The following is a 144179-nucleotide window of genomic DNA, read 5'->3' as shown; positions in this document are numbered from 1 at the left end:
GGATTTCTTAAAGCCCCGCTTTCACTTTCTATTCTCTCCACGCCAAGTGAGACCACTTCTAGGACCATTTTAATTTGCTTCACCACCAGCGTGGGACAGATTTGCCACTGAGCACAGCTTTACCTCAGACAGCTTTACCTCAGACCTCAGACCTCACACCACCACTGGGCCATCCAGGTCAGACGTCCTCTCTCTGTCCACGGCCAGCCTTTCCACTCCCTCACACTGACATTCAGGCCTTTCCCTTCACCGCCCCACCCCCTTCCATGTTGCCAGCTGCTTGAAGTCACAGAAAAGAAGCCCACTCACCCGGGTTTAGCCAGAACACACTGACTTCTGCATTTGCCTATTGCTATATTGAGATATCAATATAATAGTAACAGAGAGTGCTTGGAAAAAACAAGTTTCTCTGTCCTCCGGCAGCAGCATTAGAAAGTATGTGTAGAGGGAGAATATCAGCCCTAGGATGGTCCCCTTCTTTAGCAGCCTGTGATCCAGGGAATTTCTTCTTTGGGGATGGGGGATTATTTTTGGAACAGTAATATCAATACGAATGCAGTGTAAAGGGCTAAGCCAGCAATCTTACCTAGTGTAATGAGATGTGTGCCTTTAAGGATTGCTTGATGGGCAGAATTAAGGAAACCAGGCCCAGGAGAGTTCTCTGCAGAAAAGCTCCATGACAGGAGTATGTGCTTCCTCGTGTATCAACAGAGAAATGTGAGGAGAGCCCACCACAAGCCCACTGTGCAGAGAAGGGCCTTGAGATAAGCATTCCATGCATAATGGGTCAGTGATGTAAAAGAACTCTGTCTAAACTTCAGAGAGCTGCTGCCAGTCATGAGTGTTCAGAATAGGGTTAAGATCCACATTGAAGATCCCATTTCCAACATAATTCATTATGGTCTATTAGCAGTGACTCTTACAGGTCTCCTATAGAAATGTTTCCTGGCACTGTTACCTGAAGTCTTTTTATTTCAAAGCTTCCAGGAGGGGAACCTGGGAACTTCTACATGCATAGGATGTGATTGAAGCTATGTTCCCATTCCAAAAGGAGGATAGTCTTGTCACACCCAGAACAATCTGGTTTGAACATAAAGATGAGTAACTCTCAAGTACATAGCGACGTCTTTTTGAGATAGATTCCTTTCCACCCCAGACCAGGGAGCATTCATGGGGTAGTTTGCTTCTTGTGTTGCTATTGTCCTAAGACTACACTTTAAAATTTCCCTTTGTCAGTTGTCTTTGTTAGTCTTCTATGTTAGTCTTTGTTAGTCTTCAATGAAATATAACCTAATCTTTATCATGGAAGAGGACTAACACAATGATACAGTCTAGAAATTGCCCACCACCACCATTGGCAAATGGCTATCAGAGTTCATCTGGAACTAGTGAAGTATCCATCAGTAAGTCAGAATGTAATTACTCATTTTAGAAGTCATGAGTGTATGACGCTGTCTTGCACCAAGCCAGATCACAAGTCTATTTATCTCAACTCCGAGTAGTGGCAACTGCCTCAAGTGAAAAAGTCCTCTAACTAGCCTGTTAGTTATTCCCTCCTGTAAAGTAGTTGGGATCTGAACTGGACCAGGCTAGTCCAGGGGTCTGCAACCTGTGGCTCTCCAGATGTTCATGGACTACAAATCCCATCAGCCCCTGCCAGTATGGCCAATTGGCTCTCCAATGCGGCTCTCCAGATGTTCATGAACTACAAATCCCATCAGCCCCTGCCAGTATGGCCAATTGGCTGATGGGAATTGTAGTCCATAACATCTGGAGTGCCAAAGGTTCACCACCACTGGGCCATCCAGGTCAAAGCAAAGGTGATTTGCTATTGCCTGTCACAAACCTGGACTTCCTTGGAGGTCTCTCATCCAGCTACAACCAAAGCTGGGCTGCTGAGATCTGCCAAGTCTGGGTCAACCTGAGCCATCCACTTCAGGGCAAAAAGGTTAGTCTAGGGTGTTTTCTGCATGACCAATATATCCTGGGACGTGAAACATCCCAGTTCGGGATGGCTTCTGCATGGCTCCCAGTCCTAAATCGTGCCCGCCCCGCAAGATTTCCCTTATCCACAGCGGCTTTCAAAAAACAATAGAATTGGAGGTTCTTTTTAAAAAGCCAGGGCTGCTCCCACTCCCATGCAAACACTGCAGGAGACGGACTGGTTTATTTTTCCTGTCTTGCCGCCTGCTCTCCCTGCCCCACAGCTACAGCCAATCAGAATATCAGAAAAACGGGAATGTTCACGCAGGCGCAGGAATCTATGTAAACTACGCAAACTATGCAAACTACGTAAACTTAAACGTATGTAAATGTACGTAAGCTATGTAAACGTAAACTTTCGTGTGGAAAATGAAAGTAAACTGGGGGCTCGTGAATAATTCACTGGAGTTCTTCCTCCCAGCCTGAACATGCTGACGGGGCCGCCGTGTGAAGGGAGAAACTGAGATACAAACAACCCAGTATGTTTGATCCTGGTTTTCCCTTGGGGTATTATGTCCATGGGGAAAACACCTAGACAGAGGTGGGATCCAGCAGGTTCTCACAGATTCCCGAGAGTAGGTTACTAATTATTTGTGTGTGCTGAGAGGGGGTTACTAATTGGTGATTTTGCCACGTGATTTTTGCCTTGGTTACGCCCCTCCTCTCAGCAGTAGCGTGCAGAACTTGAAGCAGTCTAGCAGGAGGTGCTGTGCCTGCATGCCTAGCCGTGCATTCATTTCCGCCCAAGGACTGGCCATGGCTGATCGCCTCCTACCACAGCCCTGCCCAGGAATGCCCCGCCCCCAGAATGCCCAGCCACACCCCCATCATGCCCCACCCAGCCCCATTGGCGCTACGCCACAGTTTGAATCTCACCACCATGGGAACCGGTTACTAAAATTTTGGGATCCCACCACTGCACCTAGAACACTTCCCCCACCCTGGAGAGCGGCTTGTGGCATGATTTCTCATCATGTGAAACCTCCACGTAGAATAAGAAATGCAGATTTAGTAGGACAGTCAGGCTTCTATTAAGAAAATAAAATGCGTGTCTTCCTGTCTCTTGGCTGAGCTGTCTTTTGCAAGGTGACCCTGCCCCCTAGAGGACTCGCTGGCACATAACATGAGAAGATCTAACACAGTTATGAGAAATGTTGTCCAATTCACGGCATTCCCCTTTTCAAAGTGGTTGACTCGTTTTTACTATTGTCATGGCAAATAACGGCATACGTAGGGCAAACCCTGACTGCCTGTAACTGTGCAATTTTGTCCCGTAGCTTTGATTCACTGGCCTTTGTTCTGTATTTCTGATCCATAATCTCTTTGTCTTGTTCTGAACACAATAATTCTGCCCGTCCCCTTCCCAGCTCGTCACAAACTGAAACTGCAATACTTTCCCATTGGCCATTACAAAGGGTCGCTACCTATCTATCCCTCTCCAGGATCGAGTCTGTCCACACTGTAAAAACCAAGTGGAGACTCTTGCTCACATTATACTTGACTGTCCGAGATATGTGGGTATTAGAAATTTCTCTCCTGGGCTGGTCTTAGACAAACCTGAAGGAGACTCTGACAACGCTGTTGTGGAGCTTTTGTTAAATAACACAGAGGCCGTGCTCTTGGAAAAAGTAGCAAAATGTCTTTTGCAAGTGACAGAATTTTCTAAGTAACGTCCAATGCTAGATGCAGTTGATCTGTCTGTGTTTTGAATGTACTTTTGATTTGTACTTCAGAAATGTCTGTAATGCTCTGGAGCCTATTTTAATATGCCTAATAAAGGTTGTTGCATTGTAACTGAAACCCTGGAACTATTGTACAGTTTTCTGATTCCTGCAATTTCCAGAAATTTGGCTATTTCCTGAAACGTATGATAAATCACAGGCGTAGCTACCATGGGGACATCCGGGGACAAGCGCCCCGGGCGCCACCTTGTGGTGGGCGCAAAAATTGCAGGTTCGTTTGTGGCTTTCTGTATTTTTACTGCTTTTTCGATTTTGGCCTGCAGGGGGCGCAATTTGTAGGCTAGTGGCACCAAAATTTCAGGCTATCGTCAGGTGACCCTCCTGATGATACCAGCCAGGTTTGGTGAAGTTTGGTTCAGGGGGTCCAAAGTTATAGACCCCCAAAGGGGGTGACCCCAATCCTCCATTGTTTCCAATGGGAGCTAATAGTAGATGAGGCTATCATTTTGAGGGTCCATAACTTTGGACCCTCTGAATCAAACTTCACTAAAATTAGGTGGTATCATAAGGATAGTCTCCTGCTGATACCACCCAGGTTTGGTGAAGGTTGGTTCAAGGGAGTCCCAAGTTATGAGCTAAAGACTCCATCCCCATTGTTTTCCAATGGGGAGCTAATGGTAGATAGGCTACCCTTTTTGAAGGTCCGCGCTTTGGACCCCCCTGAACCAAACTTCAACCTGGGTGGTATAATCAGGATAGTCTCCTATGAGATAGCCTAAAATTTTGGTCCTGTTAGCTTAAACATTGCTCTCCTGACAGGCACCATCAAATTTTCCCCAGGTTCTCTCTTTAAATCCACCCTTGCTGGAATGGATTTAAAGGGAGAATCTAAGACTCCCAGATTAAAAAAAACATTGAAAGTGTGTTGAAGGCTTTCACAGCCAGATTCAACTGGTTGTTGTAGGTTTGAGCTGTGTGGCGTGAGGATGCAGTGAGTCTGTTCCTAACATTTCACACCATCTGTGGTTTTAGCATCTTCAGAAGTGTATCACAGAGAGTCTGTTATAAGAAGTCTGGACACAGTGGCGCCAACGGGCTTCTCTATGTGATACACCTCTGAATACCAGCCACAGATGCAGGTGAAACATTAGGAACAAGATCTACCAGACCACAGCCCGCGCGGCCCAAGAAAACCCACAACAACCAGCATGCGACAATGATGCTGTTTTTTTGGGGTGGATGGGTGGAAATCTGCCCTGAAACAGCATCACTTTCAATGTTGTTTTTATAGAGAGCCAAGTCTCTCTTTAGGTGGATTTAAAGGAGAATCTGGGCTCTCTATTTCAACAACATTAAAAGTGATGCTGTTTCGGTGATTCCTCCTTCAAAAGCATCACTTTTCAATGTGTTTAATAGAGCCCTGGGTGTGTTCAGATTTGTGTGTTGGGGCATGTTCAATAATGTGATGGTGACTTTGAGATGATCTGGTGCATTCAATGTTGTTTGGTCGTGGTGGGGGAGGGACGCTGCCCATATTGGGGGGGGGTGCAAAACTCAGGTTTTGCCCTGGGCTCCATTTTCCCTAGCTACGCCACTGTGATAAATTCAAACATTTTGAGCAGGTATAATTTACAGATCAAAGAGCGAGGGAGGGAACAGGACGGTCAGCATTCTCATTCTTCCTGGCATGAGAGAATCGTCCATCTTTTTGAGATCCGGGCATCAGCATCTTTACAAGTGGAAGTCAAAGTAGGGACCTTCTCAGATATGCTGAAACAAAATTGGAGCCGTGTTCAGCTAATAATGGGTTGGGAAACTGTCATAATGAGAACCACATACTGAATAATATGGAACAAAGGGAGAGGTATTTATCATTCGTACTTTAGACAGAGAAAGGGACAAAATAATACATCTGTTAAATACAAGTGTCCCATAACTCCAAGTACTCCAAAGTCATTAGAGTGTCAGGCAGGGAGCTGGAAGATCTAGATCCAAACCCTCTTCCTGCCATGAAGTTCATTGGAGGATCTTAGCACAGTCATTTATCTCTCCTCTTAACCTGCTTTGCAATGTAAACTCCCTATGGCCCAGTCTGTGCAGGCCAAGAAACACGGGTGTGGGATGCTATATAATGTGATTGGTGTTTGGAATATGCTGCCACAGGAGGTGGTGGTGGCCACTCACCTGGATAGCTTTAAAAAGGGCTTGGACAGATTTATGGAGGAGAAGTCGATCTATGGCTACCAATCTTGATCCTCCTTGATCTCAGATTGCAAATGCCTTAGCAGACCAGGTGCTCAGGAGCAGCAGCAGCAGCAGAAGGCCATTGCTTTCACATCCTGCAGGTGAGCTCCCAAAGGCACCTGGTGGGCCACTACGAGTAGCAGAGAGCTGGACTAGATGGACTCTGGTCTGATCCAGCAGGCTCTTTCTTATGTACTTATTTTCTTATGTACTTATTTTCCATTTTTGGGGGGGTGACACTTCGCATAGGTCCTGCGCCCAAAACTAATCTGCCCCATTTTATTTTCCCCAACTTGTTTTTTTTTAATCGCTAAACAAGCGATCCTTTTGAAAAATCCTGGGTTGGAGTTGCTCCCAAGTGAATGACCAGGCAGAAGGCACTTTACTTCCCTCCCTCCCTCCCTCCCTCTTTATGTGTTTGTTTGTTTGTTTGTTTGTTTGTTTGTTTGTTTGTTTGTTTGTTTGTTTGTTTGTTTGTTTGTTTGTTTGTTTGTTTGTTTGTTTGTTTGTTTGTTTGTTTGTTTGTTTGTCAGTCAGATTTTTATACCGCCCTATCCCGACAGGGCTCAGGGCGGTGTACAACAGAAACTTCCCCACAAACAACCGAACCCAACCAGTGGCGGGATCCAAAAATTTTACTAACACGTTCCCATGGTGGTGGGATTCAAACTGTGGCGTAGCGCCAATGGGGCTGGAGTTGGGGACGACTTGCGAGGCGGGGCATTCCTGGTGGGGCTTTATGGCAGAGGCGCAGCTTGGCTGCGCCGGAGTCCTTAGGCGAGGAAAGCAGAGATGCAGGCGCGCAGGCTGCCACACACGCCAGATGCACCTCCTGCTAGACTGCTTCAAGTTCTGCGCGCTACTGCTGAGAGGAGGGCATAACTAAGGCAAAAATCACGTGGCAAAATCACCAATTAGTAACCCCCTCTTGGCACACACAAATAATTAGTAACCTACTCTCAGGAACCTGTGAGAACCTGCTGGATCCCACCTCTGAACCCAACCCCAACCCCCAACAGGTAAAACAAATGGCTGTACAAGTAAATAAATAACCCACAGATAATAAATGCACAGCTCCATTTGCTACAAGCTGAAATCCATTGAAACTACACAATTAACACAGTAGAACATTAAAACAATAAAACAGCATCCAGCAAATACCGAATTTAAACTCTCCCCATCCTCCCCAATGAAGCTGTCTGCCATTGCCAGGCCATTGCAAGGAGAGCCGTTTTCCTTTTTCTTGCAGCGTGCAGCTGTGCAGCTACGCAGGCGAAGTCAGTCATATCCCGGGACATCAGTAGGGCTGGGGGGGGGGTTCATTTCTGCCTGCCTGCGTAGCTGTGCATATTTTGCAGAACAATTTTTAAAAGAGAAGTGTCTCCGTGCGAAGGCGCGACAGCAACCCGGATTGTTTCCATGGGCTCCAATTGCTGACGGCATGGAAAGCATGTAAATCGGAAAACAGAAAAAACAGGATCTTTTATCGTGACTGCAACCCATTATACATTTGCTGTGTGGAAGGGGCCTGTGCCTCATCTGATATTTTAACTGCTGCACCAATATGTGTTTTTTAGTTACTGGTACTGGTACATTTTCAAACTTGTCAATGGGACAGCTTCCTAAGAAAGTGCTTTCTTGCCCTAAACTAGGGTACCCAATGTATTGTCAAAGGCTTTCACGGCCGGAATCACCGGGGTGCTGTGGTTTCCAGGCTGTATGGCCGTTTTCTAGCAGAGTCAAGACAGTGACTAATCAGCTCCACACAAACACAGGATGATTATAGACAATAAACAATCAAAGGGAACAAAAGCCAGACTACTTCTATTCAGATGCCCTCACCTATTGACCTTGCTATCTCCATTGTTACTCGCATGCTACACTTCATTGTTATTCACTTGCCAGGCTACTCCTATTCAGATGACCTCACCTATTGACCTTTACTCACAGGTATATATGCTCCACTTGCTTTCCTTTCCTACTATCAGATCCTCTGAAGAAGCCAGCCACAGATGCAGGCGAAACGTCAGGAGAGAATGCTGCTAGAACACGGCCATACAGCCCGGAAACCACACAGCACCCTAGGGTACCCAATGTTTTTGAGCCTGCAGGACCCCTTGGAATTCGGAGTGTGGTAGGTGTAGCCACAAAATGGCTACTGCAGGAGACAGAACCAGCTATAAAGTAGCTGCCAGTGATGCTCCTCGTGCTACTGCCAAAACATTTTTTTAATCTACACAACCAACAAATCTCCAGTGGCCAATTAGAAGACTTACTTGGCAGAACCTTCTTGTTAGTGCGGTCCATATTTTACATATTTGGTCAAGAATGTCTTCCTTTGATTGGTCTGCAAATCATGTGACTGAAACCCAAGCACTGAGTCTGTAATATTCAGAACCACAGCTGTTAGGCTCATGAGGAAAAGAGAACCTGTTTAGAAAATTCAGCTTCCTGGACCCTGCGGTGTGGTGAACAGAGTCGGGTTCAAATATCCATTTCTACCATTTAAGCTCCGTCACAAACTATCAGCCTGGCCTACCTTACAGGGCAACTGTGGGAAAATAGAGGAGGAGAGAACAAAGTTCCGATTTTAAAAAACTGCTTCGATTTCCAGCCAGGGAGAAAAGCAGGATATAAATAAGTAAATGCAAAACAACAAAAACAAATTGAAATACATACAGTGCCCCTGATCTCTATTCTTTGAATATGTGTTTAAAACCATGGGAAAGAAGACTGTTCATTTTATAGATCGCCCTAAGTTGTAAAACTGTATTGTTCCATAGAAATCAGCTTCCTAGAAGCCCTGTTCACATCCATACACTTGTTTGTAAGAAAGAACCAAAGTACATTCATGTTACACAAGGAAACAAGGACCAGAATGTGGATAAATTCTGCATAAGTGTCGACTGTAGCATGAGAATTGCTCAATGCATGCACAAGGATCAATCAATTGCATACCACTTATGGAGTGCATATGTGTTCACTGTAACTTCTGAACAAGGCTAGATTGTGTATGTGTTCACTAAAACATGCGGACATTGTTTCAGTGGCCCCAGGTTCTAGTAATGACAGAGACAAAAGGACAGAGAGAATATTCCCTCTGCTTTCCAGGGGTCTTCAGTCCATAACTCTTCAAGGAAGTTGTGTAGAGGTTAAGAGCTGGTGGACTCCAATCTGGATAACCGGGTTTGATTCCCATGAGCAGCATACTCCTATCTGGTGAACTAGATTTGTTTCCCCACTCCTGCAATCCTGCTGGTTGACCTTGGCTTAGTTACAGTTCTGTCAGAGCTCTCTCAGCCCCATCCACCTCGCAGGGTTGTGGGGAGAAGAAGTGAAGGACTTGTAAACTCCTTACAGGAGAGGAAGAGGGTGTAAATCCAAACTATGCTTCTTCTTCGAGCCCCTGAAGAGCCGCGGTCCTGATCTGGATAGCCCAGGATAGCCCGACCTTACCAGATCTCAGAAGTTAAGTAGAATTGGCCCAGAATAATGCACTTTCAATCCACTTTCACACTTGTTTGCAAGTAGATTGTGCTATTCCACACAACTGCAAAATACATTGAAAGTTGGTTGGAAGTGCCCTATTCTGCATGTGCGAAAGGGGCCTCAGCGATGTCGCTCCCTGGTGGTGAGTCACAGGCAAGTCATGGCAACCCGGTAGTGTTTTCAAAGAGACATTCAGAGGTGATTTGCCATTGCCTGCCTCCACGTCTCCCATCCAAGTACAAACCAGACCGGACTCTGTTTAGCTTCTGTGATCTGCCGGGATCAGGATAGCTTGGACTCTAGGTCTTATCTTTTTAAAATATATATATATATATATTTAATGATAATAAAAAATCCAACAATAAACAAATACAAAGTACAATTTAGAATAGAGAAGTAGAAATAAAGTTATATGTTTCACCAAAAGGAGGACCTTTATATAAATTCAGGTTAAATTCCACATATTAAAAAAAAGTAATTTTAAAGTACAAACTTTTTGCATATATTGTTCTCCTAATACTCCTACAAGAAGAGAAAAAATAAAGGATAGCACAAAATATTCTTAAATCTAATACTCCCTCTACACCATAGGTGTCAAACTTGCGGCCCTCCAGATGTTATGGACTACAGTTCCCATCATCCCCTGCCAGCATCATGCTGGCAGGGGATGATGGGAACTGTAGTCCATAACATCTGGAGGGCCATGAGTTTGACACCTGTGCTCTACACGAACAATTAAACTATACCAACTCTACCCCTCCCTTCCCAAACCACTCTCCCCCTATAACCCCACTTTATTTATTCTGACTTCCCCTACAAAAATCATACCATTATTTAAAGTTATTTAACCAATTAAAAAAGGAATTCCTAAAAAGGAAAAGGAGAGTAAAATATAAACTTCAGTTTCCCTTGGAAATAAAACCCCCCCAATATACATAACTACACTAGTCATGTAACAATCATACCTTGAATAGTGAAATCCAAATTGAACAGCACCCTGTTCCAAGGGAATAATCATATATTCCAAACCAATTTCAAAGCGTACTGCTTAGAGGGTGAAGTTATACAACTCCCCTTAATTAAGTGTTAATAGTCTAATGGTGAAATATCAATATAATTTACTTTATATAATTATACCAGAACTGCCATTTTTCCACCTATTTCTCTGACAAAGCTTGCTTAACTTGATGTGATAATCTATCCATGACACCTAATTGTTGTACTTTCATTTGCCCTTCTTCTATAGATGGTAGTTGATTCCAGTGTTTGGCCAGAACAACTCTAGCGGCTGTAATCATATGAAATAACAAATGTAAATGGTTTTTCAGTCTTTCTTCCTCTGATATTGTAGAACCCAGCAGGTATGTCAGTGCCTCTAAAAAAAATCTAATACTCTCAGAGTGTCCATTAATCCAGAATAGTCTTTCCTTTTTCCTAAAATTGCAATCGGGATCTCCTTTAGAATTATCAAATCTTTTTTGTCAATCTGCAATTTCTTGGATGATTGTTTTCTCAAAATTATGTCTCATAAGCTCTTTCTCGCACAGTTTATGATAATGTCCCTTGGCAGATGTTTTTCCCTCAAGGTTCTGGAGTTTACTCTATGTAATTGGTCCTTTCACTGCTTCCACTTCTTCTAGCTCCCAAACAGAAGCCAATAGTGGAGTCAGTCTCTCTATGAGGTTTTTGTTATCTTTCTCTGGCACTTCACAAATTCTTAAAGTAATTTATTTAATTTTTAATTCCATCATCGCCATGGCATCCACCCAGAACTCTATCTGGTACTTTAAGGTATCCACTTTGTCTTCTACATCATTGATTTGAGCTGAATTCTCATTCAGGGATCAATTCTATGGGACCCAAAAAGGTTGGGCCCATCTCCCACTGTCCCCTGAAGCAAAGTTCCCCAAACCTGGATGGTGTCATCCAGAGACTCTCCTGAAGAAACCCTGAAAGTTTTGTGACTGTACCTTCAGAAATGTGCACTCCACAGCCCTCCACCAGAAATTCCCCATTGACAGCAATGCAGATAAGTCACTGCAGAACAAAGAATCTTGGGCAAATTTCTGGGGATGCCTGCAGGGGGCACATTTTAGATGTATTGACACCAAAATTTCAGGGTATCATCAGGAGACTGTTGTGATGATATCCCCAAGTTAGGTGCAGTTTAGTCCAGGGGGGCCAAAGTTATGGATCCTCAAAAGGGTAGCCCCCATCTCCTTAGCTTCCATTGGAAAGAATGGGGGATAGGAGCACCCCTTTTGGGGTCCATAACTTTGGCCCCCGTAAACCTAACTGCACCAAACTTGGGGGATATCATCAGAACAGTCACTGGATGATACTCTGAAATTTTGGTGCCGATATGTCTAGAAATGCGCCCCCTGCAGGCTGAAACATGAAAAACACCAAAAAATAAAAACACATCTGAAATTCTCGGACGTTCCTACAGATTTGGGGCAGTCCGAATCTGCAAGGTTCGGAATTCGGCCAATCCAAGCCCATTGATCCGAATCTGGTCCGAATCCGAATTGGAACTAATCTGACTGGTATCGACCAACTCTATTTACCATCTCCACTAACTGCTCCATTTTGACATTAGAGTCACCATGTTTTTCTGGGGGGCTCAATTCAATAGTTGCTTGGCTCTCTAAGTGCTTAGCTTCATTGTTTTCTGTTGTTTTCCTTGTCGTCGTCATATTACTTTCGTTTTGTGATAGGCCTAAGTTTGTTTTCTTTATGTTACTTTCTTTACCTTCTGGCCACATTTGTTTTTCTTTCCTCTCTCTCAGTCTGTGCTCCGTCTCATGGTGTTTTTCCCCCCTCTCTGTCACAAGTTGAATAACCCAGATGTACTCCTATTCAGCCAGATCTATGTTTTTTTCTTTGGACCCAGAAGTCAAGTTTCTGGCCGCGCAAGAGGCTACGTAATTTCCCAGTAGTACTCTACGGGCACCAATCTGGCAAATTATCACTGCTAGAGTTCTTTTTACAAGAAAAACCAATCAGAGGCTGTTTCCACACAGCCAAGGAAGCAGCTCTCCATCGGCTTAAAGTAAGCCGGTGGAGCATCAGGAACTGCTCACATGGATCTGTGCAGGCAGTCCGTATGGAGCCACCTCTGCTGTGCGACAGGAACTTGCCTTGCCTTCTGTGTGCAGCTCAGGACAGCTGCAAAGACATGCCCACGCTGCCCTCCGACCCCCAGAGGTCAGAAGGCAGTGTGGGCGTGTTTTTGCAGCCATCCCAAGCTGCACACAGAAGGCAAGGTAAGTTCCTGTTACACAGCACAGGGGCTTAAAGTGCCTCCCTCATGCCGGTGTGGTTCGCACCATGCTGACAGGAAGATGCCGCTTTTGGAAAACCTTGCTTCATGAAGGTGCCGCTTGCAGATGATGCAGCCGGCGCTGCAGCAGCACCAGCTGTGCGAACAGCTCCCCAGGGATGGCGTTTTTGCCACCCCTAGGGCACTGTATTCCGCTCGTGCAGAAAGGGCCAGAGCCTTTACTTAATGATGTGGCTCTCACCTCCGCAGCTCCTGAAGATCTTGGTAATTCACCCAACTTTGGATCGTCTCAGGGTGATCAAGCACCTCCTTCTTGCACCGTTCCACCTTCCTCTCCTCCAGCCGATCTCCCGGCACCTGTAGAAACTTTCCATTTGTTGCTCCAATCTTCTTAGGTAAGTAACAATATTGGTATTTTATTTATCCTCCTGATCTTTGTAGGACCGATTTTGTTTGTTCTTTATTTAGTTCATATTTTGCATGGTGAGATGGATCAGCGGCACCTTCCCCGTATTTACTACCCAGCCTTCTCCGATGTTATTTATTTATTTATTTATTCAGATTTTTAGACCGCCCCATCCCCTAGGGGTCTGTAATCCCATGCTCCCGCTATGGGAACCTTGGGAAAAATAATATCCCACCATATTACTGAAGTTTTGCTCTTCCCAGAGACAGCAAAAGTGCCTTCCCCAGCACTGGAGTGCAGAGGATTGGGGCTGGATGGCCCCTTTAAGCATTCATAGGGGCTGATGGTGCCGGCCATATCCAAACCGGGGTATTAGGGAGGGGGTGGAGAGAGTCATGATGGCTGTCTCCTTCTTTGCAGATGCCTCCTTGGATGCTTTTTTAACTACATCACGCATCATGGCTTCAGCATCCGTGGCCCGGCGATTGCTATGGTTAAAACCATGGCAAGCAGACAACCTGTCTAAAACAGTAGTTTCCAGCTACGATTTCCAAGGGGGAATTTTGTTTGGACCCGAACTAGATGAGATCTTGGTGGAGACGAAGGACCACAAAAAGACCATGAGCTGACAAACCAAGGTTTACACCTAGGTCATCCTTTCGCTCCTTTCGTTCCACATATCATCCCCAGAGGGACTACAAAAAGACGGGCTGCCAATTGGCCATGCTGGCAGGGGCTGATGGGAATTGTAGTCCATAACATCTGGAGTGCCAAAGGTTCGCCACCACTGTTCTAGGTCTTATCTATGAAATAGGAATCACACAAACAACATACTAAACGACGCCCCAATCAGTTCAGAGAAGCAGGCAGAAAAATTTCTGATTTAAAATTGTCCAGGGAGAGTGGAAACACACTTGGAACTGTTCTAAATGAAAAAGCAGTTTATACAATTGGTACATATAAACGAATAAAGATGCTTCTTTGCCACGTGCATCGATTCAAACTATTGCCTACACGGACATCAATTAAGACACCACCAGTTAGAAGGACCTCGAAGTGACCCCATGTTTTTATTCACAGTTTGATACACCAAACTCACTTTAACAACCAGTTGAACAAATAATACCTTTGGCTCACTGTTCATAGAAAGTTAACCAAACAACCACTAGATGTCACTATTATCCAAGCCTTTAACAGTGCCTGGTTCCCCCCCCCCCCCCCGCCCCACTTCCATCCATAATTTGACAATATGAAATTAGTTCCTAGCTATGGCACACAAAAAGTAAAAATACAGAGAGCTACACTGCAATCCTAAAATCCTTTTAAAATCAATTGAAGTCTGATGGCTCAGAACGGCAGCAACTCAGTTTAGGATGACCTCTTATGAAGCTGACAACGCTGTTTGACACTTTTAAACAGAATTGCCCAGTAGTTGGATTTGGCATGCCTTCCTTCTTGTAGAAATGTTACCCTAGTAGTTTTGAAATAGGAATCACACAAACGACATACTAAATGATGCCCCATACTAAATGATGCAGGGGGAAACAGGATTATGCCAAATGAGCAGAAGAACTAGGGGCTGCCCCCAAGTTAACCTGTAAAGAGGCCTGTAATGAGGGACAATCACTTTCTGAAAGGAACACTTCAGGAGTGACAATTCATCATCAGGTGGCAGAGTTACTCCTGCTCCAACTGGATATTTTTGCACCCAGCACCCTGCATCAGAATTCAAAAAGGTGCCTAAAGACACTTGTTCTTATCATTAGTATGTTCCGAAGAAGAAGAAGAAGAAGAAGAAGAAGAAGAAGAAGAAGAAGAAGAAGAAGAAGAAGAAGAAGAAGAAGAAGAAGAAGAAGAAGAAGAAGAAGAAGAAGAAGAAGAAGAAGAAGAAGAAGAAGAAGAAGAGTTGGATTTATATTCCCCCTTTCTCTCCTGCGAGGAGACTCAAAGGGGCTTACAAACTCATTTCCCCTTCCCCCTCACACCCTGTGGTAGGTGGGGCTGAGAGAGCTCCGAAGAGCTGTGACTAGCCCAAGGTCACCCAGCTGGCATGTGTTGGAGTGCACAGGCTAATCTGAATTCCCCAGATAAACCTCCACAGCTCAAGCAGCAGAGCGAGGAATCAAACCCGGTTCCTCCAGATTAGAGTACACCTGCTCTTAACCACTACGCCACTTCTGCTCCCTTGCATATTAGATACCTCTGTATTTTGGATTGTAGGATTGTAGCGAGCGTATGCAAGGGTTGTACTTTGCCAGACATGTTTGGAGCAAAGGGGTTGTTTCAAGCAAACATTCACCTCCCTTTGCGGCCCACGTGACTGCCCATTTTTAAAATTTTGTCATTATGAGCTCACAATTACGATGATGAAAAACTGAAAATCGAGCAGACTTTGGGAAGTGGAAAAAGACTCAGGAAGGGGCGGGGAGCTTTAAATCCTTGTCATCTGTGATGGTTTCAAGCAGCTTCCAATTTTCCATGATGTTTAATTAGTTACTTCCAGTTGTGTCCCATACCTGAATGTATTCCTAGTACATTCCAGGGGGGAACGCTCTGATTACTGCGTCTCCCTTGGCTGCAGTAGTATGCTTGTTATTTTATTTCTCATAATTGTGCTTCCATAATTACAAGATCATTAAAAAAAGAGGAATGAACAAAAGCATTTGCTCCTATGGGGGGGTGGGGAGGATTAATTAAAGTCTTCCTCTTCCTTCCCATTCTCCAGTCCCAATTGTGGCATCCCACCAATAAACAGGAAGTAATTAATTAATCAGTGCCAAGCAACAAAAAGCAAGTTGAAAGGAGCTGTTGAAGGGAGATGCTGGAAAACATTATACTAGTGTCTGGCCCATGGGGAAGAATCTCGCCATGTTTCAGAAAGGGAATATATCACAATAGCAAATGGTGTATGGATCACAATTGCACCGCTTTTGGTTTGAGAGGAGAGCTGGAAATTAAGCCATGGTTTGACGGTCAAGCCCTGTAAGCAGTAAACATGTTTCTCAAACTCAATCTTTATTACGATCCAAGGTACCCTGTTTCCCCGAATATAAGACATCCCCTAAAAATAAGACATAGTAGAGGTTTTGCTGAAGTGCGAAATATAAGGCATCCCCCGAAAGTAAGACATAGCAAAGTTTTTGTTTGGAAGCACGCCCGACGAACAGAACACAGAAAAATAAGACATCCCTTGAAAATAAGACATAGTGCATCTTTGGGAGCAAAAATTAGTATAAGACACTGTCTTTTTTTCGGGGAAACACGGTAGGATAAGAAGAAGAGTTTAGATGAGTGCCCTGCTTTTCTCAAATCATAATGAGTCTCTAAGTGGCTTGCAAACTCCTTCCCCACAACAGACACCTTGTAAGATAGGTGGGGCTGAAAGAGTTCTGAGAGAACTGTGATTAACCCGAGGCTACCCTGCAGGCTTCACGTGCAGAGTGGGGAATCAAACCCAGTTCGCCAGGTAAGAGTCTGCCACTCCCGTGGAGGAGTGGGGAATTAAACCTAGTTCTCAAGATTAGAGTTTGCTGCTCTTAACCACTACACCACGCTGCCTCTCTTTACCATGTTGAGAGGAAACATAGTGATGATCCACAGTCTACAACGATCCTACTAAGCAATACTCAATATGTTTAAAGTACAAAATAAAACCTTGCGTCGTTAAAACTGTACCCCAGTTTTCTGCCTCTCTGTGTGTGCCATAGCCAAGAATCTTACAATCTTAAAGGCAGTTTTATTGGAAGTAAAAGCAAGAAGCGCGGAGATATATATGTGGTTTGTTCAGCCTGATTATTTAGACAAAATTGTAGAAATGTACTGAGTTCGAATTTCTTAACCTGTTCAGTGATTTCTATCATTCCCCAATGGCATGGACAGTGATGAAGGTCATGAGGAATGTGAGCATTTTGTAAATTGTGTTGTACTTACAGTCCATTTTTCTGACAATTATATCCAAGAAGGGTTCCTGACCTTCAAGTTGAGCCTGGATTTCTCCTGGAATTATTTCCACGATGATCATTGTGTTGGCCTGCAGTAGAACAGTTACAGCCCAGTAGCTCCTCAGAAACCAAGAAGATTTTAGGGGTTCAAGCTTCGGAGAGTCAATTCAGAGAGTATTGGGAGCAGCGGTGGCGTAGTGGCTAAGAGCAGGTGCAGTCTGATCTGGAGGAACCGGGTTTGATTCCCCGCTCTGCCGCCTGAGCTGTGGAGGCTTATCTGGGGAATTCAGATTAGCCTGTGCACTCCGACACACGCCAGCTGGGTGACCTTGGGCTAGTCACAGCTTCTCGGAGCACTCTCAGCCCCACCCACCCCACAGGGTGTTTGTTGTGAGGAGGGAAGGGAAAGGAGTTTGTAAGCTCCTTTGAGTCTCCTTGCAGAAGGGAAAGGGGGGGGGATATAAATCCAACTCTTCTTCTTCATATATTGTCAAAGGCTTTCATGAACCGAATCAAATGATTGTTGTGGGTTTGCTGGGCTTTATGGCCACAGTTTTAATTCTTAATACTTTGCCCGCATCTATGGCAGGCATCATCAGTGACATGTCACAGTAAGATGCAGGGGAAACATTAGGAGCTAAAACTACCAGACCACGGTCATACAGCCCAGAAAACCCACAACAGTCAGTCAATACTTTCTCCTTCAGAGAGCTGATGAAGGGCATCTGATGAGGAAACTGCAACACTCAAAACATTATACCCCAGTAATCCTGTTGATCTCTAACATGCTACTGGACTCGAATGTCATTCATCTCCAGACTGTGAAGATCAGTTACCCTGGATAAAATATTAGCTTTGAAGGGCAGACTCTCTGGTGTACCATAATATATCGAGTGATTTCTTCGCTTGTAGTCTGCTCCACAGCAAGCTTGTGGCATAGTGGCTATGAGCAGTGGCTAAGAGCAGGTGCACTCTGATCTGGAGAAACCGGGTTTGATTCCCCGCTCTGCCGCTTAAGTTGTGGAGGCTTAGCTGGGGAATTCAGATTAGCCTGTGCACTCCAACACACTCCAGTTGGGTGACCTTGGGCTAGTCACAGCTTTTCGGAGCTCTCCCAGCCCCACCCACCTCACAGGGTGTTTGTTGTGAGGGGGGGAAGGGCAAGGAGATTGTAAGCCCCTTTGAGTCTCCTACAGGAGAGAAAGGGGAATATAAATCCAAACACCTCCTCCTCCTCCTCCTCCTCCTCCTCCTCCTCGTCTTCTTCTTCTTCTTCTTCTTCTTCTTCTTCTCCCCCCCCCCCCTTTGGGTCAGATTCTTCATTGCGCACACATTTTCCCTGCTCTTGAACTCACAGTGCCACAGGTGGAAGAATCTCTGCAGTTTCCAAAACTGGGGCAAGTATGACTTTTCCCCTGCCTTCACAGGGAAAGCAAAGGAGATGGAGTGTGTTACTCTCTTCTAAATTTCTCTCTCCTCCTCACCTTTTGCTGCCCAAGTTCCACTAATTGAGATGGTTTAGGAGGGCTTGTTTTATCTGTTTGTTTCAAGTCTAAAGGACTATCGATGGAGCAAAGGACAGTGCCAGCGAAGTACCACTGGACAGAACTCAGCAAACTACAAACCAAAAAAGTGGCAGATAGTGGAAACAGGAAAGCATCAGGCAGGCAGTCATGGTAGCCAACTATAATATGAAGAGCAAACTGAAGGGCTTTTAAAAATATTAGCAGTGAAGATCTATCTACCTTTAATCCAGTGAAATGACACTAGATCAATGGGGGAAGCATCTAAAGGGGGTGGGAAGGAAGGAAGGAAGGAAGGAAGGAAGGAAGGAAGGAAGGAAGGAAGGAAGGAAGGAAGGAAGGAAGGAAGGAAGGAAGGAAGGAAGGAAGGAAGGAAGGAAGGAAGGAAGGAAGGAAGGAAGGACGGACGGACGGAAGGACGGAAGGACGGAAGGACGGAAGGACGGAAGGACGGAAGGACGGAACGAACAAACTGGTGGGCAAAATGGTGAATTGGTTTGTCTAGGAACACTTTGCAGCAGGAAACCTCCCTTTTGAATGAAAAACAGCAGGGAAACCCCACTGCAGAGCACACAGCAAACGGTAAGAGTACAGAAGGCTCATGAGGGGAAAAATGTGCATTCCCAAAATAACTCACAGTCTTTGATAATTCTGATAGGCATTGCCAGGTGTCAGTCGTCATGTTTTAAGTTCTCTCTAAGATTGAATACATGTCAAAACAGAGGCCATCATGATAGCTCAGATTGGAACAGGAGCCAGATCCTGCAGCTACAGAGCTGTTTTCCAAATATCTGATCCAAGCAGTATCAGAAGCAAGCTTTTCCAGAAATTAGATACAGGCAGGCCAGCCAGCGCTGGTTCGCGGTTTGGGCAACTCTCCTTCAAAGTTTGGGGCATTGTACAAATGGTTAGCGAGCCAAGACTGTGCCCCAGGGTTTTCTGGGACACATTCCAGGATTCTAATCTAAGATTTTATCACCGGTAAGATCATCCTTGGAGGCTCATCTCTGTACCCCTCCACCTTCAGGTGTGAAGAGGGTGTCTATCAGACAAAAAGCGGCCTCTGTTGTGGTGTTGTGTTTGTACAACTCCCTCCCGGCATTAATTAAACTGGTACCTACCTTTTTGGGTTTTAAGTGCCAGGTGAAACATTTCTATTACCCCAGGCCTTTGGCAGCTTTGAAAGTTTGGTTTGTTGCCTTTTTTTTTCTGCAGCTGCTATTATTTTTTCCCGCCGCTGGCATGGTTCATTTATTATAATTGACTGCATTTTAATATTATCACTATTTCCCTCTGTGAATGATCATATGCAGCCTTGGGATGTTGTTATTGGCCCCTTCCACACACACAAAATAATGTGTTTTCAAACCACTTTCACAATTGTTTGCAAGTGGATTTTGCCATTCCGCACAGCTTCAAAGAGCATTGAAAGCAGTTTGAAAGTGCATTATTCTGCATGTGCGGAATGAGCCATTGATAGGTGGGGTAGACCTGCACGTGAGCTCCCAAAGGCACCTGGTGGGCCACTGCGAGTAGCAGAGTGCTGGACTAGATGGACTCTGGCCTGATACAGCAAGCTAGTTCTTATGTTCTTACCCCTCTGGACTGCGTTTCCCCAGAAGTGAAAGTAAGCTTTCTATACTCTCTGCCTGTTCTCAGCAAACAACTGTAACTCCTGTGTGCTCAGCCAATCACGACACCCCTTTTAAAACAATTCTTCGGTTGAAACATTTTCAAAACAGCTATGTGATCTACACGACGTTTCCCACGCTTCTGTGCCATCCCCGAACTTTCTCTTCGGCGCCATTTTCTGAGCTCACTCCATTCCCCTTACCCATTCACTTTCACGATTTCTGTTTGTGTTTTGTTTGTTTGGGGGAAGTAATCTGAAGGTATATAGAAAATCACTGGAAGACGCTGTGAAGCACTGAAGCATGAATTCAACAACTACTCAAAAAAAGGAAAAAACGCATAATGTTTTTACAAGTTGGCAGCCATGAATTGTTTCAATGGCGGTCAAGAAGAAGAAGGAGGAGGAGGAGGAGGAGGAGGAGGAGGAGTTTGGATTTATATCCCCCCTTTCTCTCCTGCAGGAGACTCAAGGGGCTGACAATCTCCTTGCCCTTCCCCCCTCACAACAAACACCCTGTAAGGTGAGTGGGGCTGAGAGAGCTCCGAGAAGCTGTGACTAGCCCAAGGTCACCCAGCTGGCATGTGTGGGAGTGTACAGGCTAATCTGAATTCCCCAGATAAGCCTCCACAGCTCAGGCGGCAGAGCGGGGAATCAAACCCGGTTCCTCCAGATTAGATACACAAGCTCTTAACCTCCTACGCCACTGCTGCTCATTTCAAGGGGGAGAGTGCGGACATACATCGTGGTAAAGGGGGGGATTGAAAACATTTTAAAAACATTTTAGGTGATTTCTGCAAAAAGGACCTACATCTCAGAATTCCGACCTTATAATTTGGTTTGGGAAGACGACCCATCTCAGTACCCCACTAATATTGCTGCAATTTCCTTTTCAGTCTTCAAGATATTAAAATAACTACCCCTGAATACAATATCTCTGCTTAGGAATAGAAACATTGGGATATTTTGTTTTCAAGATTTAACAGATTTATGAAAAAATGAAACTGCAGAGAACTTTCTAGAAGTTGTTAAGGGGTGTTTCACTACTGGGAGTGTGTGTTTTTTTACATGCCGACAGGAACATTTCCTTACAGCAACAATCTTTCTCGCAACATTAAAATGAGACTACCGATGTACATGGAATTGCTTCAGTCAAAGTTACCCCCTGGTGAGAGAAATTTCCCTCAAGACGCCACTTCATCTGAAGTACTTTTCCGTTAATGCAGGCTTATCTGTTCTGTTAAAGCATGATAAACACAGCTGAATTAATTGTTTGAAGACACAGTCATTGAGAACATCTGGAACAGCTTTTCGCAGCACTGAAAAAAAAACCCCTCCACAAAGTTGAGAGTGAAAATGTTACACTTCAGTACATTATACACAAGGGCACTCAAAGTAAAACCTGAGGGGCCACTGGAAATATAAGTGTTCTGCATAACAAACTGTTTATGTGAAGCAACTCCTCTTATACGCACCGGTGATTTTCATCCCATTTTGGTAAACACTCCTGATTTGTAGTACTCTGACAACGATCAATTGCTAGAACTAGCACTGGAGTAGCTTCGCATCCACAGTCTGGCACAGAGGGCAACTTCTACATAGTCTAATTTAAGGCACTTACTGTATCTTTTGGGAGAGAAAGCAGCGTGGCAGAGTTGACCAATCCTGACAGATCTTGGTAGCTAGGCAGGACTGGTACTTGGCTGGAAGACCACCAAGGAAGGCAGTGTTGAGGTAAGCACTGGCAAAACACCTCTGCTTTTCACTCACCTTGAAAGAAGAAGAGTTTGGATTTATATCCCCTCTTTCTCTCCTGTAAGGAGACTCAAAGGGGCTTACAAACTCCTTTCCCTTCCCCCCTCACAACAAACACCCTGTGAGGTAGGTAGGGCTAAGAGAGCTCAGAAGAACTGTGACTAGCCCAAGGTCACCCAGCTGCCGTGTGTTGGAGTGCACAGGCTAACCTGAATCCCCCCAGATAAGCCTCCACAGCTCAAGTGGCAGAGCGAGGAATCAAGCTCGGTTCCTCCAGATTAGAGTGCACCTGCTCTTAACCACTATGCCACTGCTCCTCTCTTACTGGGGTCACAATAAGTTGATGCCACTTTACACACACACACACACACACACACACACACACACACACACACACACACACACAGTATCTTTCTTGTAAAGCTGCCAATATCCCATTTGCAGCCCCCACTTGGAGTGGCGGGAAAATTTAAAAACTCACCCGCGTTGCAAATGTGATGATGTCACTTCCATAGAGTTTACCATAGAGTTTCCGGTGATTTCTAAAGCGACTGCTTTCACTCCTGGGTTTTCCCAGAAGTGACATCATTACACTTGTGATGCCAGCCTCTCCACCACATCCCCACTGCTAAACCTTCCACCAGTTGCCAGGCAACCCAACTTTCTTGATATGTGGTAATTAGGCCCCCGATTTCCAAACCAGGAACATTTGACAGATAAAACACAAGGTAGCCCCCCATGTTACGTGTTGTTTTTTCACAAGAGGATATGCCTCATTAAAGAGGCACAGGCTTCCTCCTCCTAATTGCATCATTTCCTGAGAGGAAGAGACTGAAGCCTCAAGATATTCTGGGTGCTTCCGCATTGTCGTGCTCGACCTGAGATCGACTAGAGTCCGACCCGAGTCCTCCGCACAGACGTAGCGTCGGACTCGTGTCTGACTCGACTCACCTCCCTCTCGCCATTGAATTTCACCGACTACTACTGGGGAGTTAATTCGACTGGCGGACTCAAGGGTTGCACTTTCGAGCCGAAGCTTGACGGAGTCACGGAATCTCCGTCACTCGCGACTCACCTGCCATGTAGCCAATCACAACTAAGTATTATTTAAGCCCATGCGCAGAAGAGACTTCGTGGTAGCCAGCTTTGGGCATCGCGCCCAGAGCGAGGAGACACAGCAACCAATTGGAACGCAGCACAGGGAGGTGGTCCCGCCCTCTGAGCTCGGCTCCGGAGACACGAGTCGGCTGCTGTGCGGAGGAACGGGAGGACTCGAGTCAAGGTAAGACTCCGCCGACACGAGTCAAACCTGAGTCGTGTGTCCGGAAGGGCTCTCTATAACTGGGCCTCACTGCCCATTTATCTTCATTCCATTCACCATCCAAGGAGCTTAGGGTTGATTCCCCACTGCAGAGTTGACTAGATTCGACCGGGTTCCCTGAAAAGGAACTGACCTAGGTCGACTCCATTGTTACTCCCCACAGCAGCCAAGTTTGTCCCACCAGAGCTGAGCTCAGAGGGCGGGATCACCTCAGCGCCTCTTCTGCTCTTTGTTCCCGATTGGCTGTCGTATTACCATGGGAACGTGAACGTGCGTCCGGTTTTTTTTACATAACGGCAACATAGCCACAAATCAGTGCTCTATGTAGCTAAAAGCAGTGAAATGTAATGGCGTTGTTGCTGTTTATATGTTATGGCCATCACTTCACTTATACAAGAAGGATTTTTTTTTTTTCTTAACTTCAGAAGGAGCAAGATCTTTTCGTTCCTGAGCATGCCCAAAACACTTTGAACTGTGATTGTGGCTGACCCGGAGGGAACAGTTTCTCGATGATTCCTGACTTTACTGGCTTCGACCTGAGTTCGACCTAGGTTCGCTGAAAAAGTTGTACCTCCCTGATGGAGTCGGAATTTTGACAGTTTGAGGGGGTGAAGCTGGGACGGAACCATGTCGAACTCAGCGGCTGTGGGGAATACCTAAGTCAAACCTAGGTTGAACCTAGGTCAAACCTGCCAGTGGGGAATCGACCTAGGACAGAGTACACAATTATTCCCCGTTTTAGTCTAACAATAATCCTCTGACGTAGATTAGGTTGTGAAGGAGTGACTGGGCTAAGATCACCCAGTCAGCTTCGTGACTAAGTGAGAAGAGTAAGAATGTAAGAATGACTTCCTTAAGACCACTCAATCTTTTCACAGTCTGTTGAAACTCCATTTTGCAGCTTCCCAATCAACAGGAAGTTCCAGGGGCACTTCCTTTTTGCAGAATCACCTTTGTGCAGAGATGTGATATATGTTCATGCACTGTTGGGATATATGTTTATGCACAAACATACAAGTCAAGCCAGTCAGATACAGTCTTCAGGGTAGTGTCCATTACAGCAGACATCACTCAAAGCAAGCAGAATGAGAAGAGGTCAGTAGATTTCCAAAATTGGATCCCAAGAAGACTGTGTTGTTCCAGTGCAGTGATTCCTTAATGTAATCGAGTGGGAGCAATGTTGCTTGTTGGGATTCCCCAAAGCAGACAGCCAATCCTGGCTTGCCTCCAGCAAAGGTCTCCAGGCAATGTTCCAGTTCTGCAAGCAATTTCTGTTCTGAAATACCTGCCCACATCATTGGACGATTCTTGGTTTGAAAGTTCCCAATGTGCTGTGAATCCTCCCTCATGGCAGCCATTTTGTGGTTGGTTCCACTTTTCACAGCAGCCATTTTGCCTTTTGTTTCATCTCCCATGGCAGCTGTTTTGTGATTGTTCCCAACTCTTATGGTGGCCATTTTGTGAGGGTATTCACTACCTTTTCTAAAATTCAACTGATTCAACAAAGTTGGGGACCCTCTTCCTCACTTTAGTGTTTACACTCATTTCTGCCCAAAACGTCAAAACTATCTTGTTGGGGACAGCCAAGTTAGTACATAAGAACTGCACCTTCTAAGTGGTTTTCCTGCCTCAGAGAGTTAGGAAGATGAGGCAGTTAATTGCCAGTACAAACATGCCTTCTCTTTTAGTAGCAGAAAATATTTTGGTATCACCCATTTCTACTTCAGTTATGGTTGCCAGCCCTCCCACTATGGGAGGAGGCCCAACGCCAATCATTGCTGTTGTTTGCCACCACTCGAACTGCCAGTGGGGGGATGGGGGGGGGGAAATACTGGCCAACCTCTCTATGTCATATCCAGTACAACCAGTACATGAAAATGTGAAGGTCTCAGAATCACCAGAAACACTATCATAAAACCACAGAGTTTCCAGTGATTCCTAGAGCTACTCCTTGTCACTTCCAGGTTGCACTCAATAGTGATGTAGTGACATTGGCAACATCCCCAACATCACACATACACACACCTATGCTCCTGACCCTCAACCCTTCCTAACTTCACGAGCAGAGAGAGAAGCATATATAGAAGCATATATATATATAGAGGCATATATATATAGAGAGAGAGAGAGAGAGAGAGAGAGAGAGAGAGAGAGAGAGCATATATATATATAGAGAGAGAGAGAGCATATATATAAAAAAGGTTCTCAGTTTAAAAAAAGGTTCTCAGTTTTAAAAAAGGCAACTGTTCCATAAAGAAAAATTCTCACCTGGAGACATTGAGAGGTGGTTTGCCATTGTCTACCTCTGCATCATGCCCCTAGTCTTCCTTGGAGGTCTCTCATACAAATACCGTGTTTCCCAGAATATAAGACAGTGTCTCATATTAATTTTTGCTCCCAAAGATGCGCTATGTCTTATTTTCAGGGGATGTCTTATTTTTCTGTGTTCTGTTTGTCGGGTATGCTTCCCAACAAAAACTTTGCTACGTCTTACTTTCGGGGGATGCCTTATATTTCACACTTCAGCAAAACCTCTACTACGTCTTATTTTCAGGGGATGTCTTATATTCGGGGAAACGGTACTAACCGGGACCAACCTGTTTGGCTTTTGAGGTTTGATGAGATCAGGGAAGCCTGAAGCTATCCAGGTCAGGGAGCTACTGAGAACTATAAATACTCGAAAAACTTTGACACTTGTTTATATTTGTAGTACAGACATGCCAAAACAGTGATCCAAAACGACCTTGTGAATGTAGTGAATATAGAGGATGAATTAAAATAACGTGGTCTTTTTTAAAAGACAGGTTGGTTTCCTGGTGTGGTAGAGGTGTTCGATGGTTTGGCCGAGATGTATCTAGAACTGGTCATGCCCCTCGGTTGGAGAAAGACTAGGAGAGAATGAAAAACAAAAAACAGTTGCAGCAAAAAGAGACTTTTGGCTCTTTATATATTCCTCGTACATTCCCAGCAAGGGCAAAACCCAGTTCAAAATGGTGGCATTCCAGAAAAGGCGAACCGAGACCTGTCCGGACCCGGATTCTTTGCAAGTGAGCCAGTAAGTTCATGCCTCCTCCAGTTGGAGTTTTTTTAAAAAAATCAACATTCGCCAAAACGCTGCTAGGAGATTTGCTAATGGCAGCGAGAGGCCGGTTGCAGCCTGCAGGAACCTGAAATGAAGGGGAGGGTTCCAGTTGCTAAAAAATCATTGCTATGGCAACAAGGCAAGCTTCTGCTGAAGAGAATTCTTTAAAAGAGAGGCGTAGCAAAGCCCCGATTAAAAGATGTGTGCGAGAAGGTAAAGGCAGAGACACATTCGCCTGGAAGCCAGAGGTGGGATCCAGCAGGTTCTCACAGGTTCCCGAGAGTAGGTTACTAATTATTTGTGTGTGCCGAGAGGGGGTTACTAATTGGTGATTTTGCCACATGATTTTTGCCTTAGTGACGCCCCTCCTCTCAGCAGTAGCCCGCAGAACTTGAAGCAGTCTAGCAGGAGGTGCGTGGCAGCCTGTGTGCATTCGTTTCCCGCCCAAGGACCGGCGCAGCGGCTGTGTCCTTGCCACAGCCCCGCCCCGGAATGCCCCGCCCCGGAATGCCTGGCCACGCCCCCGTCGTGCCCCGCCCAGCCCCATTGGCGCTACACCACTGTTTGAATCCCACCACCATGGGAACCTGTTACTAAAATTTTTGGATCCCACCACTGGTGGAAGCCAACCAACATTCTTTCCCCGACTTGCCATCGTCATTATATACAGCATGTAGTTCCAGACCAGGGTATTACAAGTCACTCTTGCTGGACTTTTAGCCCAATCCAAGGTGGGGATGGCAGAGCAGCAGCTGCAGCGACGTCATAAACGAATACTTCCAATTTCCTGCACCATGGCGCCCCACCACCACGATAAACCCCACTACGCTGGCGTCTCTGCCGCTTTGCACAACTGACCCGCTGCTTCCAGTATGGCTTCCGCCCCTACCCCACCCCAGTCTGCAGTCCTAATATCCTGAATGCCAAAGCAAGTAAAAATGTGATCAAAACCCCACCCTCCCACATAAACTTGCTGGGTGATCTTGGGCCAGTCACACACTCTCAGCCAGGGGTCTGCAACCTGCGGCTCTCCAGATGTCCATGGACTACAATTCCCATCAGCCCCTGCCACCATGGTCAATTTGTAGACCATGAACATCTGGAGAGCCGCAGGTTGCAGACTCCTCTCAGCTCTGGGCCTGGCGAAAATTCAGATGGGAGACCACCAAGGGTTACCAGGGGCAAGAGGCTGACGGTGCCCTATATACCTGATGGTTGTTGCTGGACGTAATTATTTACTCAGGCGCTTTATCTTTTTTTTTTTACTCATGAGTCATCCTGTTTGATAAAGAAGTGAATGATTATTTTGCCACACAAGGCAAACAGATATGCTACCTTTTCTTGTTCAAGACCTGTAAAGGGAGATTGGGGACAGCAGTTAAGAAGAAGAATTGGTTTTCTACCCCATTTTTCTCAACCTTTCACTGAGTCACAAAGTGGCCTTCCCTTCCTCTCCCCACAACAGACACCTTGTGAGGTAGATGGGATGAGAGAGTTCTGAGAGAACTGTGACTAGCCCAAAGTCACCCAGCAGGCTTCATGTAAGGGAGAGGGAAAACAAACCCAGTTCTCCAGATTAGAGTCCGCTGCTCTTAACCACTATACCACGCTGGCAATGATTGTAGGCCACAATAGTGAAGAAATTGAGAATGGAGGAGCAAGTTGTCATGCAACTTAAGAAACATCAAGCAAATATTATTGTAGATTTCACAGCTGCCAGATCTTTAGCTGGTTGTTGGCCTTCATTACCATTCGAGCCTCACCCAGAGGCCTAGGAAGTTGTAATGTATCGGCGTAGTATTCGTGCGGATCCCAGCAGGGCTGCCTTCTGAATTTGACAGATGTTAATTTTGTCAATTCGAAGATGTTTCAAGTGCCGTGGAACCATCTTGCCAGAATATAGGCCCAGAAGTAGGGCAAGAGACACAGGCAGCATTTTTTTCCCCCATACAACTGAAGAGCCAGTCAGATTTTTCCTGGAACCAAGAAAACAAAGAACGTGGGAAGGATCCAGCCAGCTTTCCCCACCAAGATCTCCTGACCTGATCAAAACTGAGGAATCTTGGGGGAATCCAGCATTGGAGGGAATAAATGTCTAGAAACACATCCCTGTTTACAACATTCTCTCTCAGAGAAAGTCACACTACTTCTCTTGAACTATTCCAGCACCTTCTCTCCAGCACCCCTTGGCTAGAAAAACAGCACAGAAAGGCTCCGAGATAACGTTGTATGGAGAGATGTTTCCCAACATCTGCAAAAGCAACAGTCTTCAAACACATAGACCAGGAGAGCCCCACGCCAGCACACGAGCCATTAAAAGAGATGTCATATTTTGGGGACCAAGAGCCTGATGCTAGCGTGCATGCGATGAGTGCATGCAATGATCGCCACATCTGCAGCTTCTCTTTGCATGCAGTCAAGGCGAGTTTTGCTCCACAATGGAGGGAATTCTTCCACAGCTAGGAGTGGCTCTTGACTTGCTCTGCTCTGTTCAAGACTCTGCCTGGAACTTGACTTCTGCTTGCGCTCTTCTCAGCTGTCTTGACCGGCTGTCCTAGGTCCTGGCCTTGACATCACTGGAGGTCATCGTTCTTGATCCTCCTCTTCCTGTCACATGTCACACCCTTGCAGCTCACTCAATAGTCCCATGTCACGAGAACATAAGTGTTCCCATGTCACGAGAACATAAGTGTTCCCATGTCATAACAACATAAGTTCTTAGGACGCTTTTGGTATAATAGTTAGAAGGCACCAGCACAAAATGCCACGGAGGGGGATCATATACCCTGTTTCCCCGAATATAAGACATCCCCTGAAAAAAAGACGTAGTACAGGTTTTGCTGAAGTGCGAAATATAAGGCATCCCCCAAAAGTAAGACGTAGCAAAGTTTTTGTTTGGAAGCATGCCCGTTGAACAGAACACCAGAGCATGCAGCTGTGGAGCGGAAAAATAAGACATCCCCTGAAAATAAGACATAGCGCATCTTTGGGAACAAAAATTAATATAAGACACTGTCTTATTTTCGGGGAAACACGGTAAGTATGTAAGCAAAGCCCTGCTGGATCATACTTTTACCCGTAGGCTTAGGGCAACATTTCATGACCAAAAGAACAATTCGCTGCAGTGATTCAGGCTCGCTATAATAAGGACCCAGTAGACAGGCCTTTTCTCAATGAAGAACTTTTACTGTAACGCCAACAAATCCTTTACTACAAACTTTTACTAGAGCAGCCGCGCAGGGCTGGGGAACCCAAGGGTTCTTATAGGACTTTCGAAGGATACAATACAATAATGCAATTAAACACACAACACAGGGCAATCAAGAATCAAAGAAACTGATTCAAAACACAACACAAAGTACTCAGAAGACAATGAATGAAAATGGGACAAGTCTCGCGATATTACGCTACTAGCGAGACTTCGAAGCGGCGTGAAAACTTGAGGCGGGGAAGGAGTCTTCATCTTGGGTGCTGATGAAGTTTCATTCAAAAGACTTTGGGTGATTCCGCACACGAGTAAAATAGGTTTGACCCAGTTCCCTGAGAAGGGTACTGACCTAGGTCGAAGCCATTGTTGTTCCCCACTGCAACCAGCTTGATCCCAGCTCAGAGGGCGGAATCATCCTGTGCCTCTTCGCCGCTCCGTTCCGATTGGCTACTGTTCTACAGCCATGTTCCGTCTATCCCCACACGTTATAAAAAAAACTGCCACAGGAATGGAGGGACGAAGGTGGCGTCTTTTGACTGGCCAGCTGTACGTATGCCCGAAACACTCAGCTGTGATTGGCTGAATGGGGGACTCCTGGCACCAGAGATTCTGCACTTTACTGGAATCGAGCTGAGTTCGAGCATGGTTCCCTGAAAAAGTAGTAGTTCCCAACTGGAGTCGGAAATTGGACCGTTACACGGGGCGAAGCTGGTACAAAACCACGTCGATCCCAGTGGTTGTGCGGAGCACATAGGTCGAACGCAGCTCGAACTTAGGTCGATAACCCAAGTGCGGAATCGACCTTTGAGGGTGCACCCATGGCCTGGGGGTCCTGCTCAGGCCGGATGATGGGTTTAAATTGCCAAAACAACAGCTAGAGCAGAGCGAGCTGTCCAATCTTCCAGGGTTGGGTGTTACATCACAATAAAGAATCCCACAACCTCTTTTGCGAGTTCACTGTCCTTTGTGGCTGGTGATCCAGGGTTATTGTTACAGTGATGAAATCATCTCCAGGGTGTAGGGAAGGAGGGAGGCAATCAGTTTCCACGTTGCTGAGAGCCTTCAGGAAAAAAAACACCTAAAAAGAAATTCTATCTGACAGAAAATGTACCTAACTAAATACAATCACAATCACAATAACCTTTATTGGCATTAGGTATGAGACAGTGGTTATACACTATTATTAAATTATTAAATTTAAAATCATATGTTACATCTATGGATTTTGCTTTCCAACTTGACAGTTCATTAGTAAAAATATAAAATGGATTAAAAGGGTTTAGCCATTCAATTCAAAAACAAATTTGTAAAACAGATACCATTTGACTATATTTAAGATCCAACACCAGGAAATATCTGGCACTTCCCGATTTAGTTCTATTTGCTAAAAGGATATATCCACTCCTCAGGCTCTGGAGATTACTAATTAAAACAACAGGACAATTAAATTTTCCTAATATTAAAATAGGTAAATAAATAACAATGAGCCTATACATATGCATTTTAAAATAACCCAAGGTGCCATGGCTGAAGACTATTACTCATTTATATATAGTTTATGTTTGCATGATACTGATTTCATTCAACTTTGCGTTCAGTATCTTTGGCTGAAAATTATCATTTTTAATTTCAATGCAAAACGTTACATTCATACAGTTACACATCTCTTAGGTACATGACCTTTAACAAGTAGCTGGCTAATCTCACAAGCATATCAGGATCATTACTATTTAGTAATTTTACCTAACTAAATACGTGTATATAAAACCAGATAATTTCAATCACGTAAAATATATTTCATTTCATTGAAGTTCACTGTTCACAATACCACTGGTCCATCTAGTGCAGAGGTCTGCAACCTGCGGCTCTCCAATTGGCCATGGTGACAGGGGCTGATGGGAATTGTAGTCCATGAACACCTGGAGAGCCACAGGTGTCTAGTGAGAGGCAGTATGGTGTAGCAGTTAAGAGCGGTGGACTCTACTCTCGGGAACGGCTCTAATCACAAAAATCCCTCCCCGCCCCCCCCCCCGGGTGGGTGTTTCACGACTAGATGACAGGCCTCTTCCTTTCCCTCCTTCCTAACTCTCCCCCCTCATTAACCCTCCCCCCTAGTGTGGGTGGGCCAAAACCAGATGATGGGCCCCCTTCCAATCCCTCCCCCCTTTCCCCTATTAGATATCATTTCCTCTGAATTAGCTATTTTCACCAGGGAAACTGATTTCTGCAGCCTGCAGATCAGCTGGGACAATTTTGGGGGAAAGTCAGGCCCTCCCTGGAGGTTGGCAACTCTAGGTTCCCGCATCCTCCCAGACAGCAGCGCTTCAGGGGCCACTAAGTTAGGACTTCAGATGGAGAGGTGCGGAGCGGCAGGTGGATTCGGAAATACCTGGAAATTTGGGGGTGGAGCTCGAGGAGGGTGGAGTTTGGGCAGGGACCTGGGTGAGGAATTCTGCCCTAGAGCTCCCCCCTTCAAAGCAGCTATTTTCTCCGGGGGAACCAATAGGTGCTTTCTGGAGATCTGCTATAATAGTAGTAGAACTCCAGGCCGCACCTGGAACCTGACAACTGGGAGCCAGTGCGGTGCAGCGGTTAAGACCAGGAGGACTGGAATCCAGGTAACCGAGGCCCCTTCCACACACGCAAAATAATGCGTCCTCAAACCACTTTCACAACTGTTTGCAAGTGGATTTTGCTATTCCGCTCAGCTTCAAAGAGCACTGAAAGCAGTTTGAAAGTGCATTAGTTCGCATGCACAGAACGAGCCCGAGTTCGATTCCCCACTCCTCTATAGGAGCTGCGGACACATATCTGGAAACCGGACTGGATGCCCCGCTCCTCCACATGAAGCCTGCTGGGTGACTTCGGGCCAGTCTCTCCGGTCTCTCTCAGCCCCGCCTACCTCCTAAGGTGGTGGGGAAAGGAGCTTGTCAGCCACACACCGGCTCCTTCCGCACATGCCGGATAACGCACTTTCAAACTGCTTTCAGTGCTCTTTGAAGCTGTGCGGAACAGCAAAACCCACTTGCAAACAGTTGTGAAAGTGGTTTGGAAACGCATTATTTTGCGTGTGCGGAAAGAGCCAAAGTTTTGAGACTCATCCCAGTTGAGAAAAAAGAGGCCAGAAGTCCAACTCCTCCCTGCAGGTTGTGGACGGGGGGTGCAGGGGAGGCGCCCGCTTGCAGCAGCGGTCCTTGTAGGAGACCTCAAGGCCCCGCCTGGAGGTTGGCAGCGGCGGGAGGGGAGGCGGGGGCCCGCCTGCGGAGGCGCCCTGCCCGGTCCCCAATTGGCGCCCCAGGGCGGGCGGGCGCCGTGCTGGCCTGCCGCCCTCCCGCCTCCCCGCCGCCGCAGCAGCAGCAGCAGCTGGGCTGCTCGGATCACGTCATCGCTTCCGCCCAGCTTCCTCCTCCCGTTGGCGGCGGTAAGAATCCAACATGGAGTAAAGGCAGGGATGGGGCTCGGACGGGGCCGCCGCCGCCGCCTCCGCTCGCTCCCGGCCGCCCCGGCCCCAGCGGCGCCCCTCGGCCCGCCCGCCCGCTGAGCGCGCCCCCCCCCCCCTTCGGCCCCGCGCCCCCCACTTTCGGCGGCCCCCTCCCGCGATGTCGAGCCCCGGGCGGCGGAGATGAAGAGGCGCAGCGCGGCCGCCCGCGGCGGGGGCTGAGCTTCCCAGCGGGGAGGGGGAGAAGATGACCGAGGACAGCCGCCCGGACGAGTAAGTGCCCGCGGGGGGGGGGACATCTGGCGGGGGCGCGCGCCGGAGGAGCTGACTGGGGATGCTCGGGGAGGGGGGGGGATTGTGGAGGGCCTCCGTCGGAAGCGGACTGGGAGGGGGGGGGGCGAGAGAGACCGGAGTCGTCGTCGCCCCCACACCCCCGCGTTGCACTGAGTTGGGGGGCTCGGTCCTGGCGAGGGAGGCCTTTCCCCTTGCGTGCACGGAGCCCCCACCCGTCCAGGCTCTGGACTTGGGGTGGGGGGGGGGTGGGCTGCCCGTTTTTGCACGCCCGAGAATCTCTCCCGCTGGTCCCGCACGCCCACTTCTCCCTGCCCCCCCCCCCTTTCCCGTGCCGTCCCTCGGGCCTGGTGTGTGTTTGCAGTTTTTGCATCCGCCATTTCTTCGCTTTTCTCTTTTTCTTGAATCGCTCTCATTTGCATACCACATTTCCATTCATAAAAAAAACACACACACCATGCAGGCTTTTCTGTGGCCGCAGAGAGAGAGAGAGAGGCCGACCTCAAAGGGGGGGAGGGTAGGCCATCGGGTTGTTTTGCTTTTTTGCAAGATCCAGGCGCAGGACGGAGGCCAGGCCGACTCGCTGGAGGAGGAGGAGGGGGCGGTCGGTGCAAAAGACGCCCCCTCCTTTGGCCGCTTGGAGTTCGTAACAAGGGGACTGGGGTGCCTTGCAATAGAAAATGCATGCAAGAAAAAGAAAGCGCGGCTTGCGAGAGTAGTTCGTGCAAGGAAAGAAGCCACAGAAAGGCATGCAAAAAAAATAAAAACAGCAGCAGCAGCCGTGGGTAGATAGAAAAAAGGCGTGCAAAGAAATCCAAGAGTAGCTTGCAAGAGAAATGCGTGTAGGAAAACTTGAGGAAGTGTAGCTTGGAAGGGATACGGGAGGCAGGAAAAAATCAAGGGTGACTTGCGAGAGAATTGCGTGCAGGAAAAAATAAAGAGTAGTTTGCACAAGGAGGCATGAGTGCACGACAGATCAAGTGTATCTTGCAACGGATTTGAATGCAGGAAAAAAAGGGGTCGCTTGCAGAAGACATGCGTCCAGGGAAATGGCAAGAGAAAAATCGAGGGTAAATTGCGAGAGACAGGCGTGCGGGGGGGGGGGGGAATGGTGGTTTCCAAGAAAAACGCGTGCAGGGAAATTGCAAGAGAGAGGCGTGCTGGAAAAATAATACTGGGTTCCTTGCAAGAGACGTGCGTGGAAGAAAAAGCGAGTGTAACTTGCGAGAGACATGAGTGTACGAAAAGCGAGAGACATGAGTGTACGAAAAATTAGCAGCAGCTTGCAAGAAAAATGTGTGGGGTGGGGGGAAGAGTCAGCGCCACTTGCAAAGGCTATGCGTGCAAGGAAGGGACAGCATGGCTGTAAGCAGGATTGCGTGGGAAAAGCATGGGGGGGGGCGAACAGGCTACCTCTTGCAAACCCTCTGCTGGGGCGGGTGGGGCTCCGCCAGCTGCGCGGAGGGAAGGGGACTCACTCGACCTTGCAGCGGCGGCTGAGCCAGTCTTTCCCCCGGTTTTTTTTTGTGAATCGGACGGGTTCCCGTTATGGTCACGTGACCCCTTGCATTCATAAATCCGGTAACCTTCAGCCTGGGTTTGTTCACTCCGGGGTTGCTGCCGCGTCGCCATCCCATTTCCTGGAGTGGAGTGGGAATCAGTGGGGCTGCCCTTTGCAAGGTGTAAGGAAACGGCTGTCCCTAAATAGTCCCCGGCCTGCCTGCCTGCCTGGCTTGCTGGAAATGGGAAGTGAGTCATTTTGTTTTTCTGGCTTGTCTCTTTTTGATGTGACTGTTGGAGGGGAAAGGTTTTAGTTCCCTGAAGAGAGGCTGTTCCTGTCTGCTAGTTCAGCCTTGTGGGAAAGTGGAGGGGGGCGGGTTACATAAATGTCTTGGCGGGGTCCAAATTCAACCAGAGAGGGAGGTGGGAACAGAAAGCTGGCTTCAGCGTTTTATGGCATTTGGTGTAGGACAGTGGTGGTGTAGGACAGAGGTGGCACTCAGAGCCCTCTTTGTGGGCACGCACACCGTCTCTCCAGTTTGGCCACTTGGCAGTGCCATAGCTCCAAGGGGGTGAGGGGCGCGTGATGCACTGGGAATGCACCTCTGTGGGGCATGGCAAGAGCATTCCAGGGGTGTGATGGGTGCATTTCAGAGCATTCTGGGCACCTTCCAGGGCAGGGCAGGGGCAGACGGGGCGCGTGGCAGGGGCGCAGGGCGTACACGTGCCCCGGACAGAGTTTCCCCTTGCTCTGTCCTGGCACTCAGTCTCTAAAAGGTTTGCCATCACTGGTGTAGGATCTCCGGCTGGTGCTTAGTATGTTGTTCCCTAATTAGTGGGTATTTGTTTGAAGCCACACTTTATTGTGGGGTAGTGGCTGAGCATCAGGAAGGTCTGGGTTCGAATCCCCCCTGCTCTTGCCATGGAAGCTTTCTGAGTGACTGGCAACTCATACACTTTCTCAGCCTAACCAACCCCATAGGTTAAAATGGAGGGCAAAGAATGATTCCGGCTGCTTTGGAATCTCCATTTGGGGAGAAAGGTGGGATGTAAATTAAATGAGTAGTTGTCCCTGCCACATCACAACTTTCCCCATTGAGGTTTTGACATATCACAGGTCAACGTGAGAAATTAAATGGGAATTTGGGGTAAGTTTTGCAGCAGCTGCAGGCGACGCAGAAAAAGTGTAGAAATTGAAAAATGCATAAAATACATATATAGTATTGTATAATATGAACATATTTTATCTTTTAATACCATAATTGAACACACTTTCTTTTTTAAAAGGGAACAGTCAGATTTTTTTCCCCCTCTGGTTCGTAGGGAGGGCCCAAAACCTTTTACGGGGATTTCCAGATTGCAGTGGGCGCTGCGCTCCAAACACCAGCAACGTGGAAGGGACACACTAAGTAAAATCCTGCGGGGCAGCCACAAAAATAAGGATGGCGATAGCTTTATTGGGCCTCTGGAAGATTTGAAGCGAACTTCGGGACTCTTCCGGGTTGCGATGAAGAAGCCTCATATATTAGTGCAGTGGTGGCGAACCTATGGCACAGGTGCCAGAGGTGGCACTCACAGCCCTCTCTGTGGGCACGCGCAAAGTCCCCCCCCCCCCCCCCACACACACACACAAATCTAGGCTGGCCTGGGCCGCTGGGCTCGATTATTAGCATTAAACCTCAGACCTAGTTTTGGGGAAGCAGTGTAGGTAACCTTGTTGAGCGCTGTTAAACCCCGCTGATTTTCATGCGAAGAACTAAAGCGCGATCCTTTACCTGGGAGTAAGCTCGGTTGCTGGCAATGGGGCTTGCTTCTGAGTAAACCCTCCTAGCGTCCTGATTCACCCGTTGGAAGAGTTGCACGGTTGCTTCAAAGCAAAGCCACCAACTACCACCAAGCTTACTCCTGAGTAATGCACGCCTTGGAGCCAACCATTTTGTCTAAACTAAAACCTCAGTATTCAGGTTAAATTGCCGTGTTGGCACTTTGCGATAAATAAGTGGATCTTGGGTTGCAATTTGGGCACTCGGTCTCGAAAAGGTTCGCCATCACTGTATTAGTGCAATGCTCAGAACGTTGGGATGCTCGTTGAGTGATTTTCAGTCCAACTTCTGTCTGGGAAGGGAATGTTGTCAGTTTGGATAGTGTTGAAGAAGAAGAAGAAGAGTTTGGATTTATATCCCCCCTTTCTCTCCTGCAGGAGACTCAAAGGGGCTTACAATCTCCTTGCCCTTCCCCCCTCACAACAAGCACCCTGTGAGGTAGGTGGGGCTGGGAGAGTTCCGAGAAGCTGTGACTAGCCCAAGGTCACCCAGCTGGCTTGTGTGGGAGTGTACAGGCTAATCTGAATTCCCCAGATAAGCCTCCACAGCTCAGGCGGCAGAGCGGGGAATCAAACCCGGTTCCTCCAGATTAGAGTGCACCTGCTCTTAACCTCCTACGCCACTGCTGCTGAAAGGGAGAGACAGAGGGCCGAGAAGAGGTGGGCTGTAGAGTAGGTAGTGAAGAATCCACCCAGGGGGGCCATTGTCTGAGTAAGGGGGACTCGGAAGAGGTATCTAAAAAGAAGGCCAATTGGCCATGCTGACGGGCTGATGGGAATTGTAGTTCATGAACACCTGGAGAGCCGCAGGTTGCTGACCCCTGGACTAGTCTGATCTTGTCAGGTCTCAAAAGCTGAGCAGGGGCAGCCCTAGTTAGTACTGGGATGGGAGAGCCTCAAGGAAGTCCAGAGACAGGCAAGGGCAAAACACCTCCATTCCTCTGTTGCTTTGTAAATTCTACAGGGTTGGCCACAACTTGACAACGCTTTCTACCAGGAAAGGTCAGAGGGCTGTATGAAATCCAAGTGGCAATGATGTAAAATTCATTTCCGATCCAGAAAAACACAGGGCACATTTTACTGTTTTAACACATGTGAGAGGTGAAAAGTCACAGGTTTTGCTAAGGCAGTTAATATCCGTCAAGGCCGAGAATGGCTGTGCCTTTGTTCGAAAGGGGAAAGAGGCATCAGTGGTGTGAAATATTAAATCCCAACGTTGCAATTTTACAATGGAGTCTTTTAAAAAAAAAGTCGTCTTATTGAGGAATTCAGAGTTTGGGGGTCAGGAACAGACTGTTAAAAATACACTCCCGTTCTTGTTGGAACAGAACAACACAGTTATAACACTGTGGTTATTATCAGCGTAGCGGAAAGAGGCGGGGTGGACGGAAGAACAGGCAATTAACGGAGGAAATAGCGAGGGGAGGAGTTAAAGGAAGATGGAACCGGAGAGCAAGTGGGAGAAATGTTTTTAAAAATCTGCACAGCCAATCAGAAGCCTTGGTGAGCAGAAACCCCCACCTGGCTCCGCCCACTGGAGGGTACTAGGAAAGGTGTCAGCAGATGCGATGGTACCCATGGCACCCTGTTGAGGACACTTGGTCTTAAATAATATTTTCCAGAATCCTATGTGAATAATGTTTCAGTGCGACCAAAGCAACCCAACATAATTCATTTAACAGCAGTGGCATAGGAGGTTGAGAGCTGGTGTATCTAATCTGGAGGAACCGGGTTTGATTCCCCGCTCTGCCGCCTGAGCTGTGGAGGCTTATCTGGGGAATTCAGATTAGCCTGTACACTCCCACACACTCCAGCTGGGTGACCTTGGGCTAGTCACAGCTTCTCGGAGCTCTCTCAGCCCCACCCACCTCACAGGGTGTTTGTTGTGAGGGCGGAAGGGCAAGGAGATTGTAAGCCCCTTTGAGTCTCCTGCAGGAGAGAAAGGGGGGATACAAATCCAAACTCTTCTCTTCTTCTTCTTAATTTAATAACATGTTGGTTGAGTGCCCTAGATACATGCTGGGCAGGATTGTCTTAGCTCTGAGCTCATAGATGATTTCCGTGGATGGGCATTTTTACCAATTCTGTACTTTGGCAGGCCCCCTTTATGCTGGTCCTGAGGGTCCCCGGTCCCCCAGGAGTAGCGCTGTGGGATGCACACAACCAATTTGCATCTCGTGCAGGTCCATTCACAAGGCAAACGGTTCCCTTCTGTTCAGTTCTGTGCATTTTTTCCCCCCTTGTTTGAAAGCTTCGAGGTGAATAATCTTTGCTTTTATGAATGAGACGAGGGGGGGCATTTTGTCTTTTGAGAGACTGAATTACAACCGGAATAGCCAAATGACTTCCTCAAAAGGAGACTGGCTACCACCATGGGAAGACCTCCTTTGAATGCATGAGTGCAAGACCGTGCCAGAATTTCCTTTGAAACCTGGTGCATTTACCCAGTAACAGTGCCTTGAAAATAGGAACTTTAAAGCTACAGAACCAGAAAAGCATCTCAATAACGAATATCTTTCCGCATGGAAACGGACACCTCCTTTTCTTTTTCTTTCTGTGTAATTCTGTCAGTTTATGACAAGCAAACATACTTTTTTTTTCACATTCTCACTGTAGAGTCCTTTATTTCAGACTTGGAAAACGGAGGCTGCAGCTTCGTATCCATCTTTCAGCAAAACCTTGCAAAGTGCATTCTCTTTTTAAACTTGTGGTAACCCACCTAGGAAATCGAGTGGGGTGGAGCTCTCCAACGTGGCGCCTATGGGCATCCTGACACCCACTGACTCTTTCTGGGGCTCATCCAGTATTTTTAGAAAGTGGGCGGGGCTTTTGCTGAACAAGGCTTCTGACTGGCTGCGCAGATGTTTTTAAACGTTGCTTTGGGAGTCTCTGCTATGACTGCACAACACAGCAGCGGGGTCGAAGGTAAGCTGTGGCATTCATTTTGTGACAATGCCCACCAACCTATGTAAGAATTAGGACTAATAAAAGGAAGAATTAGGACTAATAAAAGAAAACTTTTTTTCACACAATGTGTGATTGGTGTTTGGAATATGCTGCCACAGGAGGTGGTGATGGCCACTCACCTGGATAGCTTTAAAAGGGGCTTGGACAGATTTATGGAGGAGAAGTCGATCTATGGCTACCAATCTTGATCCTCCTTGATCGGAGTTTTCAAATGCCTTAGCAGACCAGGTGCTCAGGAGCAGGAGCAGCAGAAGGCCATTGCTTTCACATCCCAAAGGCACCTGGTGGGCCACTGCGCGTAGCAGAGTGCTGGACTAGATGGACTCTGGTCTGATCCAGCAGGCTTTGTTCTTATGTTCTTAAGAATTCCAAAAATTCTCGTAGGTTCAAAAAGGTTGGGGACCCCTAAAATACGGTATAGAGGTCTGCCTCCCTGTAAGATGGGTATTATTGAAACTATTCAGCATGCTCTACTTTGTTGTCCTTTTTATTTCACGATTCAAGCAAAGTATGTAACCCCTATTCTAGCACATAGGACTGAACGTTCTCCATTTGAGCTCAAGGACATCTGGGTAGTTCACCGGCAACCAATCAGGGAGGCAGGAATCTTAATTAGGACTTTTGCTTCACTGGTCATGCTACCACGAAGGTGTTCCCCTTTCCAGAGAACTTTGAAACTCAAATGACCCAGGAGTGGGATAAGCCAACAGCTAATAGGCGTTATCCCGGATTCCTATGCAAGCTATATGCTGTGCCCAGTTATACCAATGACATATTGCAAGTACCCCCCGTTGACTCCTCCGAATATTCCTGCGTCCCTTTCAGAACCAAATCGTCTACAAGTCTCATCTTGAATCTAAAAGTTCCCAGACCTGTGAAGACCAGTCTTCTGTGGTGCACCAAATCCTGACCCAGCGCAAATCCTTTGGGGTCAGTTCCAACAAGCAAATATTCTCAGATGCTGGGCTGGGGGGCAGTATTGGACAATTTCCCAATTCAGGAAGTCTGGTCTCCACTAGAATCCAGACTGCCCATAAAAGTGTTGGAACTCAAGACGATTCACCTCACCCTGTATCAGTTCCATCAGAGACTAGTGGGTGCTCACGTGCTTGTGAGAACAGACAATGACCTGAATTGTCAGGGGGGGCTCCAGATTGCCTGCACTTCACAGAGAGACGGTCCTCATCTTCCAGTGGGCGGAGAAGTACATCTTGTCCACCTGTGCAGAACACATCCAAGGGCTCCACAACATAACAGGCAGATTGGCTCAGCCGCCAAGTCGTACACCCAGGAGAGTGGTCCCTGAACAAGCAGGTATTCTGTCTGAGTATCCAGAGTCAGGGAGAGCCAATGATGGACCTGTTTACCTCACACCTCAACAAGCAGACTCCCAGGTTCTTTTTCCGCTTCCGTCATCACCTAACAGAAGCAACGGATGCTCTATCCTCCAAGAGGCCTCCCGAACATCTGTACACCTTCCCTCACATTCCATTCAATCCCAGACGGTTACTCAAGATCAGAGAGGAAAGGGCGGAGATTATTTTAGTAGCTCCTTGGTGGCCTCGCAGAGCCTGATTTGTCAACGTTCTGAGGTTGTCTGTAGCCGATCCATTCCACCTTCCCAAATCTCGGGACCTCCTCCATCCGGGCCCCATAAGAACATAAGAACAAGCCAGCTGGATCAGACCAGAGTCCATCTAGTCCAGCTCTCTGCTACTCGCAGTGGCCCACCAGGTGCCTTTGGGAGCTCACGTGCAGGATGTGAAAGCAATGGCCTTCTGCGGCTGTTGCTCCTGAGCACCTGGACTGTTAAGGCATTTGCAATCTCAGATCAAAGAGGATCAAGATTGGTAGCCATAAATCGACTTCTCCTCCATAAATCTGTCCAAGCCCTTTTTAAAGCTATCCAGGTTAGTGGCCATCACCACCTCCTGTGGCAGCATATTCCAAACACCAATCACACGTTGCGTGCAGAAGTGTTTCCTTTTATTAGTCCTAATTCTTCCCCCCAGCATTTTCAATGAATGCCCCCTGGTTCTAGTATTGTGAGAAAGAGAGAAAAATTTCTCTCTGTCAACATTTTCTCCCCCATGCATAATTTTGAAGACTTCAATCATATCCCCCCTCAGCCGTCTCCTCTCCAAACTAAAGAGTCCTGCACCCAGATCCACCCAGATCCACATCGGCTGAACCTGACCGCCTGGAGATTGAGCGGAGCTCCTCAGGAGAACACTGCTATAGCAGGGCAGTTACTAATTCCATCCTTTCATCTAGGCGAGTATCTACCAGACGGATGTAGATGGAAGGCGTTTGGTCAGTGGTGCTGGAGGAAGATCTGAGGCAGGCAATGGCAAACCACCTCTGAACATCTCTTGCCTTGGAAACCTTACAAAGTTGTCATAGGTTGGCTGTCTCTTGACAGCACCCAATTATAATTTGGCCCTGACCTTGATGACCCATGGTTGGCCTGTCCACATCAGAACCCTGGAGTGCAGCAGAGTCAGCTAGAGTTCGGATTTAGATGGGAGACTTCCAAGGAAGTTTGGGATTGGCACGCAGAGGCGGGCAACGGCAAACCACCTCTGAACATCTCTTGCACTTCCTATCACCCAAGTGTTTCAGTGCCAAATGAGTACATACTGTGTTTCCCTGAAAATAAGACAGTGTCTTATATTAATTTTTGCTCTCAAAGATGCGCTATGTCTTATTTTCAGGGGATGTCTTATTTTTCTGTGTTCTGTTCGTCGGGCGTGCTTCCAAACAAAAACTTTGCTATGTCTTTCTTTCGGGGGATGCCTTATATTTCACACTTTAGCAAAACCTCTACTACGTCTTATTTTCAGGGGATGTCTTATATTCAGGGAAACAGGGTATGTGTCTGTGCATTTCACACTTGGAGAACCAGGGTAGCATGGTTAAAATTGGATTTTTTTGCAGTGTTGCTACAAATGACCAGGTAGGGCTTTCCCATGTCCTGGACCTGCATTTGGGAGGTTTTCATTTCCACAGGCTGCCATCTACTTGGTATAAGGTTTCTGTCTGAAGAATGTATCGGGGAATTTACAGTGGGATAGCAATGAAGCATATCAAATCCAAGAGAATTTACAGAGATGGGTCTGAAAGGTCATATTGTGGTGCTCAGATTAAATTGGTTTGGTCTTGATTGGGTGGCTGGAGCTTAGTACCTCTCCGGAAAAAACCCCTCTGAATTCCCCACCCTTCCAAGGCATAGCCACAATAAATACTAGTGTCCCAGTATAAGATAATGCACACCCTTCTAGCCTCGTCTTCCATCAACGGAGTGGTGACTTGTTTCATGTGTCATTCCCTCAGTGTCAGTTTTTATATATTTGTTTCAAGAATTGACGTTTATAGCCTTCCAACGCTTAGAAAATCGTATTATTTTAGTGCGGTGTTGTGTGGTTGCCGTGCCGTATGGCCGTGCTCTAGTCGCATTTCCTCCTGACGTTTCGCCTGCATCTGTGGCTGGCGTCTTCAGAGGATCGTGTTATTTTAGTTCCGCTTTTAAATGGGTTTCACGAGAAATGCTTTAAGCCCCCTTCTACTTGAATCCGACAATCGGTCCAAGGTCAGTTTTGTCTGCTCGGATGGGCAGTGGCCTTCCAGGGGCCATTTTATTGTGCTGTTTTCCTTTGCTAGTCGCCTCTGTGGCGGAAAGATGGGAGGCGAATGTGGGTAAATAATAACGGCGTAGCCAAGCATTTTTAGCTTGCCCCCTAGATTGCCAAAGAACAGAGTACACCTGCACATCCCTGCCAAAGACGGATCTTGCTTCGGCAGTGGAGAGTTTCCTGTGATATGTAAACATTTCTAGGCTCTGAGATCTAGTCTGAGGAGCAGCCGTGGCGTAGGAGGTTAAGAGCTCATGTATCTAATCTGGAGGAACCGGGTTTGATTCCCAGCTCTGCCGCCTGAGGTGTGGAGGCTTATCTGGGGAATTCAGATTAGTCTGTGCACTCCCACACATGCCTTGGGCTAGTCACAGCTTCTCAGATCTCTCTCAGCCCCACCTACCTCACAGGGTGTTTGTTGTGAGGGGGGAAGGGCAAGGAGATTGTAAGCCCCTTTGAGTCTCCTGCAGGAGAGAAAGGGGGGATATAAATCCAAACTCTTCTTCTCCTTCTTCTAGTCTGCAACGGAAAAGTTAGCATCACCTTTGGTTATCTTTTGCAGATTTCTGAGAGAGCCAGTATGAAGTAGCGGTTAGATTGGACTTAGATCTGGGAGAACCGACTTCGAATCCCTGCTCTGGAATCTTGCTGGGTGAACTTGGGCCAGTCTCCCTCACTCTCAGCCTGACCTACCTCCCAGGGTTGTTGTGAGGATAAAATAGAGGCACAGACAATATTGAACTCTGCTTTGGGTCCCCATTGTGGAGAAATGTAGAATGTCAAAAAAGCAAATGCATAAATAATAACTCTTTTTAATTCCAGTGATTCTGAGAAACAGAGTCCAGCGGACCTGACTTTTCATTTGTCATTTCTGCTACGGGTCCCTGTTTTTCTCTTCTTTCGTCGCCCTTGTTATCCAGTATTAAAAGTAAAGATAATAATTACGAGTGGTTTGGTTGTGGTTTTGAATTTGGAGGCTTTCATCGCGTGATGTGTCGCTGAAGGAGCAAAACCTGTTTCTGCGGCTGTATTTTTAATGGCTGAAGGGAAAACGGGAACACGGAGACGGTCCTTGTTAGCAAGTAGCTGCTGAGCTAGTTCCTTGGCACAGTTTTGGAATGATGTTACCAGTGGTGTGGATCCCGGTTGCCCCTTGGCAACCCAATTCCCCCTAAAATTGTGTCCCCCGTATTGGAAAACCCGTTACGTAATTGTTGTTTTTTTTTTTTGTATAGCCCCCAAACGTCCTGGCATGAACCACGTGCCCTTGGTAGGGAACCACTGCCTTGGAGCGATGCTTTTGCAAACATAGTAATAACCTCACAAAACACTTAGCTACTAGCGGTTTGGTCCACAAAGTTGTAACTTGTTAGAAAGTTCTAGAAGGCCCCTCTGTAACACAGTGATGATCTGACAGACTTCTCGTGCGCCTGGATGAAGCAAGAGGCGGCTGACTTGTGTCTTTTGTTGACGGGCTGGATTGCTTTGCGTGTATCAGATGCGCGCTGGGCTAAGACGCATGGAGTAGTATTGTCTTCTGGGAGCAGCAGTGGCGTAGGAGGTTAAGAGCTCGTGTATCTAATCTGGAGGAACTGGGTTTGATTCCCAGCTCTGCCGCCTGAGCTGTGGAGGCTTATCTGGGGAATTCAGATTAGCCTGTACACTCCCACACACGCCAGCTGGGTGACCTTGGGCTAGTCACAGCTTCTTGGAGCTCTCTCAGCCCCACCTACCTCACAGGGTGTTTGTTGTGAGGGGGGAAGGGCAAGGAGATTGTAAGCCCCTTTGAGTCTCCTGCAGGAGAGAAAGGGGGGATATAAATCCAAACTCTTCTTCTTCTTCTCTTTAATTCTGGTTTGAACATTGGCCGCATGCTGGTATAATACTGGGTTGCAGATTCAAAGGCCGTCTAAAAGACTCGTTTTTCTATACACTGCTTTTCTGTAGCTTAAGGAGCCTCAAAGTAGTTTACAATCACTGTATCTTCCTCTCTCCACAACAAGCGTGCTCCCTACCCTCCTTCTCAGAAACAAACTTCTTCCTCCTCCAGCTCCCCCCCCCACCCCCCCGGCATCATCTGGTGTTCTCTCTAATTCAAGCCCTGGTGAACTCAAACCATTTTCTCTTGTGCCAGTGGCTTTCGGGCCTACCGCCCATCGTGCCTTATGTGAAAGCATATTGGTATTCAAAGGCAGTCGGCCTCTGGCTATGGCGTGGGAGGTTAAGAGCTCGTGTATCTAATCTGGAGGAACCGGGTTTGATTCCCAGCTCTGCCGCCTGAGCTGTGGAGGCTTATCTGGGGAATTCAGATTAGCCTGTACACTCCCACACACGCCAGCTGGGTGACCTTGGGCTAGTCACAGCTTCTTGGAGCTCTCTCAGCCCCACCTACCTCACAGGGTGTTTGTTGTGAGGGGGGAAGGGCAAGGAGATTGTAAGCCCCTTTGAGTCTCCTGCAGGAGAGAAAGGGGGGATATAAATCCAAACTCTTCTTCTTCTTCTCTTTAATTCTGGTTTGAACATTGGCCGCATGCTGGTATAATACTGGGTTGCAGATTCAAAGGCCGTCTAAAAGACTCGTTTTTTTATACACTGCTTTTCTGTAGCTTCTTCATTGTAGCTTCTTCATTGGATGTTCAAACTCTTATCCGATTATTTATGGCTAAGATAGCACTTAGCCTGAGTGGTGCTGGGGTAGAGGGTTGGACCAGCTCTTGAAGAACTGGGTTCAAATCCTCATTTTGCTGTGGAACCTCTCTGGGTGACCTTGAGAGCCAACATGGCGCAGAGGTTAAGAACAGGTGGATTCTAATCTGGAGAACCGGATTTGATTCCTCGCTTGTCCACATGAGCAGCGGACTCATACATACATTAGCCTTTATTGGTGTAATCAGAAAGCAAAATGGATACATCGGAAATAAAAACAAAAAGGCCCCAAAAGGACCATAACAGATACATACCCTGTTTCCCTGAATATAAGACATCCCCGGAAAATAAGACGTAGTAGAGGTTTTGCTGAAGTGCGAAATATAAGGCATCCCCCGAAAGTAAGACGTAGCAAAGTTTTTGTTTGGAAGCATGCCCGACGAACAGAACTCAGAAAAATAAGACATCCCCTGAAAATAAGACATAGCACATCTTTGGGAGCAAAAATTAATATAAGACACTGTCTTATATTTGGGGAAACACGGTACTATTAGATCAGTGGTTCTCAACCTTCCTAATGCTGCGACCCTTCAACACAGTTCCTCATGTTGTGGTGACCCCCAACCCTAACATTATCCATTTTACAGATGGAGAACGCTGATGCAGAGAGTCTTAGGTGACCCCTGTGAAAGGGTCATTCGACCCCCCCAAAGGGATCCCGACCCCCAGGTTGAGGACGACTGTATTAGATACTCTCAGTTATCTCCATAATAAAATTGGCAACCTCTTCACAAAAACCAGGGGTAGAGTTGTTCAACAATAAAGATAATTTGATCAGATCTGGCAGCTCAGGTTGGAAAAGAGGATATAAATTGATATATTTGGATCTGATTTTAACAAATCTGGTACAGTGCAGAAGTTGGTGGGCCAGGGCTTCAATCACATTGGATTTGCAGCTGCATAACCTTGCAGATTTTTCTAAATTACTAAACCTACCCTTTAATAGGGCAGAGGGCATAACATTGAATCATGCGATGGTGAGCGCTCTCCTTGCTCGGGGGTTCGTTAGAACATAAAGGTAATAGGCCATACGGCTCTGCTCAAATGGAATTAAGAATTGAGTAGGGGAGCAGGTTTGTTTGGCTGCTAGATGTAAATTTGCAAAATCTGGATCTAGAAGCCGGTCTTTAAACGTATTGAACGCTTCTGAACAAGCAGCGGACTCCATATCAGGGGCTTAGCTCCAGAAAACAGCACCTGGGGCACGCACTGAAATTGACTGCACTGCACCAAGTGGCCTCAAGAGAGGGTAGGGGAGTGGGGGAGTGCTGAGCCACTCTAGATATGTTAACTGGAAGGGAGGAAGTGAAAGAAAGGGAAAATGGAGGAAAGAAAAGAAAGAAAGAAAAGAAAGAGGGAAAAAGGATTTTGCCACCTCAGCATGGCTTTCGCAACCCTGTGGAAGCCATGCTTGGGTGCCACAGTGGAATCTGTGGGAGTTAAGCTGAGCCACTTTCCACCGGATTCCAGGCTGGGGAGCTCTGCCTTAGCCCCTGCCCAAGGAGGTCCCGGAACTTGAGCTCCCCCCGCACCCAGTTATGTGTCTGCCCTAACCTAATGAGCCAAGTTTGTTTCCCTGCTCCTTCACATGAAGCCTGCTGAGTGATCTTGGGCTAGTCACAACTCTCAGAAACATTTTCAGCATCCTTAGTGTTGTTATTCCATCACTCACAATATAGATAAAAACCAGAGGTACCTAGAGCGGTACTTTGTCTTTTGGTAAGTTGTGATTTGACCTGGGGACTTTGATGCCTACTTTACCCAACACCAGCTCTTCAAGAACTTAAAAACCAAGTATTCGTGTATCTTTAGCACTTCCTTTTATAGTTATTGCGGGTGGAAAGACCTATGTGGTTTTTCCTTATACTTTATTATTGCACAACATAATAAAAATGGCGTGACGCAGTAAAAAAATCACATGGATGTTAATTCTCTTTGCAGAGTCAACAAACTCTAACTTAATGCAAGGGTTTTTCCTGTGTTTAAATCAACATGACTTGTTTCTTTTGACTTTTATAGTATGATCCCATGTTTTATAGTCATTTGATAGTGGGAACCTTTGTCCTTTCTTTGGTGCTTGGCATGTAGGATATTAACTGCTGTGACCATATTAGCTCCACATTCTTTATGCTGGATAGTAACTCTCTAGATGCAGTACTGTGTTCATTAATGTTGTCCTGCATGTACGCAACCTCTGGCTCATGAGCATGGAGTCTATGCGCATAAGGAGGTGTGTATAGATTCTGCAGGCAGGAACTTTAGAAAAGAACCATGTTTCCTGATCACGGGATTGAGGGGGGGCAGCCTACACACGGGATTGGGGGGGCAGCAACCCATATGCACACACGCCATGCTCACAGGTTGCCAGTGGCATATAAGCAGAGCTACCCTGTTTCCCCGAAAATAAGACATCCCCTGAAAATAAGACGTAGTAGAGGTTTTTGCTGAAGTGCTAAATATAAGGCATCCCCGAAAGTAAGACATGGCAAAGTTTTTGTTTGGAAGCATGCCCGTCGACCAGAGCATGCAGCTGTGGAGCAGAAAAATAAGACATCCCCTGAAAATAAGACATAGCGCATCTTTGGGAGCAAAAATTAATATAAGAATCTGTCTTATTTTCGGGGAAACACGGTAGTATGTTCGAGCCCTTCGGGGATGAGGCGATCTATAAATCCAACCAATAAATAAATAAAAATAAAATACTGCCCCCCCTCCCTCTACAGTTCAGTGTGTATTTCTTATCTATATAGGACTAACTGGTTATCAGAATTTTGTATCCTGTTATTTTATTCATTAGCACCCAAATACATTTGCCTAATGTAGGCAAGCAAATAAGAGGCATTTTCCGCACAGCTAGCAATAATTTTTCATTGGAGGGGGATCTCATATACCATGTTTCCCCGAGAATAAGCCCTACCCTGAAAATAAGCCCTACTGCGATTTTTCGGTATTTTTGAAGGGGGCTTGAAATATAAGCCCTACTCCTAGATTCCCCAGCACAGCCCCTGCCACGCCCCCGGAACGCCCCCGCCCACTCCCAGAATGCCCCCGCCCACCCTTGGAACACACCCGCCACGCCCCCAGAACACCCTCACCCCCTGGGATGCACAAAAAGGACGTGCCCCCAAAATAAGCCCTAACGCAGCTTTTGCTGCAAAAATTAATATAAGACCCTGCCTTATTTTCGGGGAAACACGGTACCACTGCCATTATTTTCAGTTGCGTGGAAACCTTCTGTGAGGACTGCAGTGATTTGATAGCCTTGAGCCCACGTGTATTCCTGGACCACATGGGGGTATTTACATTTTGGGCTCAATCCTGCTGATAGTTTCTGTGGACACAAATGGGGTGCTATTGCTCCCCTTCCACTGGAGGATTGCGGGGGGGGGCATTTTGGACAGGGAGAGACAGAGAAGTCACACTCTGAAGACAGAAATTATTCAGTCAATAGGGAGTTTTGCCAGGATCCAGATTCTGGCGTCCGTTTAATTGCAAATCACTTCACTCGTTCTGGTTTGAACTTCACTGTCGACCGCTGCTGATGCATCTCGGGATTAGTTTTGTTGATCGCTACATTTTCACGGTCAGTTTAATTCTAGCGTTTTGTACAGTTGCTCCAGAGGTGATCCTCTCTGGAAAGAGTGAGTGTCTTATTTTAACAAGCCACTCTGATCTTCACTTGGTTCTTCGTTCGGCTGAGAGTTCAAGGCTCCCCGCGATAACCTCAGTTTTCTGTTTTTTTCTCACAGCATCTATTTCCTGCAAAATATTATCAGTAGTTCAGCTGCTTGTGACCAGCCTAACTGTATTAGCGGACGAGTTTTGCATCATGAATCTCCCACTGGGCTCTGCTTTCAGTACTCCCGTTCGTTCTTTCACAGATGGAAACGCAGTCCTCGAAAATGAAAGCATGATGATTGTTCTTGAGCTTTGAGTCTTGAAAGCAAAATGCGGCTTATTTAGTTAAATAACCAGTGGTCGCCTGGGAGAGGGAGAATCACGTACAAACTCGCCACTTATCTTGTTCACAGCTAAAAGGTTCATCTCTTTATAAATCAGGGCAACTTCTGTTTTCCATTTTGGCTGTATCGATGGTGTGCGGCTAGCAGAGGCTTATGGTGGGAAAATGGTGCCCGGAGACAGCTATTCTCCGGGCACACCCCGGCTCACACAGCCAGGGTGTGGCTCAGGGGAGGGTCCCCGAGCTCTCCTTAGGGGCTCCCACCCCTGGCTCCTCTTGAAGCCGAAAGCCGGTGAAGTCCCTTCTGCCCTCCCCTCTGGGGAGAGCAGAAGGAACTGAGGCTCCGTCCTTGTCTCCTTTGCTTTTATAAGCACAGGGGTGGAGCCCCACCCCTTGGGGGCATGACCCTTCCCCCCAGCCACACCCCCGTGCTTACAAAAGCAAAGGAGACAAGGACGGAGCCTCAGTTCCTTCTGTTCTCCCCAGAGGGGAGGGACTGCCGGCTGGGAGCCAGGAACCAGGAGGGGGGGTGAGGTTTGGGAGGCAGTGTCCTCAGGTTTCCTTGGCCCCTCCCATGTCAATGATGACATGGGCGGGGCCAAGGGTGCCCGAAGACGACGAGACAGCAGGAAGTCTTCCTGGTCACATATGGGGGCTGATTTTGCAACCCCCACATGACCAGATTAGAGGCGCCCGGGGACAGAGGGTACCCCCTGTCCCTAGGGCCGTACGCCACTGGCGGCTAGTAATTTATACACGAGACTGCTTTACTTCTGCTGTTGTGACACTGGTCATTGATAAAGTTGGCTCATCAATGATACTAAGTGCTTTGGAGTTGGGTCAGAAGCAAAGCTAAGCATAGCGATGTGGACTTTGCAAAAAAAAATGAATTGGGAAGTATTCTAAAGAACGGTTCAGAAACATTTCCAGTGCCTTAAATAGATCTGAACTAGCAATTTGGTATTTTGATGTATATTGAGAAGGCAGCACCACAAAATGGAAAACCATGGGCCTCTTGCAAACATGGGCAGACTGGGGCTCCTCCTTGCTTTGGGAAGAAGATTTTAGTTTTGAGGTTTTAGGGTTTTCTCCTTTCACGGCCAGAGAGACTGAGAGAGTTATCCACACAGAGAGAGACATTACAAAATTTCTGACTGTGAACACGGGCACTGCCCCTATCTGGGAAAGTCTCCGCTCTTAGCTAGGCAGTTGTGTGATAGGAAACACATTTCTTTGTTACATTTCCCCCTCTGTTCCATTCAACACCCTTTGGGTTTTGTCCCCAAATTTCAGAAGCAATCGGATTCTGAGGAATGCATCAGTGATCACAAGGGTTTCCAATTGCCTGGTCCTAACAGGGTATTCCAAGCTGGGCAGGGAGACCTAGTCTCTATGATCTGTACCACAGAGGTCCCTTCCACACATGCAGAATAATGCACTTTCAGTCCACTTTGCAGCTGGATTTTACTGTGCGAAATATCAAAATCCCCTTGCAAACAATTGTGGAAGTGGATTGAAAGTGCATTATCCTGCATGTGTGGAAGGGACCAGAGACTAGGGGAGATTCCTAGAGCATTACAGCTTCTCCAAAAGCCACCCTTATCCTGGGCATTTCACTCCATAACTCCTGGCATTTGCCTTGGCAGTAGTAAGAGTGATGGTGAGTTCCTCAAATCCTATAGACCAGTGGTGGCAAACCTTTGGCACTCCAGATGTTATGGACTACAATTCCCATCAGCCCCTGCCAGCATGGCCAATTGGCCATGCTGGCATGGGCTGATGGGAATTGTAGTCCATAACATCTGGAGTGCCAAAGGTTCGCCACCACGGCTATAGACGCTGCACAGAATGGCTGAGGATCACTGTTGTACGATTTTTTAACATAGGCATTCAGAAGTCTGTGCCTACTTATGTTTGCTTCTTTAAGGTCATATTTGAAGGACATCAGGGGCGTTTTAGTCTTACATTTTTTTCACCAACTGGCTGTGTGATTGACATAGTCTTCACATTGGAAGGGAGAGAGGTATCAGTGGAAAAGAATGATCGGGGTTGTATCTATCCTGGTGACTAATAGTGTGTATTAATTGCTGTTGCAATTTTCTGAGAGATTGTCATGGATGGGAGATTATGGGTCACTTCCTCTGAGTGACTCTTACACACCCACCCACTCCTTATCTGATGAATGCAAGGTCGTGCCCGCCTAAACAGGGCTGCACCCTTGTGTGCCCGGGGACTTCAGTGGATTTAGAAGGGTGTAACTATTTTGAGACTGACACTGTAAGAAGAGAAATTTAGTGATAGAGGAGAAATCAACTGATCTTTTGTAAACATAGTTTATACAATCTGTGGAATAAATTCCTGAAAGTGGGGGAAAGTTGGCAGTGGGCACTTTTGTGTGGGAATACTTCATTGGGCCTCCCCGAAACAAGGTACACGTTATATTGTCGAAGGCTTTCACGGCCGGAATCACTGGGGTGTTGTGTGGTTTCCGGGCTCTATGGCCGTGTTGAAGATGCCAAGCCACAGATGCAGGCAAAATGTCAGGAGAAAATGCTACTAGAACACCACCATACAGCCTAGAGACCATACAGCACCCAACGTACACATTTCCCATTATTTTAATTCTTCTCTGTAATTGATTCTAATTTGGTCTCAAAACTAGACCACAGCCCATGTAATATCATTTATTGTGGTGAAGTCAGGGCACCTCTGACTTCTGGCTACCCCATAGGTTTTAAAGGCAGGAGTTGAACAAAGGTGGATTTGCCATTGCTTGCATCTGGGTTACGGCTGGACTTCCTTGGTAGTCTCACATCCAAATATGAATCCTGGCCCAATGCTGCTTAGCTTCTGAGATTTGACAAGAGCAGGTTAGCCCTGGACCATCCAGGTCAGGACAAAATGACACAAATTGGTGTGCAGGTTGTTGAGTTGGACAATCACAAAACGAAAAGGCGCAAGTACGACGGAAGCCGTCAATAAAAGGCATTTATATAGCTTGGATCCAGTCACTTAGGAGGGCTTTCACACTCACCAGATGTGATGCTCTTCCCTCAGCAATGCTTGAGGGCAGGTATAAAAACATTCCGTATATCGACGGGTTTTGTCCATGTGATAGGGGGGAAATAGAGACCCTGACACATATTTTTTTACGATGCCCCACTCACAAAGAAATGAGGGCAACACTGTTTGACTCTCTTCCCACATCAATTTTTCTTGGCCCTGAAGATTGTGCCAGGGAAAGACTATTAGAAGATGTCAATCCGAATATAACCAGAGAGGTGGCAAAATTTAGCGCTTATGTGGTTAAAAGGCGTGGACAAGTAGGGCAATAAAAATAGGAACTCTGGATCAATGATTTTATCTTTTATTCAAAATTTATTCCAGTTTTTAACTTGAACTTATATTATGGTTTGGACAAACAGTCTTTGGAAACTGGTTACCTCAATTTTATTTTGTTTCTGGTCTGGAAATGTACTACCTGGATTTTATATTTTATATTTGATGTTTTCTGTTCTTTGACCGAAATAAAATATTGATTGATATAGCTTGGGTTCTTGACTTTGGGTGTTGGGTGTTTGGCTGTGGACTACAAATTTCTAACTTGGGTCCCTTCCGCACATGCAAAAGAATGCGTTTTCAAACCACTTTCACAACTCTTTGCAAGTGGATTTTGCCATTCCGCACAGCTTCAAAGAGCACTGAAAGCAGTTTGAAAGTGCATTATTCTGTATGTGCGGAATGAGCCTTGGTCTCGTGAGGAATAGCCAGTCCTATTACCCCAGGATCAAAATGGCTCTGTGGCGTTTTCCCCGCGGCCAGTATATCCTGGGATAAGGAAGTGAACCATCTCGGTTTGGCCATGACTTCTGCATGGCTTCTGTGTCCAACTCGGGCCTGCCCCACGAGATTTGCCTTATCCCTCGGCTTTCAGGAAAACAATAAAATTGGCGATTCTTTTGAAAAAGCCCGCACTGATCCGCTCCCATGCAAATACCGCAAGAGACGGGCCAGGTTATTTTTCCGGCTTCGCTGCCTGCTCTCACCGCCCCTTAGCTGCAGCCAGTCAGAACGTCGGAAAAACGTCAGAATCGATGTAAACTACATAAACATATGCAAACAACGTAAACGTTCGTGTGGAAAATGAAAATAAACCGGGGAGTCGTGCATAATTCACTGGATACCTCCGAAGGCCAACCACAGTCTCTATCTAAATACCCCCGTTTGCCACCCACATGTTCCAAAAAAAACCATGTTTTAACAGTGTAATTTTAGAACTGTGAGAAGACAGAATTAGGGGGGAGGGGATTCACTCCTTATATTTTAGCACTTTGAAAGGAGTCTGGCAGTTTATGTAGGCTACGAATAAAAAAATTTATGCCCCAGAGCTGATCTAGGGTTGCTAAGAATTCAAGTTGGAGCACACAAAGGAGGGCGTGTGCAGGACACATGTGCATGAGCCTCAAGTCTGGGCAGAGCCCATCAGTGCCATGAAATACATATATATTTCTCGACCTTATGCACTCACAGTGAACAATACAGTTTCCCCTAATATAAGACATCCCCGAAAAATAAGACATAGTAGAGGTTTTGCTGAAGTGCAAAATATAAGGCATCCCCCGAAAGTAAGACGTAGCAAAGTTTTGGTTTGGAAGCATGCCTGACGAACAGAACACAGAAAAATAAGACATCCCCTGAAAATAAGACATAGCGCATCTTTGGGAGCAAAAATTAATATAAGACATTGTCTTATATTCGGGGAAACACGGTAGTAAACAATGTTTCACTATTCGATGGAACTCCCAGTCTGCTGACAAAGTACAAGAGAAGAGTCGTCCCTGTACTTCGTCAGCAGACGGGGAGTTTCGTCGAATAGTGAAATATTGTTTGCTACTAATTCACTGTGCTACTGTGAATGCTTAAGGCCTAGAAACTATCGCTAGAGGTCCAAAATGCGACAGGGCCCATTCCTGGTTAACTCCTTTTTTTGAAGTTGAGGAGGGGGTAAGGTGTGTGTCAGGAAACGATGTCAGTCAGCTCAACCGTGACTCAGCAGTGGTGACTCTGTTTGGCATGTAGAAAGGTCCCAGCTTCAATCTCCCAGCATCTCCAGTTAAAATCTTGGGGAGACCTCTACCTTTTTATTGCATTTGTACCCTAGTTTTCTCCCCAACGGGGAACCCAAATTGGTTTGCAGTGTTCTTCCCTTCTCCATTTTGGCCTTGCAACAGTCCTGTGAAGTAAGTTAAGCTACTACTAGGTCCTACTAGGTCATCCAACAAGCTTCCATGAGAGAGCGGGGATTTGGTCTGACACCCTAACCCAGAGATCCCCAACCATTTTTGAGTCTGTAAGAACATTGGGAATTCTGACATGGCATGTTGGGCGCAGCAACAAAATGGCTGCTGTAAGAGACGGAGCCCACCACAAAATGATTGCCACAGCTTAACTTCAGTAAGATGGAGCTGTTCCGCCGGGCTTTTGGGGAGGCTGGCCGCGGATTTGCTGCCCCCCCGCTGAAGCTACCTATTTCTATCCTGCCAGGGCCTTGGCTCCATCTTAGGCCCTGATATTTTCCCCTCCTGGCCTTTAGATCGGGCGCCTGCTGCTGTTAATTTGCTTGCCTTAATCTTGTTATTTAGTTTTAAAGTAAATTGCTGCTACTCTTAAATTAATTGATTATTTTAATGATTTGTTTTAATGAGACTGTTATTATGCATTTTATGGATTGTTGGTGTATAGTATGTTGTGAGCCGCCTTGAGCCCTTCAGGGATGAGGCGGCCTATAAATCCAACAAACAAATAAATAAATAAAACAATGCAGATTCTTGTGCTGTGCTGGCAATTGCTGCAAAAAAATCTTTGTAACAGTGCATAGCCAATCACAAGCTTTACTGGGCAAAAGTCCTAATTGGCTCCACCTACTTCCTGAAAACACTTGGCAGGAGCCAGAAATGGTGTGGACAGGCTATAGCCCATATAACACACTAGCTATTATATGAGCCATCCTTATGTGTCTCCTGTATCTAGACCAGTGGCGTATCTGCCTATGGACAAGGGAGGGCCCTTGCCCACGGGCACAACGATTTAAGTCACGTGGGGGGTGCCAAAATGTCTCAGCCCCGTCCACTCTGGACGGTGTCCCATTGGTCCCGCCTCCCAGTCCCAGCAAGCCACCAGAGCAGGAGGACGGGGGAGCTCTACCTCCCTCCGACCCAGCATGCCTTGCCCATGGGGGGGGGTGCCAAAAACAGGTTTTGTCCTCGGGCTCCCGTTTGCCTAGATACGCCTCTGATCTAGACTTCCAATATGTCTTATAAAACAAGAGTATTTGTCGGTCAGCAGGTAACATTCAGCCTCATAGGCTTGCCAAGGAATTATCCTCCTTTTAAAGGCCATATTTAATTATGTGGCATTGAGAAGCTTGGCAAGAATGTAAATGCAGTGAACCTTGTATTCCTTTGCGTAGCTTCATTGTTGGAAACAGGACAAGGTGGCTATCTAAGCAGTTCAGGGTTCAAATCTTCTGTGCTCCAGCAAAGTCACGTTACCTAGCTATCGAAAATCTAACCTGGGACTCTAGGGGGCTTTCCCCACTACAGAATGGAGCTAAAGTCGACTCGGTTCCCTTCAGTGGAGGGCGATTCCAGGCTGTCCCCACAGCAACTGAGTTGGCCCCCTGGAACCGAGCTAAGTGGGCGGGATCATCTTGGTGCCTGTTTCGCTCCTCGATCGTGATTGGTGCTTGTGTTACGGCGGGAAACGGGAGCGTTCTTTTTAAAAAGTTTTTACAGTTTACAGTTACATGCGCTTTCTACCCTCCACGACTCTCCCGTTCTGCGCATGCCACAAAAGCGGCTCGTGATTGGTTGAATGGATGAGGTGTCGTTTCGATGCTTCCCCACTTTGAAGCGGTATCGACCTTGTTCCGGCAGAAAAGTGTAGTTCATAACTGCGACAGGGATGTCGCAGTTCTGAGGGGGGGGGGGGAAGTGAGACGAAACAGTGTTGAGCTCAGTGGCAGTGGGGATTCACTGAGGCGAACCTAGGTAGAAACCAGTTCAACTCTGTCAGTTGGGAAAGCCCCTAGGTCAAGGGTCCGCACCCTTTTTGAGTCTGTAGACAACTCGGCAATTTTGAGGGGAGGGGTGGCAACTGCCACAGGAGGGAAAGCCAAATCCAAAGTAGCTGCCTCTAGAGCTGAATGGAAGACCTCACACCTTTTGGGAAGAAGGAAAGCCTGAAGGGGGGATGGAACCCCAAAACCCTATGGCACAGGTGTCAAACCTGAGGGCCGGATATTACATAAATGTGATTTGGGCAGGCTGGACTGGGTGGGGGTGGCTTCCTTGGTTCACAATATAACATTCCTCTCTCCATTTATCCTGCAGACCCCCGTGAGATAAATTAGGCTGAGTTTGTGGGACTGACCGAAGGTCACTCAGTGAACTTCCATGGTAGTGGCGGGGGTGGGGTGGGGGTAGGGAATACGGCCCCACAGCATTAAGTGTTGAAACTCTCACTGAATCAATACTGAAAAACGGAGTTCACAACATTTCTTTTTAAATATTTTGATGTTAATAAATGGGATATGCAGCTTAGAGGTATTAGTAGAATTTGAGTAAATTGTGGGTAGTTGGAAACCTGTGATTAAAATGCACTCATTACTAGTGGTTCTTAAATAACGACTTGATCGAGAAAAGTGTGATATTTAGCAATTTATTTAATGTTTATAGGGATATAATCTTAATTTAGTTATTAAGGACCAAGAGGTCTTTTTAAAAATTAATACATGATGCAGATGAAATTGGAAGTCCATGTGGTAGATAAATGTTCCTATTTATATTTGTAATCTCTGTAACTTGTTAGATTGCTTTTAGGTTTTAATAAAACATTTTTAAAAATCTAAGAAATGTGATTATGCCGAGACTAAGAAACGAATGGAATAAGATATGGCCCTGAATTTTATACCTGTTGCTTTTGAAGATACTAAGGTTTGACTTACTCAGCAAAATACCTAAAATTATGTTTAGGATATTTGGAAGACCACAGTACCTATTCAGTAAAGTGTCTAGTTTCCAGTGTTGTAATCTACAAGATGTCTCTCTTAAACAAATGCTTTGGGGTTGTCCAGTTATTTTGACTTTTATGGGGGGAAGTAGTTATCCATATCAACTGGTGGCCGAGAAAATTGGGAAGAGGTAACAGGCAATGTCAGCTACATGGTGACATCACTTCCAGGTAACATCGTAGAGTTTCTGGCAATTCCTAGAGCTACACTGTGTCACTTCCAAAATTGCCGGAAACTCTACAATGTTTCCTGATAGTGATGTCACCATGTAACTGACATTGCCTACAGCCCCTTCCAGGTTTTACCAGGAAGTGATGTGATGCAGCTGTCACATTGTTTTATTCCCACCACCGCTCTGCGTGCCAGTGGGCAAACGGCACTGCCAGCAGGAGAGGAACCCCAAGGTGGAGCCTGGGCATGTTCCATATTTACGAACATGGAGAAAATGGCATTATACTCTGGCTTCCCCAGACCGTTCTTCTGGATCTTAATGAGTTCCCAACCTCAAGTTGACCAGCAGTGTTAAAAGGGGTATCTTGGCACCTAACCAACTTCTGGTGTAGGAAGGCAGAACTTTCAATAAATGCAGTTATTCTACAAGTCTTTTCCTCTTGGTAGAAGCTGGTAGTGCTAGAAGCCCAGCTGTCCTGTGGGAAGAGCCAGGAAAGGGTGCGATAAATGCCAAGACACCGTCGCACATCCGACCAGAGGAACTAAATGTTCCTCATGCGTGGGAGGAGAATTGTTGTTGTGTGTTGTCTAGAGCAGCAGTTCTGAACCTCTTAATCCACGCGCCCACTAGCTTTGCAACGTTATTACTGACTGATTCCCCCCCCCCCCTTCCCGGCCATAAGTTTAAAAAGATTAGGAAATAAAACCGGTGTTTAGAGCTGGACGACTTCATTTAAGTGTACTTATGTCCTGAGCATGTGGCGCGCCGTTTTCAGCCGAGCAATTGCTGCGATCTCTGTGTCTGATGTGTTGTTTGCTGTGTGCCATTTTTGTACAGGTTTGGAGATGGAGATGCCAGCCTCCAGGAGGGATCTGTGGATTCCCTGAAATTAGACTACAGAGATCAGTTCCCTTGGAGAAAGGGAGGGTGGGCTCTTGGGAGGGTGGGCTCTGGGGCATTATACCCTCCCTTGCATGCCATCCCTCACTCCCCTTCCCTTGCATGTCACCCCTCCCCCTCCCTCCGTTAGGGTGGGTGGGCCATGTCCAGATGCCGGGTCCCCTCCCTCCCTTGCATGCCATCCCTCACTCCCCTTCCTTTGCATGTCACCCCTCCCTCCGTCAGGGTGGGTGGGCCATGTCCAGATGCCGGGTCCCCTCCCCCTCCCATTCCCTTGCATGCCATCCCTCCCTCCCATTCCCTTGCATGCTACCCCTCACTCCCCTCCCCTTGCATGCCACTCTCCCCTCCCCCTCCCTCCGTTAGGGTGGGTGTGCCATGTCCAGATGCTGGGTCCCTTTCTGGAACCGGTTGTTAAATTATTTGAATCCCATCACTGCTGGCATCCCTGTTTCATCTCCTATTTTCATTTCCACCAACCCTACATCCTTTACTTTTGTCCAAGCATCTGTGATTATGATTCTGCAGCCCAGGACTGACCCCCCCACCCAGGATCTATCCCCCCATTTCCAGGAGTTTCCCAACCTAGATCTGGCAACCCTTAACCCACCCCATCCTCCACAGTGGCTGGGATGGGGGGAACCTGGAAATTTTACATGGAAGAAGTATCTGGGGTGCTGTCCTCCAGATGGGGAAATGAGCTTTTAAAAAGGCCAAATCAAGAATTTCAGGACAGATGGAAAATGTGCTTCTCGTGTTATTCATAAATGTAACAAAAAATTGAAATGAGGTGCAAATAAGGATGTGAAGTATTAATTTATGGAATCATCAGTAAGTCTTGTAACACTTGTAATGTTAAACTCATCCGAAAACACGGGCATATATATATATATGTGTGTGCGGGTCATGGTGAATAATCCATGATTTCTTCTACAAGACGACACCTGGCTGCCCATGATGAAGGTTTTGCATTTTCGGAGAATTACATCTAATACGTTTACTTCCAGATGTGTTGTTTTTATAATAATGTTTGTATGACCATTGAGGAAAGCTAAATCAACTGAAACGAATCTGGTTCTATGTTGGTCACTGACGTTTGTTTTCGATAGTGCTTGGAGTTGTTAGGATCTTTACTGACTTTTAAGGTGGGTGGGTAGCCTGGGGCATCGTTTGGGGTTTTATATTGTTGGTTTGTAATTGTGTATGTTTAGTTGATTGGTAATCTGCTTTGAGCTGCAAAGAAAAGGTACACTATACATTTTAAAAATAAATATCCGTCTCTGCTATGTCCATTGTACATGGAGGGAAGCAGCTAAAGCCCGACTCATTCTCTGTTTCTCACTCATACACACCCACCTTTTCTAAACACCAAATACCCCTCCTCAGGATCACTGTCCAGCCAGTCTTTTCTCTTATTCAGTACCACTAGGACCCCATGAAGCATTCTGCAAGTGTTGGCATATAGATTCATAGTCCCCCTTGAATCTTTATGTTGAAAGAAGTATGGTTTTGCCTGGCGATTTCATTCACATGTTGTTTTTATCTTTTTTGTTTTGTTTTCAACAAGGTGTTTTTGAAACTGCACAGACTAGATGTGAGAATCACAGTATATTAATGTACTTTAAACAATGAAATGGCAGATGGCTGAGCTGCAAACGTCCAGGAGGGGGGGCTTCAGAAAATGGCAAGCGGCACCACAAAATGCCTAGTGCGGATGGGCTCACAGCTGTGTACTACAAAACCTACAATACAGAGTTAGTAGAGCACCTAACAGTACTTTTTAGTGACATTTTTACGGGTCTGGTCATGCCAGCATCGTGGAAGCGTGCAACAATTACTTTGATTCCTAAAGATACTAATGACATTCTGGAACCTAAGAATTTCAGACCAATATCATTATTAAATACAGATTATAAAATATTTGTGTGCATACTGTCGGACTGACTAAAAGAGAAGAAGAGTTGGATTTATATCCCCCCTTTCGCTCCTGCAGGAGACTCAAAGGGGCTTACAATCTCCTTGCCCTTCCCCCCTCACAACAAACATCCTGTGAGGTAGGTGGGGCTGAGAGAGCTCAGAAGAACTGTGACTAGCCCAAGGTCACCCAGCTGGCGTGTGTGGGAGTGTACAAGCTAATCTGAATTCCCCAGATAAGCCTCCACAGCTCAGGCGGCAGAGCTGGGAATCAAACCCGGTTCATCCAGATTAGATACACGAGCTCTTAACCTCCTACGCCACTGGTTCTCAATACTTACATTGAGGAAGACCAATCTGGATTTTTACCTAAACGTCAATTATTTCATAATGTTAGGACGGCGCTCAATACTAAAACGAGTGACAAACTGGTTCTAGCACTCTTCGGTGAGAAAGCATTTGATAGAGTGAATTGGGACTTTCTGATGATCTTATTAGAAAAGATGGGGATTGTTGGTAATTTTCATAAAGCAATAGGCAATATATATAGTGATCAAGAGGCTGAAGTGTGGGTCAATAACAACTACACCGAGCATTTTAAAATTGAGAGGGGGACTAGGCGGGGTGCCCCCCTTCACCATTATTATTTATATTGACGCTTGAGATGCTTCTAAGTGTAATTAGAACTGAAACAAAGATTAAGGGATTGTTGCACAAGAATAAGGAGTACAAAATAAAAGCATTTCCAAATGACATTGTATTATTTTTGCAAAATTCAGAAGAAACAATGGTTACAGTATTAGCTGTAATTGAATCATACGGAGAGGTATCAGGATTCAAGATAAATAAACAAAAAACAAAAATGATAACGGTGAACCTTAATAGAGAAGAAAAAGAGCACATGGAGAAGATAGTCAACATACAAATAGCGAAGAAAATTAAATATTATGGGATTATCATAGAAAACAACAATGAAAGATTAATTGAAAACAATTATATAAAAACCTGGAGTGATATTAAAGAGACTTTCAAATTGGCAAAACAAGATGTTATCGTTTTATGGCAGAATATCGGCGATCAAGATGTTGGTGTTACTAAAAATGCGTTTCCTTTTTCAATGTATACCCTTTATAACATCAAATAAGATCTTGGAAGGTTGGAGAAAGGATATCACTAAGTTCGTATGGGAAGGTAAAGATAAATGGATAAAATATACAAACTTGATAGATGCGAAAGCAAGAGGTGGTTACAGTCTTCCAGACTTACATATATATCATGATTCAGCAGCCTTAATGTGGATTAAGTCTTGGGTAAGGCTTAAGAAAGAAAAATTGCTAAATACAGAAGGGTACGGATTGAAAAGAGGATGGCACTTCCATCTTTGGCCGACAGTAGACAGGACTAAAGGTGCAAATGGCAAAATAACGCAACATTTCATAAGAAGAGCATTGTTTCAGGTGTGGACACAATATAGAAAGATCTTTGGCTTCAAGGCTCCTTTGTGGTAGAGAGGAGCAGCAGAGAGGAGCAGCAGCAGAAGAGACTTGGCCAGGAAGAGCAGAGTGACCTGCTGGTGTTCATTTTGGAGGGCTTTTCTCAAAGCCACAGCTTTTAAAACAGTGTATTTTAACAGGGGTTATCTCTTTTTCTCCTTGTAAGGCTGCTGAATCTGGAAGGTGGGGCTTAACAGGGGTTAACAGAGTTCATCTCTTGTTCCTCTTTGTCCTAGAGGTGGAGCTTTAGTTCAGTCTCTGGAACCAGCAGAGAGGAGTAGCAGCAGAAGAGACTTGGCCAGGAAGAGCAGAGTGACCTGCTGGTGTTCATTTTGGAGGGCTTTTCTCAAAGCCACAGCTTTTAAAACAGTGTATTTTAACAGGGGTTATCTCTTTTTCTCCTTGTAAGGCTGCTGAATCTGGAAGGTGGGGCTTAACAGGGGTTAACAGAGTTCATCTCTTGTTCCTCTTTGTCCTAGAGGTGGGGCTTTTGTCCTGAGATGTGGGGCTTTAGTTCAGTCTCTGGAACCAGCAGAGAGGAGTAGCAGCAGAAGAGACTTGGCCAGGAAGAGCAGAGTGACCTGCTGGTGTTCATTTTGGAGGGCTTTTCTCAAAGCCACAGCTTTTAAAACAGTGTATTTTAACAGGGGTTATCTCTTTTTCTCCTTGTAAGGCTGCTGAATCTGGAAGGTGGGGCTTAACGGCGCGCACAATTTAAATTCAATTTTAATTTAATTTGTTTTGTTTTTAAATTAATAAGGACATATTTGACAGGTAGTACGTGCAGATAGCTCCAGGGGGGGAGTGACTAAAAGCTTAATATTTAAATATCTAAACAAATCAGATATGAAAGCAGAAAGCCAGCAGGGGGGTGGGGGCTTTCCAGTGTTTTGCACTGAGTGTCACATGTATGACTATCTGCCACTAGGACAGAAGTCGTGGGTGTGCCCTCGCTGCAATGAGCTCCTGGCACTCAAGGAACGTGTGCGTTCTCTTGAAGCCAAGGTGGCAGACCTGGAGAAGCTGAAAGAGGCAGAGAGGGTGACAGACGAGGCTTTCAGGGACCTAACAGCCGGGTCCCACTCCCAAGGTGACATCTCTTCAGATGTCATGGAGAATGAAGGCCTTGGGAATGGAGGGTGCCAGTCTGAGGTGGGGGAAATGCTCCCTTAGATGGGATCCCTTCCTTAACTGGTGATCAGCTATCCTCTCGCACTGAGGATACCCCTCGGGGAGGTGGGGGGCTCCTTGTAGTGGGTGATTCGATCATTAGAAATGTAGAGAGTTGGGTTTATGAGAGGCATGATGACCGCATGGTGACTTGCCTGCCTGGTGCGAAGGTTGCGGATGTCACGCTTCGTCTAGATAGGCTTTTAGACAGTGCTGGGGTGGAGTCAGCAGTTGTGGTCCACATTGGCACCAACGACATTGGGAAATGTAGCCGGGAGGTTCTGGAAGCTAAATTTAGGCTGCTAGGAAAAAGGTTGAAGTCCAGGACCTCCAAGGTGGCATTCTCTGAAATGCTACCTGTTCCACGCGCAGGGCGAGCTAGGCAAGCGGAGATACAGGGTCTCAATGCGTGGATGAGAAGGTGGTGTAAGGCAGAGGGTTTCAGATTTGTCAGGAACTGGGGAACCTTTTGGTACAAGGCAGGCCTGTACAAACGGGACGGGCTTCATCTTAACCAAAGAGGAACCAGGCTGCTGGCGCTCAACATTAAAAAGGTGGCAGAACAGCTTTTAAACTGATCACTGGAGGAAAGTCGACAGGAGCTGAGGTGACTTCGGTTCGGAATACAGAGTCCATGGGGATGCAGACAGAGAGGGAGGTTTTTCTAAATCAACCACATACAAGTGAGGAACATAGCAATGTGCATGTGACAAGGGATAGTGTCTACAAAAGACTTGAGGGTAAAGCACATAAATCCCAGGTTAAGGACAGAGACAGGGTATACAGGTGTCTCTATGCTAATAGTAGAAGCATTAAATGGGGACCTAAAATGGGGGAGCTAGAGTACAGAGTTTTGAAGGAGGACTTTGATATAGTGGGCATTACAGAGACATGGTGGAATGAGGAGAACCAGTGGGATGCTGTTATACCAGGCTACAGGCTCTATAGGAAGGATAGGACAGGGCGCATTGGGGGTGGAGTTGCCCTTTACATCAAAGAGAGCATAGTATCACATAAAATAGACAATGCAAGGGGAGCTGGTTCCCCTACAGAATCACTGTGGATATCAATACCAGGTGTGAAGGACAGTTTAATATTAGGAATATATTATCTTCCCCCTGACCAAAGTGCACAAGAGAATTCTGAGATGGAAAAAGAAATTAGAGAGGCCAACAAAAACAAAAATGTAGTGGTAATGAGTGATTTTAACTATCCCCATATAAACTGGAAAAATGCATGTTCACATCATAGTAAGGAGAGAGCATTCCTGGATATGCTAAATGACTGTGGCTTAGAGCAGATGGTTGTGGAACCAACCAGGGGAGAGGTGATCCTAGATCTAATTCTATGTGGGACCCAGGACCTGGTGCAGGAAGTCAGTGTTGTTGAGCCGATAGGGAACAGTGACCACAATGCTGTCAGATTCAGTATCTCAGCATGCGAACAAGTGGCAACTACTAGTGTAGTTACATTCGCCTTCAGAAAGGGAAATTTCTCAAAGATGCGGGGGATAGTGCGCAGGAAGCTGAAAGGGAAAATCAAGAGAGTCAAAACTGTCCAGGATACTTGGAGGTTATTTAAAAACACAGTAATAAAAGCTCAGCTGGAATGTGTTCCACAGGTTAGAAAAGGCAGCACCCAGTCCAAAAGAAAGCCACCATGGTTAACAAGAGAGGTTGAGGAAATTATCAAAAAAAAGAAAATGTCTTTTAGAAAATGGAAGTCCAGTTTGGCTGATGAAGAATATGAGAGGGAACACAAATGGTGGCAAAAGAGAAGCAAGTTAGCTGTAAGGGAGGCAAAAAAGGATTATGAGGAACGCATGGCTGCGAACATCAAGACCAGCAACAAACAGTTCTTCAAGTACATCAAAAGCAGGAAGCCAGCAAGGGAAGCGGTAGGCCCGTTAGATGACAAAGGAACAAAGGGTGTGCTAAAAGATGGCAGGGAGATTGCAGAGAAGCTGAATGAATTCTTTGCATCTGTCTTCACCCAAGAGGAGGTGAGGAACATTCCTGCACCTGAACCAAGCTTCTTAGGAGGCGAATCCGAGGAACTAGCAAAGATAGTGGTAGACAAGGAAGAAGTTCTGGCAGCCATTGATAAACTAAATGTTACCAAATCCCCTGGCCCAGATTGCATTCACCCAGGAGTTCTTAAAGAGCTCAAGCATGAAATTGCTGATCTTCTCACTTTAATATGCAACTTATCCCTGAAATCAGGCTCCATCCCTGAAGACTGGAAGATGGCCAATGTCACACCAATCTTTAAGAAAGGATCTAGGGGGGACCCTGGAAATTACTGGCCAGTCAGTTTGACATCTGTTCCTGGTAAATTAGTAGAATCTGTCATTAAAGATAAAATTATAAAACTTGTAGAAAAGCAAGACCTGCTGAGAAAGAGTCAGCATGGCTTTTGCAGAGGCAAATCCTGTCTTACAAACTTACTAGAGTTCTTTGAGGGTGTAAACAGGCATGTGGACAGGGGTGAACCGGTGGACATTGTCTACTTGGATTTCCAAAAGGCTTTTGACAAAGTTCCTCACCAGAGACTATTGAGAAAACTCAGCAATGAAGGAATAAGAGGGGAAGTCCTCCTATGGATTAAAAACTGGTTGAGAAACAGGAAACAAAGAGTGGGTGTAAATGGGAAGTTCTCACAATGGAGAGATGTCGGGAGTGGTGTCCCCCAAGGATCCGCTTTGGGACCAGTGCTCTTTAACCTATTCATAAATGACCTGGAAGTAGGGTGGGTAGCGTGGTCGCCCAGTTTGCAGATGATACCAACTTATGTAGGGTGGTGAGAACCACAAAGGATTGCGAAGAGCTCCAAGCGGACCTTGATAAATTAGGTGAGTGGGCTCAGAAATGGCAAATGCAGTTCAATGTAGCAAAATGTAAAGTGATGCACATAGGGGCAAAAAAATCCAAACTTCACATACACGCTACAGGGGTCAGTGCTATCAGTCACAGACCAGGAAAGGGATTTAGGCGTCTTAGTTGATAGTTCCATGGGAATGTCAACTCAATGCATGGCAGCTGTGAAAAAGGCAAACTCTATGCTGGGGATCATTAGAAAAGGAATTGATAATAAAACTGCAAAGATTGTCATGCCCTTATATAAAGCAGTGGTGCGACCGCACTTGGAGTCCTGTGTCCAGTTCTGGTCGCCGCATCTCAAAAAGGATATTGAGGAGATAGAAAAAGTGTAGAGAAGGGCAACAAGAATGATTGAGGGACTGGAGCACCTTCCTTATGAGGAGAGGCTGCAGCGTTTGGGACTCTTCAGTTTGGAGAGGAGGCGGCTGAGGGGGGATATGATTGAAGTCTACAAAATTATGCATGGGGTAGAAAATGTTGACAGAGAGACATTTTTCTCTCTTTCTCACAATACTAGAACCAGGGGGCATTCATTGAAAATGCTGGGGGGAAGAATTAGGACTAATAAAAGGAAACATTTCTTCACGCAACGTGTGATTGGTGTTTGGAATATGCTACCACAGGAGGTGGTGATGGCCACTAACCTGGATAGCTTTAAAAGGGGCTTGGACAGATTTATGGAGGAGAAGTCGATTTATGGCTACCAATCTTGATCCTCTTTGATCTGAGATTGCAAATGCCTTAACAGACCAGGTGATCGGGAGCAACAGCCGCAGAAGGCCATTGCGTTCACATCCTACATGTGAGCTCCCAAAGGCACCTGGTGGGCCACTGCGAGTAGCAGAGAGCTGGACTAGATGGACTTTGGTCTGATCCAGCTGGCTTGTTCTTATGTTCTTATGTTCTTATGTGGTTGTCTCATATGGAAGCATACCAGCTGCAACATAATAACAACTGTGGAGAAATGGCTCCTTCCCCCCCTCCTTTTCTTTTCCCCCCTCCCCTCAGATATCATAGATTTGGAGGACTTAAAAGATGCCAGAGGGACATCAGGAAGAGCTACCTGACCTAGGGGGAAAATATATCTTGACCCAGCCTGACCAGGTCAAAGGAGGGTGGGGTCTGGGATCTGATAAATTGCTGGCAAGAGAGGGGGGCGAGGCCTCTTTCTCAGGTTTTCCTGCTGGGACACAGAAGGGAGAAGACCTCTGGCCAGAACTGTGAAGGGAGCAGCCATTTTTGAGCCATGTGCTCTTCCAGGGAGCATACCCAGCCTGCCAGGTAATGAGGACTCTTTGAGAATTGCAACCTTCTGAGCTTTAAGGACCTACCCTATTTTCAACAACTTCTAGCTAGGGTATGTAAAGAGATAGGGGCAGGGGATTTGCGATTATATCTCCTTTGCTTTGGAAACCCTTGCTCAATCTAGTGCTGTGCTAAAGGATATTGGTATCCATTTTTATTTTTAATAAATACTTTTAAACCTTAGATGTGGAGAACAGTTCTCTGTACCACGTCTTGATGCCCCACTGTCTTGATTGTGCTTTCTAAACAGGAGGAGGGGAAGGCTGAGCAACTTTTACTCCAGGACCTCCGGTCCACCCTGTGGAACACAGGAGAGTGGAACCAAGGGGAAACTGAAGCAGAGGCCTCACGGGTGGAAAGGAAACTGGGAAATCCTGGCCTTCCCCGGCAGGCAATTCCTCTCGGTCAAGTGGTGGCAGTGGTTTACCCAGAGAGAAAGCAAGCCCTTCCCAGGAAAAGTTGGCAACCCCTGGGAGAGTGCAGAGAGCGGAATAGGGCCTGCCAGGCAAAGCAAGCCCGTTCCGCCGCAATAACAATAAAAATTGGCCAATTTATAATGATCTGCTGGAGGTGAAAGTAAGTGATATCACCTTAAAAAGCAGGAATAGCATCAGATTCGAGGGTCAAGCGTATTTAGCACGCAACTATGTTCATTTGGAGAAACTCATGAAAAATGATATGAGCTGGGGGGGAATATCACCAGCATGGTCTGAATTTGACTGTATTGACAATAGCTAAGACGATTAGCATTCTCTATAAAATTCTGCTAGAACAGAAGACAGAGAAAGAAGTAATTAAACAGAGTATGGTTCAATGGGCCCAAGAGTACAAAAAAGATATATTAATGGAACAAGTTTTGGAGTAATATCTACAAATTCTCTCCAAATACTGATTTGTGGGAGAATAACTTGAAGATGCTGAATAGACGTTATCTGACTCCAGAGTGGTTATCAAAGATAAATAAAAATTGTGCATTGGTATGTTGGAAGTGTAGTCAAGTGAAGGGAACATTCCGGCATGTTTGGTGGGACTGTGGAAAAATAAAGGCAGTCTGGACACAAGTGCGTAGTCAGATTGCAAAAATTGTTGATCATCAGTTTCCTTTTTACCTATTATATATTTGTTGAGTCCAGCCTTATCCAACAATAAGATCTCAAGGCATTATGAACATTTATTTTATCATATGGCAGCAGCAGCAAGAATTGTACTGGCACGAGTATGGAAAACAGATAAAGTGCCCACACTGGAAGATTGGCGAGACAAAGTAGTTTACTTACATGTGATGGATAGGGCAGCTCATCAACTTAGACAAATACCTTTTGAATCATCTAAATATAAATGAGAACCATGGATCAATTATGCGAATGTCATGAAGGGGACGAAGATCTCCCCAGTTGAGTACTGAAAAAAATCGGTAGGGGTATAGATGGTAGCAGCAATATTTGATGGTTCAGATGATGCGCTATTTTGGATCTAGCTGGGAAGAAATATGTGAAGTTTTTCTTGATTTAAGAAAGTAGAATAGAATTAAATTAGAAGGCTACTTGGTAGATTGTATATTTAGGTATTATGAGGGCATTAAGTAATAGGTATACATGGAAGAGTGAGTCTGGTTAGTAAAGATTTTTTAATTTTTTCTTTTAAAATATTCTGAATAAAGGGAGGGGGAGTTATTTTTTCATTAATATTCATAGTGCGCTTAATGTTTTGTTTGGCTTTGTTAGAAAAACTGAAAAGCATTAATAAAAAGTATATACAAAAAAAGAAAATGGCAAGCAGAACAGAGACACAAGCGGCATGAAATGGCAGTCGCAACAGAAACAAAAGTAAGAGCTTCTGAATCAGGCAAGGAGAATAAAACTTTCTACTGGCGGAGGAGGACGCCTTGTTTGGGTTATTTTCCAACCGGAACTCAGGGAGGCAGGATCTCAAATCTTGTTACTTCCCGTGATTCGCCCGGACGTCCCTTTGATCCTCAGTATTTTTTCCTGCCTAGCAGGGAGAGCAGCACTCAGAGCGAGCTCCTCTAGCCTGATTTTTTCTACCCTATTTCGTCTTATTCTTTTGACTTCTTCTTGCCTTTCCTTCTATTTTCGTCGTCTCTGTCTCATCTGGGAGGGAGTCCTTGGGGCAAGCCGGTATTCCCCCCCTTCCCGCCAAAAACTCGGAGCGTCATGGACGCTCGCCATTTTTCTCCCCTGAGGGAGGTCTTCTCACGCTCCTCCGCAGAGAGGACGCGATCGTCCCGCCAGGCTCCCTCCTCGGAGCAGGGACATGAGGAGGCGTTGGCGCCTCGCAAAGCTGCCGGGAAGGGAAAACAGCCGGCAAAGAAAAAGGCGTGCGCGGATGACGCGCCGCCGACGGCCGCGACCGGCAAACACAGAGGCCGTTCCAACAGCTCCAGCGCCACCTGCAGGGGCGCGGAGGAGGCTGCGCGGACGCGCACGGCGAGAGAGGCCCGGGCAGATGGCTCTCTTTGCCCAGGCTCCCAGGGCGCCGAAGAGAACAACACCAGAAGCCCGGAGCCGGCCCAGAGCATTGCCAGCATCCCAAAAAGGAATGCGGAGGGCACAGGGCCAGAGTCAACGGAGTCCACGTCGGATCAGACAGCCTCTCAGATCAGGCTAGATTGCGACCAGGGGGGGGGGCTCAACCTCTACTCCCCCATTCGACCCACTTCTCCAGGGGGGTTGGCAACAAGCCTCTTCACAGCAGTTAGTGGACCTCTTTAGGAAGTCCATGAGGGGGGAGATCCACACTTACCATAGAACCTACCACAGGAGAGCCAGATCCCCATCCACTTCTCCATCACTCTCCCCACCCCAATTCTCCCAGATCACACCGGGAACCTCTTTCCTTCCCTGGGGAAGAGAATGCCAGTGAAGGTGAATGTGATGCCTCCGACCACTTCTCGGATCCAGAGGAAGCCTCTCCTCCCACTACAGAACAAGTTCATAGATTCTTCAAAGTGGAAGACGCTTCTCTCTTGATCTCCAAAGCCATTGCTGCTTTGGATTTGAAGGACTCAGAGGACGCGGTGGACCCCTCTACCTCCTCCAGCACCCCATCCAAGCCAATCAAAGGCGTCCCCAAGGGTAAAAGAGAGATCTTCCCCCAGGAGGAACAAAGCAAGGAATACTTGCCCCTCCCCGAGTACTTTGAACGATGTGCTAAGAAAGAATGGTCCAATCCAGCTGCCAGCAAGACCTTCCCCTCTAGCTTTAAGAAGCTGTACGCAGTTCCGGATTATGTCCATCGCCTACTTGTTACACCCCTGGTAGATGCCCCTGTCACTGCCCTTCAGTCTCCCAGGACGGAGAGGGCAACATCAAGGACCCCCTAGACAAACGTCTGGATGTAGTCCTCAAGAGACTGCACGATATCCTGGCCATGGCCTTCAAGATCTCAGCTTCCTCGGCCACCATGGCCAGAGCCGGCATTGTCTGGCTGCGCAGGCTCTTAGACATGATCCCGCCCTCAGCCCAAGGCATAAGGGAAGGAATTGAGAGAGTGCTGATGACAGTTTCCTTCTTAGCAGACTCTAATTTTGATGCTCTTGTTGCTATTTCCAAAGCCATCGCTACCGCCTCGGTCCCCAGACGTCTCGCTTGGCTCAGATCATGGCAAGCCGATTACCACTCCAAACAACTGGTTGCAGGCTTTGCCTTCCAAGGGGGAACCCTCTTCGGCCGGGAACTTGACAGAATCCTAGTAGAGACCAAAGGAAATAAAAAGACCATGCCCAAGCACTTCAGACTGGAACACAATTCTTCCAAACCTAACTCTACCTTCCGTTCTCACAGGACCCTCCCCAGGGCTCCTAAGGACGGCAGACGATGGCAATCGCAGCAGAGCTTTCGTAGGAGGCCCAACAACAACACCAGCAACAGCAACCAGCCCTTTCGATCACAGCCAAAATCAGGCAAGTTCTTTGGCAACGACCGAAACAACCACAACAACAATAAATCCTGACTATGCGGCACCAGTCGGAGGCCGCCTACAGCTATTCCAAAACCTATGGACAGGCGAACATGTGGACAACTGGACCAGAGACATCATCCAATCAGGGTACATCATAGAATTCAGCAAGATCCCCAAACCAAGGTTCCGTACATTCCCTCACAATGCCAGCCTTGCCAAAGCCGACAGGACACGTTGAGCCATCCTTCACCTACTCCAGATCCAAACCATAGAACTGGTCCCGACATCGGAGAGGTCCTCAGGAGTGTTCTCACACTTCTTTACAGTTCCCAAAAGAAACGGCGACTGGAGGGCAATCCTAAATCTAAGATTCATCAACAAACATATCAAACTACAACACTTCCGTATGGAAACGCTACGTTCAATTGTGGAAAACCTTCGTCCGGGGGAATTCCTCACATCTCTCGACCTGACGGAAGCCTATCTTCACGTCCCCATTCACCCCTCCCACAGAAAGTTCCTCCGTTTCGCCATGGGAGAGGAACAATTTCAATTCAAAGCTCTTCCGTTCAGACTCTCTATGGCCCCGAGAGTCTTCTCAAAGGTGCTCCTGGCACCCATCACCCTCCTGCGGCAAGAGGCCATTCATGCCCACCCTTACCTCGACGACATCCTGATCAGATCCAAATCAGCTTCACAAGCACTAATGGATGTCGACAGAACCCAGGATGTTCTCAAACAACATGGCTTCCTAATCAACTCTGCCAAAAGCGTCACCACTCCATCCCAGAGAATGGAGCACCTGGGAGCCATCATAGACACCGCCAAGAATGCCCTGTTCATACCCGCACCCAAGATACTCAAAATACAATCCTCGGTGAAACACCACATCACAGCCAAGAGAGCATCCCTGCTCCAACTTGCCAGTCTTCTAGGGCTCATGGTCTCCATCTTCGACATGGTCCAATGGGGGAGACTCCATGCTCGCCCCCTCCAGAAGTTCCTCCAGCCATTCCAATTTCAGATCATGAACAAGACCGATCACTCCCTTTCCCTGCCTCAACACCTCAAGACCAGTCTCCATTGGTGGACGCGGCGTCGCAACCTGGAAAAAGGGAAGGTATACCTCCATCTGAGCCGAATAGAGGTCTTCACCGATGCCAGCCTGCAGGGATGGGGAGCCACAGTACAGGACAAGTTCATCCAGGGTCTCTGGCCCCCAGACCACAAGACTCTGCCAATCAACATCCTGGAGACCAGGGCCATCTCCCTGGCCCTCCAACACTTCTTGCCAGTAGTCAGGGGATCACACATCCTCATCCGCACGGACAACGTGTCCGCCAAAGCTTACCTGAACAATCAGGGGGGATCCAGATCATCCCGACTGCACCAGGAAGCGATAAACATCTTAAACTGGTCGGAAAAACACCTACTTTCGATAGCGGCAGAACACATCCAGGGTCGCCTCAACATCACAGCAGACTGGCTGAGCCGTCAGACTGTGGAAGAGGCGGAGTGGCAACTAAATCCCTCCATCTTCGACTTGATTACTCAGAGATTTGGCATACCCCAAATAGACCTGTTCGCTTCGGCCCACAACCACCAAGTACCGATCTTCATGTCGAGATTCCATCATCCGACAGCCATCGGGGTGGACGCCTTGACAGCCCCATGGCCCAAAGCCCTGCTGTACGCGTTTCCACCCACTCCGATCATCCCCAAGGTTCTTCGGAAAATCCTTTCAGAGAAGGCCCTGATCATCCTGGTGGCCCCCTTCTGGCCACGACGTCCATGGCTTTCCTCAATTCTGGAACTCGCGGTGTCTCCAGCCTTCACGTTACCAACACCTCACGACATGCTGATGCAGGGCCCAGTTCATCATCCGAACCCGCAATGGTTCAACCTAACCGCATGGTTGTTGAACGGAGACCGCTAAAACAGAAGGGCTACTCGGATCAAGTGACCGATACCCTCCTCGCCTCCCGCAGATCCTCCACCAACAGAATTTACAACTGTACATGGAGAGCCTTTACCAGATGGTGCAGGAGACACTCGGTCAATCCTGTAGCTCCCGACATCTCCCAGATACTCCTATTCCTGCAGGAAGGCTTTGACCAGGGACTACGCAGCACAACCCTGCGCCATCAGGTGGCGGCACTTACGACCATTTGGCCTCACTTCCAAGGGGCTCCAGCCTCTAGACACTCTGATGTATTGAGGTTCCTGAAAGGATTTCAACAGCTTCAACCTCCTGTAAATCATCGATTCCCCACCTGGAGACTACATCTCGTCTTATCGGCACTCACAAAGTCCCCCTTCGAACCAGTGCAAACCATACACCTGAAATGGCTACGCATGAAAACCTTATTCCTTCTGGCGATCACCTCAGCCAGACGCGTATCGGAACTACATGCACTATCAGTACACAAAGATCTCTGCATTTTCCACAAAGACAGGGTAGTTCTCCGTTTAGACCCAACATTTGTTCCTAAGGTCAAATCCACCTTTCACCTCAACCAGGACATCGTGGTTCCCAATTTCTGTCCCAATCCAACTCACCCAAAAGAAAGAAACTGGCATAATCTGGATGTAAGATGATCCCTGAAAGCTTACATAATTCGCACTGAACACCTTCGTAAATCCAGCAGCCTATGCATCAACATCGCACAACCCAATACAGGACAACAAATGTCTAAAGCGGCAATCAGCCGAACCATCAAGGCATGCATTATCGAGGCCTACAAAGCCACCGACCAACCCATTCCATTGGGAATCACGGCTCATTCCACACGGAGTGCAGCCGCTAACGCAGCCCTGAGAAGACAGGTGTCAGTCCTAGACATTTGCCGAGCGGCCACTTGGTCATCGGTGTCCTCATTCACTAGACACTATAAAATACACACCTTAGCAGCTTCAGAAGCTACCTTTGGTAGAAGGGTACTGGAGCATATTATTGGGGATTGATCCTGACCCACCCGTTGAGGGACACTGCTCTGGGAGGTCCCAAACAAGGCGTCCTCCTCCGCCAGTAGAACGGTCCATTGGTTACTTACCGAGAAGGGACCTTCTACGGACGGAAGGAGGACGCCTTGGCCCTCCCCGGATCACTATTAATCCCCAACACTCCTCCGTACAATTCTCCCCAAACGAATGTATTGTCATACAGATAAGCATACCTAACTTTAGGGCAATCTCATAACTTCGCTCTGCTCATAGTTACTGTTACTGTTAATGTTCCAGTTTTTTCCTTGTTCTGTTCTTGTTACCTCCTTATGTGGAGCACTTCCAGTTATTTTAGAGAAGTGAGTGCCATTACTGCTCTGACAGGCGTCTACTGAGGATCAAAGGGACGTCCGGGCGAATCACGGGAAGTAACAAGATTTGAGATCCTGCCTCCCTGAGTTCCGGTTGGAAAATAACCCAAAAGGCGTCCTCCTTCCGTCCGTAGAAGGTCCCTTCTCGGTAAGTAACCAATGGACCATTTCCTGAACTCCGCACAATGAGCAGGAAACGGTGTTCAGAACGTTTTCAGCAAAAAGTTGCCAGTTTAGCATTTTTGAAATACAAAATTTTCAGGAAACATTTGGGGGGGGGGGGGGGGCTGTGGAATTCCACCCCAAAACTTTTTGTTTTGCATCCTGAAAACGTTTTGTGTGTGTATGTTACGGAATGAACCAGAGTTGATTTTATTCTCTTTGTCATTCCTTATTCCCAGTGCATTAAAAAAAATTACTGTTGTTCTCTATGCTTGGTCTTTCTCTGAGTGTATATATGCAGAGGTGGGATCCAGCAGATTCTCACAGGTTCCCGAGAGTAGGTTACTAATTATTTGTGTGTGCCGAGAGGGGGTTACTAATTGGTGATTTTGCCACGTGATTTTTGCCTTAGTTACGCCCCTCCTCTCAGCAGCAGCGCGCAGAACTTGAAGCAGTCTAGCAGGAGGTGCACCGGCGTGCGTGGCAGCCTGCGCCTGCGTGCATTCGTTTCCCGGCCAAGGACCGGCGCAGCGGCTGCGTCCTTGCCACAGCCCCGCCCAGCAATTCCCCGCCCCCGGAACGCCCAGCCACACCCCCATCGTGCCCCACCCAGCCCCATTGGCGCTACACCACAGTTTGAATCTCACCACCATGGGAACCTGTTACTAAAATGTTTGGATCCCACCAGTGTATATATGTGCATGTACATGCAGCTTCTGACGGCCATTTTGTGATGTTGCTCCTCACCCCGAGTCAGAATGCAAAGGTGCCCACGAGGCTGAAGAAGTTGGGGGACCCTTGAATTGGTCTGTGAGTCGATCTCAGATCTTTTCCTCCCTTCCTCCTTCATTAGCTGTTGCCGGGCCCGACAGTTGAGCCATGCATGCATTTACAAAGGGAGTTGGCACCCACTCACTCACTCACTCACCCACTCTGCTCTGTTCGCCTTCCCCAACACCTCCAACTGCATGCCACCAAGACAGGCTGTTGCCGTAGCGATGCACCTTGTTTCCATGGCACTGTGCGCTACACAAAGCCTCACTGGCTTTGTTCGGGCCTAAAATTTGGAAAGCTGAAAAGGAGCCGAGAAGGACAGATTGGGTCTCTTCGACAGCCTGGATCGGCAGAAGGTTCTGACAGCCAGTCAAGCATAGGCAAGTGGTGGTGCGCGGGACAGTTGGCAACTCCTCTGCCCAGGGTCTTTGAGTGCTTGGGAAAGCAAATAAGAAAGGAAGCTCTAGAATGACACTCATCCTGGTGTGAGACTCCATAGCAAAGACTAATTGGATTTGCTTAGTTCTGTGACCTGATGTCAGAATGAAGGTGAACAGGTCTACAAGCCCAGATTCAGAAAATCCCAGACGCCAGGGAGCCCTGGCACCTACAAATTTCATTGTAAAGCCTTTTGTTTTTGAAAATGATATTATTTGCAGGGAGTCTCAGTGTTCCTTGGCGGAAGAACAGAGCATTACAACATCAAAAAGAACAGAGCATTACAACATCAAAAATAAAAGTGCATGAAGTTTTTGCTGTTGCTTATTTGTTGTAAATCAAATTTTATAAATATTCTGCAATGGCAGGTAAATGCATTTCTTATTAAGGCTGCTGGCCTTACTGGCTGCAGGACTCAACCACCGTTTCCCCCCGAAAATAAGACATTAAATTATATTAATTTTTGCTCCCAAAGCTGCGCTATGTCTTATTTTCAGGGAATGTCTTATTTTTCTGTGTTCTGTTTGTCGGGCATGCTTCCAAACAAAAACTTTGCTACGTCTTACTTTCGGGGGATGCCTTATATTTCGCACTTCAGCAAAACTTCTACTATGTCTTATTTTCAGGGGATGTCTTATATTCGGGGAAACAGGGTATTAACAGAGCTTCTTAAAACAGTAATGAAGTGATGAAAAATTGGGGAGAATTGAAGTTTGAATAACTATGTGTTATTGAACTGCTCTATATTTATTTATTTTACCATGGTTTATTTTAGCATTAATAGCATTACAAGAAGCTGTGGAAAATATGCTAGGATTGAGTTTCTGAGGTGGCAGCAATTTAGAAAATGTCTAAAGTGTGGTAGAACACTGAACAAACCAGGCTGTTGAGCTTTTATTTATGTATTTAGATATTTATTCCATTTTTCGTCCTTGCCATTCAACTAGACAGCAAACCTCAAAGCCAAGGACCAGTGGTGTATTAACGACAATTTAAACAGAGATAGCATCTTTCTTCCACCCTGTTAAGCACATTAAACCGCTTTAAATAACTAACTGGGACATTTCTGAGGGTAGCCATGTTGGTCTGGCGTAGAACAGGTCAATTCGAGCCTAGTAGCACTGTAGAGACCAACCAGATTTTGGGAGTCTGCGCTTTCCAGATACCAGGTAGCACTGACTCTCAAAATCTTGTTTGTCTCCAAGGTGCTTCTGGACTTGACTCTAGTTCAGTGGTGGCGAACCTATGGCATGGGTGCCAGAGGTGGCACTCAGAGCCCTCTCTGTGGGCACGTGCAAACAGAGTGCCCCCCCCCCCCACATCTAGGCTGGTCTGGGCTGGTTGGCTTGACGATTAGCATTAAAACTAAGACCTAGTTTTGGGGAAGCAGTGTAGGTAACCCTGTTAAGCGCTGATTTTCATGGGAAGAACTAAAGTGCGATCCTTTACCTGGGAGTAAGCTCGGTTGCTGACAATGGGGCTTGCTTCTGAGTAAACCCTCCTAGGGTTGTGATTTACCCAATGGAAGAATTGCACGGTTGCTTCAAAGCCACCAACTACCACCAAGCTTACTCCTGAGTAACGCATGCCTCGGGGCCAACCGTTTTTTCTAAACTAAAACCTCAGCATTCAGGTTAAATTGCCGTGTTGGCCCTTTGCGATAAATAAGTGGGTTTTGGGTTGCAATTTGGGCACTCGGTCTCGAAAAGGTTCGCCACCACTTCTCTAGTTGTTCTAACTGGATTTTGTCCTCTATTACAGCTGTCTCAAGTTGTGCTTGACCGCCCACGCTTTATTGAGTTTTTGCGCAGAATGTGAAAGCGTTGGTTTTCTCACCCCGTCGTTCACATGAACACACAGAACTGCCTGAGATGAGTCAGACCATTGGTTTGTCAAGGTCCGGGTTGTGTGCAGTTATCCTTTCTACATCACGACTTTTGCTGTCACAGTTTTTTTTGCTGTCGCAGTGTAAGAAATTTAACGGGAATTTTGGGAGAGCTGTGTGCTAGCCGCAGACGACACACAAAAGCCCGCGGATCACACAGAAAACGTTTAGAAACTCAGAAATTTCCTGAAATATATGTATGGTATTATATAATATCAAAATATTGTATCTTTGAGTACTGTAAATCCACACCATATCTTTTTAAAAGTTTAAATAAAAGAAAAATTCAGACATTATCTTTGGTACGAAGGAAGGGTCAAAAGGGGTGCTGTGTGGTTTCCGGGCTGTATGGCCGTGCTCTAGTAGCATTTTTTCCTGATGTTTCACCTGCATCTGTGGCTGGCATCTTCAGAGGGTTCTGAAACCGTGGAACTCTTTCCTGAGAGAGACTTGCCTGTGCCTTCTATTACTGTCTTCCTCCAGTATATATACTCTACTTGCTTTACTACCATCAGATTCAGTATTGCTTGGCAGAGGAGGTTTAGACTCAAGAGTCCTGAACTCTGTGATGTTATGAAGAGTGTCATTTCTCTTAATAAGACTTCTTTCCCCATCAGATCACTTCCAAGATTGCAGCCTGCACGTGAACCACGGTGCGCTTGCAGGCACATTGTTTTCTAAGAGCAAATGCTAGAAAGGGAGTTGTTTCGGGAGAGGTGAGCCGTCGAGACTTGCCCCACCTGTTGTGTTCTTGCTTCATGTCATCATTACCTGAAATCCAAGCCTCATGGCATCCTTAGATAAATCTTGGAGTCTTCCACGAAACGTGCGCTCCAAGGAATGCAAAGCGGAGAATGACCTCCGTTGCCGCCTGAAAATGTTTTAATTGGTATGTTTTCCCCTTCTGCCGAAGAACGTGTTGGGGAGTCTTAAGGTTAAACTGGTTTTTCATATTGCAGTTTGCAGATTGTTTCTGCTCTGTGGAGATGCCGGGCATTGCTCGTCCTCTGTCTCCCCTACATCGTTGCTGTCAACATCGTTTTTATGCTGCATTTCCACCCAAGCAGGCTCCCAAAGGTGGCACGCATAATGTACATTAAATTCAGTTAAAAATGCACAAACACCACCAAAAGAGGGGTGAAGTCAGCCCGCGAGGGTCGCAAGGAAGAGGCGAGACGCAGCGATATCATCCGGTGGAAAGAGCCAGTGGCAGGAAGCGTGATCTGTGGATCTGGCAACTCTTCCGTGGTCTGATCCCTGGCACCTTTTATTAGGGTTTCGTGGGGGCGGATCGGGAGGCGGGAGAGCGGGAGAATACTGTACAGTATATGACTCATGGGGTTGCCTTACGTCACCCGGGAGGAAAACGTTCCTGTCTGGGCCTAATCCATACCTGGGGGCTAGCACCCCTTTGTCTGGGATGTCTTGTGACCGTGAGTCAGGTAACTCATGACCTATGACTCACGGGGGCTTGGGGGACAGGTGAGCGTGTGCACCCAGAAGGGCACAGATGGCACAGGCATTCCTGCGCTCTTTCTGAGACTCTGCTGGGTTCGCGGGGCTCATCCCTACATCGGGGCTAGTAACTGTTGTGAGAATGTGCCAGGAGAAACAAACAACGTCCTCACCTGCTGCCGGAAAACACCAAAGTATGCAAAGTTTCAGGATCCTGATTGCTCCAGGTACCTAAGAAGCTTGGTCAGTCCATTTCGTGTTGAGATCGTGCAGAGAACAATCAAGACTGCTGCTAGTTCGACAGAAAATAACAGCAACTTGGGGTCAGCAGGTCTTTGTCCTTCATCGTGTTCAGGGAAGTAAAAGAGCTCAGAGCCAAAAGGAACTCTTATCAAGGAAAAAGCAAACATAGAACGCCCTGACCTGGATGATCTAAGTTAACCTAATCCTATTCGCTTAGCATGGTTGGCCAAAGTCCAGGGTCTCTATATTGAGGCAAGCAATGGCAATCCACCTCTCAGAGAGAGAGAGAGAGAGAGAGAGAGAGAGAGAGTTTGGATTTATATCCTTCTTTTCTTGTCTGTCAGGAGACTCAAAGGGGCTTACAATCTCCTTTTTCTTTTCCCCTCTCCCACACAACAAACACCCTGTGAGGTGGGTGGGACTGAGAATGCTCCGAAGAACTGTGACTAGCCCAAGGTCACCCAGCTGGCGTGTGTGGGAGTGCACAGGCTAATCTGAATTCCTCAGATAAGCCTCCACAACTCAAGCGGCAGAGCTGGGAATCGAACCCGGTTCCTCCAGATTAGAGTACACCTGCTCTTGACCACTACGCCACTGCTGCTCTGAGCACGTCTCTTGCTTTGAAAACCCTATGAGATCACCACATTGGCTGCAACTTGACGTCACTTTCCGCCAACACCGAATATGAAATGGGAAGGATCCCACAACTCTGTGTTGCTAGTGGAAGGGCCTTTCATTGCTGATACAACAGATCCAATTTGCAAATCTTGCATTCCACTTCTACGCTCCCCATCTGCTTTCTGCAGCACACGGAGCTTCCCACTTGTGGAAGGTTCCCCCCCCCCCCCCCAGTTTGGAAAAGTCTTCACGGACCAGCTCAAAATGTTTTCACCATTCTTAACAGACCAGGTGCTCAGGAGCAGCAGCAGCAGAAGGTCATTGCTTTCTCATCCTGCACGTGAGCTCCCAAAGGCATCTGGTGGGCCACTGCGAGTAGCAGAGTGCTGGACTAGATGGACTTTGGTCTGATCCAGCAGGCTTGTTCTTATGTTCTTATGAGAGGTAGCCTACCCTAGACTGTGAAGGCATTACATTTTTTTTTCCAGTTTCAACTGGATGCTTTGGCCTGATTTTACTGACTTCACACGCAACCGGCGGCAGTTGATTCTTCCTTTCAAAACAGAAAGCAACATAAATATTGTGTTCCAGTGCCAAGGAGAGTGGCATTCAATCATAATGAAGAGTTGCTGCCGTGCACGCTGAACGGGAACAAGAAAGGCCTTGCCAGCGGTAACTGTCTGGGCTTGAACATCTCCCGCTTGCAGAGATCAATCTGTACATAATACATAGTCACGTTAAATTATACGGTGCTGAGGCATGTAATGAATTTCTAAGTGACTACTGCACGACTTCGGTAGCGCTCTGGGGCACAAACCAGGAAGCTGAGGGATGTTAATGATCTAGAAATACAGCAGTAGGTAACGTGGGGGGTTTTTTTGTTTTTATATTTGAATCTTCGGCACACCCTCTGGCACCCAAAGCAAAGTTTCTAAATGTGTTTGATTGCTGAAGCGTCTGCTTCTTACGTGCTCTGTGTAAAGTACTGGAATAGATATCAGGACAGCGCAGCACTTCCATATGTAGGTTAAAGATGTATTATATATAACAGGAGTCATCCCCAAGAGGGTACCTGTGGGGCCCAACAAGGCTTCCAATTGGCTACTGGCATAACAATTGTTTGGCTGTTCAGCATAAGGAAATTCACAGCGTAACTGAAGGTAAGCTGTGGCTGCTGCTTTGTGACTGACTCCGCCTCCTGCGGCGTCCATTTTGTAGGAGACTCAAAGGGGCTTACAACCTCCTGGCCCTTCTCCCCTCACAACAAACACCCTGCGAGGTGGGTGGGGCTGAGAGAGCTCTGAAATGCTGTGACTAGCCCAAGGTCACACAGCTGGTGTGTGGGGGAGTGCACAGGCTAATCTGAACTCCCCAGATAAGCCTCCACAACTCAAGCGGCAGAGCTGGGAATCAAACCCGGTTCATTCAGATCAGAGTGCACCTGCTCTTAGCCACTCTGCCACTGCTGCTCCCAAAAGGCTATGCTGGGGATCATTGGACCTGCATGGACATCTGTGTGGGTTGCGGACTGTGATGAGAAGGACAATTGCCACAGCAACGCGTGGCCGGGTCCCGCTAGTCATTTCTTAATTTCTCTCCGCAATGGGAATCCAAGATGGCTTACAACATTTTTCCCTGTCTCCATTTTATCCTGACAACGCAATCCCATGAGGAAGGTTGGACAGAAACTATGCAAGTAGCCCCAGGTGAATGTCTTGTGACTGTTTACTTCTCCACAGAAGAAATTACAGTGGAACCTCGGTTTTCGTTGGTAATCCGTCCAAAAAGAAACGATGAAAACCGAAACCGATGAAAACCAAGGCAAACTTTTCCATAGGAATCAATGTAAATCCAATAGATCCGTTCTAGGCGCTCCAAAAACATACCAGAAACACATTTTGGGGTGAATAAACATCGTATTTAATGCTGAAAACAGTAACAAACAGTAACACTAGGACCAGCTTCAGAGCCAGTGGACCAATGTCGCACCACAAAGCTGTCCAAAGAGGTCTGTTTCCGACGCCTCTTTAAGATTTGTCTGAAATGGGGCAAGACATTGTCATTAAAGAAGTTGCAGTCACGGCCTGCAACAGCTTTGTCCGGGTGATTTTTCTCCACAAACCCCTGCACCTTCCTGCAAATTGATGAAAACCAAGGCAAATCGATGAAAACCGAGACAAATTTTTCACTGAAAAAATCGATGAAAACCGAAGGCCATGAAAACCAAGGTTCTACTGGATGTGGGAGGCATCTTGAATGGGTGTTTCCCAACCGGATCTCAGGGAGGCAGGACTTAACCAAAGTTGTCACTTCCTGTGGTCCGAGTGGGCGTCACCTTTCTTCCTCAGTAATTTTCCCTGCCTAACAGGGAGCGCAGCACTCTTTCGAGCTCCTGCTCACCTAAACCTTTTTTCTTCTCTACCTTTTGTCAGTCTTTATTCTTATCTTCGTTTGTCTTTGTCTGGGAGGGCTGGGCTACCTCGGGAACTTTCCTCCTTCCAAGGCACGGAAACTTCTTCCCCCCCCCTTCCCTCCCCTCTGTCTTCTCAATGGCGCATTGGAACGCCAGCCGTTTCTCCCCCGAGAGGGAGACCTTTTCAGAGTCCTCGGCGGAGAGGACTAGAGCAGCCCACAAGGCTCGCTCCCACGCGCCTGGGAAGAGCGCGGCCGCGGCGACGAAGATCAAAGAGCCAGCCGCGAAGAAGCCGCGCAAGGACGCGCCGCCTAAAGACGGCGGGAAGAAAAAGGCGCGAAAGACGGCGCCCGACGCCAGCGACCTCTGCTGGCCGGCAGAGCAACCGCAGACCTCACAGCTGCGCAGAGGAGACCAGGAAATGGCTCCTCCCAGCCGCAGCCCGCAGCGCAGGACTGAGGGAAGACCTCAGAGCCCTGCTGCTTTGGACGCCGGCATCAGCGACCCGGAGAGGGCCGCCTCGATCGCCGAGCAGGAGGAGGAACCCGCGGATGGCAACAACGGGGCTTCCCAGCCCCACAGGCAAGAAAACCGTGACGCGGGGGAAGGGCAATCTCAGGCACCCACCTTACCAGGGGGTTGGCAACAGGCATCTGCCCAAGAGCTGGTAGATCTCTTCAAAAAGTCTATGAGGGAAGAGATCAAGTCCTACCATAGGCACTTCCATAGGAAGGACAGGTCCTCCTCATCTTCCCCCTCCCCCCCACCATCCAGGTCCTCAAGAGCCAGCACCCGCAGCCGGGACCCACTCTCCTTCCCAGGAGAGGAAGGGGTTAGTGAAGGGGAATGCATAGAATCAGACCACTTCTCAGAACCTGAAGAGGCCACCCCTGAGGTGGGAGAAGTGGCTCCAAAATTTTTCAAAACAGAGGATATCTCCTTACTCATTTCAAAAGCAATCTCAGCGTTAGATTTGAAGGATTCTGAGGACGCAGTCGACCCCTCCTCATCCTCCACCCCCTCCAAGCCCATTAAGGGCGTCCCTAAAGGGGATAAGAAAATTTTCCCGCACGGGGAACCCGCCAAGGATTTTCTTCCCATTCCGGAATACTTTGAAAAACGTGCCAGGAAGGAGTGGGCTGGCAACCGCTTCCATTGAGCAAAAGGATTTTCCATCTAGCTTCAAAGAAGTTATCGCCTACATCTCAGAATATATCCAAAGCCTGATAGCAAACCCTCTAGTAGATGCCCCCCATAGCGGCACTCCAATAGGGAGGTCCTGGGCCGATCTCCCAGGATGGCGATGGCACCATAAAGAGGCGTGCCTACTAGACAAAGCGCTGTTGGCGTGGTCTCTAAGAGACTTCATGAGGTCTTAGCCATGGCCTTCAAGATCCTGGCATCTTCGGCCACCATGGCCAGAGCGGGCATAGTCTGGCTTCGCAAACTCCTTGACATGATTCCAACCTCACAACAAGGAGTTAGAGAGGGTGTAGAACGTATTTTGCTGACGGTATCCTTCCTAGCTGAGTTCTAACCCGATGCCTTCATTTCAGTCGTGCTTTCCGGGCCATGGCCATGGCCTCAGTTCCCAGGAGGCTTGCCTGGCAGCTCCGCTCCTGGCAGGCCCGGACCAACATTCCAAACAACTGGTTTAATTTATCAGTTTTGCATTCCAGAGGCGGCACTCTTTTCACCGGTCAGGCCTTAGAGAGGGATCCTCGTGGAGACCAAGGACAAGAAGAAGGCCATGCGCAAAATATTATTACAGATCAGAGTCCAACGCAACTTCAAGACCGGCTCCACCTTCCGGTCCCACAGAACTCTACGCCAGGAACTCCCAGAAAAAAAAAGGATGGCCAGGCGCTGGCAATAACCTCAACAGAGGGATTTATGCAAGAGGCCCCACCAGGGGCAACCTTCAATCCAGTCCTTTCGATCACCAAGCCAGATCAGGCAAAGAACCCGGTAGCGACAAGAAATCCCTTCCAACACCAAGCAAAACCCTGACTTCACGCCACACCTGTAGGCTGGCCGCCTTCAGACCTTCCAGGACCAGTGGATGGGCGAACAACATGAGCGCGAAGCTTGGACCAAGGAGGTGCATCCAATCAAAGGAGTTACTCCATAGGAATTCAATCAAATTCCTCCACAGCGTTTCCACGCCTTCCCCACCAACTCCAATGAATTTGGCTGACCAAAGCCAAAAGGACTCAGAGGCCATTCAAGCACCTCCTAACCATACCAGAGCTATATCCCGAGCCGGTACCTCCCTCATGTGCAGAGAGAGGCTCTGGAGTGTTCTCTCACTTCTTTACCGTTCACGAAAAGAAGCGGAGCCACTGGAGGGGCCATTCTAAATCTTCGATTCATCAATGCGTCACATCAAACTGCAACACTTCCAGGATGGAAACCCTCCCGGCTCAATGCGTAGAAGGCACACTCAGACCAGGGGACTACCTAACACTCCCACCGGATCCTAACGGGGAAAGCAGCTTACCTTCACATCCCCATAAAACCCTCACATGCCAGCCAGTTTCTACGCCACCACCACGGCAGTGGGAGAACAGCAATTCCAGTTCAAAGGCTCTTCCCCTTCCGGGCTCTCCACCGCCCCAAGAGTTTTCCTCAAAGGTACTCCTGAAACCACCATCGTCCTCCTTCCGACCAAACAGACCATCCCGCGTCCACCCGTGCTTGGGCCGACATCCTGCCGTAAGGTCCACCTCCCAGCAACAAGCGATGAGGGGCCGGTCAGCCCAGACTCAGACCGATTCTTATCCGCCGGCATTACGGATTCCTAATCAAGCACGTTCCCAAAAGCCACACCACCCCATCCCAAAGGATGGAACACCTGTAAGGAGCCATCATCGACACGACCCGTAAACACTCTCTTCATCCCACCAGAAAAAGATCAACAAAATAAAGGAGTTGGATCGATCTAATCATAGCAGCCAGAAAGATCATCCCTTCTACACCTAGCCAGTGTCCTGCCGGCACCATGGTCTCAGTGTTGACATGCGTACTTCAGTGGGGCAGAGCTCCATCGCGGCGCCCACTACAGGTCTTCACTCCGCCCCTTTCAATGCCACCAAATAATGAAGAAGGAAGGCCCGATTACCTGACACTTCCCTCTCACCATCTCAAAGCCAGCCTCAGAGTGGTGGACAGTGAAAGCATAATCTCTCCAGAGGGAAGGTCTACCTTCACCAGGAGGCCAGCTATGGAGATTTTTTTCACAGGAAGCCCGGAGGCCTGCACCGGTTGGGGAGCCACAGCAAGCGACCAATTCATCCAAGGTCACTGGTCCCATCAACAATCCAAACTACCAATCAAGCCTGCTGGAAACCAGAGGCTGATATACCTGGGCAAACTTCAGAACTTCCTCCCCTGATCAAGAACACTCCGCGTGCTGATCCGTCTACCGGACAATGCTTATCAGCCAAAGCATATCTGAACAATGAGGAAACGGCTCCAGGTCCTATCCCTTCTCCACCAAGAGGAGGCTGACAAAGATCCTGCGGCTGAGTCGGAACTACATCTACTTTCAATCACAGCAGAACATACATTACAAGGCAGCCTCAACGTCTCAGCCCGGACTGGCTGAGCCGCCAAATCATCCAGGAGGCGAGATGGCAACTCAACCCAGCCATTTTTCAGATGATCGCGCAACACTTGACCCAGCCTCAACTGGACCTGTGCGGCTTCCAAAAACAACAGACAAATTCCGAGCCTTCAGCATGTCCAGATTCTACCTGCATCCCAGAAGCTGTATGGGGATAGATTGCTTTAGCTGACGGAACCCTGGCCCAAATCACTTCTGTATGCCTTTCCGCCAACACCAATCCCTTCCCAAAGGTACTCCGGAAAATCATCTCCGGAAAAAAAGCTTCCGTGATCCTGGTAGCACTCATACTGGCCACGGCGTCCGTTGGCTGTATCCTCCACATTCTGGACCTCTCCCAGTAACTCCAGGGCTATCTCTCCCGACCCCGCCGGACATGCTGATGCAAGGCCCCATCTACCACCCCAAACCTCAGTGGTTCAAACTGACCGCATGGTTGTTGAACGGAGACTGCTAACAGAGAAGGGCTACTCCGTCCAGGTGGCCAACACACTCTTGGCATCGCGTCGCAGCTCCACAAATAGGATCTACAACTCCTCATGGAAGATCTTCACCAGATGGTGCAGAAGGAAGGGCATCAATCCTGAAAAACCCAGCATTCCCCAAATCCTCTGGTTTTACAGGAGGGAGTTCGAGCAAGACCTCTGGCGCCACCCTGCGAGGAGACAGGTCGCGGCCCTAACCACCCGTTTGCCACACAGTCGGGGGTGCCCTTAGCCCGACACCCGGCGTCATCACGTTTTCTAAAGGGAGTGACCCAACTCCAGCCACCCACAGTACGCGATTTCCAACCTGGCGACTACACCTGGTTCTTTCAGCCCTTACCAAATCGCCATTCGAGGCGGTTCAGTCGATCCACCTCAAGTGGCCTACGCATGAAAACCTTGTTTCTCATAGCCATCACCTCAGCCAGGCGTGTTGAGGAGACTCCATGCTCTATCTGTGGACAAAGACCTATGCCTTTTTCACAAGGACAGAGTGGTCCTCAAACCAGACCCCACATTTGTGCCTAAAGTAAACTCACAATTCCATGTCTCACAGGACATCGTAGTCCCAAACTTCTGTCCCAACCCGTCACATCCTAAAGAGAGGCTATGGCACAACCTCGGCGTCGCAGAACCTTAAAGGCCTTCTTGATCACGAACTGAGCCCATACGCCAAAGTCCAACTCTATGTTCATCAACGTGTCCACTCCAAACCTGGGCCTCGATGTCTAAGGCAGCCATCAGCGCACCATCAAGGCCTGCATAATAGGAGCATACAAAGGCCTGCCTCCACAGGCCAGCCAGTCCACCTCCACGGGATGAGTGGCCCTCTCCACCACGCAGTGCAGCGACCAACGCATGCCCTGTATAGAGACTCAGTCATCAGTTTCCAGACATTTGCAGAGCGTGCCACCTGGTCCTCTGTCTGCTTCTTTGTAAGACACTATAAAATACACTCCACGGCAGCTTCAGAAGCTGTTTTTTGGCAGGAAGAGTGTTGGAGCACATCATTGGAGACTGATCCTGACCATTCCACCCGTTTAGGGACACTGCTCTGGGAGGTCCCCATTCAAGATGCCTCCCACATCCAGTAGAGCGACCCATTTGGTTTACTCACCGAGAAGGGGTCTTCTGCTGGATAGAGGAGAACATCTTGGCTTCCCTCCGAGAGATAAAGATCATTAGTCTCAATTCTCGCATACTCTCCCCTGTCACGCCATGGTTAATATGCCCGCGTTAGCTTTACACTACACCAACATTCCTGCAGTTCTGTTAGTTCAGTTTTTTGGGTTCTTCTAAATTTACCCTGTTTCCAGTTATCTGTTTGTTTATTTGCTTGCGCCAGCCTTGTGTACCAATTCTACCTATTTCTCCGAGGAAAGCTCCACTGCTTGGACAGGTGTCTACTGAGGAAGAAAGGTGACGCCCACTCGGACCACAGGAAGTGACAACTTTGGTTAAGTCCTGCCTCCCTGAGATCCGGTTGGGAAACACCCATTCAAGATGCCTCCCTCTATCCAGCAGAAGACCCCTTCTCGGTGAGTAACCAATGGGTCGTTCTACCATATATGGTTTTCCTTCTTGTCCGTAGATTTTGCAGAAACCTGTAACGGCTGTACAACTTTCTCCAAAGTCAACCAACAAGCACCTCTGCTAGGGTAGATCCAGGAGCAGCAGTGGCGTAGGAGGTTAAGAGCTCATGTATCTAATCTGGAGGAACCAGGTTTGATTCCCAGCTCTGCCGCCTGAGCTGTGGAGGCTTATCTGGGGAATTCAGATTAGCCTGTACACTCCCACACACGCCAGCTGGGTGACCTTGGGCTAGTCACAGCTTCTCGGAGCTCTCTCAGCCCTACCTACCTCACTTGGTGCTTGTTGTGAGGGGGGAAGGGCAAGGAGATTGTAAGCCCCTTTGAGTCTCCTGCAGGAGAGAAAGGGGGGATATAAATCCAAACGCTGCTGCTGCTGCTGCTGCTTCTTCTTCTTCTTCTTCTTCGTCTTCTTCTTCTTCTTCTTTCTTTCTTTCTTTTCATGTGTCTTTTTCCACAGTGGGAAATCAGTCTCAAAAATCTCCTCTCTGCTTCACTCTCATGCTTCCTCACCCCAAAATGATAAACAGGAATATTTTGGTGGGCTGCCTCCCTTAGGGAAGGAGCTTTTGAATAAACATCAGACACCTTGAATGAACGTCAGATCTTTCCAAGACCTGGCTTGTTTTGACCAAACCTTGTTCTTGAAACCGCTTCAAAGCCCCTTTCCGTTTCTCCTTGATGAATCCTCCAGAATTAAAAGCAGTCGGAACTTCAAAGCCCGTGACATTTAAAAATAGGACAGTTGTCTGTGCGTTTAAATTTTATTAGCATCCTCTTCTGTTTCTCAAGCTGCAGCCTGGGTTTTCCCCAGCCGTCTTCTATATTATTTGTTGTCTTCATTTGCCAGTGAAGCTTTCTTGTAATAAATAAACAGTTGGAAACAGGACAAGGGGGAGGTCACATCCGAGTGTGCTTCTACTAATCTGACTCGCTTGAATCTTTTATCCGCAGCCGCCATCTTCTTCATCAGCCGCTTGTACTGTTTACTGCACAGTTCATACGGGTTTGAGATATAAAAATCAGCTTGGGTTGCCTGGTGTTCGAAAGTTCTGTCTGGGCGCAGCCAACTTTAGGGTGACCCCATAGAGCAGGGGTCCCCAAACTTTTTAAACAGGGGGCCAGTTCACTGTCCCTCAGACTCTTGGAGGGCCGGACTAAAAAAAACTATGAACAAATTCCTATGCACAAATTATTGTAAAATGTTTGATTTCACCTTTCAGCCTTTCTGTCATGGTCTATTTTTAGAACAGTGATCAAAGTATGTCAAGTACAGGGTGGACTCCAAATATTGTCGGGAGGCTGTGGAATACCTTCCCCTGTAAAAAAAAAAGCAGAACTTTCCCAATGAAGCATTCCATCTAACCCAGGATCAGGTATCTTCCTGGGTTCTTTCCTCCCTAGCAGCCAGCAAGCAATTCGCCAGCCTGGCTGATGCCAATGGGAGTGAGGTGGAACAGAAAGCCTGAGAGCAACACATGGAGTAGCTGAGAGGGAAGGGCGGAGCAGGCGCTGCCACATGTAAGGTTTCCAACTCTGGGTCAGAAAATTCATGGAGATTTGGGGGTGCCATCATGTGGCACCAATCAACAGCCGTTGGGGCAGAGTTCCTCCTCTCCTCCCGAGCCCCCCACTGCACATGAATGGAGCCATCGCCGCCATGCCTGGCGGGCCGGATAAATGCCTTCAGGGGGCCACATTTGGCCCCCGGGCCGTAGTTTGGGGACCCCTGCCGTAGAGTTTTCAAGGCAAAAGACGACCAGAGATTACTCTGCATAAGAACATAAGAGAGAGCCTGCTGGATCGGACCAGAGTCCATCTAGTCCAGCACTCTGCTACTCGCAGTGGCCCACCAGATGCCTTTGGGAGCTCACCTCTCATAGCAACCTCTCGACTTCTTTTGTGGTCTCTCTCTCCAAAGCTCTAAGCAAGGTCATCCCTGCTTAGCTTCTGAGACCTGGTGAGGTCACGGTAGTCTGTGTGTTGGCTACTTGGCCGTTATTTCTGCAGACTTTGTCAGCTGTTTTCCTCACAAGCTCCAAGACTGATCTTTGGCCATTGTCATAAAGACGCTAGTTAATATTCTTCTCTTACTTCCCTTGTGAATGGTTCAGTTGGCTGTTTCCACAGGTGAGTTCTAGCTCTCAGGTAACCACCACAGATCTGAGGCCTACCAACATCTACCATTAGTAGGCAGTGTGGTGTAGTGGTTAAGATCAGTGGACTCTTCTCTGGAGAAGCTGGTTTGATTCCCTGCTCCTCTCCATAAGAAAAAGAAGAGTTGGATTCATATCCCACCTTTTTCTCCTGTAAGGAGACTCAAAGAGGCTTATGATTTCCTTTCCCTTCCCCCCACAACAAACACCCTGTGAGGTGGGTGGGGCTGAGAGAGCTCCGAAGAACTGTGACTAGCTCAAGGTCACCCAGCATGTGTTGGAGTGCATAAACTAATCTGGTTCACCAGGTAAGCCTCCACAGCTCAAGCGGCAGAGCGGGGAATCAAACCCGGTTCTCCAGATTAGAGTATACCTGCTCTTAACCTCTACACCACACTGGCTGTCAGTGGGCTCTAATCTGGTAAACTAGATTTGTTTCCCTGCTCCTCCACATGAAGCCTGTTGGGTGACCATGGGCCAGTCACAGTTCTTCAGAACTTTCTCCGTCCCACTGACCTCACAAGGTGTCTGTTATGGGGAAAGGATGGGAAGGAAGATGCAAGCCATAGAAGTGGGTGAAATGTTAACGGCCAAAAACTACGAGACGACAGCCACACAGCCGGGAAAACCCACAACTGGCAGTTGATTGAGGCCATAAAAGCCTTTGACAGTACATTCCTGTTGACAGTCCCTTGAGTAAAAACACCTATGCCACACCAGGTAAGTCGACCTCAGAGTAGGCACACTGTTGGACTGAAGAGGCAGCTGAGGTCTTTGGATAAAATCAGAATAAAGCAATGGCGACATGTTTTCTTGTTTTAAAAAAATTGTGCAGAACTCTTTTTACCACTTTAGGGTTAGAGCCAGCATGCAGTAGTGTCGGACTAGGACCGTGGTGGCGAACCTATGGCACTCCAGATGTTCATGAACTACAATTCCCATCAGCCCCTGCCAGCATGGCCATTTGGGATGGGAATTTTAGTGGTGAACCTGTGGCACTCCAGAAGTTCATGAACTACAATTCCCATCAGCCCCTGCCAGCATGGCCAATTGGGATGGGGATTTCAGTGGCGAACCTATGGCACTCCAGATGTTCATGAACTACAATTCCCATCAGCCCCTGCCAGCATGGCCAATTGGGATGGGAATTTTAGTGGCGAACCTATGGCACTCCAGATGTTCATGAACTACAATTCCCATCAGCCCCTGCCAGCATGGCCAATTGGCCATGCTGGCAGGGGCTGATGGGAATTTTAGTTCATGAATATCTGGGGTGCCATAGGTTCGCCACCACTGAATTAGGATCTGGAAAATCCAGGTTTGAGTTCCCATTCTCCTCTGGAAGCTCGATAAGTGATCTTGGACCAATACTTGCCAGCCTCAACCCTAGCAAGTATTTGGATGGGAGACCTCCAAGGAATACCAGGGTCATGATGTAGAAGCAAGCAATGGTAACCCACCTCTGAACGTCTCTTGCCTTGAAAGCCCCACAGGTTTGCCATAAGTCGGATGTGACTTGACGGCAAGAAGAAAAAGAATAAAAATGTACCTGCAGATCGTTTTAAAAGAAACCCTGAGGAAATCAGAGGTGAAGTGGAGGCTGCTTTGGACAAGCTAGAGTTCATTCTGGGTGAGATCAGGATGCTGAAACACAAGGAACACCACCATTGGCCGGTATATGAAATGCAAAATTAGCCCACCGATGACTCATTTAGTACAGTGCAGTATATTCGTCAGGAAGAATGAATAATGAACAGGAGGGGGGAGCGACTCCTCAACTCACCGGCTGGTACACAAGGCTATCTTGTGGTTTATAGCAGTAATAATGGCAAAACGGTGCTTGATGGCTTATAAAAAGGTACAGGAAATAGCATATGCTGGCAGGTAGGTTCTCCCTTCGTTTAATTTTCATTGGAAGGTCCCCATCTCCCTAATTGATTTATCAGTTCCTGCAGAGGTGTGCTATTGTTAATAAGGGGGCATATTTCAATTACTCGATATGTTTTAAAACATTACACTATTAAAGGCATGCACTTATGTGACCCTGCTCTACAGCCTGAAAGTCAGCAGTGAAAGAACGCAACTTCCTCATTAGCAGAACGAAGGAGGAACGAAAGAAATCAGGATGGGGGGGAGCAAAGCAGACAATTCAGAAGTACAGCCCTTAAGTTCTGACAAACAAGCAGACAATTAAAAAAATCTGGGTGCTGTGTGGTTTCCGGGCTTTATAGCCGTGTTCTAGCAGCATTCTCTCCTGACGTTTCGCCTGCATCTGTGGCTGGCATCCTCAGAGGATCTGAATCCTCTGAAGATGCCAGCCCCAGATGCAGGCGAAACATCAGGAGAGAATGCTGCTAGAACACAGCCATACAGCCTGGAAACCATACAGCACCCCTGTCGTTCTGGCCGTGAAAGCCTTCGACAATAAATTAAAAAACCTTTCACTTTAGCAGATAATTTTCTCAACAGCTACACTAGTAAAGCATAATGACGTTTGGCCAGGAAAATGTAGGACCGCGCTGCAAGCTCGTAGTCCCTAAGACCACTGTCAGACCTATATCTAATTCTTAATAAGATCAAATTTGTGGATACTTAAATCTGGAGATTGAAGCCATGAGTAGACAAGACAACTCTTTCTGTGAATCGGGGGGGGGGGGGGGGCTCAGGTTTGCATCTTTATTGAAATATTTTTAAACGTAACCAGAATAATTTATGCCAAATAAAGGCTAAAGAAAGAAAGTAGCCAGGAAAAATAGAAGCAGTATCTGTGTCTTTCTTTTTTTAAAGCAGTCTGGGACCATCATCTCTATGAGACCGCCTGCTCAAATGAACCCCCCAGGAGAGCACTCTGCTCTACGGATAACAACTTGCTGGTGAACCCTGGCCCAAAAGACATCTGGCTGTCCTTGACCAGGGCCAAAGCATTTTTGGCTTTAGCCCTCACCTGGTAGAATGCTCTGTTGAATGAGACCCAGGCCCTGCAGGATCAGTTTTAAGTTCCACAGAGTCTGTAAAATGAAGTTATTCTGCTGTTATTCTGCCTATGGTTGAGGATGCAACAGTGAATCTATATATATGAACGTGAAATACCACTGACTGACTGACTGACTGACTGGACTCATCAAAAGAACTCAAAAACCACAAAACCTACAAAGTTGAAATTCGGCACACCGGTTCGTTATGTGCTTCAGGTGCTCGCTAAGAAAGGATTTTCCAAAATATTCACTTCCACTCGACTTATTAGATATTTACTGTTCAACTCTGGCCATCTGCACGAACATTTTAAGGGTGACAGTTAAACACCACGAGTTCCATGTCCTTCAACAGCCTGGTATTTTTTATGGTTTCTGAGTTATTTTGATGAGTCAGTCAGTTAGTGAGTGGTATTTCGCATTTATATATATAGCTTCATTTCACAGGACATTTTCATGAAGGGCACTTTGAAGCTCTAACTCCATTTGTCTCATTGACAAGTTCTGCTAATGCCCATCAAACAACAAGCACGATTGATCCAATGGTTTGCCAACTGCATTCTAACACCGCCCTCCTCAACGCATACAAACCTTTCTGCTGAAACCGCTAAAGGGAGAAGAGGAATTAAACACAGAAAGCGATTTACACATTGCATTAGAAAAAGACAACTACAGGAAGCTGCTGAAAAATATGCAAAAACCAACCCGTCAGTCCACAGACAGACTGTAAAGAAGTATGCTGAATGTCACCCCGAAATTCATAGAGAGCCTGTGATGAAGTATGCATAGTGAAGCACGGGTATCCTGCTGGTTCCATCATATGTGACCTCCCTTCCCGTACCCCTATTTTGAATCCCTTTGCTTTTCCTGTTTCCCTTCCCATCGCTTTCGTTCCCCATAGCTAGAACTGTTTTATGGCACCTTTGAAATTTCTTAATCGTATGGGGTTTAAAATTGGTTTTTCTGTATGCTGCCCTGAGCCCGTTTTGCGGAAGGGCAGCAAATAAATCAGAGTTTGAGTTTGGATTTATATCCCCCCTTTCTCTCCTGCAGGAGACTCAAAGGGGCTGACAATCTCCTTGCCCTTCCCCCCTCACAACAAACACCCTGTGAGGTAGGTGGGGCTGAGAGAGCTCCGAGAAGCTGTGACTAGCCCAAGGTCACCCAGCTGACGTGTGTGGGAGTGCACAGGCTAATCTGAATTCCCCAGATAAGCCTCCACAGCTCAGGCGGCAGAGCGGGGAATCAAACCTGGTTCCTCCAGATTAGATATATGAGCTCTTAACCTCCTACGCCACTGCTGCTCCTCAAAATCAAAAATAAATACGCAAGTTCTGTCAGCACCTAGTGTCGGGAGTGCTAGGAAGCCATTACTGCATTTCCAGCCTTGGTTTCTATCAGTCAATGAAGGGGAAGCGGAACCCTCGCCAGGGCTGTTTTCGCTTTTAAAGGAGGACTCGGCCAGGCCCAGCACCGGCAGCAACCACCAGGCAACTTGCTACCACATGGCTTGCGTGCAGAGGGTTAGCAGAAGGTTGGAGAGCTCCTAGGATGACAACTGCTTCTCCAGACTACATAAATCATGTATTTATTACTTTTTTGGTTAAAACATTTATTCCACTTCTGGATGAAATGGCTGTTTTTGGAAGGTAGACTTCATCATACTCTACTGAGGTCCCTACCCACCCTAAACCTCACTTTCTACCCTTAGATCTCCAAGGTCGATTCCGCACTTGCGTTATCAACCTAAGTTCGAGCTGCGTTCGACGTAAGTGCTCTGCACAACCACTGGTATCAACGTGGTTTTGTACCAGCTTCGCCCCGTGTAACGGTCAAATTTCCGACTCCTGTTGGGAACTACTACTTTTTCAGGGAACCACGCTCGAACTCAGCTCGATTCCAGTAAAGTGCGGAATCTCTGGTGCCAGGAGTCCCCCATTCAGCCAATCACAGCTGAGTGTTTCATGCATGCGTACAGCTGGCCAATCAAAAAACGCCACCTTCGTCCCTCCATTCCCGTGGCAGTTTTTTAAATAACGTGTGTGGGGATAGACGGAACATGGCCGTAGAACAGCAGCCAATCGGAACGAAGCGGCGAAGAGGCACAGGATGATTCCGCCCTCTGAGCTGGGATCAAGCTGGTTGCAGTGGGGAACAACAATGGCTTCGACCTAGGTTAGTACCCTTCTCAGGGAACTGGGTCGAACCTATTTTATTCGTGTGCGGAATCGCCCCAAGTGTTTCTGAATCTGGAGTTGGCAACCATGTACATTACTTACTCGGACTGTTTGCTAATCTTCTAGCAGCTACTCCACCAAAGCCAGTGTTGTCTAGTAAAGAGTTTCAGAGTAGGATCTGGGAGACCTAGGTTGGAATCTTCACTCAGCCATGGAAGGCTGTTGGGTGATCTTGGGGCAGTGTTGCATTCTCACCGGATTGTCGTGAGGACAAACTGGAGAAGAGAATGATATACGTTACTTGGGGCCCCCATGGTGAAGAAAAACAGTATACATTAAATAAATATGGCTGAAGGTGGAAAGGGGCAGATCAAGTTTTGGGTGGTCGGTTGTTGGGATAGAGAGGAGGAAGCAGGGACAGGTGAGGAAATAGGGATTGCCACGAGGAGGGAGAGAGGAAATGGTTTGTGGAAATGGTATTTTGCCAAAGGTAAGAGGAGGTGTTTTAGGAATTTGGGAGGTCACTAAGCATACAGAAACAAGATATTGTCAAAGGTGGTGGTGGTTTAATAAAAGCAATCAAAGACATTACAACTACGCAGGCAGTATCATATATTCCGTCTGTATCGCAAGCCCTTAACAGTCACAAAATGGAATGCTGCTATTAATGTTTTAACTGTTTTAACTGTTTTATACTGTTTTCTGACATGCTGTACATCACCCAGAGCCCTTCGGGGATGGGGCGATACAGAAATCTAAGAAATAAATAAAATAAAATAAATAAAACCTGCCCAGGGCCGTGTTCCACACCACTCTGTTACTTGACCTATGGTGAAGTTCTTTGAACCTTCTTCCACCCACCTTTTGTACTAACTTAGCTTGCTGAGTCACGCTTCCAAGACTTAAAGATCAGCAGTGCCTGGTGCTCATATTCCCTTCCCTTCGGAGGCTGAGAATAACAAAAGATAACCCCGCTCAGAGCTGTTCAAAGCTGTAAGCAGTTGCCTGAATCAACCCAAGCAGTTGTTTTAATACCTTTCAGGGACCAGAACGGTGGCCGTCCGCCAACAGCATTTCTAGGTCTCCTCAAGGTTCTTGTGCTCTTCAAGATGCCCCTGCAGGTCTTTATAGCCCACCCACCCCCCACCCCCCCACCAAGCAACTGGGCAATAGTTTTGGGGCCATAGTTTTTTAAGGTAGAGGCTGAAGGGGGGAAATCTGAAGACGGGAAAGGTAAAGATCGGTTGACTAATGGATGGAAAAGAGAGAAGGAATGCTGGAACAAGGGGAGAGGCTGTAGGGCATAGATGTCAAACTCGTGGCCCTCCAGATGTTATGGACTACAGTTCCCATCATCCCCTGCCAGCATCAAGGAGGGCCGCAAGTTTGACACCTATGCTGTAGAGCCGTGGTGGCGAACCTATGGCACTCCAGATGTGCATGGACCACGATTCCCATCAGCCCTGCCAGCATAACTTAAACTCTATAAGCATAGCAGCATTCCATTTCCAAAACAACATAATACAAAATGGTACAAGATGGTGGCACCCGATCCTAAGGCCGGGAGGGGACAGGCAGTGCTGAAAAGATGTTATATCAAGTGCGCCAAGAACATCATGGCACATAGCACCGGGCATCTGGGGGCTGAGAGCCTTTCTCGGTAATTCCTGCACTCATCCCCACTCAGTTCAAATGGTGCAATAAAATAACTGAGCAGCTACACAAATTTTTTCCTTAACATTAAATTTGTCGTAAAAGAACCGTACTTCAAAGCACGTTTGCAGCCATCTCTCACGTCGCATCTTGCCGTAATCTTTGCATCTTGAGTTTAATGCGGTTTTCCAGATTGCGCCGCACCCCTAACCCCTGTGATGTGGAAGGGACAACCGTATAATAACCGTTTGGCGTCAGTGCCAATTAAGTTGGCGATGTTAACTCAAAGCGTACTGAGCTGTTGGAACTGCTGCTCTGCTTATGGTGTGGGACGATGACATAGCCGGTCTGTAAACGTGCACATGTGTAAGAGAACTATCAAAGCCTTCCTCCTTAAGTGTCAGCATGCAGAGTGTGTTTCCCGTGTGGGATCGCTCAAAAGCATATCCGCTCAGCTCCAGACCTGATGTCTGATATGCTGCAATCTGGAAGCCGGCCACCTTAATCTCCGCGTGTTTCCATTGTTGGCCCATAAATAACAGCGCTTGTGCTTTAACCCTGACATGTCTGCACAGACATGCCGTTGAGTGGAAGAGGGTTTTATGAGCCGCAAAGCGCCGGGCATCTGTTCTTTTGAACCAAACGGCGGCATGTGCGGCTGTACGCAAAAGATAACAATGGAAAAAATTAGTTTGCTTCAAATGGAAGATAAAGTCGGATGGGGGGCTAGCTTTGGTTGTCGTAGAGAAAAGATCAGAAGGGACTGGTACAGCTAAATGGTGTCTCCGACAGGTTTGTCATTAGAATTTACTACGTTCTTCAGAGTATTTTCGTCTTCAAAGGGTCTGATGCAAAAAAAAAAGAAACACCCACCAGTCATCCAATAAAATGTTCTCTTTTTAAGTAATTGGATCAATCTGGGCCCCTCCTTTTTTTACCATTACATCATGTGAATGCAGATGCTGAATGCAAAACTGAATGGCATTACTTCAGATCCTGAATGGGGTTTCAGCCTTTAATTTGCGTCTTTATTGGATTCCTCCCTTTTCTTTTGTCTGTTTCCCATTTAACAGTCTCCACCTTTGACCTCTGACACCGCAGCGTTCTCTTTGCTGAATGGGCCCTTTAGAGCCATACGATTATTCCATTGTAAAATCTGGACTCATTAAGAGCACGCCGGTCTTAAAGCTTACTTGCCTTTGCCAAATGTTCACTTCTAGACGGGGATGTTTCTGGAACAAGGCGAAAGGTGGTTGTGTGCCATAGAAGGGAATTTGTCTTGCTGTGCGATGTGAGGTTTTTGCAGCTTCATGCACCAGTTCCAACAGAAGTATGAGACAGTCTGCCTGCCTTGGAGCCAGGTAACATATTGCAGTGTGATATTTGAAACATGCAGTCTTCGGAGAGTATCCCCTTGAACATTTCCACCCACAGTTAGGGAATAATTGTGAAGAATCTCTGAGGCGCTCTGGGATGTTGTGGAAGGGCTCATGAATTCGGTCGTTTCTCACTGCTAGGAAGCAAAAGTTTTGTTAGTTTATGTCTTTGTGGCTTCTGTGTCTTTTTATTTTTAATGGTACAGGAGGCATCAGAGCGTGAACAATTTTCTTTGTTCCAAGTTGTTGATTTGTCTTTGCTAATAAAAACTCTGCGTTGAATAAACTCCGGAAGAACTTTTTTTTAATTTGAAGAGTTTTTATGCCTTTGGTTCAGTTTATTGAAGGCCTGTGATTTTATGGTAGAGAGCATCGTTATTTCCCTATCAAGTAGTTCAGTAATTTGTAGTTGGGGGGGGGGGGTTTTCGACAGGACTCTTTAAGTGGGAAAGGTAACTAGGAGGAAGGTAGTGATTTTTCAAGTTTTTCACACCATTACAGCAAAAGTGTTGTCTCCTTATCTTTCTTGTCTTCCAACTATTGTAATAGGAAGTTTAATGCGTTTGGGGTTGTCTTCTGTTATACGTTATTTATAATCTGCCTTTCTCGCAGAGACTCGGCAAGATCTTGTGGTTAAGAGCAGCGGACCAGGTTTGATTCCCCGCTTTTCCACCTGAACGGCAGACTCCTGTCTGGTGAATTGGATTTGTTTCTCCACTCCTACCTGTAAAGCCTGCTGGGTGGCCTTGGGCTAGTCACAGTTCTCTCCGAACTCTCTCAGCACCTCCTGCCACACAAGGTGCTTGTTACGGGGAGAGGAAGGGTAAGGAGTTTGTAGGCCGCCTTGAATCCCTTTTCCTCCCCTCCCTTGCATGCCACCCCTTCCTCCGCTAGGGTGGTTGGTTCAGGTTCAGATGCCGGGCCCACTCCCCTTTCCTCCCCTCCCTTGCATGCTACCCCTTCCCTCCCTTGCATGCCACCCCTCCTTCCCCTAGGGTGGGTGGGCCAGGTCCAGATGCCAGGCCCGCTCCCCTTCCCTCCCCTCCCTTGCATGCCACCCCTCCCCTCCCTTGCATGCCACCCCTCCTTCCCCTAGGGTGGGTGGGCCAGGTCCAGATGCCAGGACCACTCCCCTTTCCTCCCCTCCCTTGCATGCCACCCCTCCTTCCCCTAGGGTGGGTGGGCTAGGTCCAGATGCTGGGCCCGCTCCCCTTCCCTCCCTTCCCTTGCATGCCACCCCTCCCCTCCCTTGCATGCCACCCCTCCTTCCCCTAGGGTGGGTGGGCTAGGTCCAGATGCTGGGCCCGCTCCCCTTCCCTCCCTTCCCTTGCATGCCACCCCTCCCCTCCCTTGCATGCCACCCACACCCTCCTTCCCCCTAAGGGTGGAGTGGGCTAGGGTCCAGATGCTGGGGCCCGCTCCCCGCTCTCCCCTCCTCCCTTCCCTTGCATGCCACCCCTCCCCTCCCTTGCATGCCACCCCTCCTTCCCCTAGGGTTGTGTGGTAGGGCTAGGTCCTTTGGGACTGCTGGGACCTCGCTCCCTCTTCCCTCCTCCTCTCCCCTTTGCATGCCACTCCTCCCTTCCCTCTCCCTCCCTCCTCTAGGCCGGGCCCCCTCCCTTCCCTTCCTTGCATGCCACCCCTCCTTCCCCTAGGGTGGGTAGGCTAGGTCCAGATGCTGGGCCCGTTCCCCTTCCCTCCCTCCCTTTGCATGCCACTCCTCCCTTCCCTCTCCCTCCCTCCACTAGGCCGGGCCCCCTCCCTCCCCTTCCTTGCATGCCACCCCTCACCTAGGGTGGGTGGGCCAGGTCCAGATGCCAGGCCCGCTCCCTTTCCCTCCCCTCCCTTGCATGCCACCCCTAGCTCCCTAAATCCAACCCCTTCTATGTTTCTTCTACCCCAAAACGATGTGGCTTGTTATCGCCCAGTCTCTAGTCTGCCCTTTTGAGGGAAAGTAGTTGAGAGCACAGTGGCAGGACCAACACTAGGTCGTTGTGGACGGCTCATCTTTTCTGGACCCTTTTCCGTCTGGTTTCAGGCCGGGCTCCGGGGAAAACGTGGCTTTCCTGGATTTGGTTGATGACCTCCACCTTAACGTAGACAAAGGCCACGCTTTCCTGTTGATTGTCGTGGACTAACACCATGTATTCCGCTTTGACTCTCAGTGAGGAAGGCAGACTATAAATTAGCATGAATGAAACAAGCAATGAGAGTGCAGAAAACTGGAACAAGCAAAAATCTGAACAAAGCATGTGTTAGCATTATTATCATGACGTCGTTGGGAACGTGGGATTGGGGTTTGGAATATGCTGCCACAGGAGGGGGTGATGGCCACTAACCTGGATAGCTTTAGAAGGGGCTTGGACAGATTTGATCTGAGATTGCAAATGCCTTAACAGACCAGGTGCTCAGGAGCAGCAGCAGCAGCAGAAGGCCGTTGCTTTCACCTCCTGCATGTGAGCTCCCAAAGGCACCTGGTGGGCCACTGCGAGTAGCAGAGAGCTGGACTAGATGGACTCTGGTCTGATCCAGCATGCTCTTTCTTATGTTCTTATGTTCTTCTTAATCTCTGCATTCTCACCGAGGTTATAAGAAGTACTTTGTCGGGGGTGGGGGAGGGGAGCTGTGGTTTGGGAAATGTTGGTGGAGATGTTGGTGGAGATGTTGGGTGCGGATCCTGAGGAGGGCAAGGCTTGGAGAAAGAAGGATCTCAGCAGGGTATAATGCGATAGAGAGCCAGTGTGATGTAGTAGTTAAGAGCAGGTGGACTCTAATTTGGAGAATTGGATTCGATTCCCCACTCCTACGTTTCTGCTGGGTGATCTTGAGCTAGTCACAGTTCTTCAGAACCCTTTCAGCCCACCTACCTCATAGGGTGTTTCTTGTGGGGGGCGGGGCCCTTCGGGGATCGGGCGGTATACAAATTGAATAAATAATAATAATAAAGGGAAAAGAGCTTGTAAGCCAGCTTGAGTCTTCTTACAGGAGAGAAAGGTAGGGTGTAAATCCAAACTACTCCTCCTCCTCTTCTTCATAGAGTCCACCTTCCACAGTAGCCATTTTCTCCAGGGGAACTAATCTTGGTTGTGGAGGGTGAAACCTCCAAGCACTAGCTGAAAGTTGGCAGCCCTGTTTGTGTGTCCTCAAAGCAGAATTTTTTAAAAGATGGATCAATTCAGAGCCAGGTTATGATAAGTTGAGGCCCTAAACTGTGCTAGGAGCCTCTATGGCAGTGATTTTCAACCAGGGTTCCGTGGTACCCTGGGGTACCGTGGCAATGCTACCCCCCCTCACTTTTGTGGTGTCTCCTGCCGGCGCCAGCAAGAACATCGAGCTGGCTTGGGGCAGGGCCTGCCACAAGGTCAGCAGCCACTTCCTCCCCCCCCCCAGTTCTTACCTTCACCCTGGGAGGGGAAGGTGGGGGGGTGCAAGCAGGGGCACTGGGAAGGGAAGGTGGGGGGGATGGCAGGGGTACCGTGAGATTGGTAAACACTGCTCTATGGTGTTAGGTCGTAGTGTTAAGCAGAACGCCAGTGTGGTGTACTGAATTAGAGCAGCAGACTCTATTCTGCAGAACTGGATTCAATTCCCCACTCCTGCACGGGGAGTATCCAACGGACCCTTCTCTTCAAACTCTCTCAGCCCCACCTACCTCTCAAGGTGTCTGTTGTGGGAAAGGGAAGGGATGGTGATTGTGAGCCACTTTGAGAGTCTTTATCATAAAGCAGGGTATAAAAACCAACATGTTTCATTTGAGATGAGGAGGACATCCTGGCAGAGCCCTTCAGCGGTAGGCGGTAAACCTGATGATGATGATGATGATGATGATGATGATGATGATGATGATGATGATGATGATGATGATGATGATGATGATGATGATGATGATGTTTGGGTACCTTTCTTCCCATCATGCTAGGAGCAAGAACTTGCTTGCTCTTTCCACACAACTTTGTGTGCCTTGAGTCTTCATCCCAACTTTCTGAAACAACTTCGCTAGGAGACCAAAATTTCAACCCTAATAGGAACAGGTAATATTATAGGAAACAGATAAGGAGAGGGGCAGTAGAGAAAGATATCATACGGCTCCCACTCTACCAGAAACCAACAATTCGGAAGTTTGTGTGGACACAGGGTGTCCTCATCCTCAGATGAAAGGAACTTTTGTGACGAGTCCAATGTTTGGTTCTTATTCTTCTAATTTGGTAAATTTTTGCAATTAAAAAAAATTGTCCCATGATTTGAAGCTCTAAACTGTAGCTGACTCAACTTGTGCATCAGTCCGTTTCTGGATCACTGGAGTATAATGCCGGCAAGCGGGCATACTTCTAACATGTCGACTAGAGACCTGCGGAAAGGTTATCTCTGTTTCCTGATCTTTTCCATAGCTCTTGAGCTGTTTGGCTGCAGCTGTAATGAGTTACGTGGAGTTATTACAAGTCTAATTAGGAGTGCCGGGATTTTATGAGCTGCTTTCATGCTGCTGATATTCCAACGCTAGCTTAGCCAGAATTTCCACTCGGGGACTGCTCCAAATTTATCAGTTTGTTGACTTTGGGGATTTCAGATGAATTCCTGGGGATGGACAGGCATAAATACATACAAGCAAAAGAGTCAAAAGACAGATAATTAAATCCGATTGTGTTCCGTAGAAAGGTGCTCCAATAAATACCTTGGAACCTGGGGTGCTGATAGATATTTTTGCCAAACCCCAACAAAAGCAATGGACTGCTTTTAATAGTAGGATTTGGTACATATTAACCCCATGTTCAAGCTTCAGCATCGTTGCTTCTTTTTTTAAAAAAAGCCATAAAATATTGAACAGTTGTGTTGTTTTTGGCCTTCAGTATTCAAGTGAGACAGTTAAATAAATGTACATATAAATTTACATTTATACCCACTGCTTAGCAAAAACCCGGTGATTGCTAAGGAGCATACCTTAAATATTCCAGAAAACATTTTCTTCTGTCAAGAGAGAAGATATCAGTTGTATTCTCAGCTGAATATGCGACAGTAATTGAGAACTTGTTTTTTAAACTCTTCTTTCCAAAGGGAATGCATTGAATCTTACTCCAGAACAACATGAAATATTATACAAAATCAGTGCATCAGGTCCATGACCGTTACAGACCCTTACAGTCCACTAAAATGAACTGAGTTTAATTTTTAAAAAGAGAGGGAGTGTGGCTAAGGAAATGGGCTGGTCGGATTTTAGCACAAGTCTTTCTGAGCCGTGATTAGCTTAGCAGAAATGTAGGTTTTTGTGCTGTAACGCTCACCCCATAACAAAACCTGAAGACTACTGTTATGTATTTGTCTTAAGCCCTTTCTGTTCTGCCTTTTAGAAGAAGAAGAAGAGTTTGGATTTATATCCCCCCTTTCTCTCCTGTAGGAGACTCAAAGGGGCTTACAATCTCCTTGCCCTTCCCCCCTCACAACAAACACCCTGTGAGGTAGGTGGGGCTGAGAGAGCTCCGAGAAGCTGTGACTAGCCCCAGGTCACCCAGCTGGCGTGTGTGGGAGTGCACAGGCTAATCAGAATTCCCCAGATAAGTCTCCACAGCTCAGGCGGCAGAGCTGGGAATCAAACCCGGTTCCTCCAGATTAGATACACAAGCTCTTAACCTCCTGCGCCACTGCTGCTCCTTTTACACAATTCAGGGTCGCCAAGGCAGTGAATATCAACATTGGAAAGCATTAATGTTTGGGGCAGAGCTTTGAGAGGGCTGGGTTTGGGGGGGACAGGGACATCAGGAATGACCTGATCTTTGTAGCCTACAAATCAGATGTAATATCAGGAGATCTCCAGCTACTACCTGGAGGTTGGCAACCTATTTTAGGTGGTAGGCATTTTATAGGCCAGTGATGGCGAACCTTTTCGAGACCGAGTGGCCAAATTGCAATGTAAAACCCACTTATTCATCGCAAAGTGCCAACATGGCAATTTAACCTGAATGCTGAGGTTTTAGTTTAGAAAAAACGGTTTGCAATCTCGAGTATGCAGTAATACTTGGGAGTAAGCTTCTTGAGTGGAAGCAACAACTAAAAGTGCAACACTTCTGAATGGGTGGAGAATCATGGACCCTAGGAGGGTTACTTACTTTGGTAGAAGCTAAGGCCTTCAGCCTAGATATGTGTGTGTGGGGTGTGTGTGATTATTAGCCCTCCCACTCCCCTTCATGTGACGCAACCTTCGAGTGTGCTGCGTGCCGCAAGAGAGAGGACTCTGAGTGCCACCTCTGGCACGTGTGCCATAGTTTCGCCACCACTGTTATAGGTCCACTTTTCTCTCAGGGCTATTGGTAAAAATAAAATCAGTACTTCACAGAGACATTCAAGAGACACAGAGACAGGTTGGGTTTAGAAAACTGGAAAATTTAGGGAATATCTATCGAAAATCTATTCAAACAGAGAAGTAGTGTCAGAGTTTGACATTTCAAGAAAACCATAGATTTAAACTCTAGAATGCATTCAAGAAATAATTAGAGTTAACTTTTGATCAAAGATGAGATAGCTGGAAATCAATATCATCATCATCATCAACCTTTTATTGGCATGAGTTTAAAATACAACAGAGAGGTTGAGGAGAATCAAGTTAAAATAAGTAGGTTCAGACATTTCCAGCAGTTAAAACAATAAATAAATAAATAAACTAAAATCTGTGGCAAATCTGTTGTGCCAACGCCAGGAGGGAAATCAATATATGATGTGTGTTTTGGTTGGTTGTTGACCAAACCCCAAAAAAATGGTTCGGTGTGAAAAAATAAATATTATTTAAAAAAAGAATCTCTGCTTAAAACCAAAACATTTTTGGTGATTCCTAGAGCCGGGTTTTACTGGAAGTGAGATCACGCTACACAAGATGCTACTGTGTTTTTGGGGGAGTGGGGTTAAATCCTCCACTATCACTTAAGGCAGCAGTGGCCAGTGGTAGCACATTCCCCCCCCCCCCCAAGGGTTTGGCATCTCTAACCTCCACAGTTGAGGTTGAAAATGGGGAAATTGGGAAGACCTCGTGCAGCACGTTGTTCCCCTACGCAAGGTGAAGTGCAGTGACTGCACAGTAGTCTTCTGCCATCTCTTCTTGGCTTCGCGAATCGTTGCAGCTTTTGTTCTGGGTGGGATGAATAAGGACCTTTAAGTACAGGGCTGGCGGGTTGCTAGGCAGCTGCGGATTCTTGAGCCAAACATCTTACTTCCCCTAACACTTTCAGCATCACAGATCTTTGACTGAGCTGAAATGGCACTTTGGCCAGCTTGCAGAATTCTTTCAAAAGAGCAGCCGTGTCAGTGTATTGTAAGCAAGTGCAAACAGGAATCGATCGGCGCCTTTAAGAAGACGAAGAAGAAGAGTTTGGATTTATATCCCCCTTTTCTCTCCTGCAGGAGACTCAAAGGGGCTGACAATCTCCTTGCCCTTTACAACAACCACCCTGTGAGGTAGGTGGGGCTGAGAGAGCTCCGAGAAGCTGTGACTAGCCCAAGGTCACCCAGCTGGCGAGTGTGGGAGTGCCCAGGCTAATCTGAATTCCCCAGATAAGCCTCCACAGCTCAGGCGGCAGAGCTGGGAATCAAACCCGGTTCCTCCAGATTAGATACACGAGCTCTTAACCTCCTACGCCACTGCTGCTCCTCGGTCAGATTAATCTTAAAGATGCCCTCCACCCCAATTTTGGTTTTACTCAGTTAAAATAAGCTAGCGGAACCTGCACAGATTAATTTCTTATGCTGACCCGCAATGTATCAAAACCGTGAGGGGGGAAATTGCGACGCGGAAGGGATCATTGTACGTGACAATCGTGAAACACGCTATTCTGAAGGAAATTGCCACGGGGTAAAGCTCTTTCAGGTCTTATGGGCCCAAATTGTCCCTTATCAGTCAACTTATTCCAATTTCCTTCAGAACAGCAATTTCAACATGTTTCTTTCTGGCTCTCAGTAACCTCCTGGTGGGACTTGGGGATGTCCCAGAGTTAAAGCTCGTCTCCAGACTAATATTCCCATCTCTGCTAACCTGAAAGAGAACCACCTCAAGAATTTTTGAACTGGCCGTGTAGGACACAAGTAAAACAACAAAGAAAATCCTCATACTGTTTGTTCAGCGTTTCTGCATTGCTTTTGTGGACTGGAAGGACTACGCAGACATTGACTGTATTTTTATTGTTCACACATTACATTTGGGGCGGATAGAGGAGGTGTCTGCAGTCAACAGGTGTCCACCTAGCAAGTTCATGGTAAATTCAGGCACAAGGGTGTATCTACAGAAAATGGTACCTGGGGCAAGATTTCTAACTGTGCCCCTGGAACCTCTTGAACACAGGTGTCAAACTCGCAGCCCTCCAGATGTTATGGACTACAGTTCCCATCATCCCTTGCCAGCATGGAGGGCCGCGATAACATCTGGAGGGCCGCGAGTTTGACACCTATTCTCTTGAATCTGAATGTTATGCCCCTACTGCAGTGGTGGCGAACCTTTGGCACTCCAGATGTTATGGACTACAATTCCCATCAGCCCCTGCCAGTATGGCCAATTGGCCATGCTGGAAGGGGCTGATGGGAATTGTAGTCCATAACATCTGGAGTTCCAAAGGTTCGCCACCAAGGCCCTACTGATACACCCCATTAGCCTTTTTTATTACTACATCACATTGACTGTTCATGTTTAACTTACTTTCCACCTCAAGATTTTGTTCTCACACGCTACTACTCAGTAGTGTAACCTCCATTGGGGGGGGGGGGCAGCCAAGGTGTGTCCCCAGGCAACTGCGCACAGAGCAAAGTTCCCTTGTCCCCACCCTTGTTACGCCCTTGTTCAGACAGGGGGAGTTACTGATTCATAGTTTACAGCTGAATGCCAATGCAGATTTTCTCTAGACTGGACCAACTGATTTTAGCGAGAGAAGGGTGGAGCAACTATGCAGGGAGTAGTTTCAGGTGATAGTTTCTCACTTTTTGACTCGCAAAAGCTTATCGCTTGGAAATCTTGGTTGTTTTTAAAGTACTACTGGACTCGAATCTTACTCTTCTGAATGGGATGGCCCTGAAAGTCTTAGAAACTACCCGTATAAGAGCTGGAAATATGACAAACCACATACAAATTTTAAAACCACCTTACTTCTGGAATTAAAGATATGACCAGTGTGATTTCCAGTTGGACCCTTGCATTATGCTTTTGGGGGGACTATAACATGCAAATTGTAAATAAGCAGGACTCTACGCACATGAGTAGTTGGCCTTTGTTCACAAAGTGGAAATTGTAAATTAGCCATTAGACTTGGGGGGGGGGGGAGTGAATAGCTTATGTTTGATAAACTTGACACATTGAGATCGGTAAAGAAAGAATAACCTAAAATATTCCAAGAAAAATAGTACTTCTGGAATAAGGTAGGCACTCGATGCGTCTTTTGGGAGTGCTGAAATCTGGAAATATGATGCTCACTGTAAATATTTTTCCAGTTTATAAAACCTTTTAGAGACTTCATGGAGTGAGTTTAATGCCTGCAGAATTCAGGTTTCAGCCATGCAGATAAAGAACAAATCAGTTAAGACTTTTTGCGTTACCACTTTGTTCGGATAGCAACGGACAATATTCTGGGTTTCAGTCCCAGCATCTTGGGGGGGCGGGGGCGGGGGGGGGGGGATCTGTAATAACAGTGGCTTCATCTTTGGAAGTTTGCCGACCTTCTCTAGGTTTTAATCCCGTCGCTCGGGACAGAAGCTGAAATTATCCCAGTTCCTCGTCTGACCGAGCTGTTTCCTGTTCTTGTTGCCCACTACAGCGACAGCTATATCGTGAGAGTGAAGGCCGTGGTTATGACCAGAGATGACTCCAGTGGCGGATGGCTTCCACAGGAAGGAGGCGGTCTTAGTCGAGTTGGCGTCTGCAAGGTTATGTACCCCGAGGGAAACGGCAGAAGCGGATTCCTGATCCACGGAGAGAGGCAAAAAGACAAGCTGGTAATCAAATCTCTTGCAGTCTCCTTTCGTTTCAAAGAGAAGTCGAGCAGCTTCGTTACCGTGCCACAAGACTGTGCCTGCCCCGTTGTGAAAAACTGCCTTCCTCCCAAATTTGAGAGAACCCTATCTGCTGCCTGCCAAAAATAGCAGCTGAGCCTTAATGTTCCAAAACCCTTTTTTTTAATGGTGATAATAATAATAATAATAATGTATATATCCTTAACACTTCCCTCCCAAAAGGTAACTGGTGCTTTATTTTGTTTTTCTTACATTCGTCCGTGAGCTGCATGAGGGATTTAAAGTATGAAGCATCTCCAATGCCAGTCACAGCCGCACTGAGTAATTCAAGCTTCTTTTTTTGTAAATGGCAGTGAATAATTTATGCTGCCTTCTGCTCAAAAGTACGGGGCTGGCAGAGAGAGAAGGCGGGAGCCGTGTCTCTTGCAGATTGAGGCCCGGCTGTTTATAGAACTGAGAGAGGGGGAGGAGGATTTCTATCCCCCCTTTTCTCTCTTGTAGGAGACTCAAAGGGGCTGACAATCTCCTTTCCCTTCCCCCCCTCACAACAAACACCTTATGAGGTAGGTGGGGCTCAGAGAGCTCAGAAGAACAGTGACTAGCCCAAGGTCACCCAGCTGGCGTGTGTGGGAGTGCACAGGCTAATCTGAATTCCCCAGATAAGCCTCCACAGCTCAGGCGGCAGAGCTGGGAATCAAACCCGGTTCCTCCAGATTAGATACACGAGCTCTTAACCTCCTACGCCACTGCTGATCTTTAAGAAGAAGACTTTAAATCATGAGGATTAACAGGACCTAGCTGACTCCTACCCATTTAAAAGAAGATGTTCCAGAAATGGCCAGTTGAGGGTCACAGTGGTGGCGAACCTTTGGCACTCCAGATGTTCTGGACTACAATTCCCATTAGCCCCTGCCGGCATGGCCAATTGGAGCAAATGGTGAAGCTGTTTAGCCAGCCATTGGCAATCTTGCTGAATTCTGATCATGAGGCGATTCGTTGTTTCTCTTGTAAAGTTGTGGGAAAGGGCTGAACCAGGGGTCTCTGTCCCTTTTTTTTAAATGGCTGTGGGTATTTTGAGAGGGGTGGTGAGGGCTACCCCAAAATGGCTGCCAGAGGAGCCAGAGGCAAACGGATCACCTCCTGGGAAGAAGGAAAGTCTGAAAGGGCAATGGAACCTCATACTGGCTTAGGAAAGTGAAGGTATTTGCCTGTCTAGATCAGGGGTAGGGAACCTGCGGCTCTCCAGATGTTCAGGAACTACAATTCCCATCAGCCTCTGTCATCATGGCCAAGTTGGCCAATTGGCCATGGCCAATTGGCCATGCTGACAGAGGCTGATGGGAATTGTAGTTCCTGAACATCTGGAGAGCCGCAGGTTCCCTACCCCTGGTCTAGATTCACCAGGATACCCTTTCATTTGAATGAAGGCAGCCATAACAAGCCCTGCCTTACAGCTCAAAGGTTGGTGGATGTCAGCATGAAAATTGGCAGGGCGGTGGTGCCCGTGAGCACTGGGTTAGGGAACCTCGGTGTATATTTCAGTGCGTCTTGCGCATGAGGCATGACGTGTTTCGAGCGCTGTTTTTGCTGATTGCTTCTGGGATGAGAGAGCTTCTCGCCAGAGCAGGGTGAAAAAAAACCCACAACTAGCTTGTTTTGAGTATGAGAGGAAGTCGTCCCCCCCCACCCACCCACCCACACACCTTTCGCTGGTAAATATCACTTTATCTCTGTTTGTGCTCAACCTTCAGGTGGTACTGGAATGCTATGTAAGAAAGGACTTGATTTACACGAAAGCAAACCCTACGTTTCATCATTGGAGAGTTGACAACCGCAAGTTCGGGCTCACGTTTCTCAGCCCTGCCGACGCCCGCGCGTTTGACAGAGGCGTCAGGAAAGCCATTGAAGATCTCAACGAAGGTAGGGTGACGCGCTTCTCTATCCTTTTCGTTGCGTCAGAAATGCAGCTCTTTGAATTACCGCCAACTTAGCTGAGGGGCTGAAAGCATTTCTCACCCACCCATGCTGGTCCCAAAGCATCAAATGGTTTCGAACTTGTTGCTTGAGGGCATGGGTCTGCAGGCCTGAGAACTTTCCTCCAGGATGTTCATGGACTACAAATCCCATCAGCATGCTGGCAGGGGCTGATGGGAATTGTAGTCCACAAACATCTGGAGAGTCGCGGGTTGCAGACCCCTGTTGCAGGGTAAGTAGGGGAACTGGTGACTGGAATTTGGCTTTTCTGTAGAATCCAAGAACATTTTTACCGGAGGGAGCAGCAGTGGCGTAGTGGCTAAGAGCAGGGTACACTCCTGATCTGGAGGAACCAGGTTTGATTCCCCAGCTCCAAGTCAGCTTGGAGTTGTGGGAGGCTTATCTGGGGAATTCAGAGCAGCCTGTACACTCCCACACCTACGCCCAGCTGGGTGACCTTGGGCTAGTCCACAGCTTTACCAGAGCTCTCTCAGTTCCCATCCACTCCTCAGGTGAACATTGTTGTGAGGGGGAAGGGCAAGGAGGATTATAAGCCCCTTTGAGTCTCCTACAGGAGAGAAAGGGGGGATATAAATCCAAACTCTTCTTCTTCTTCTTCTTCTTCTATACTCTGTTTCACATAAGGATGTTAGTTCGGTCACTTGAGGTGCAGCATTTGAGTATTGTATGCTTCCGCATTAGAATATAGTCCCGGACTAATAAGAGAATTATTATTCAATTTTGTTCACTGCCTTTATTTTGTGCACCATTGAACACGGTACTTTGATACAAGAGCGTTTATGCCAATATGTATTTTTACTTCAGACTTCCAAACAGATGTGGGGAGCAGGGCTAGGTTGCCACTAGGACCCAGGCGGAGCATTCTGCCACAAAGAAGGTCCGGCATGCTTTGTTCTCTGGTGGAGAAATGTACAATCGGCAGACATTGTTATGCAAAACAGGAGTATAGCAACTGACTGTAGTTCTCCTTGGGTTGGATGTCATAGTTTATGGGAGAGGCTATGGCTTCATTTTAGATAGCTTGACGGGTCCCGCCCTGGCTGCCACTGGAGGGTGAGATTGTTGGGTTGCCAGTTCCAGGTTGGGGGACTCCTGGAGGTTTTGGAGTGGAGCCCAGCATGATAGGGACTCCCCAGAGGGTACAACAACAGGACGATAGCGAGGGAACTGTGCCCCACACCTCGTCTCCCCTCGAACGCTTCCCATGCACAAGCGTGATGTCTGGGCAAGCAGCGCCTCACTCTGGCAGCTATACCACTGAGGTACAATGCCACAGAATGAGCCCTCCGAAGCATCTGTTTTCACCGAGGAACTGATCCTTGTAGTCTGTGGATAAGCTGTAATTCCTGAGTATCCCTTATGCAGGGAGGGACTGTGGCTGCGAGTGTAGTTGAAGAAGAAGAAGAAGAGTTTGGATTGATATCCCCCCTTTCTCTCCTGCAGGAGACTCAAAGGCTGATAACTTCCTAGTCCTTCCCCTCACAACAAACACCTCTGTGAGGTGCCAGGTGGGGCTGAGAGAGCTCCTAGAAGTTGTGACGGCCCAAGGTCACCTAGCTGGCGCAGGTGGGAGTGCACAGGCTGGTGCTGAATTCCCAGATAAGCCTCCACAGCTCAAGCGGCAGAGCTGGGAATCAAACCCGGTTCCTCCAGATTAGATACACGAGCTCTTAACCTCCTACGCCACTGCTGCTTGAGCATCTGCTTGGCATGTGAAAAGTCCCAGGTCCGGTCCCCAGCATCTCCAATCAGGTGACGTAAAAGACCTCCACCTGAGACCCTGGAGATCCCTGCCAGCCTGAGCGGTTGTCACGAACCAGAGATCTGATTCAGTGTCAGACTACTTCACATGTGTCTATTCTTACACCTGGAGCCCTTTCAATTTTTTAAAAGACTAGCTTGCTTCGTGAGCAGCAGTGGCGTAGGAGGTTAAGAGCTCGTGTATCTAATCTGGAGGAACCGGGTTTGATTCCCAGCTCTGCCGCTGAGCTGTGGGAGGCTTATCTGGGGAATCTAGATTAGCCTGTACACTCCCACACATGCCAGCTGGGCGGACCTTGGGCTAGTCACAGCCTGGAGCTCTCTCAGCCCCACCCACTCTGGCCAGGTGTTTGCTGTGAGGGGAAGGGCAAGGAGATTGTAAGCCCCTTTGAGTCTCCTGCAGGAGAGAAAGGGGGGATATAAATCCAAACTCTTCTTCCTCTTCTTCGTATTTCCTTTTGTTAATCCTTAACCGAAAAAAACCACCCACCTAGTTCAGTTTTTGAAAAATTAAATGCATTCAAAGCAGGTTTTAGTCATCTTTCCAGCCTACCTAGAGTGACTTCGCTCCTCCGTTTGCCGCGGCTTCTTTCGCCGTGTTCAAAGGCCTGCTTAAAAACTCACCAAGAACGTCCTGATCAAATTAATTGCTTCTGTTAAAAGAAAAAAAGGGGGGAAAGGCCCTTTGGCCACAGTCCAGAAGAACATATACGTCAGGTCCAAGCATGCAGCTGACCTTTCTTTAGAAGGTTTTTTCCCCTGGCACAGCCTGCTTGCTTTGCCAGCTGGCTTTTGAAATGTGGGCCAATTGTCAAGCAGACTGGTGAGCCAAGAAGCAGTAAAACACAAGTTTCAAACGCTCCGGCCCCTCACAGCTATCTTAAACCAGTTTGCCCTGTTGCAGAAGCAGCCTATGTAATCATGTCTCTTCCTAGGATCCACGACTTCATCTTCCACCATCCACAACGAAACCGAAGTTGGGGATGACGACGTCTTCACGGTGAGTCCCTCTGGTTTTCAGACGGCAGCATCTCCTGGGCACGCGGATGTCAAACACAGAAGTTGGGAACTTTGTGAGGAATTGGGCGATATGGTGGGCGTGAGGAAATGGTGGGGAATTCTTTATCTCTACCACGGTTAGCATGAGATTGCTCTGCTCCAGGGATCGATGAGCATCTTCCGGCTCACATGGTTTTGACTTCAGCTGTTTCCTGTCGTGCTGACAGCCGAGGTTTGGGGTGAGTTTGCCCATCTAGCCCTGCACTTGAGTGGTTTGTGTACCTTGATTTCTGGTTGGTTCCAGCCTTTACAATCCTGTTTGCTGTGTTTACTGAATGTCCCATTTGTTGAGAGTATCGACCCACTCTGCAATCCATCTTAAGTCCCTGTGTGATAGGCAGACGATAAGTCATAGGTGTCAAACTCGCGGCCCTCCAGATGTTATGGACTACTATTCCCATCGTCCCCTGCCAGCATCATGCTATCAAAGAGATAGAAAAAGTGCAGAGAAGGGCAACGAGGATGATTGAAGGATTGGAGCATCTTCCTATGAGGGGAGAGGCTGCAACTGCTTGGGACTCCTTTAGTTTGGAGAGGAGACGTCTGAGGGGGGATAGGATTGAAGTCTATAAAATTATGCATGGGGTAGAAAATGTTGACAGAGAAATTTTTCTCTCTGGCCAATACTCAGAACCAGGGGGGGCATCTACTGAAAATGCGATGGAAGAGTTAGGACTACTAAAAGGAAACACTTTCAATGCTAACGCGGTGATTAAAGTTTGGAATATGCTGCCACAGGAGGTGGTGGGATGGCCACCAACCCGGGATGGAAGTTTAAAAGGGCTTGACAGATTTATGGAGGAGAAGTCGATTCCATGGCTACCAGTCTTGATCCCTTGATCTCAGATTGCAATGTCACAGACCAGGGTGCTCAGGGAGGCACCAGCGGCAGAAGGCCATTGCTTTCACCTGCATGTGAGTCTCTGGGCACCTACAGGGCCACCGTGCAGGCAGCAGAGTGCTGGACTCAGGATGGACTCTTGGTCTGATCCAGCAGGCTAGTTCTTATGTTCTTATGATGGGAACTGTAGTCCATAACATCTGGAGGGCCACGAGTTTGACACCTGTGCTATAGATAATATAAATTAGTGTTATACATTTGTGTGTGTGCTTTCCTTGTTTTCTGCACACAGAAAACTCCCAAAATTGCTTCAAAAACTAATTAAAAGAGCATTTATGGAGGAACGCAACGCGCGGCGAAAGTGTTCCACTGTTGCCTCTTCTGTTTACAATTGTCCCTTCCATGTTGCTGAGGTTAGGGGCGTGGTGTCCCCCGCAATCTGGAAAACCGCCTACATTTTTTGTTGTTGTTGATAAGGCGGCTGCGAACATCTGAGCTGCAGGTTTTACTGGCGGCCTGCATGCAGCAGCAGCTATTCAGCTTCTCCGGTTCTGCTCCGGTGGTGGCAGATGGCGGGATTGTTGGTGGCGGCCCATTGATATCAGTGCGGGACCGGGAGGGAGCATCAGCAAGCAGGCCCCCTTGTGGTACCGAGGCCCACTTTGGGGAGTGCTTGTGTTGCAGGGGCAAGCTGAAACGGCAGTGTGGCAAGTCGTGATGTCAAAGGGACAACTTAAATTTCATTCCATTTACAGGCTGCCTTTCCCCTTCTCTCTATATACCGTGTTTCCCCGAAAATAAGACAGTGTCTTATATTAATTTTTGCTCCCAAAGATAGCGCTTATGTCTCATTTCTGATGTCTTTATTTTGTTGTGTTCTGTTCATCGGCATGCTTCCAAACAAAAAACTTTGCTACTGCCTTACCTCTGGGATGCCTTTATATTTCACCTCAGCAAAACCTCTAATAATACCTTATTTTCCTGGGATGTCTTTATATCTGGAAACAGGGTAACTTGTATGTATTTAGTTCGTGAGGGGTTATTCTGTTTAGTTGTGAACTTGAATGTGAAACGAATTAACTGAAACTAAAAGAGTTACTTAGTTGGATGTATATTGTAACCGACATAAGCTTCACAAGCAGCATTTTGATTTTTATTGTTTCTTGAGGAATATTTTACCTCACAATAAATAAAATCTTTTTTTTTAATTGGTTCTGAGTGCTGCACATTAACCAAATCAGAATCCACGCAGTAGCAGAGAGCTCCTCTTGCTCTGGGAGTAAGAAATTTTCAGATGTTAGTTTCAGAGGGATATTCGTGTCGGTCTGCAGTAGAACAGTGAGATTCGAGTCCAGTATCATTTAAGAGGCCAACAAGATATTCTGGGATATAAGCTCTTAGAGTGATCGGACTCTACCTTCCTATCTGACGAAAGGAAGTGATTAGTGTTGTAGCTATTGCAGACTTAAAGATTCTCTCTGATAAGCTCAGAGGTCTGTGGCTGCATCTCAGAGGATTGAAGATGCCAGCCACAGATGCAGGCGAAACGTCAGGAGAGAATGCTGCTGGAACACGGCCATACAGCCCAGAAACCACACAGCACCCCAGTGATTCCGGCCATGAAAGCCTTCGACAATACATGGAGCTTTGACTCTTGGAAGCGTATGTCCCAAAATCTCGCTTGTCTCCAAGGTGCTACTAGTCTTGAATTTCGTTGTTCAGGTGTGAGTAAATTCAGGCTCGACGGAAGATTGCCAGCTGCTCTCTCTTCTCCCCTCTGATGGTCTTAATCTGGGCTGGCATCAGTATTAATTGTGGGGCAGGCAAATGTCGGGCATGCTGGCAAGGGACAGACGGGAAAGTGTGAATGGGGTTCCTGGTGGGGGGCAGAGTGGGAGTTGAGAACTCTCTGCCTCCATCCTCAAAACCTGGAACGAGCCCTGGTCTTAGGTATGACCTTTAGTGGCTACGGGGTGGGGGGTGGGGCGCTCCCCATCTGGAACTACCCCAGATTCAAGCATTCCTCATTAAAATTTAAAAGCTTCCTCTAGTGCAGGGGTCTGCAACCTTCAGCTCTCCAGATGTTTATGGACTACAAATCCCATGAGCCCCTGCACTATTGGCCATGCTGGCAGGGGCTGATGGGGAATCTCTGTAGTCCCTTGAACCAGGAGGAGCAGTGGCGCAGGGAGGCTTGGTGAGCCTGCGGTATTCAATCTGGAGGAACCGGTTTGATTCCCAGCTCCGCCTGAGCTGTGGGAGGCTTTATCTTGGGAATTCAGGGATTAGCTCTGGGCACCTCTAACACCTCACCAGCTGGGGTGACCTTTGGGCTAGTCACAGCTCGGAGGCTCTCAGCTCCCCACCCACCCCACAGGGTGTTTGTTGTGAGGGGAAGCTTAAGAGATTGTCAGCCCTGAGTCTCCTGCAGGAGAGAAAGGGGGGATATAAATCCAAACTCTTCTTCTCCTTCTCATCTGGAGAGCCACAGGTGGCAGACCCCTGCTCTAGTGTAAGGGAAGTGGCCGTTTTGCCAGAGCACGGTGTCGTCATATAAATCTCATTACCATTAAAAGGCACGAGGACGTTTTTCCCCATTTGATTTTCCAAAGAGTACATTTTTCTTTTTGGCGTTTGTAGATGTGTTACCGTGTTGCCCTTCAGTTTGGTATACTTATAGCAGTCATACATGTAAATAAATAAAACATACAGAAAGGCACCGTCCTCTTTTGGAAGACTCCCGGAGCAAGGTTGTTAAATGATGGGGCCTTTTGGATGACGTTGAATCACAGGGTCACCATGAGCCAGAAGGGACTTTAGGGCGCTCCACATATGAACGGGCCAATAGTTTGCTGCTGCACCACACCGGCGCACTGATTTCCGCCTGAGAAGAGATCGGTTGTGCCATGAAGGGAAACCGCAAATTCTGTGGACTGAGGCTCTTGCTTCCCAGAATCTGAGCTGCGTAATAGCCTTGGTGCCTCGTTTCCTGTAGTTTGGAGGCCGTATCCGCCGTAGACGGTTGGCCTGTTGTTCTCATCTGTTCGTTTGTCACAGTTGTAAGACAAACAGCAGCAGGCTGGGTTAAAAGGTGAGTTCCTCTCAGGAGTGAAACTATCATAACCAGCTGCTTCCCAGCTAACCTGTCTAGAGTGATTTATTGGTTTCAGGAAGGGAAGGGGGGGGGGTGTACTGGAAGCTGGAATCGCTTGCTGTTGTGTAACAGCCTCTGTTCTTTAAGCTTATTCCCATATGTACCTGTGGGCGTGTCTGCACTTGTGTTGGCTTGACGAGCGTGTATACATCGTATTGTACCACAAAGTACATATTGCCTTAGGTCATAGAAAGGGTCCTTATATCTCCAGATGTTATGGACTACATTCCCATCAGTTCTTCCAGCATGGCCAATTGGCCATGCTGGCAGGGGCTGATGGGAATTGTAGTCCATAACATCTGGAGTGCCAAAGGTTCGCCACCACGGCCTTAAAACATAGTTCCTTCCCAACCAGCAGTTGAAACCGTTCCACCCAAGGACCTTACTGGTCTACGATTCTGTGAAAGGTGAGGAAGATCATCGCACAAGTCACAAAATGGTGTAACTCACTGCCAGTATTGTATTGCGGGTGGGGTTTATCAGTCCAGGGAGTGATTCACCTTTTCATGCCCTGTAATACAATACCCACAATACAATACAATACTGTCAACCACATCTTTGCATAACAAGTTCCACCCAAACACGTACTGATTGGTTCCCCACCCTGGGACGTGGACAATATATACCCCAAACATTCCCTTCTCTCTGGACACAGTGTGTAACAGACTTCCCTCTGTGATCCACCTCTGAAGATGCCAGCCACAGATGGAGAGGAGAAACGTTAGGAACAAGATCCACCAGACCACGGCCACACAGCCCGGAAAACCCACCACAACCACTTGAATCCGGCCGTGAAAGCCTTTGACAATACATTAACTCCCCAGGTTTTCCTCTTCAATGAATAATTGCAGGCAGGACCAGCCAAAAAGGATATTGTCCAGTTAGCCTGATCTTTCCAGAACTTGGACACTTAAGAAGGGCCAGCTGTGGATAGCACTTAGATCGGAAACTTACCTAGGAAAGTCTGGGGTTGCTACACAGAGACAAAGGGTGGCCAACCACCTCTGTCCATCTCTTGCTTTAAAAACCCAGCGGAGTTGCTGCAAGTTGGCTATGATTTGAAGGCACTTTCCACCACCATCTGCTTGGCCTGGAGAAGGTCCAAGTTCAGTCCCCAGCATCTCCAGTTAAAGGATCCGTAGGTAATGTAAAATACCTCTACCCAAGACTTTGGAGAGCCACTGCCAGTCTGATGGACCAATGGTTTGACTCCGTGTAAGGCAGCTCCATGCATGTTCATGTGTCTTCCATGGTGGTCTCTCATTCAATACTCACCAGAACTAACCCTGTTCAGCTTCTGAGATCCGATGAGATAGGACAGTGGTGGCGAATTGGCCATGCCAATAGAACCAGGGGGCATTCATTGAAAATGCTGGGGGGAAGAATTAGGACTAATAAAAGGAACACTTCTGCCACAACGTAGTGATTGGTGTTTGGAATATGCTGCCACAGGAGGTGGTGATGGGCTACTAACCTGGATAGCTTTAAAAAGGGCTTGGACAGATTTATGGAGGAGAGAAGTCCTAGATTCATGGCTACTCAATCTCGATCCCCCCCTTTGATCTGAGATTGTAAATGCCTTAGCAGACCAGGGTGCTCAGGGAGCAGCAGGCAACCGGGAAGTTGCCATTGCTTTCACATCCTGCACGTGAGCTCCCAAAGGCACCTGGTGGGCCACTGCGAGTAGCAGAGTGCTGGACTAGATGGACTCTGGTCTGATCCAGCAGGCTAGTTCTTATGTTCTTATGCTGGCGGGCTGATGGGAATTGTAGTCCATGAACATCTGGAGTGACATAGGTTTTCCACCATGGAGATAGGACTAGCCTGGGCCATCCAGGTCAGGGTATGCAGAGCTTATCTTTGCCCCGAGTTCCTCAGTCTGCCAGATAATAGAAGGTGTTGCTTTGATTTGGTCCAAAGAAGAAAACCCCAGGAGGCTCACATGGGGTGCTCAGAAGGAGCATGATTTTGTCCAGGGGCATGGATTACATAACACTTCTTTACGGTGATGGGAAGTGCTGTCAAATCACAGCTGACATATTGCAACCCCATCAACTTTTGAAGGCAAGAGATGTTCAGAGATGGTATGCCATTACCTGCCTCCAGTCTCAGAGCAGATATGCCATTCGGAGGTGGTATGCCAATTCCTGTCTTGATGGTCTCCCTTCAAGGATGAATCGAGGTTGACACTGCTAAGCTTCTGAAATCTGATAAGATTGGGCTATATTGGACCACGAACATCAGAGCAAAGGTGCCTGCCTTTGAATAGAGACTCTGGCTTTCTTTGGTAGTTTTCCATCCAAGCACTAGATGAGTGGGTCTCAACCTGGGGGGTCGGGACCCCTTTGGGGGTCGAACAACACTTTCACAGGGGTCTCCTAAGACTCTCTGGATCAGTGTTCTCCATCTGTAAAATGGATTAAATGTTAGGGTTGGGGACCACCACAACATGAGGAACTGTATTAAAGGGTCACGGCATTAGGAAGGTTGAGAACCACTGCACTAGACATCTTTTTTTCAAAGACCAAGAAATGCGATTGCAAAAGCAGAAGAAAGAATTTTAAGTCCTTGAACTTCAGGGAAGAAGCAATAATTTGCTGTTTAGAGGGATCCCTGAACTATTTGGAAAAATCAGATTTAGAAGGGGCCTTTCGTAAACGGATGCAAGATTATTTAAAAAATGAATGAAGAATTTCCAGACATTGAACAAATATATATTTGCATGTAAAAATAAAGTCCCAAGAGATATCCGGGTGAAATTTGCACATAAGAAAACCAAAGATATGATTCTGAAGAATCATTTAGAACACAGGTGTCAAATTCGCGGCCCTCCAGACGTTATGGACTACAGTTCCCATAATCCCCTGCCAGCATCATGCTGGCAGGGGATTATGGGAACTGTAGTCCATAACATCTGGAGGGCCGCGAATTTGACACCAATGATTTAGAAGATCCCCTGGTTAACTTCTCAAATCTGATCAAGGAGATCAGGCTCACATGGACCATCCAGAGCAGAGCACTCTATTTATTAACTCTCAGATACATAATTTTACATTCGTTGCTTAACTGGATGCAGCTCTGAATCATTAAGACATATATATGTGGATGTCATTGCAAATGTGACTTTGTATGACCCGTAGTAGTGTGATCCAGGGAGAGGTTTGCTGGGACATTTGTGCTGTCATGGAATAGTTTCTGATGCTTCCTGCAGATTCACAGCCGTGCACACGTTCATCAAAATTTGTCCTATGCACAGTGTATTTCAGGAGAGAACTGAATTAAAGTTGGATTCGAAGTGCAGAGGGGGATCCGTGTTAGCCTGCCCTAGATGCAAACAGAAGCTTTTGTGGCCCCTAAAAGTCGTAACAAGATTTTCATTTTGGCATAAGCTTTTGGCCAACAAGAACCCCCTTTGTGAGACTGATAGCACTGGCCTTTGAAAGATCACAAGAATATTATTTGAATCACAGAAAGCCAGTCTGTTTTGACAGATTAGAAGTCAACTAAAGGGTGTTAGAGGGAGACCACTTGTGTGTGATTGTAGAATTTCCAGAGCTACGTTTGGTAGCAAACAAAGCCCTGAGAAATTTTGTTTCGTGCTGTGGTTTGTTCATGAAGGTGACACACCAGCCAAAACCATTCTTGGCACGTGAACGAACTGGAGAAGGACAACCCTTGGCAGAACGACAAGGAAATTATTGACGGCTTCCTGTTCGGCTGTTCCCTAATCCTTTTTTACTTTGTTGTCTGCCTTTGTTGCAAAATCTTGCCATGGTCGTTGTGAATCAACAGAGGTCTGGAGTGAGTGGATGAAGTGGTTTCTGACCTCTCAGTCACTAGAAAGGGGAGAGAACTTTCTTCCGTCTACTGAGTTAGACCCTGTTTATCTTTCCGGAGGCAGGAGAACTAACAGAAAAGATCATGGGGCAAGTACATAGCAAGGAAAGTGGGCTACTAATTTAGGCTATTTTATTTTACAAAATGTATACCATTTTTCTGCCCTCATAAGGTGGCTAACTCATTATAACGTACATAACAAAATCACATTTTTAAAACTATTTTTAAAAAATTTAAAAGAAGTGCTGGTACTTCTGTGCACGGTTGCTCGGATTTCCAGGAATACTCCCTTAGGACTCGGGAGAGCTCCCCAAAAATGGTACTGTTTCCCAGGGCTGGCAAGTACTACCATACACAAAAAAGCTCAGATTGAAAGCAACAAAAACACATCATTAAAACAATTAAAACTAGACATGAAATGCACGCATTTTAGCCTATATCCAGATCTGGTTTTGAATTCTTTTCTATTATAATTCATGGGAAATATCCCTGAAGATTCCAAAGAGAACAAACTTTCTTTTAAAATAACATTTTACCAAAAATTTAATTCCGCCCCCAATTGGTTTGCCCTATTCATTCATTTCAAACAAAATAAATTGCTCAGTGACTTGGATCTCGTCGAGCATTTCTGCTGAGAAAGAGATTCCCATTGGTGGAGCAAGACTTTCTTGTCCTCAGCCCTCACCCTGTTCGCTCAACCAGAATACTTCCTAAAAAGCTACTCTTAGGGGACTGGTGAGCCCTCTAGTCAGCATTGGGGGGTGTTTTGTATGGCCGTAGGCAGGAGAGTAAAAAAAACAACCTCCTGTAAATGTGCAGGGGAATCCCAAAAGATTGAATGAAAGGGTCGACTTCTTTTCTCTCTAAACTGAGTGTCTCCATGCGGCTTACACTGTATATTTTTGTCTCACGCTGCTTCCATCTTGCCTGCTCCGGGTGGCATTCATCTTTCTGCCTTACCCATTTTATCTTCATAACAGCCCTGTAAGCAGAGGTGGGATCCAGCAGGTTCTCACAGGTTCCTGAGAGCAGGTTACTAATTATTTGTGTGTGCCAAGAGGGGGTTACTAATTGGTGATTTTGCCACGTGATTTTTGCCTTCGTTTGGGTGCGAGAGAAGTAGGTCTTAGAGATTGAAGAAAACAGCAGTGGTGTAAGAGGTTAAGAGCTCGTGTATCTAATCTGGAGGAACCGGGTTTGATTCCCAGCTCTGCCACCAGAGCTGTGGAGGCTTATCTGGGGAATTCAGATTAGCCTGTACACTCCCACACATGCCAGCTGGGTGACCTTGGGCTAGTCACAGCTTCTCGGAGCTCTCTCAGCCCCACCTACCTCACAGGGTGTTTGTTGCAAGGGGGGGAAGGGCAAGGAGATTGTCAGCCCCTTTGAGTCTCCTGCAGGAGAGAAAGGGGGGATATAAATCCAAACTCCTCCTCCTCCTCTTCTTCTTCTTCTTCTTCTTCTTCAAACTGTGTCGGTTGATTGGGAGGCATGGTAGAATTTTTATTTATTTATTTAGGAATGCGGCTGCTTCCAAGAATGTGTTTTTCGCTAAGCTTTCGTCTGAAATAGAAGCATTTGAATTCACACTTTTCTGTGAAAACATCTCACGCCAGACCCATCTGCTCTGCATTCATATTTTGCTATTTTCAGCTTTTAAAAATTCCTCCGCGCTTCAGCTGTGCATTCGTTAGCCAATGCTGAGCATTAAAAGGCAGGTTGTTGCGGACAGCAGACAGAAACGATATTTTAAGAAGTCAGATGGGGTCGCTTATTTGCATTTATGATGCTCCGCAATTTATTTTAGCAGGAATCTGCCCTCCCCCAAATAGAAACGGACAGCTGATACAACTGAAACTTCCCAAATATTCTTGCAGAAATATGTTGAGCTTTGTGTAAAAGTGTTGTAATGCTTCGCGATCTCCAGTTTCTCCTCCTTGTTGTGGACCAAGCGGAGAGGGAGAGGGAGATGGTGAATGTAGTTGCATTTGAATTTCAAACGATTCCACCAAAATGCAATCTTTTCTAACTGTATATGGATGCCAGATGCAGAGGGACAGGTAACTGTAAGGCAGATTCCACACGGGCCCCTACAGCAGCGTCCCACCAGCATATATGATGCCGGTGGAGCCCCGGGGCTGTTCACATGCTGAGGTGCAAGCAACCCCAGAGCGGCTGCGGCCTGCGGGGGCACCTCTACATGCAGGCGCCGAAAAGCAATACCTCCAACCAGTGGTGGGATCCAAAAATTTTAGTAACAGGTTCCCATGGTGGTGGGATTCAAACTGTCGTGTAGTGCCAATGGGGCTGGGCGGGGCATGACGGGGCCGGGCATGACGGGGGTGGAGCATTCCTGGGCGGGGCTGTGGCAAGGACGCAGCCGCTGCGCTGGTCCTTGGGCGGGAAACGAATGCGCGCAGGCTGCCACGCACGCCAGTTCACCTCCTGCTAGACTGCTTCAAGTTCTGAGCGCTACTGCTGAGAGGAGGGGCGTAACTAAGGCAAAAATCACGTGGCAAAATCACCAATTAGTAAACCCCTCTCGGCACACACAAATAATTAGTAACCTACTCTCGGGAACCTGTGAGAACCTACTGGATCCCACCTCTGCCTCCAACCCGGTGCCCTTCCCACACTGCGCCAGCAGGGAAACGCTGCTTCCCAAAAGTTGAGTGAGGCAGGGAAACAATGTTTCTGCCCCGGTGCGTGGCGGGGGAGAAGCACGGCGCTGCTTCGTTGTAGAGGCGGCAGCTGTGCGAACACCGCCCCTGGAATGGTGTTTTTACTGTTCCAGGGGTGCTGTTTTTGGCCCGTGCAGACTCTGCCTAAGAGCAGTTAGCTTTAGCAAAATGTTTCTCTACTATCAGGCCTGGAGAAAATGCATGTGAAAGTTAAAAAGCCCTTGTATGGTTCGGGACCAGCCCGTCATTTTGAGGACATGTTTTGGGTGCTCCTGTTTTCTGAAGTTAGGTGGGTGGCCGCACAAGACGGGACCTTCTCGGTCATGGCCCCGTAAACTATGGAATTCCCTCCTCAGTGATGTCCCACCTGTTCTGTCTTCCACCGGCAGCCGAAGGCACTGTGTTTGTCTGGCGTTCCCTACGTGACTCTTTCATCTTGCCTCATGTTTTAATTACTATCTTTTAGTTTTGTTTTTGTTTATTTTTTTACAAATGTACATTTATAACGCTGTGTTTTTATTGGTACCACAGTCAGAGTGTTCCACTAGGACAGGGATGGCCAACTTGTAGTGCTCCAGATGTTCGTGGACTACAATTCCCACCAGCCCCAGTTGGCCATGCTGGCAGGGGCTGATGGGAATTGTAGTCCATGAACATCTGGAGCACCATAGGTTGGCCACCCCTGCACTAGGATCCAGCGAGGGGCGAGACCCAGTTTCAGATCCCCACTCTGCCATGGTAGCTCTCTGGGTGACCCTGGTGCAGTCCCCCCCCCCCCAGCCTAACCGTCCTCGCAGGGCAGTTGCAAGGATAAAGCACAAGAGAGGAGAACAGCCTGTGCGGGTTTTGGGTCCCCCTTGGAAAAGAAGGTCAGGTATCGAGGAAGTAAACAGATAAATAGATTCTCCTCCTTGTTGCCTGCAGGGTTGATTTCCAACTTGTTTCAGTACCTTTGTTTGAGGGAGGGAAGCTGATTAGATATTTTACAGTGGTTCTCAACCTTCCTAATGCTGCGACCCTTTAATACAGATCCTCGTGTTGTGGGGACCCCCGACCCTAACATTTATCCAGTTTACAGATGGAGAACACTGATGCAGAGTGTCTTAGGCGACCCCTGTGAAAGGATCGTCCGACCCCCACAGGGGTCGCGACCCACAGGTTGAGAACCACTGAGATAGAAGGTTCAGCTTGACTATCCTTGGCTAGTGGTACCCTGTTTCCCCGAATAGAAGACATCCCCTGAAAATAAGACGTAGTAGAGGTTTTGCTGAAGTGCAAAATATAAGGCATCCCCCGAAAGTAAGACTTAGCAAAGTTTTTGTTTGGAAGCATGCCCGACGAACAGAACACAGAAAAATAAGACATCCCCTGAAAATAAGACATAGTGCATCTTTGGGATCAAAAATTAATATAAGACACTGTCTTATATTCGGGGGGAAACGGTATATTTCATAGTCACACTATATGCATAAAGTGCTGCCAAGTCGCAGCCGACTTATGCAGGGGGGTCCAACCTATGGCTCTCCAGATGTTCATGGACTACAATTCCCATCAGCCCCTGCCAGCAGTGATTTCACCAGGAAACCTGAACTGTAAGCTAGGTTTCGCTGTAGTTCAGCATAGTGTGCCTAGCTCTGGGCTATGATTGGGCTAAGAGATGCAACGTAGGGCTTGAATCCAGAGGACCGCATAAGCATTCCTCATTTTAGACAAATTGCTGGTTATCGAGGTGCAAGTCTGTTTTGCTTGGAGAGCCCCGGAATTTCGAGTGCTACTTGTAGTAAAGCTGTTGCAGAGCTGGTTGAGTTCGTGCTATAGTTCTTCAGTAGCCAAACAGTTCTTCACGCTCAAACCTCTTGGCTTTTTCTCAAGCAGCACTCTGAGCCATGGCTGGAGTCCACTGAAATTGAGCTCTCTTTTACTCACTCAACCCCCCCCCCCATTTATGTTGTCCACAGAACGCTACGGATAGCTCTTCTAATTCTTCTCAGAAGAGGGAGCAGCCATTACGAACATTAGCATCTTCTCCATCCTGCGAGCATCACCGAATTTGCACCCTGGGACACCTTCACGACCAGTTTAGCTCTGACCACTATCATCTGGAACAAGTAAGTCATTTCCTCTGTTGATGCAGAACAGTCCACTGGTTATAAATCCGCCTGGTTGTCCCACCCCATTCCGATGTGGGGGGGGCAGGCCGGAGGGCCTTCTTAACACTGTGGCCCCTGCACTATGGAATGCCCTCCCACCAGAGACCTGCCAGGCACCTACTCTGTTCCAGCACCTGATGAAGACCAACATCTTCACCTGGGCGTTTAGCTGATCTCCCCCTACCGGGATGGGAGGGGCTTGAGGTGTCCTGCAAACTCCTCCCTCTTTGAGAGTAGTTGGGGGTGGAAGTTTTGGAGTTTAGAATGTTTTCTATTGTATGAGATTTTATTGTGGGTTTTATTGTAACCTGCCCTGAAATTGTAGAAAAGGACAGGGAATAAATCCAAATAACAATAATAGCTGTCAGATTCAGAAGGCATCCCTGCTCAAATACTAGGCTGCTACATTACAACTGCCTAAGCCTCTGGGTGAGGCTCGAATTGTAATGAAAGGCCAGCAACCAGCTAAAAGACTGGCAGCTGTGATACCAAACATACTAAATTCCTGCCAAGGAGTTTGGCTACCCTTGTATGTGTAACCTCTACCAAAAAGAAAAAGATCAGAACAAAACAAGACAAAACACTAGCAAAAAAAGAACAATCTATCTGATCAAAATCTGCATGATTGACACAAAGAGAAAAACATGAAATTTTTAGAAAATTTTAAATGGACATTTGTATTAAATGTTGAAACAAATATAATGACAATCCCCGACAACATAGGTGTGTGAACCAGTACAGCTTAATGAAGTGAATATCAGCTAATCAACTAACCAAATAAATAAATACATAGAAACATTATTTTAAACTTATGAAATACAGTCAGATACGTTACCGACTCCTGTAACGTATCATAGATGGAGAAGGACCAAAACATAAACCTTCTGCTCCCCATGAGCAGGGTACTCTGATTTGTTGAGCTGGATTTTTTCCCCTACTCTTCCACATGAAGTCTGCTGGGGGATCTTGGGCCAGTCACAGTTCTTTCAGAACTCCCTCAGCCCCACCTACCTCCCAAGGTGTTCGTTGTGGAGAAAGGGAAGGAGTTTGCAGGCTGCCTTGAGTCTCCTTAGAGAAAGGCAAGGTATAAATCCAAACTCCTCTTCTTCCTCTCCGCTTTTGGATCAGTGGGAAAGTCCACATTAAAATTCTTTTTTAATGTATCTTATGTGACTTGCTCTGTCCTAACAATAGAGATCCAACAACATATTTAAAAGTTTGTGTTCAGACTATTAAGCTGCATTTAAGATAACATCAAAATCTAGTGATTCACGGGGGAAAATGTGTCTTTTAACAATTTCTCCCTCCACAGTCACTCCCAAGATCTTACCGACACGTCAGCTTCCCAGATGACGACGAAGAAATCGTACGGATTAATCCACGGGAAAAGATCTGGGTGACGGGTTATGAGGACTACCGCCATACTCCCATGCGGGGGAAATACATCGACTCGGACGATGGGGACTCGTACGTTCGGTTTGCCAAAAGCGAGGCCCCCAAACACGATTACACTTACCCGTACCTGAGCAACTCGGACTTTGACTTGGGGGATGACATCAAGGGTGCCGTCGTAAAGACTCAGCCCACCCGGTGCAAACAAGGGCGGTGGAAGGAAGATGGGGAGAGGTCGCGATGCCGCTATTGCAGGGACATGTTCAATCATGACGAAAACAGGCGGGGGCAGTGCCACGACGCGCCGGACCGAGTGCGGGGCTGCATCCACCGAGTGAGCTGTATGTGGTGCGCGGACAGCATGCTGTATCACTGCATGTCCGACCCCGAAGGAGATTACTCGGACCCTTGTTCTTGTGATACCAATGATGAAAAGTTTTGCCTCCGGTGGCTAGCCCTCGTCGCCTTGTCCTTTATCGCCCCTTGTATGTGCTGTTACCCGCCTCTACGGGCTTGTTATCGCTGTGGGGTCATGTGCCGGTGCTGTGGCGGGAAACACAAAGCGGCTGGATGACAGCGCCCCGAAGCCTTGTGAAGTGCTGTATGTTTTTGGTTTTTGAGGGTTCCCCCCCCCCATTTTAACGAAGGAGCACCTTGGTCTAGAGCATTCTCAACTGTTATGTACATCTGGGTGCAGCCCAGGGAAATGAATGGAGTCCAGAAACGGAGCTGACTCGCCCGTCTCCCCTCTCCCACGAGGCTGCCGTGCATCAATTCGCTCACCGACGTCTAACACACTAACGTGCAGCATAGACATTCATATTATTAATCTGTAACAGAGAAGAATGTCCTGTACATGTTTATACCTTCTTCCCCCACTTCGCCCCCGCTGAAAGATTATAATAACACGAATGGTTGAGCGCGATGGACTTCCAAGCACCTTGCGGTTGGTATCTGTACACGACGAGTTGTTCGACCCGCAGCCCGTTGTTGCTTCTGTGAACCAAGGTGTGCTTGTTCACAGTGCGTACCACGACACAGTATTGTTGACAATCTTTAGCGAGACAATTTTGTGCCAGCGACAAGTTTTTGCATTTCTTTGGACCGTCGCTTTCAGTGGTTTTCTAGAATTTCAATCAATCGAGCAAAATATATTCAGTTTGAGCCTTAGTACGTTTGGGGAATGGGAAAGCTTCATTTTTCAGACCAATTTTTTTGTACGAAAGGGAAATGTTTGAAGGAGTGTCGCTCTTTCTTCCCACGCGCCTTAAATAAAACTTCAGTGCTGACATTCTTCACAGGAGAAAGTACGCTTTACCCCGAGGTGGCTTTACAGGTTTGGAAACTAGCACTGGTTCACTGTGCTCGTATCCCATAGCGTGAAATACCTCAGATCATGACAGAGTGTTCTTGAGGTCAAACAAGGGTGTGCGTTCGCCTTGTATAATAGCCAATATTCATGTGCACACACTGGGCACGATCCAACCAAAACTATCCAAAGGCTGCAGTCCTTTAAAAAAAATTACCAGCAGCGTAAGTCCCACTGAATAAAATGGAGCTTACTTCTGAGTAGATCTATCTGGGGTTGGTTCCCTACCAGCCGTGCTGGATCACCAAGAACCTGTTTTGTTTCCACCAGTGTCTAGCAAGACGATCGTGATTTAAGAGTTGTGGACTCTAATCTGGAGAACCGGGTTCGATTCCTCTCTCCTCCACAGGAAGCCTTCCGGTGACTTTGGGCCAGGCACCCTTGCCTCAGAACTCTCTCAGCCCATGTAGAGGCTGGCAATGGCAAACCACCTTTGCCTTGAAAGCCCTACAATTGGACTACAATTCCCATCAGCCCATTGGACTACAATTCCCATCAGCCCCTTCCAGCATGGCCAATTGGCCATGCTGGCAGGAGCTGATGGGAATTGCAGTCTATAACATCTGGAGTGCCAAAGGTTCACCACCATTGCCCTAGGGGGCCGCTGTAAGTCATGCACGCACGCACGCACACAAAATAAACAAGGTGTGATATTAGCAGGCCCCTCCCATTTTTTGTCACCTTACACCAGCATCTGCTTGCTTACCAAAAATAAATGCTCCATGTTAAGGTATCTTAACTCATGGAACACTAGGCCATGAAGTTATCTAAAGTCCTTTTTGAAAGCCATTTTTAGCCAGCGTTAGCAGTGATTTCTCAAGTCAATTATTTGTTGGGCCGAATAACATTTCCTGTCCTGAATTTATTGCTGATTGGTTCATTTCTCCGACCCTCAAGTATTGGGACAAGCTGGCAGCCTCCTCCCCTTCTCATACCCATGCCAACTTACAATTTTTGAAACCCTGTTTGTTTCCCTATCTCCCCCACTCAGATGTCTCTCTCGAGACTGAACTGAAAGCTCCCTGACCTTTTCTTCACAGGGTAGATGCTCCAACTCCTTTTCTGTACCGTTATTTTTCTAGCTTCGATGCCCCTTCCTGTGGGAGGGCGACCAACAAACTACACTGTGAAATTATATTTAAAAGTTCCGGTGCTTTGCTGGTTTGGTTTTCATTCCCTTTTCCCGAATTGTCCCAAAGGAGGAATTTCACCCTTTTCAAGTGCTGCTACCCTGTTTCCCCGAATATAAGGCATCCCCTGAAAATAAGCCATAGTAGAGGTTTTGCTGAAGTGCAAAATATAAGGCATCCCCCGAAAGTAAGACGTAGCAAAGTTTTTGTTTGGAAGCATGCCTGACGAACAGAACACAGAAAAATAAGACATCCCCTGAAAATAAGACATTGTGCATCTATGGGAGCAAAAATTAATATAAGACACTGTCTTATTTTCGGGGAAACACGGTATACGCACTGCATTGTTTTCATGGAACTAACTACCGTGTAGTGCAATCCTAGATAAAGCCCCCCCCCCCCCGCCAAGCCTGCAGACTTCAGTAGGCTCGACTTTGTTCAGGATCGCACCGATGGTTCTGCAGACTCTGCCTTGAAAGTTACTGTCAGTTCAGTATATATTGAAATTAGGATGCCCCAGCCCGATTCGCTTCACGAACACATTTAAATTCTGTTGACATCCCTGAAAGATACTTGCACATCTCCTTATATGACTGACTAAAATTCCTAAGATGTGTGGCCTAAAATTGCATTTCCCCCAGAAATAGATCTCACTGATTTCTGTGCAATTTACTCCTATTACCTATCTCAGAAAAAGATGTTAGTGGAGTTGTGTGTTCCTCCGCCTCAACATGTCGGACCTTCTTTGCTGTAGAATGCTCTGCCTGGGTCCTAGTGCCTACCTAGCTCTGTTTCTCACCTTCCCCCCAATCTGTTTGAAAGTAAAAAATGCATTTTGGCATTCAATGAACTAGAGATGCTCTTGTATCAAAGTACCATGTTCAAGTAATGTTCAAAATAATGGTTTTGACCAAGGCAGCGCTTAAAAATGAATGATAATTCTCACATGTGTCTGGGACCGTACTCTAATGCGGAATCATACAATTTTCTCGACCTCTGCACATCAACTGACCGCACGCACATCTTTTTCTGAGACAGGATATAGGAGTTCATAGGATTGTGGTTGGAATTTACTTTGGTTGGACTGTGCCCTTACTTGTGTTCTAATATGCAAAGAGATCTGATTTCCTCCTCACCCCCCCCCCCAAAAAAAAGGTTGCAATCATTATGCAAAGAATCGCGAAAGAAATCGTTAATCTATTTGCAAAACTGAGTTTCAAAAAAAATTAATTTTTATATGCAGGGAAAGTATATACGCATGAGAATTACTCATTCCCAGTGGAGACACATTTAAAATAATGTGTTTTATGTATGCAATGTAACCTCGTTTATCCCAAACTTCCAAGTGGGTGTCCAAACGGTTTGTTTTGCCATGAGAAACGTTTAGACAAATAAAATTGCGATTAGAAACCATATTGGCAGGGTAGAAATACAGCGGATTTTCAGAGGATGCGGACTTTTTGGATGGTTTAGATGAGGAGTCTGTACTCTGTATTGTCGAAGGCTTTCACGGACGGATTCAACTGGTTGCTGTGGGTTTTCCAGGCTGTGTGGCCGTGGTCTGGTAGATCTTGTTGCTAATGTTTCGCCTGCATCTGTGGCTGGCATCTTCAGAGGGGTATCACAGAGAGAATTATTGTAACTCGCTGTACGTGGGCCTTCCCTTGCATTTGATTCGGAAACTGAAACTGGTCCAGCATGCGGCGGCACGCTTGCTCACAGGGGGCGCCTTCTGTGATCACATCCAACCTGTGTTGCGTCAGCTGCACTGGCTCCCAGTGGAATTCCGAATCATCTTCAAGGTGTGGGTTTTGACCTTTAAGGCCTTACACGGCATGGGACCCTCGTACCTGAGAGACCGCATTACCCCATATGTCCCTACTCGGCCTCTGAGTTCGGCAGAGGCCAATTTGCTGGTGGTTCCTGGCCCCTCGATGATGCGGCTGGCCTCCACACGGGCCAGGACCTTTACAGCCCTGGCCCCGGCCTGGTGGAACACTCTTCCTCCAGCTGTCCGGGCCCTACGGGACCTTGGTGAATTCCGCGTAGAGCCTGTAAAGACTGAGATTGTTCCGCCGAGACGCTTTGGAGTGTCCAGTCGCTGAGGTGCGCGGCGCCCCAACCCCCCTTCCTTGCTCACAGTTCCCTGGTTCTCTTGCTCCCTATTTTATAATCTGTTTTTGCATATTTATTACTATTTTTAGGGAGGAGTTTGGTTGCTCCCTTCTTTTTGGGGGTGGTTTTTAAAGGAATTGGATTGCGGGACGCCATTTTTATTGTTATTGTTTTGACCGCTGTTTACATGGTTTTAATGGTTTTAACCAATTTTAGTATATATGGTCACTATTGCGACCCTTGTTATATATTGTACACAGATTATTTTGTGCACCGCCCAGAGCCCCTTGGGGATTGGGCGGTCTATACATTTAAATAATAAATAAATAAATAGAGGTCTGTATGTATAACAGACTTCTCTCTGTGATACCACTCTGAAGATGCCAGCCACATTGTATAACAGACTTCTCTCTGTGGTACACCTGAAGATGCCAGCCACAGATGCAGGTGAAACGTTAGCAACAAGATCTACCAGACCACAGCCACACAGCCCGGAAAACCCACCACAACCAATCTCTGTTTCCCAAAGTGATGACGTGGTTTGCCTTTTCTGTTCTCTAGGCCTTTGGAGCTGCAAAGCAGATGTGCTTCCGTTGTAAATGCACACAAATTCCCACTGAAGTCACCTCCACAGGAGAGTTTCGGCGAGTCGCTGTGCCGGTCTGCAGTTGAATAGCTAGATCCATAGTGGCGAACCCATGGCACTCCAGATGTCCATGGACTGCAATTCCCATCAGCCCCTGCCAGCATGGCCAATTGGGAATTGTAATCCGTGAACATCTGGAGTGCCATGGGTTCGCCACCACTGAGCCAGATTCTAGTTCAGTAGCCCCTACAGACCAGCACAGTCTTCAGGAAATCAGCTTTCAAGAGTCAGAACTCCCTCGACTCTTGAAAACCTATACCTCGAAAACTTACATGGTCTTTAAAGGTGCTGCTGGCCTTGAAACTGGGGCCCCGTCCGCACATGCAGAGTAATGCACTTTCAATCCACTTTCAGTGCACTTTGCAGCTGGATTTTACTGTGCGGAGTAGCAAAATCCACTTGCAAACAATTTTGAAAGTGGATTGAAAGTGCATTATTCTGCATGTGCGGAAGGGGCTAGGCGGGGTGGCGAACCTTTGGCACTCCAGATGTTATGGATTACAATTCCCATCAGCCCCTGCCAGCATGGCCAATTGGGAATTGTAGTCCATAATTGGGACTTGTAGTCCATAACATCTGGAGTGCCAAAGGTTCACCACCACGGGGCTAGGTAAGCGAGAAGAGAACTTCCCACATTTCCAGTTGAATACTGCGATGCGTAGATGGAAGTAAACTGCATCAAAGATGGAAGTAAACTGCATCATCTACTGCGATGCGTAGATGGAAGTAAACTGCATCTAATGCCAATGGCAATTGTCTTTGGCATTAGAATATTTTTTTTCTCTTGTAGATCCAGTCTTTACCCTACACTTCTGTCTGCTATGTGATCAGTGGGGGCAACAGTTAGTTCTAGGATGTCTCAGAAAAAGAAGTTAGTAGGTTTGTATATTCCTCTGCCACAGAACTCAACATGCCGGACCTGTGTTGTAGAATGGTCCTCCTGGGTCCCAGTGCCTACCTAGCCCTGCCCGCCCCCCAAATCCATTTGAAAGTAAAAATACAGTGAACTACAAATGCTCTTGTATCAAAGTGCCATGTTCAATAATGCACAAAATAATGGTTTTGAGAAAGACAATGCATAAAAATGAATGATAATTCTCATATCCATTCAGGACTATATTCTAAGGCGGAAGCTTACAATTTTCTCGACTGCTGCACTTCGACTGACCATACTAACATCTTTTTTCTGAGACAGAGTATATCAATGGGAATCCTACGAAGATTTTCTCCAGACTTAGCTCATCCATTTCAGTGGTCCGAGACTGGAGTCGCTATACATGGGATTGCACCGCCGGTCACACTAGGATGAAATGGGCAACCCTTACCTGCCTAGGATCGGGGCCATGTGAATCAGAGGTGTTTAGACATACCAGTTCCAAGAAATGAGGTGTGAGGAAACTCTCCTGAGGACAGACAAGACCTGTAGAAGGAATTTGCCTTCAGGACAACTCGGTTATCCATCAAGTACATATGCTTTGCAGGATCTGTTATCCGTGTGGCTTTTATGCGCATGGTGAAATACGTGCAGCAGAGTTCAAATTTGTACGAGTTTGATTTCTTCTAAAATTTGTACAAGTTTGATTATTTTATTATTGTTTTCTTTCCTTTTGTTTTTTGGCATTGTTTTTACTTTAAAAAGCCATGTCTTCTGTACAAGGCTTGTAATTAGCTGGGGAAATGATATTTTTCTAATATATGATATGGAATGGCAAAAATAATAATAATAATTTTTATTCAAAGGAATAATGCTAGAGCAGTTTAGCTATAATATAGCATAGTACAATCGGAACCTATTCGGAGGCAGCTAGGGAATCGGCTCGCGTGATCTGGCACCACTGTTCCTACCATAGTTACTTTTTGCAGTCGGTTGCCGGTGAGTGCGTGCCCGCCCCGCCCCCACCCTCCTTACTGCATATTTGACATGAGTCTTAAAGGAAAAGGATCTTTGGATTTATTTTTTTTGCCAAATAATGTCCAGCCTGCTGCTCCTTGGGACAGACGCTCTTTTCAGAAGTCTCGACGACCCTTTTTTAAAAATCATGTTGAAGGACTTATGCAGAGGTGTGTCTGGTCAAAGAGTCGTAATGCTCAAGCATGTGAAGAGATAGACCAGGGGTCTGTAACCTGCGGCTCTCCAGATGTTCATGGACTACAATTGGCCACGCTGGCAGGGGCTGATGGGAATTGTAGCCCATGAACATCTGGAGAGCCGCAGGTTGCAGACCCCTGAGATAGATACTCTGTGACGCTGACTTGTGTGGTTTGGCCAAGTGTTTGGTCCAGTCAAGGCAGAAGTTAGTGCTTCTTGAGGGAGGACCTTACACTCCAGATAGTTATGGACTCACTTTCTTATCAGCTCCCCTTCCAGCATGGCCAATTGGCCATGCTGGCAGGGGCTGATGGGAATTGTAGTCTATAACATCTGGAGTGCCAAAGGTTTGCCACCACTGGTTATAGCGCAATATTCATTGGGTCGATTAAAATAAAATAGATCCCCCCTCCCCAAAGGCCGATTGGGGATCAGCACCCGGGAGGGCGTTTGGTCTCCAACGGGAAGATCCTGCACCCTTCCCCACTGCCACCTGATATGCCGCTCCTGGAATTCAGAGGACCTCTGGGGGAAATCATCCGGTGCAGTCTTGAAAAAGGAACAAGGAAACCTCGGTTTGTGACGACAGTGAGTGGAAATGAATGTTCAGAAACTCTTTCAAAAGTCTCTTCCTGCATGACTTTTTGCAGCATGTGGAAAGACTCTTTCCAATGCCGTGAAGCCACAAAATATGCAGTCCTGCAGTTCTTCTCATGTCTAGGGTGTTAGTTTGACCAAGTGATAGTAGGGGACCTATCTCCCACCCCCCACCCTTCCATGGTGCAGCAAGAGATAAATGGGAGAGGAAAACAGCCAGGGACATCACTTCCTGTTTCAAAACATGACGACATTCAAGACTTTGCAAAAAGTCTGTGGTGGTACCATAGAGCTTTTTGAAATTCCTAGAATGCCCTAACATCACTTCCTGTTTCAAACAAGTCTCCATGCTCCCCCCACTCCAGTTTTCCCAAGGATTATCACCCAAGGACTGGCATCTCTTCCTACATCAGTGGCACTTCAGCTTCTGAGGAAGTCAGCTCTGAGGTTGGGCGGAGTTGGAGCCTGTCTCCTAACATGACCTACAGCTTCTCAATTAATCCTTCTGGAGTGGAAAAGAGCTATGTGGTAATACATCCCATCCACAGAAGTTGCCTAGCCATGAGGGCAGAGTTGATCTACAATTTACACAGAATTTGGGTAGAATTCTAGGCCTTCACCATTTCACACCATAAGTGGGGAGAGCTTTGAGTGGTTTTTTGCTCAACGTAACACACAAATTCCCTACGTGTAAAAATCTAGCAGCAGAAAAAGATAACTTGGCATAACTTGATATACTAGTTTACTATGCAAGGAGTCGTTTTTCAAGAATGTAGTCCCCAAATCGCTGTCTGAAGTACTACTGTCCAAACATTTTTTATCTCTTTTCTACATAGAACGTCAGTTGGTTCTAAAATCTCTATTAAGTGCAGAAGGTTTGGGATTTGCCAGTAACATACAAATACAGAGCGTAGGCTAAAATTGCGGGTTTTTCATTTTAATTTTAGAAGAGCGTAAAATGGTAAGGGAAGTTCTTTTTTCGTTTTTTTTTAACTTGTTCTTGATATCTCATGGGAAGAAAATACATATATTAAATATATTTGTGCCTAATAGCAAGTGACAAATCTCTCAAGGGTGTCTAGCGAACATCAAGTCAGCCTCAAAATAAAAGTAGTCGGACAATGTGTGTGTGCTTGGGGGGGGGGGTGGCTTTTTAATGCTTTTTGCTTCTCTGAATTCCCGTAAGGTCTTACTGCCCCTCTAGCAAAGCACAACACTACACAAGAGATCTTATGGATTATGTCAAGTGCCCCTATTTATTTTCCTAAAGTTCTCCAGCTTCCGCCCCTTGGAGTACCTTCTCTTCGTTCCCCTCTTCTGTTTTCTTCTACTTTGTTTTGTTCCATGTTGTTTTTCAGGTTTCATTCTTTGATGAGGTGGGTGGAATTATTCTTTTGTGAAGGGAGCAGTAAAATGGGCACAAATATAGAAACTGGGGAGTTTGGAGGGGGTATTTTTTTTGTAAATATTTCCAGTTGATTTCCACACTGCAGCGGAACAAATTGAGGTATGGTTTATTTCCCCTCCCCGTCAGCTTTTCAATACTGACATCAAATCAAGAACAATTGCTCAGATTTTATTTTTGTACCCGTCGTAACGATCCATTTCACACAAAAAAGGCGGTTGGTTTGGTTTTCTTCAGTTGTGAAAAACATTTTTTTCCCACCTCTTGCTCACATTAACAAATTTAAGTGCCTGAAGCAAACTTCCATTATGTATCTGTATACAAAAAAAAGTTTAAAACTCTGTTGTATTGATTTTTATAAGCCTTTTTACCTCTGTGTAAAGAATATATATACGTTTATGATGTACATTTTAGTTCTTAACTTTTTTATTATTGTTTCTAATATGTATGATCCATTATAGCTATTGCTTTAAAAATGTACCATGTAAATATAAATATACCATATCAAAACAAACGTGTCTTACTTGCTTTTAGGTGTTTTAACTGCAAATTTTGGATGAATGGCAGGATCCAGCGAGGTGCAAGTAGAAACACGGGTTTTGTGCATTCTCATGTTCCTTGCTTCTAATAGTTTTTTGAAGCTGTGCAATCAATTCTCTAATGGCCAGTAAGAACATAAGAACAAGCCAGCTGGATCAGACCAAAGTCCATCTAGTCCAGCTCTCTGCTACTCGCAGTGGCCCACCAGGTGCCTTTGGGAGCTCACATGTAGGATGTGAACGCAATGGCCTTCTGCGGCTGTTGCTCCCGATCACCTGGTCTGTTAAGGCATTTGCAATCTCAGATCAAAGAGGATCAAGATTGGCCTCTCCTCGCTTCTGATAGGACAGTGATGGCGAACCTTTTCAAGATCGAGTGCCCAAACTGCAACCCAAAACTCCCTTATTTATCACAAAGTGCCAACGTGGCAATTTAACCTGAATACTGAGGTTTTAGTATAGAAAGAAAGGCAGGCTCCAAGGCGCGCTTTACTAGGAAGTAAGTTGGTGATAGTCGTTGGCTTTGCTTTGAAGCAACTGTGCAACGCTTCGAACAGGTGAATCGTGACCATTGCCAGCAACCGAGCTTACTCCCAGGTAAAGGATCATGCTTTCGTTCTTCCCATGAAAATCAGTAGGGTTTAACAGCGCTTACCAGGGTTACCTATGCTGCTTCCCCAAAAATAGGTCTCAGGTTTAATGTTAATAATCTCCCTGAAATAATTACACTATTATCACATGACGAACTCTGAGTGCCACCTCTGGCACCCGTGCCATAGGTTCGCCACCACTGTGATAGGAGGTGGCGGTTCAGGAGCTGAGACAGCAATATAAAGCTGGGCCCTGCCAGGCCAGGATCGCAGTTCAACGCTGGTCGCAGCCTGGACAGGTCCAGCTTAGGCCAAGCCCAGTGCTGAATGGTGTGCCCAGCCCCGCAAACTCCACGTGGAGTTTGAGGGTCGGTTCTTTGGGGACCCAGTGTAGTGGGTCGATCAGGTTGCCATTCCGGCCTTAAGAAGGCAATGGTCTTTCCAACTGTGAGTAGCCCTTCCATGCATACAACGAGTGCCCGGTGTCACGGGCTGGCCACAACGGAGGCACGAGGCAAAGTATAGGGAACACTCACAGCTTTACTGACAAAATAATCAAAGAAGTTCACCGCTCCGTTGGTGCCGCGAAGGTCACACAAACTAAGTTCCCCAGAACCAGTTCGGCAAAGTCCATAAGGTCAGGTGTAACGCAAGGTTCAGAGCAGGGCAGCCAGCAATGTGAGCTGTTGTCGTCTGCAAAAGCATGAACATCAACCAGCCTTCTTTATCCATATGGGACTAATTCCCAAGCTTCAGGGAGCCGAAGCCCAGAGCACTGCGTGATTCTTGCTTAGGAGCTAAGTGCCTGTGAGCACTCGTCAAGATCTCTGCTTAGGGAGCTGAGTCTGTGAGCACTCGTGATCTCTTGGCTTTAGGGAGCTGGAGTCTGGTGAGCACTCTCGTGATCTTGTTTAGGGAGTTGAGTCTGTGGGAGCAGCCAGAGCACCCCTCGTGCGATCTTGCTTAGGGGAGTCGAAGTCTGCGTGAGCACCGTCAGATCTCTTGCTTTCTAGGGGAGCTGAGAGTCTGTGAGCACTCGTCAGATCTTGCTTAGGGGAGCTGAGTCTGTCTCAGAGCACCGCAGATCTCTGCTTAGGGAGCTGAGTCTGTGAGCAGCTGTGAGCACTCGCGGTCTCTGCTTAGGGGAGCTGAAGGCCTGTGAGCACTGCAGATCTGCTGCTTAGGGAGCCCAGTCCCAGAGCACTTGCATCTCTTGCTTAGGGAGCTGAGTCTCAGGAGCACTTGCGATCCTCTCGCTTAGGGAGCTGAGTCTGTGAGCACTCGCATCTTGCTTAGGGAGCTGAGTCTGTGAGCACTCGCATCTTGCTTAGGGAGCTGAGTCTGTGAGCAGCTGTGAGCACTCGCATCTTGCTTAGGGAGCCGAGTCTGTGAGCACTTGCATCTTGCTTAGGGAGCTGAGTCTGTGAGCACTCGCATCTTGCTTAGGGAGCTGAGTCTGTGAGCACTCGCATCTTGCTTAGGGAGCCGAGTCTGTGAGCACTCGCATCTTAGGGAGCTGAGTCTGTGAGCAGCTGTGAGCACTCGCATCTTGCTTAGGGAGCCGAGTCTGTGAGCACTCGCATCTTGCTTAGGGAGCCGAGTCTGTGAGCACTCGCATCTTAGGGAGCTGAGTCTGTGAGCAGCTGTGAGCACCTGATCTGCTTAGGGAGCCGAAGTCTCAGAGCACTTGCATCTCTTGCTTAGGGAGCTCTAGGCCCAGGAGCACTCTCAGATCTTGCTTAGGGAGCTGAGTCCAGAGCACTGCCTTGCTTAGGGAGTTTGAGTCTGGTGAGCACTCACATCTGGTTTAGGGAGCCGAGTCTCAGAGCACTGCATCTTGCTTTAGGTTTCAGTCTGTGAGCACTCGTGATCTTGCTTAGGGAGCCAGTCTGTGAGCACTCAGATTCTGCTTAGGGAGCTGAGTTCAGGAGCACTGCGATCTTGCTTAGGGAGCCGAGTCTGTGAGCACTCGCATCTTGCTTAGGGAGCTGAGTCTGTGAGCACTCGCATCTCTGTTTAGGAGCTGAGTCTGTGAGCACCGTGATCTTAGGGGAGTTGAGTCTGTGAGCAGCTGTGAGCACTGCTCGCCTTGCTTAGGGAGCCGAAGTCTGTGAGCACCTCGTGATCTTGCTTAGGAGCTGAGCCCAGGAGCACTCGTGATCTCTGCTTAGGAGCTGAGTCTGTGAGCACCTCAAGCATCTTAGGGAGCTTGAGTCTGTGAGCAGCTGTGAGCACTGCCTTGTTTAGGGAGCCAGTTCAGAGCACTCTGATCTTGCTTAGGGAGCCGAGTCTGTGAGCACTCACATCTTGCTTAGGGAGCTTCTAGTCCAGAGCCTCGATCTCTTGCTTAGGGAGCCGAGTCTGTGAGCACTCTCGTGATCTTGGTTTAGGAGCCCAAGTCTGTGAGCACTGCGATCTTGCTTTAGGGGAGCCGAGTCCGTGAGCACGATCTCAAGTAGGGAGCCGAGTCCAGAGCACTCGCATCTTGCTTAGGGAGCCGAAGTCTGTGAGCACTCGCATCTTGCTTAGGGAGCTGAGTCCAGAGCACTGTGATCTTGGCTTAGGAGCTGAGTCTGTGAGCACTCTATCTTGCTTAGGGAGCTGAGTCTGTGGCAGCTGTGAGCACTCGCTGCCTTGCTTAGGAGCCTAAGTCTGGTGAGCACTGTGATCTTGGCTAGGAGCTGAGTCTGTGAGCACTCGTGATCTTGCTTAGGAGCTGAGTCTGTGAGCACCTCTATCTTAGGGAGCTTGAAGTCTCAGAGCAGCTGTGAGCACTCTGCTTGCTTAGGGGAGCCTAGGTCTGTGAGCACTGTGATCTTAGGGAGCTGAGCTCAGGAGCAGCTGTGAGCACTGCCTTGTTTAGGGAGCCAAGTCTGTGAGCACTGTGATCTTGCTTAGGGGAGCTGAGTCCAGAGCACTGATCTTGCTTAGGGAGCCGAGTCTGTGAGCACTTGCATCTTGCTTAGGGAGCCGAGTGTGTGAGCACTCGCATCTTGCTTAGGGAGCTGAGTCTGTGAGCACTCGCATCTTGCTTAGGGAGCCGAGTCTGTGAGCACTCGCATCTTGCTTAGGGAGCCGAGTCTGTGAGCACTCGCATCTTGCTTAGGGAGCTGAGTCTGTGAGCACTCGCATCTTGCTTAGGGAGCTGAGTCTGTGAGCACTCGCATCTTGCTTAGGGAGCCGAGTCTGTGAGCACTCGCATCTTAGGGAGCCGAGTCTGTGAGCAGCTGTGAGCACTCGCATCTTGCTTAGGGAGCCGAGTCTGTGAGCACTCGCATCTTGCTTAGGGAGCCGAGTCTGTGAGCACTCGCATCTTAGGGAGCCGAGTCTGTGAGCAGCTGTGAGCACTCGCATCTTGCTTAGGGAGCCGAGTCTGTGAGCACTTGCATCTTGCTTAGGGAGCTGAGTCTGTGGGCACTGTGCATCTGTTTAGAGCTGAGTCTGTGAGCACTGCCTCCTTGCTTTAGGGAGCCGAGTCTGTGAGCACTCAGATCTCTGCTTAGGAGCCCCAGTCTGTGAGCACTGATCTCTCGCTTAGGGAGCCGAAGCTCCAGAGCACTCCCTGCGATCTTGCTTAGGAGCTGAGTCTGTGAGCACTGTGATCTGCTTAGGGAGTCAGGGCCCGTGAGCACTCAAGATCTGCTTAGGGAGCTGAGTCTGTGAGCACTCGCATCTTGCTTAGGGAGCTGAGTCTGTGAGCACTCGCATCTTAGGGAGCTGAGTCTGTGAGCAGCTGTGAGCACTCGCGTCTTGCTTAGGGAGCCGAGTCTGTGAGCACTCGCATCTTGCTTAGGGAGCTGAGTCTGTGAGCACTAGCACTGTGATCTTAGGGGAGCTGAGTCTGTGAGCACTGTGCATCTTAAGCTTAGGAAGGCTTGAGTCTGTGAGCACGTCGCATCTTAGGGAGCTGAGTCTCAGAAAGGGCTGTGAGCACTTTCAGCAAGGCCTTTAGCTCTAGGGGAGCCGAGTCTGTGAGTACTCGCATCTTGCTTAGGGAGCTGAGTCTGTGAGCACTCGCATCTTGCTTAGGGAGCTGAGTCTGTGAGCACTCGCATCTTAGGGAGCTGAGTCTGTGAGCAGCTGTGAGCACTCGCGTCTTGCTTAGGGAGCCGAGTCTGTGAGCACTCGCATCTTGCTTAGGGAGCCGAGCCCAGGAGTTCGCGATCTTGCTTAGTGGTTTGTGCCGAAGTCCAGAGCCTCGTGATCTTAAAGCTTTAGGAGCCCAGTCTGCTGTGAGCACTCCTCAAGATCTTGCTTAGGGGAGCCTAGTCTGTGAGCACTCAAGATCTTGCTTAGGGAGCCGAGTCTGTGAGCACTCGCATCTTGCTTAGGGAGCTGAGTCTGTGAGCACTCGCATCTTGCTTAGGGAGCCGAGTCTGTGAGCACTCGCATCTTGCTTAGGGAGCTGAGTCTGTGAGCACTCGCATCTTGCTTAGGGAGCTGAGTCTGTGAGCACTCGCATCTTAGGGAGCTGAGTCTGTGAGCAGCTGTGAGCACTCGCGTCTTGCTTAGGGAGCCGAGTCTGTGAGCACTCGCATCTTAGGGAGCTGAGTCTGTGAGCAGCTGTGAGCACTGCGATTGCTTAGGGAGTCAGGCCCAGAGCACTCGCGATTCTGCTTAGGGAGAGCTGAGTCTGTGAGCACTGCAGATCTTGCTTAGGAGCTGAGTCTGTGAGCACTCTCTATCTGCTTAGGCCGAAGTCTGAGCACTCTCAAGATCTTGCTTAGGGAGCCAGTGTGTGAGCACTCCGTGATCTTGCTTAGGGAGCTGAGTCTGAGCACTCGCATCTTGCTTAGGGAGCTGAGTCTGTGAGCACTCGCATCTTGCTTAGGGAGCCGAGTCTGTGAGCACTCGCATCTTGCTTAGGGAGCTGAGTCTGTGAGCAGCTGTGAGCACTCGCATCTTGCTTAGGGAGCCGAGTCTGTGAGCACTCGCATCTTGCTTAGGGAGCTGAGTCTGTGAGCACTCGCATCTTGCTTAGGGAGCTGAGTCTGAGCACTCGCATCTTGCTTAGGGAGCTGAGTCTGTGAGCACTCGCATCTTGCTTAGGAAGCCGAGTCTGTGAGCACTCGCATCTTGCTTAGGGAGCTGAGTCTGTGAGCACTCGCATCTTGCTTAGGGAGCTGAGTCTGTGAGCACTCGCATCTTGCTTAGGGAGCTGAGTCTGTGAGCAGCTGTGAGCACTCGTGTCTTGCTTAGGGAGCCGAAATTCAGGAGCACTGCAGCATCTTGGGTTTAGGGAGCTGAGTCTGTGAGCACTCCCTCAAGATCTTCTGCTTTTAGGGAGCTTTGAGTCTGAGCACTCAGCATCTTGGCTTAGGAGCTGAGTCTGAGCACTCCCGTGATCTTGCTTTAGGAGCTGGAGTCTGTGAGCACTCGTGATCTTGCTAGGGAGTTTCCGAAGCCCAGAGCTACTCTATTCTTGCTTAGGGGAGCCGGAGCGTCTGTGAGCACTCGGCATCTTTGCTTTAGGGAGCTTCTGGAGTCTGAGCACCTGTGACTCGCGATCTTGCTTAGGGGAGCCGAAGTCTGTGAGCACTCAGATCTTTGCTTAGGAAGCCGAGTCTGAGCACTCGCATCTTGCTTAGGGAGCCGAGTCTGTGAGCACTCGCATTTTGCGAGCAGCCAGTCTAGCTGATCGCCGGTGCTCTGTCGGGTCCTGCCGCATCCGTTGCCGGCGCTGCTCTAGCGGGGTAGGGGAACCAGGAGGGCTGCAAGCTGGGGGGGCTGGAGGTGAGCTCTGGGCCTGTTCTGGGGGTGCTGGCTGAGCTGGCCCTAGGTCTATAAGGTCATCAGAGGCCGGTGTGGCCGCAGCTGGTTCCTCATCCT

The 144179-nt window shown here is 47.4% G+C and overlaps 1 protein-coding gene across 1 annotated transcript; it reads left to right on the top strand.

The window, feature by feature from the left end:
* The first annotated feature begins 32948 nt into the window (after window positions 1-32948).
* SPRED2 (sprouty related EVH1 domain containing 2) lies at window positions 32949-129166 on the top strand. Its single transcript, XM_048501556.1, has 6 exons — window positions 32949-33259; window positions 108805-108982; window positions 110752-110920; window positions 113692-113756; window positions 126287-126436; window positions 127791-129166. Exons 1-6 carry the CDS (start codon window positions 33234-33236, stop codon window positions 128442-128444), a joined length of 1242 nt encoding a protein of 413 aa, XP_048357513.1. The 5' UTR covers window positions 32949-33233; the 3' UTR covers window positions 128445-129166.
* The last annotated feature ends 15013 nt before the right edge of the window (window positions 129167-144179 follow it).

Source organism: Sphaerodactylus townsendi, linkage group LG01 (genome assembly GCF_021028975.2).
Source record: "Sphaerodactylus townsendi isolate TG3544 linkage group LG01, MPM_Stown_v2.3, whole genome shotgun sequence".
NCBI lineage: Eukaryota > Metazoa > Chordata > Lepidosauria > Squamata > Sphaerodactylidae > Sphaerodactylus > Sphaerodactylus townsendi.
Note: the sequence above shows the minus strand (reverse complement) of the source record. Positions and strands in the feature narration are given on the sequence as shown.

Bases quoted from the DNA above. Each gene is read 5' to 3' on its own strand.
- SPRED2 (XM_048501556.1), top strand. From the start codon at position 33,234: ATGACCGAGGACAGCCGCCCGGACGA. The intron at 33,260-108,804 runs GTAAGTGCCCGC...TGCCCACTACAG, and splicing joins GAGGACAGCCGCCCGGACGA to CGACAGCTATATCGTGAGAG. The intron at 108,983-110,751 runs GTAATCAAATCT...CTCAACCTTCAG, and splicing joins AGAGGCAAAAAGACAAGCTG to GTGGTACTGGAATGCTATGT.